The 144,179-nt window shown below is 40.9% G+C and overlaps 2 protein-coding genes across 6 annotated transcripts; both read left to right on the forward strand.

The window, feature by feature from the left end:
* Nucleotides 1–35,324: 35,324 nt before the first annotated feature.
* IL1R1 (interleukin 1 receptor type 1) lies at nt 35,325–98,842 on the forward strand. 5 transcript variants are annotated; one of them, XM_054701964.1, is made up of 13 exons: nt 35,325–35,643; nt 70,380–70,453; nt 75,794–76,052; nt 76,357–76,423; nt 83,596–83,830; nt 83,937–84,126; nt 85,252–85,420; nt 87,362–87,427; nt 89,520–89,637; nt 90,258–90,409; nt 93,421–93,564; nt 94,542–94,709; nt 95,206–98,842. In XM_054701964.1, exons 4-13 carry the CDS (start codon nt 76,363–76,365, stop codon nt 95,622–95,624), a joined length of 1,722 nt encoding a protein of 573 aa, XP_054557939.1. In that variant the 5' UTR covers nt 35,325–35,643; nt 70,380–70,453; nt 75,794–76,052; nt 76,357–76,362; the 3' UTR covers nt 95,625–98,842. The 5 variants fall into 5 exon arrangements, with proteins under 5 accessions (XP_054557939.1, XP_054557941.1, XP_037383921.1 ...); XM_054701962.1 differs by lacking the exon at nt 35,325–35,643 and adding an exon at nt 57,177–57,216; XM_054701966.1 differs by lacking the exon at nt 70,380–70,453.
* Nucleotides 98,843–111,724: 12,882 nt separating this feature from the next.
* On the forward strand, nt 111,725–140,322 carry IL1RL2 (interleukin 1 receptor like 2). The gene is made up of 11 exons (XM_037526870.1): nt 111,725–111,739; nt 111,862–111,931; nt 112,758–112,992; nt 115,117–115,312; nt 119,000–119,159; nt 122,834–122,908; nt 129,440–129,569; nt 130,306–130,442; nt 132,718–132,861; nt 138,146–138,307; nt 139,937–140,322. The coding sequence occupies exons 1-11, from the start codon at nt 111,725–111,727 to the stop codon at nt 140,320–140,322; spliced, it is 1,710 nt and encodes a 569-aa protein (XP_037382767.1).
* The last annotated feature ends 3,857 nt before the right edge of the window (nt 140,323–144,179 follow it).

Here is a 144,179-nt window from a genome sequence, read left to right on the forward strand (position 1 = left end):
CGTGGACAGAGACTATAGGGTGGGGAGAGGCTCTCTTGCTCACGGGTCCTTTCTCCCCTGCTCTGAACCCTGGTTTCTGGTTTGGAATGAGAGTGGGTAACAGGAGTAGGAAAAGGGGAGTTCTTAGAAAGAGGTTATATTTTCTAATAGAATGTAAATGTTTCACACAGAGCCCCAATGAAGGAAGCCTTCACCACCAGGCTGGCCCTGAAAAGTCAAGAGTAGTGACACATGACAGAGAGGGGGAGACTGTGTGCCCCAGCCGAGCACTGGTAAAGTGTAGAGATGATCATGAACATGACTATGTCCGGCAGTGTCACGGGATACAAGGCCACTCAGTCCCCCCCGGCCCTCTGTCTTCCCTCTTGTCCTGAGTGGTGCTCTGGCCACTCACCAAGTCAACACTTCAGGGATATCCAACTTGCCAATGTTCTTGATCTTACTAAGTGTTGCTGCATATGCCAAATTTGCAGATTTCCCTCTGTAGTCTCTGCTGCCTTAAACTAGAGACCTGTCAGACCTTGGGGTGCCATTAATCCAGTCTATTAATTAGTCTCATTGTGTCTAGTTTTACCTCCCCCAAACCCACTGCCCCCCTCACCAACTCTATAGCCAGAGCATCCTTCTGGAGCACAACCACGATTAACAGCAGAGGTCCTGGACTATGTGCTAATCTGCAGCACAGGGAGGGGCCCCCTCAGAGAAAGCATCCTCGAATGGCTGCTCCTGGTCCCTCCCTCTCCACCTCCTGCCCTCTGTTAAGAAAACACAGCAGGCTGCATGTGAGGGACAGGGCATTGCAGGGATCACCTTGACTGTTTGGTAACACATCACTTGCACCACATATTCCAGGTGCTCTGGCCATGATTCAGGACATTATGATTAAGCAACAGCAGCCCAGGGGTAGAGTTCAATGTCCTGTGCATTGACAGTGAACTCCCAGATCTACCTTTCAGTTCCCCCCTCCACTTTCCCCTGGGCCCCGTTGTTCACTTTCTTCCTTGCACACCTTGTTCAGGCTAGTGGTCTCTGCTGGGCCACACAATCGCCTCCTCTCTTTCAGGTGGCGTTATTTTTGACTTTTCAAGGCCAGCCTGGAGGCAAAGACTTCCTTCATTTCCTTAGTACTTTGTGTGCCATTTTGTTAAGTGTTCATAACAGTTTGCTATAATTGCCTCGTACTGCATTTTCGTGTTCTAATTTTGTGAAATAAACTTCTTTAGATATAATTTACAAACAAGAGAGTGCACCCATTTTAAGGGTGCAGTTTGATGAGTTTTTTTTTTAATGTATAAACCTGTGCAATAACCACCACAGGCAAGATATAGGGCATCTCCTACATTTCCAAATGTTCCCTGGTGCCCCTGTTTGGTCAGTGTCCCCCATCCAGCCCTGTGAATCCATTATCTCATTTCTACCAGTACAGGCTAGATTTGTCTTCCTTGGAGTGCACATCCATGAATTATAGCGTGCGTGCTCTTTCATTCAGCATAAGGTTTTGAAGTTTGATCCAAGTTTTGCAGCAGTACATCATATTTTTTTCAATGAGCCAAGTCCCAGTGTACAAATATGGCACTATTTGTTTACCAACTTGCTTGCATCCGTTATGACTTAGGTGGCTATAGAGTACAGGCCCTTTGTAGGCATATCTTTTTGTTTCTCTTGGGAAAATATCTAGGACTGGCATTGTGTAGGTCAAAGGTGTATATTTAGTTTTATAAGAAAGTGGCAGCATTCTTCTGGCAGTCTTTAAGACTTTAGCCATCCTGGCAGGTACGCAGTGCTTATCTCTGCATTCGTTTAACTTAGACACTCTATTTCAGTGATTTAGGACTAGTTCTTTCCTGTCAGACCTCAGGAAGAGACAGCTGCACTTACCTTTGCTGGCTGAATGAACATGGTTTGAATATCAACTGAATACCTGACCTTACTTAACTTCAATTCAAACAGGGACATCCTGGAAGAGGCTGCGTGAATACCAGGTAGGGTGACTGTTTGTCCAGGACTGAAAGATTTCAAATGTTGAGTGTTAAGTCAGGGATAGTCCTCAGCAAGGGGATGATTGGCCATCAAGGGTGTGTGGGTAGCTGGAGGAGAGTAGGTGCTATGTTTAGTTATAATTTCACCAAAATAGAACTTCCTTTATGAACCCATCATCACTTAATGAATTCCTATTACTACTGATGGTAGAAAAATTGAGTCTTTTCAGCAAAAGATAAATTCTCTCAGTCTTACATAAGATTTCTTAAGGATGTTCACTACTCCAGAATCTCCTCCTGCCCCCCCTCCTCTCTTCTCTCAGTGCTGCCCACCTGGGAGCTGCCCTTGAAGCCTGTTGACTTCCAAACGTTCAGTCTTGTCCCTGTCTCTTCTCTTCTGTCTGACTCCGACAAGCAGCGCTCTGTGCCTGTCCTCTGCAGGCTTTGCCTTCCACAGGAATAATCCTGGAGTCACCCCACCCACTCATGCTGTTGTCACACAGTTCAGGACAAGGTTAGGGCATGGCCGGGAGTGCCTAGAAATGGTGTTAAAGGGATGGGTGTTTCCCAGCACAGGGCCTGCTGGAGCCCTTGCTGGGCCCTTTCTGAGCTTGAGCTCAGTGAAACTAGCTGTTTGTTTGGAAACCGCTCCTACTGATGTGGGTATAAAATCTCCCTTTTTTCCTTGGGTGTAGAATATCCTGATACCTTTCCTGTGTCACTGTTTTTTTCTATGATCCAAGCACTAGCTCTGGAGATTCTCAATCTTAAGAGTGCACAGGATCTGCCACTTGGAAAACTCAGTAAGAGGCAGCTTCCCAAGGGGTCTTCCTGGTGGTACAAGGGGTCAAGACTTAGCACTATGAAGCTATCAGCAGCCACTGCAGCATGAGTTCCATCCCTGGCCGGGGAACTAACTCACACGGCGCAGCAGACCTCTCCTGTCTCTCCTGCTGCTCCCCTCACCTGCTGTATTTCAGTAGATCTGCCTGTTTTGCTCCCTACTCTGTCTCTGGTGAATCCTCTCACCCTCTCACACCTCTGGCCTGTACCCCAGTTCTTGTATACATAAATATATATATATATATTTACATAAATATATATATATATATATTTTTAAAAAGGCCGCTTCCCAAGGCCCCATTCTTGGCACAGTAGTCTGGGGCCAAAGTGTGAGAGACTGCCTCTATTCATCACTGTGGTCTGAATGTTTGTGTCTCCCTGAAATCCATAGGTTGTAATCCCAACTACCAAAGATGACAGTGTTAGTGGGTGGGAGATAACTTGGTCACAAGTCAGAGCCATCATCAATGGGATTAGTACATTTAAAGAAACCTAAATCTCCCCAGCTAGTTCCATCACGTGAGGGTATGTGTGCAACCCAGGTGTGTGCAACCCATAAGAGAGCCCTCACCTCACCATACTGGTACCCCCAACCTTGGACTTCTAGCTGCCAGAATAGTGAGAAATAAATTTCTGTTGTTTATAAGCTGCCCAATATGTGACTTTATGTCACAGTAGCGCGAATGGACTAAGATGTTCATTCTATGGATGTTCTGTGAGTGCTCAGGATACTGCTCTAGGAGCCTTGATAAAATATCATGAACGTAGTAGACAGTTTCCTGGGCTCACATAGCAGCTCACATCCTGGCAGGGAGACAGGCCATAGCAGGCAATGAACTCACCTAGTACCCAAAGGCTCCATTAAGCAATATGATGATTCTGATAAATGTTGGCATGGAAACAGGAACAACAGATGCTCCCCCCTCAAAAAAAAAAAAAAAAGAGAGAGATTTGATTACTAAAATGTTTTTGCTATTACTTCCTTCCCTCCCTTCTGTCTTCTATCCTCAGATGTTGAGACAGTTAAGAGGAGACTGGTAATGATTAAAAGTTTAAGCATGATGGCTTTCTCAGAAGCTGTCAATGTGATTTCTTCACTGCCCTTGTCATCTCTTATTCTAAATTTCCACAGAACCTCAGTGAAATGGTTTAAAGGACCAAGCACATGATCACCACCTTCAGGGCTCCTATTTGGATGTCACATGTATAAGATATGACCTCATAAATAGCCTGCATCTGATATCCTCATATCTTCCTCCAGTAAGAGACAACAATATTGTCTATTTTGAAAAGCCAGTTTATGGTTAACAAATCGCTGAGTTCAAAGAAAAAAGAGGCAAGAACCACCCTACTTAATCCAATACAAAGCAGCTTCTCTTATATTGTGTCATTTGCTCTTTTTCAGCACATCATTAACATCAACAATGCCCCTATTTGATGACGAGAGGATGAAACAGGTCAGGTGACTTATTCAAGATCAAATAGCTCATAAGTAACTCAGTCTGTTCCCAACCCAGTCATCTCCTCAAAGCCCATGTTCATCACCAGTCATGAGCACATGTTCTTGAGCTTCCTATTATAACTGAGAGTCAGTTTTGGGTTCAGTTCTGATACTGCTGAAAGATGCTCAAATATTGAGATTTGAACACCAGCTGTCTTGGTGTCTGAAGCTTTGTAATAGTCACCATCACTCCCAAATCTAGTAAAGCATTTTACTTCCTCTCATGGTTTTGTGGGATCAGCCAGGCAATTCTGCTGCACAAGATGGGGAGAGGGCTGGTAGGTTCACTGTGGTTCCCCTACATGGCTGGTGGAGTGGAGCAGACAGCTGGAAGGCTGGGCTTAGATGGCTCGCAGCACTGACAGGGCCTCTCTCTCCATGGAGTATCAGGCCCTTCTGAAACATCTTTCCACATCTGCTCTCCACCAAGGTAGCCAATTTCTTACACAGTTCTCAAAGTTCTTGAAAGTACAGAAGTGGAAGCTGCCACAAGTTTGTGAGGTGTTGAATAGAGCCGACGTACTACGCATCCTCTGTCTCCTGTGTGTCAATGACAACGGCTACAAAACAACCCCTCAAAGGGGAGTGCCAGAGTTTGCAGCCTTTTTTATCCACTGCAACATTCGGTATGGACTGCCCATGTTCTCACTGACATTCTGCAAGGTGGAAAGTAAGATTTTTCTTTACACTGGAATCTAATAAAGTAAAGCAGTAAAAGAAGAGGTTTTGTTATCATTAAAAACATGGCCTGTTACAGATGGTGCAATTTTTTGTGACTTTTATTTTCTTCTTTACTAAACATTTTTTCATTTCATGAAATTTTTCAAGCCATCATTTTTATAATGAGAAATAAAATGCCTTTTGCTGTTTTTTTAATTTATATATAAAAATTATATATATTAATTAATTTAATTATATATTAAATTAATATAATATATTAATTTCCTTCCCTCACACACATACACGCTTCGTATCTTTTTAATTGTTTTCTGACTTGGACTGTGGCAGAGACTGTGGTCAACATAGATTACCATGTGCTGCCCTCATCCAGTCAGGTGACCTTGTACAGGATCCCACCAGCCACAAGGAGCTCTTTGTCATTCACAAAAGGGTTTGCACCTACTTGCATATCCTCCCACATGACTGTTGGAGACTCACCATATATAAATATACTACTAGATGCAAATTTCTGGTGCAAAAATCTCCCACCTGTGCTGTATTGTCTGCTGTAGTGCCCAGAAGTGTCCCAAGAAAGAGTAGGTGCCAAATGTTTAAGGGGTTTTTTATCCCAGGTTTTAATTTTTTTAAGATTTATTTATTCATGCATACAAGAACCGGGATACAGGCCGATGCACGGGAGGATGAGAGCATTCACCAGAGACAAGGCAGGGAATAGAACAGGAAGACAGACCAAAAACACTGCTGAGGGGAGCAGCGGGCTAGGCAGGAGAGGTCTGCCGTGCCATGTGGGTATCTCACCGCTTGGCCGGGATGGAACCCACACTGCAGAAGCTGTGGACAGCTTCACAGCGCTGCGCTCAACCACCTGCTCCACCAGGGGAGGCCCTTAATTAATTTGTTTTTTAAGAGCAGAAAGTGAATTTTATTTTCCCCCAAATTATGTTCATTAAGGTAAACTGTATATCTGCTCCTGGAGTTATAAGTTCAAACCTCCACAAATGCATGTGCTTTCACACCCTGCCCACCACCTGTGCCCCAACAGTCCTCCATCATGTAGCATTGGGTCCCCTCTCCCCTCCCTCCCCCATTCCCACCATGTCATGTTCCTTCTCTGGTTGCCTCAATTCTGCAGCCAAATGTTAAGAGTTTACTACTGGTTTTGTTTTGACTGATCCCTTGTTATGTTTTCCCATAGTCCACATATAAGTGAGACCATCCAGTCTTTCTGCTTCTGACTTATTTTGCTTAGCATTATCCTATCCAGCTCCACTCATGTCACAAATTGCAGGAGTCCATTTATGTAGTTGAGTAACATTCCATCGTGTATATATACCACTTTTTTTCAGATCCACTCCTTTATTCTTGGGCATTTAGGCTGTTTCCATAACTTAGTTACTGTAAATATGGCTGCAATCAACATATGAGCACACATATCCCTTTGAGTTAGTGTTTTTGCATTCTTTGGGCAGATACTTGGGAGTGGAATTCCTGGATAAAAAAGTAGATCCATCTTTAATACTTTGAGAAACCGCCGTACTGCATTTCACAGGGACTGGTCCAGTCTACATTTCTACCAAGTGTATGAGGGTTCCTTTTTCTCCTCATCCTTGCCAGTATTTGTTGCTTCTGGACTTTTTGATGTCATTCTCTTCTGCCATGCATATGCCTCACTGTCAGGCCATTCAAGTTAGTATGCAGTCTGTTGGAAGTGACATGGCCTTCTCCCTCCAGTCACCTGCTGTCATGGGTAGGCACTGACTATGGCTTATGTAGTGTCTCCTCTCAATCATCCAACTTCCAAATCTACATACAAGATAATTCACTCATGCATTGATTGATAAATTCATTCAGCCATGCAAAAAAAAAAAAATCTATGAGAGCACCTATTTCTAAATGCATAGGTTTAAAAAGGAATCCTGTGGGGGCCTCCCTGGTGGTGCAAGGGCTTAAGCACAGCACCGTAAAGCTGTCCACAGCCTCTGAAGCAGGAGTGATCCCCGGCTGGCCAGGGAGCAACCCACATGGCACAGCAGACCTCTCTTGTCTCATCTGCTTCTCCCCTCAGCAGTGTATTTTGGTCAGTCTGCCTGTTCTGTTCCCCACTCTGTCTCTGGTGAATCCTCTCACCCCCCACACCTCTGGCCTGTGCCCCAGTTCTTGTATGCATAAATAAATAAATCTTTAAAAAAAAAAAAAAGAAGCTTGTAGAAATATGCTGAATTAGTTGAAAGCAGCTGAGGTTGGGAGCATTCGAACCACACCCTACAGATTATCTCGAGTTTTTCCAAGAACCAAAGATAACATCTTCCAAGCAGAAACATAATGCAGAGCTTCTACCAGTCTGGCTGCACAATTGCTCAGCCATCTCCATACAAATGATCAAGTTGTCACAATAAAATAAGAATGAGGAATGAGTGGGACTAATTGTACCGAGAGACAGGAAATAACAGCTCCTTCCCATCCTCAGGTCAGGGGTTTGGGAAGCACCTCAGTTGCCAGTGAATAATCCAATTTCCTGCCAAGGAAGGACGCCAGAGTCCTGTCACCCCTGATTAGGAGCTCAAGGCTAATTAAACAGGAATGGCAACTTAGTTTTGCTGTGAAAACCAGTGAGCATGCTGGGACACTTCTGCCACAGGTTTCTGCAGCACAGGAAGGTCCCCTGGAAGCTGCTGTGGTCCAGGTTGTTACCTGATTTGGGTTCACCAGCAGGGGCTGTTCCAGGCTCTGGGGATGTCACTGACTATACCGTGAATTGCTGGAGTCACTCATCATTATTGCCTGTGACACTGTGGGAGTGGACAAAGCAGAGAAATTGCAGTCTTACCTTTAAAAAGGCTAAAATGTGGGTCACAGAATGTTCCAGTTCAGGGGTTCTCTAACTTCAGCCTGCCTTGGAATCACTGGAGGTCACTGATTGCAAGGTGCCCCCTCTAGAGTAACACCTCAACACTTGGTCTTTCACACACATATTTTCCTCTTTCCTCCTCCTTTTCATTCATATGTTCTTTGATTTTTTTTTTTGGTTTTATATTAAGCTTTGTCTTTGTTTCCTGCTCCTGTACATTGCCTTCACTATATTTTCAATCTAATCCTTGATCATTCTTATTCTATTATTAAAACTTATTTCTACAAAGTTTCTTTTCCTCTGGTATATTTTGCTAGAAAAAATAATGATGTCTGCCCAGAAATGATTATCTTGTTTGTTTTGAAGCCAAGGATGTCTTTGGGTCAAATTGCATTCTTTAAATTTTCAGACCTCCTTGATTTATTTGTTATAAAAACTTTGGAATCAGATTAGAAGTAGTTTCTTGGAAATGATGTCATGATTATTCCACATGCCTAACTCACACCAGGTGATAACAGTTGGTTTTCCTGCTTTTTTTCTATTCAACCTGCTCTCGCCCCTGGAGACAAAATCCTAGACTTCCTTGTGAAGTCATGCGATATTATTTTGCATCCTATCTCATTAAATTCCTCTAGTGAGCACCTCTTCAGTGGGACTGACTTCAGGGAGCTATTGGGATTTTGCAGGGAAAGTGCACATGAGAGCTAGTAGCTGACACTAAGGATTGTCTGGCTGGGTGCCCTCAGAGATATTTAGTGCTTTTTGATGTTTTCTAGTAATTAACAACGTAATAAAAGCACAACTCTGCATGTGAAAAACAACTTCCTCCCAGGAACTGTCGTTAAGGCTGGGTTTTTTTTTTTTTTTTTTTTTTTAAAGATTTATTTATTTATTTATACAAGCTCTGGGTACAGTCAGAAGCCCGGGAGGGTGAATTCACCAGAGCCAGAGCGGGGAGCAGAACAGACAGACTGACAAAATACACTGCTGAGGGGAGCAGCGGGTGAATCAGGAGAGGTCTGCATGCCATGTGGGACCCTCACTGGCGGCCGGGGATCGAACTGGCACTGCAGACGCCACCGGGGAGGCCCAAGGCTGGGATTTGGACCTCTGCCAGTTTTAGGAGAGAACAAGAATGTCAGAAGCATCATAGGATTAGCAGGGACCTCTCCCTTGGAATTGGAAGCTTCTGTAGGACTGAGATATGATAGCACACGGCAGCAATGCTGACTGGTTTCTGAGGATCTCTAGTTCTGTTCTGGATGCCATGAAGCTCTGTGACTTCATTAAGGGAGCAAGTTTCATGAGCTGACTCATTTTTTCATGTTAGGGAACACTTTCTGTGAGCACATGCTTGGGAAGAAAATGCAAAATAGATGTGACTTTTCTACTGGTTTGCTGTCTGCTTGTACTGCTAGCGTCTAGAATATATTTTTCTTCTGGGTAGTCACCTTCTCCCCGAAGGATACTTTGTTCCCCAGCGTTGCTGGGAAGGCAACTAGTAATGTCTCCTTGTGTGAAATACTGCCAGTTCCCTTTTAAATACAATTGCTGGAAAGTCTGACTGGTAAAGAGTAATTCCTCAGCTAATAGTGACACATGAAGAGACAGACTTTACGTCTCAGGCTACTCTGGTCCGTGTGTTCTGGAAGGTACCAGAGCCGTTCAATAGGTATAAGCACTGCTGCTGATTTATTCAAGCAGTTTCCTCAAGTACCTAAACATAGAGTAACTAGTTGTTCAACAACTGCGATATATGCTAATGCTTTGTGAAAATAGAAATACCAATCAATATACACTTTAGCCAAATATTTATTTTTGGTTTTTATCCTGCTGCTTAGCTCTTAGACCTTGTCAAACTTCCTTGAGACTCTGAATCTGTTTCTTTATCAGCAAAACTGAGATATAGCAGCTGTAATGTGAAATTCAAATAGGAAGGGTTGCTCCTGACCCAGAAAATTCATTTAAATGAAATACAAATTAAACAGAAAAATATTTACACAAAAGTGAACCTGTCATGGACAATGCAATGAGTTTTCAGAAATCAAGTTTTGGAAAAATGTTAAAATTTATTTTCCTGTGTATTTGGGCAGTTTCTAGTCTTGGATTATAATATCTAGAGTTGCTAGGAATATTCTGGTATATTGATGAATAATTCTATAATTTTCTAATGGCTATTAGCCCAGGAGTGAGATTTCTGGGTTGTCCTGATATTTCTGGGTAGGAAAGTGTCACACATTTTCTCAAACTGTTGTAGAGCAACCCCGATACAAAACGGGGTGCCTGACTGTGGGTCCTCACCCGCGCGCTTAAAAGGACTTATCAATGCTCTACTGCAGGCACACGTGAAAGGTTAATAAAAGGTTTATTTACAAGGGAAAGGGAAATGAGGAAATGTACAGCTCTGGGAGAAAAGTGGGAGACAAAGTTTTAAATGAGTCCTACCCGATCCGCCGATCAGGAATCCCAAAATGGCGCTCTGAGAGCTGGCCGCCAGCCAGGAGCGGTGAAGCCAGGAGGCGAGCGATCGTGAGCCAGAGAGAGAGCAAGGCCCACGTGTTTGGTTTTTATATCCAACCTGGCTGCCCAACTCCACCCTCAGGTCCCAGCCACCCTCCCCTTGGTGGTGATGGGATTTGTCTTTCCCAATGTCCTGATGGCTTTAGTCTGGAGTGGGGGTGGAGTCCACAAAGCCTGTATGAGATTATCTCAGGACATCCTTTCCCCCTAACAAAAATTGTTTTACTAGTATCACTCCCAATAGGGATATTGCTCAGAATCATTAAAGAACATTTGCTGTTTTCTCTCTTTTTCACCATTCTGGCATTTGTGCCCATGGCATCTCATTCTGATTATAATTGTGCTTCCTTAAAGTTTATGAAACTGACCACTTAAAAAATATTTATTGGCTATTTGCTGCACCTCCCCCTTGCAGTGACCCTTAGGGCTAATGGCTTGCGCCATGGTCCCTAGGTCCGGCTGGGCAACCAGCGCGCAGGGGGAGAACAGCAAAACCCCTTGAAGACATACCTGCTGCACCTCCCCCTGCAGTGACCTCTAGGAATCCCTAGGTCCGGCTGGGCAACCAGCGCACAGGGGGAGAACAGCAAAACCGCCTGAAGACATAGATAAGACAGAAGCCTGTTGAAAGATAACGACCACCAGGAGCCACTACAGGAATGCTGTCTGCACGGAAACTTATCTCGCCTTCTCAAGGCCCACAAACTTTATTCTAATACAACTGTCTCTCTAAAATCTTTTCTCTTTCTCTGTCTAAAAGGTCATTGGTTTGCTGATTAAAAAATAACATATGAAATCTAATAACTAGGCTAATTCAAATGAAACGTTACTAAACTCTGTGTATTAATAGAACTGTTAGCTTAATAACTTCTCTGTTGTATGCTTAGCCTTGTTAGCATTAATCTTAATGATAAAAATATTACATTGTGAAAGGTAAAATGCACCCATGTTAATTAATAGTAATTTAGTGGTAGTGAGTAGTTAAAACAAAAAGTAATCATATAAAACAAAAAGAAAAATTAATAGCCTAACTACTTAGGAATGCGCCTGGGTCCAGATGTAAATCACTGCCCTGTCAATGATAAGCTAAACCTATAAGCAAGCTGATTTCTTCACTGATGTTCGCCATTCCTATGCCTTTAGAAAACATATATATACTGGTCACCAACTCAAATAAAATTACACTCAGATTTTCACTCTTGAAGTGTGTCTATTTGTCATTTCTTTAACTGAATCCCTGACCACCCTGCGCAGTCTCTCAACCCTGAGACGGCCTCATCGTTCACTGCTGTGCAAGTCTGCGGCAGCTATTTAAATATTTTCTTTGTTAAATGTCTGTTCAATCATTTGCTCATATTTTGAATGACTCATTGGTATTTTTGTTGTTGACTTGCAATTTTTAATATATTCTGGATAATAAGACTTTGTCAGATATGTCATTTGCAAATATCTTCTTCAATTCTGTGGATCACCTTCCATCTCTTGGTGTCTTGGATGAATAGATCTTGAGTTATCAGTAGTGTTTCTTTTATGGTTGGGATATTCTGTGTTTTGTTTAATAAATCTTTGCCTGCTCCAAGGTCATGAGGATTTTCTTCTATTTTTTCTTAAAAGGTTTTATTGTTTTACCTTTTACATTTAGGTCTGCTGTCCATCTACAATTTATTTTCATGTATCTGGTAGGATAAATTCTCCAGCTTTATTCTTTTTCAAAGTCACCATTACCTTTTGTAGTCTATATTTCCATATAGATTTTAGAATCATTTGTCAATTCCTAAAAAACTTAACAGTGGCTTTGACTGAGATTCCTTTAAATTTGCAAATCAATTTGTGAAGAATTGACATCTTTACAACATTGAGTCTTTCAATAATTAAATATGAAATTAAATATCCATTTAATTTTTCTTAACAGTTTTTATGATTTTTTCAGTGTAGATTTGCTTTTAGGTGATTGTTATTTTAATTAGATTACCATGTTGTCATTAAATTTTGTTCATTTATTATTTATTTGTCAATAGATAGAAAATTGTCATGCTTGAAACTTTTCGGGGATTTTTATAGAGATCTTTGATGGTTCTTTTTTCTCTCATTTTTGAAAAATTGAGGGGGCCCCCAGTGTACTTCCCAGAGATTCAGAATTCCATGTTTCAGTGTTTGTTCCTTATCAATAAATACTTTGCCAAATGTCTTGAGGGGAAACAAGTTTTGTGCTTGAAAAAGGCCTTTCCTTCTATGAGGCTTTGATCTGTAATTACTTCAAGACTTCCCAAGATTTCAGTAGACATTTGCAGAAATTTCATCTTTCTTCTCCAGTTATCAGCCATACCCAGACCTTAACAAATGACTGATTTTGCAAATTGAGATCCCTCAAATTTCTAATCTGTCAAAATAGTCCCACACACCACTAAAAGCTTTGCTGGTTTCTTTATACCAACAAAGGCCCTTTGCTTGGCCCAAGAAATGTCTTCAGAAAAAAAAAAAAAAAAAGACAAAATCAGTAGCTCACATTCTAAATGTTCTCTCTTGTCTGAATTTTTTTTTTTAAGATTTATTTATTTATTTATACAAGCACTGGGTACAGTCAGAAGCTTGGGAGGGTGGGAGAATTCACCAGAGCCAGAGCGGGGAACAGAACAGGCAGACTGACAAAATACACTGCTGAGGGGAGCAGTGGGCGTGACAGAAGAGGTCTGCCGCACCATGTGAGACTCTCACCGGCGGCCGGGGATCAAACCGGTGCTGCAGAGGCTGCAGGCAGCTTTGCAGCCCAGTGCTCAACCGCTGCGCCACCCGGGAGGCCCTGAAAATTTTTTTTTATTCCTTGTTGCTTTCACAGCTCTCTGATGCTTTAAAAAATACAATTTCTTAAATTTATGCATTTTGTTCAATTATTGTGGCAAGATCTAGTATATCTTTTATCTAGATAATTCTTCCCAGAAGTGGGAGTTCTTGACAATATTGAAAATAATTTCCCAACTGATTGTATAAATTCATGTTTCTCAATATTCTTTTTTTTTTAAAGATTTATTTATTTATACAAGAACAGGGGTACAGGCCAGATGTGCGGGAGGGTGAGAGGATTCACCAGAGACAGAGAAGGAAACAGAACAGGTAGACTGACAAAATACACTGCTGACGGGAGCAGTAGGTGAGGCAGGAGAGGTCTGCCATGCCATGTGGGACCCTCGCTGGCCGGCCTGAATTGAACTGGTGCTGCAGAGGCTGCGGACAGCTTCACAGCGTGGTGCTCAACCGCCTACACCACCAGGGGAGGCCCTCTCAATACTCTTTAAGCCAATTTTATTTGGTTTTCTTTATTCATTTCCTCATTATTAAGTAACACATTGGCCTCTGCTAAAAAGATCAGAAATTCTACTTTGCACACTACATGTGAGCTGGAAAGCACAAAAAAGCACTCCATTTCAATAGAAATGGAGTCTTTGCTCAATAGATCTGGGTGCAGAACCGGGTGGATGAGAGGGAAGCTAGAGGAGGCTGAAATCAAAACTAATGCCTGAAAAAATGGGGTTGGAGTGGCATCTAAGGCAAGATCATTTTCTGATCTCCAGTTAGAACCTAGACTTTTTTGCAGGCAAAGAGCAGAACATCTTGTTAATAGAAATGCATTCTAATAAGATGCACTTGGAAAAGAAAACTTGGAGGCCAGAAAAGGAGATAACCGAACCTACATAATTGTCACATATTGAGAGCGTTTTGGAATGAGAGCAGTTTGGGAATGAAAGCCTGAAAATTAATTGGTTTCCAACTACTGTTCATTAGTAGATTGATGAGAGTAAAATATTTGGTATGATGGACTTGTATGTAGTTGAAGTAACTCAATTTAGAAGCTCTGTGGGGATTTAAGATTCCTGTGGCCCAAACTGCCCAAGATGGGTGGTTAAAAGTGATAAAGAATGGAACAATCAAATGAAAAAAGCAGCAGTCATCTCTTGTTGAAAAAGCTGGCAAAGATATTTTGAAAGATAATATATGCTCTATGAGTATAGCAATTATTCAAAAAGGCCTCCAGGTTTACCACATGGTACTAAGAAAAAGTTAATTCATACCAGAGTTTTAGAAAGTGTCTTGTTTTTGGGCATTGCATCTAAGAAATGACTGTACACATTACCACATTCAGAGATAAGAAAACAAGACTTGGCTACACAAATGCAGGTCACTGTATGTGTGTGAGGAGATGCTTCCTTTATACTTAATACAAGAATAAAGGTGACAGAATTTTATACTTGTTGTCTTTTAAGAAAATAGCTCTGAAAGCTGAGCAGCAGAGGTATGTAGAGGATATTTCCTAGTTGAAACATTTCATTTAGCAAAGTGGTAACTGTCAGTTCTCTGACATCCTGACACACACTTCTCCCTGCCCCACCGCATACACTCGTCAGGGAGGGAGAGGAACAAAATACAGCTATTTCTCAAGAGCTTACCCTTTGAACTTTACCTTCCCTCCCCCATCCCAATATAGTTTCTAATTGACATATCACAAACTTCTTGGTTTCAAGCTCTATCACAAACCTGTAATAATCAAGATAAGGTGGTATTGGTACAAAGATAGACAAACAGATAAATGGCTGTAGTATAGAGAGCCCCAAAACAGAGGTACATATATATAGAAACTGATTTCTAGCAAAGTTCAAAAGGCAATACAGAGCTTTTTCAACAAACGGAGATGGAACATTCGACATCCTTATGTGAAATGATGAAAGCATGTGCTCAAAATATGATCCATGTTTTTACACCATCAGCAAAAATAACCTCAAAATGGATTATAGAACTAAATATATAACCTGAAATGATAAAACTTCAAAAAAAGAAAAGAAAACGTTGGCTAGCCAACATCTTGGGTTAGCCAAATTTATGTGTGACCAAAAGTATAATCCATGGAAGAAAAAATTGATAAATTTGGCTTCGATAAAATTTTAAATCTGTGCTTCTATATATAATCAAGAAAATAAAAAGACAATTCACAGAACTCATTTGTAAATCTTACATTTGATAAAGAACTTTTTTTTTTTTATAAATTTTATTTTTATATTCCCCATACAATTGCAGCCCCCCCATTCTGACCCCAATCTCTCCCCTCCCATCCCCGCCCCCTTAAAAGTGTCTCTGGTTCGTAGTTTTTTGTTGATTTTGATTTTTACATTCTTATAGTTATTTGTTTTCCTGGTCCCTTATTTAAGTTTTTTAGATTCCTGCTATGAGTGAGACCATCCGGTATTTTTCTTTTTCTTTTTGGCTTATTTCGCTGAGCATGATCCCTTCCAGCGCCATCCATGTTGCTGCAAATTGCATGTGTTTATCTTTTTTGAATGCTGAGTAATATTCCATGGTATATATGTACCACATCTTCTTGATCCAGTCATCTATTTTTGGGCATTTGGGTTGTTTCCAAAGCTTAGCTATTGTAAACAGTGCTGCTATAAACATAGGGGTGCAGGTGCTCTTTGGAACTGATGTTTCTGTGTCCTTTGGGTAAATACCTAGGAGTGGAATTGCTGGATCATATGGAAGCTCTATGTTTAGTAGGTCCAGAAATCTCCACACAGCTCTCCACAGTGGTTGGACCAGTTTGCACTCCCACCAACAGTGCAGAAGAGTTCCTTTTTCTCCACACCCTCGCCAACATTTGTTATTGCTAGTTTTTTTAATATGTGCCATTCTCACTGGTGTAACATGGTATCTCATGGTAGTTTTGATTTGCATTTCCCTGATTACAAGTGATGCTGAACATTTTTTCATATGCCTGTTGGCCATTTGCATTTCCTCTTCAGAGAAGTTTCTTTTTAGCTCTTCTGCCCATTTTTTGACTGGATTATTTTCTTTGTTGTTGTTGAGTCTCATCAGCTCTTTGCAGAATTTTGTGATCAGTCCTTTATCATTAGTGTTGGGTGCAAAAATGTTCTCCCAGTTGGTGGGGTTTCTCTTTGTTTTTGTTATTGTCTCTTTTGCTGTGCAGAAGCTCTTTAATTTGATGTAGTCCCAGCTGTTTATCTTTGCCTTCACTATCACTGCTTTGGGTGATGTGTCTGTAAAGATGTCTTTGATGTGCAAATCACGTAGTGTTTCGCCTATATTTCCTTCTATGTATTTTATGGTTTCAGGTCTTATGTCTAGTTCTTTAATCCATTTTGAGTTGATTTTTGTGTATGGTGTGAGGTAGTGGTCAAGCTTCATTCTTTTGCATGTAGCGACCCAGTTTTCCCAGCACCATTTATTGAACAAACTTTCTTTGCTCCAATGCATAGTCTTTGCTCCTTTGTCAAAGATTAGTTGACCATAAATCTGTGGGTTTATTTCTGGATTTTCTATTCGATTCCATTGGTCTGTATGTCTGTTCTTGTTCCAATACCATGCAGTTTTGATGATTATGGCATTGTAGTAGAGTTCGAAGTCTGGGAGTGTGATGCCTCCATTCCCTTCTTTTTTTTTCAGAAGAGCTTTGGCTGTTCGGGGTTTTTTGTGATCCATATGAATTTCATCAATAATTGTTCTATTTCTTTGAAGAATGACATTGAAATTTTGATTGGAATAGCATTGAATCTGTATATTGCTTTTGGGAGGATGGCCATTTTAATAATGTTTATTCTTCCAATCCATGAGCAGGGGATGTCTTTCCATTTCTTTGTGTCTTCTTCTATTTCTTTTAACAGTGTTTTATAGTTTTCTTTGTATAGGTCCTTTACCTCTTTTGTTAGATTTATACCCAAATATTTGATTTTTTTTGTTTCAGTAAAAAAAGGGATGGTTTTTTTTATTTCTTCTTCTTCAGATTTATTGTTTGTGTATAGGAAAGCTACTGACTTTTGCGCGTTGATTTTGTATCCTGCCACTTTACTGAACTGATTGATGAGTTGAATTAGTTTTTCTGTGGACTTTTTGGGGTTCTCTATGTATATTATCATATCATCTGCAAATAGTGATAGTTTGACTTCTTCTTTTCCTATTTGGATTCCTTGGATGTCTTTCTCTTGTCTTATTGCTCTGGCTAGGACTTCCAGTATTATATTGAAAAGCAGTGGTGAGAGTGGACATCCTTGTCTTATTCCAGATCTTAATGGAATTGCTTTTAGCTTTTCACCATTGAGAATGATACTGGCTGTTGGCTTGTCATAGATGGCCTTTATGATGTTGAGGTATGTTCCTTGTATCCCAAGAATTTCAAGGGCTTTTATCATGAATGGGTGTTGCACTTTGTCGAAAGCTTTCTCAGCATCTATTGATATTATCATATGGTTTTTATATTTCTTTTTGTTGATGTGTTGGATAACGTTGATTGATTTTCGGATGTTAAACCATCCTTGTGTCCCTGGAATGATTCCTACTTGGTCGTGGTGAACTATCTTATGGATACATTGTTGGATTCTGATAGCTAAAATTTTATTGAGGATTTTTGCATCAGTATTCATTAGGGAGATTGGCCTGTAGTTTTCCTTTTTTGTGTTGTCCTTGTTCGGTTTTGGTATTAGTGTAATGTTGGCTTCATAGAACGTGTTTGGTATTGTCCCTTCCTTCTCAATTTTTTGGAAGAGTTTGTGAAGGATAGGCACTAATTCGTCTCTGAATGTTTGGTAGAATTCATTTGTAAATCCATCAGGTCCTGGGCTTTTGTTTTTGGGGAGGTTTTTGATTACCATTTCAATTTCGCTGCTTGTAATTGGTCTGTTTAGGTGTTCTATTTCTTCTTTATCTAGCTTTGGGTGATTGTAGAGTTGTAGGAATTTGTCCATCTCCTCTAGATTGTTAAATTTGTTTCCATATAACTCTTCAAAGTAGTTACTGATTATTCTTTTGATTTCTGCTGTGTCCGTTGTGATTTCTCCTCTTTCATTGATGATCCTGTTTATTTGTGCTTTCTCCCTTTTTTCCTTTGTGAGCCTGGCTAGGGGCTGTCTATTTTATTGATTTTTTCAAAGAACCAGCTCTTGGTTTCATTGATCTTTTGGATTGTTTTTTTAGTTTCAATTTCATTTATTTCTGCTTTTGTTTTTATTATTTCTTTTCTTCTACTGGTTTTGGGGTTTTTTTGTTGTTCTTGTTCTAGATCTTTGAGCTTCGAGATTAGGTTGTTTCTTTGAGTTCTTTCTTGTTTCTTGATGTGAGCTTCTATTGCTATATATTTTCCTCTTATTACTGCTTTTGCTGCATCCCATACATTTAGGATATTGGTGTCCTCCTTGTCGTTCAATTCAAAGAATTTTTTAATTTCTTCTTTGATCTCCTCATTAGTCCAGTGGTCTTCCAGTAGTGTGGTTTTTAATCTCCATGAGGTAGGAAAGTTCCTTGCCTTCTTTTTATGGTTTATTTCTAGTTTGATGCCTTCATGGTCAGAAAAGATGTTGATATGATTTCAATCTTGGTGTATCTGTTGATGTTTGTCTTGTGCCCCAGTATGTGATCGATCCTGGAGAATGATCCGTGTGCGCTTGAGAAAAATGTGTACTCCGTTTTTTTGGGGTTTAGTGTTCTATAGATGTCTGTTAAGCCCAATTGCTCTAGGTCCTTATTTAGAGCTTTGGTTTCTTTACTTATTTTTTGTCTTATTGATCTATCCATTGTTGATAGTGGTGTGTTGAAGTCTCCCACTACGTATGTGTTTTCTCTGATGTCTGTTTTCAGAGAGGACAACAGTTGTCTGATATATTTTGGTGCTCCTTCGTTTGGTGAGTATATGTTAATGAGTGTTATTTCTTCTTGAAGTATTGTCCCCTTGATCATAATGTAGTGACCATTGGGGTCTCTTTTTATCTTTTTGAGTTTGAAATCTGTTTTATCTGATATAAGTATAGCTGTTCCTGCTTTCTTTTTTGGTTCATTTGCTTGTAGGATTGTTTTCCATCCTTTAACTTTGAGCCTATTTTTTATCTTTTGTAGCTAAATGTGTTTCCTGGAGACAGCAAAAGCTTGGGTTTTGTTTCTTAATCCAGGCTGCAACTCTGTGTCTTTTTATTGAAGAGTTTAGTCCATTTACATTTAGAGTTAATATTGATATGTTAGCATCTGTATTTGCCATTGTGTTTGTCTTTCCTTGATTTTATTTATTTATTCTTTTAATAACTTTTTTTTTTTTTTGGCCTTCTTTCATTGTTATTCGTCCCTCCGAGGTTCTGGCTTTAGGACTCCTTGTAGTATTTTTTGGAGTGGGGGTTTAGTTGTAATGAAATTCCGGAGTTTCTCTTTGTCTGGGAAGGTCCATATTCTTTCTTCAAAGAGGAAGGAGAGCTTTGCGGGATAGAGAATTCTTGGTTGGCATCTGTTTTCTTGGAGTCTGTTGACTATGTCCCTCCACTCTCTCCTTGCCCGTAGTGTTTCTTCGGAGAAGTCTGATGTCAGCCTGATTGGTTTTCCTTTGAATGTTATCTGTTTCTTCCCTCTTGCCAGCTTCATTATTTTTTCCTTGTCCTGGATTCTTGGGAGCTTTACTATTATGTGTCTTGCTGTATTTTTTCCTTTCGTCGTGGAAGTTTGGTGTTCTTCTTGCTTCTTGTATATCAATTTTCAGCTCCTTCTTCACATTTGGGAAGTTCTCTTCAATTATCTCTTTGAATATTTTCTCTGTTCCTACATCTCTCTCCTCTCCTTCTGGTATTCCTATAACTCTTATATTTCCTTTCCTCATGGAGTCAGATAGTTCCTGAAGTCTTTCTTCGTTCTTTTTCCTTCATACTTCTCTTTCCTTTTCTGTTTTGGTTCTTTTTATTTCTGTGTCTTCAAGAGTACTTATTCGTTCTTCCATTTCATCTATTCTGCTTTCATTGCTTTTCCCAGAATTCTTTAGTTCTTCCATTAATTCTTTGATCTCCTGCATTTCTTTTACTTCCCTCTTTAGGGACTCAATTTCATTCTTCTGACCATTGTTTTCCCTCTCTAGGGACTCAATTGCATTCTTCTGATCGTTGATTATTTTTCCCTTATCATTGTTTTCCTTTATGACTTCTGTCAGTTTTTTAATCACGGCAATTTTAAATTCTCTTTCTGGAAGGCTCAGAAGTTCTTCCAAGTTACTGTCGTTGCAATCTGGGGGTTGCTTTTCTTTTTGTGGTGTGCTTTTTCCCTGGGTAGTTGCTAGGTTGCGTGTGGTTCTTCTCCTCCCTACTGTCTGTTTTCTAATTTACCGTATGCGTTGGGACACTGTGTAGTTGGGACTGGCCGGCATCTTGGGTGAGCTTCTCTCCTCTCCTCTAGTTCCTCCAGGAGTCATCTGTCAGTTTCAAGCAGTCTTTACTGGAGAAAGGTCCCTGCTCTAAAATGCCGATGTGGGGACACACTCCCCTGTGCGCCTGGTCTGCCCCAGCGGTGGGTTCCTGCTCCCCCTCTGGGCTTGGGCTGCAGGCCAGATGGGGTCTGGCGTGGGCGAACTTCCCCCGCTCACCTCTGGCTCCTGAGGAAGCCTTCTGCAGGTAGTCTTTACTGAAGAAATGTCCCTGTTCTAAGATGGTGATGTGGGACACACTCCCTGCACGTCCGGTCTCAGGCACACTCTTCTGCGCGCCTGGTCTGCCCCGGCTGTGGGTGCTCGCTCCCCCTGTGGGCTCAGACTACTGGTCGGAAGGGGCCCGGCGTGGGCTAACTCCCCAGCTGGCCACTGGCTCCTCTAGGCGCCTCTGCTGGCTTCAAGTAGCTAGGTGGCGCCAGAGATCTCTCCTGGAGCCCTTGGGGAGCTGATTTTCCACCCCGTGGGATAGGGAATAGAGCGGGAATGGTAGGGTAAACCTCAACGGCTTTGGGGTGCTGTGTCTGCCTTGTGCCCCACCGTCGTGGGGAACCCACGCCCCTAATTTCGTGTCCCGGGTGTCAGTTCCAAAGCCCTCAGATCCAGGACTCAGGCTGTAGCCCAGTTCAGTGGCGCGGGAATGGCGCCTTTTGAATCCCTCTCCCGTGCCTGGGCGCCTGGTTCCTGCTCACTCAGTGAGGGCCTCCGCGCGTCTCCCCGCAAGCCTAGGTCGCAGGCGCAGGGACCTGGGCAGCTGCGATCTGGATCCGCGTTTGCTTTTCAACTGCACTGCTTTTCCGTGCGCGATCCCGATTCCGATCCGCACTTGGTTTTCCAGCGCGCCGCTTTTCCGCGCAATCCTGACCGCGATCCGCGCCTGCTTTTCCAGCGTGCCCGCTTTTCTGCGCAAGCTTACCGGGCGGCCTGGGGCTGTGTGCTGGTCCTGACCTCCTCCTGGGGGGCGGGGTCTCTCTTTAATGGCACCCGGAGCTCACCTCCGTGGCGGATCCTGCAGGGTTCTCCACAGCTCCCGTTCACGGGGTGTGGTGGCTGCAATAGTTCCTTTCCACTCACAGTCCCGCTTGCTGCGTCGTTTGTTCTTGTTGGTCGTTTTAGTTTGTTGTTTTCCTCCTCTCTGCTGGTCGGAGAGTGCCGCCTCTGTGGGCGGGGGAGGGGAGCAGGGTTCTGCCTCATAAAGAACTTTTAATCAGAGTGTATAAAGAACTCTCAAGACATAATAATATAACAATTCAATTTAAAAGTGGGTAAGAGATTTAAACACATGCTTCATCAAAGAAGACATGTGGATGGGAAATAAACACATTAAGAGTTGCTCATCACCATTAGTCCTTAGGGAAATGCCCGTTACTATGACTAACATTAAAATGACTAACTGTACCAAGTATTGGTGAGATGTGGAGAAAGGAGAACTCTACTAGGTATGTAAAATGGTACAACCGTTTTGGGAAACAATTTGGTAGTTTTCCAAGGAGTTTAAAATACACCTACCATCTCATCCAGACATTTCACTCTAAAGTATTTATACAAGACAAATGAAAACCCACAAGGACTGTACACAAATCTTCAGAACATTTTAACTTATAGCAGCCCTCAAACTGAAAACCACCCAAACATCCCTCAATTAAATTGATAAACAAGGGGTGGTATAGTCACACAGTGAAAAAGTGATAAAAAGGAACCAATTATCCATATATAAAAAATATAGATGAATATTAAAATAGTTATGCAGAGTGAAAAAAGACTTATTCAGAGACTCATACAGAATCACACAGGCAATATGCTATATGATTTCATTTGCATTAAATTCTAGAAAATTTGAAAAATAATCAACAGTAACAGAAAGGCAGATCAGTAGTGACCTGGGTAGGGGCAGGAGGGGCATGAAATATTGTGGGGGATGATGGATATACTCACTATGTTGGTAATGATCTCATAAACTTACCCATATGTCAAAGTTTAAAATTTCCACTTCATCACTGTTTCCCAAGAGTTTAACCTTTGAATATTACTTTCTTCCTCCTCCACAATGTCCTTTCTTAACATCACATGATGAAACAGCTTTTTCCTCTGACAATCACACACATAAAATTCTTGTGATGATACCATAATTTTGTACTGATAATGGGGAATAAAACTAAAACCAAAATTTCCAACCCAATTTCTGTTGTAATCAAGAGATTGCAGTGATACCGAAAGTAGGAAAGAAACCCACCTTTTCTATTAGAAAATTCGATTTGTGTATAAACTCTATCTTACCCGATGAAGTTCCACTAAAAAAATTGTTTTATTATTTAAAAACAAGAAGAAGATGAGAGGAGCATTGATTATTTTTTTAATTTTTAAATTACAACTATTTGAAGCTTACACAGGAATAAATGTAACATGTAAGTTTTAAGTTAAAAACCTGCACGCATGAACTCACTAAAATTTGAGAAACAGAACATTATCAATATCCTCTACATTTTCTGCATGTTCTCCCCATTCTGCCACCCCCTTCTTATTTTCTCCACAGGGATAATTACTTTCTTGAATTTAGCATTTCTGTAGTTTTAGGATTTATGTTTGCATACCAAAACAATGCATTCTGTTCTTTTTTTTTTTTTGGTTTGTCAAAATATTGTATTATTTTTCTGTGACTTGCTTTTTTTTATGTGATAGTTTGTTTTTTAGCTAAATTCATATCCCTACATATAACTTAGTTTAACTTGTTGTGTAGTATGGAATGTTAACAGACTGAAAGAAATTGTCTCTTTTTTTCTTCCCACCTCCCTAGCCAAAATATTTTAAACCTAAAATCAAGGTCATGGGGAAAAGAGTCATTGGACATTTTAAGAATCAAATGTAAAGAAAAAATGAGTTAGGATGGTGGTATGGGTAGAGTGAGGGGGACCAGGATAAGGGCACTAAGAGGGAGTTAATAACTATGCTTGGAGGGCCTCCCCGGTGGCGCAGCGGTTTAGCGCTGGCTGCGAAGCTGCCCGCAGCCTCTGCAGTGCCGGCTTGATCCCTGGCCACCAGCGAGGGTCCCACATGGCGCTCATTCTCTCACCCTCCCATGCTTCTGACTGTACCCAGTGCTTGTATAAATAAATAAATCTTTTTTTTTAAAAAAAAAGTATTGCCCAGGGTTGCTTTCACACTATCACAAAAGTTGAGTAGTAGTGACAAATCATATGACCGCCCCCCCACCAAGCCAAAAATAAAATAAAATAAAATAAAATAACTGTGCTTGGTGATGTGAATTCAAAGGAAAGCTTGGGCATGGAGTCAGAGAGGGGGAGCTCAGTTATCTATTTTGTAGTGACACTCCCAGGGCCCCTGCTGATACTGAACCTACCTCTCTCCCACTCTCAAAATGCAATACTGGGTCCAATTCCTGCTGTTTTGACTGCAGGTTATTTGGACCTTTATTTTCAACATGTGACATAGTTTGCAATAAATGGATGTTGAACAATCCCAAGGTTTGCACTCAGGGCGTGCTCTCTGGCCCTGAACCCTGACAGATGCCTGGGCTGGAGGTACTGTCCCCTTTAGCTCTCAGTCTTCCCAGAGTGTGAGGCTTGAATCATTGAGGTATGTGAAGGGTCAGATTTGGTAGCTGTGGTTTTTGGGGAATCTCGATGTCGGAAAATTAGGAGGAGGAAGAGGATTCAGAGTACAGAAAGACAGGTGTTCAAAGAGGTAGAGGGATAACCAGTGGCATATTGTCCATCAAGTCAATTGATCCCAAAGGAAAATAATATTTTCATGGTATTTCTATGATGTATTTTTTTTAAAAGAACAGAGAGACAACGGGTAATGTCAATTGTATATGCCAGGTATTGTTCTAAGTACTTTATATGTATTATCAAACTTAAAATTCTTCATAGACAATGTAGTAACTAGAAATATCACTGCCATTTTTTTATAGGTGACAAACCTATAAAAGGGTGAGAAACCTGCTTAGGGTCCTACTGCTGCTGGAAGCTAGACCTGGGCTGTTTGACTACAGGGACTGGCTTCAGAAAAATGAGCTCAGGTTCTCAGCATCAGCCTCAGGGGTAAATGGATCAAATTCTCTGAATTTTGCCTGTTGCTCAGCTTAAACCACTTATGGGTCATTTCCTTTGTACTGTGTTTTATAGAAGCTGGAAGCTTGTCACGGGAGAGCAGACTTGCCGAATCTCACGACATTGGGAATGGACAGCAGTCAGAAGCGGATTTCTCAGTCTAAGGGTCTTTCCTCCCTTGGCTGAGGATAGGGTAGGATGTTATGGGAATATCTTATTAAGAATCTCCCCTTTAGACACCACGGACTCAGATTTCTTATACAGTTTAAGGGGAATCCAGAAGAGCAATTTTATAGTAAGAATTACTCAGAATATCTTTAGGGAATATGATTAGCTAGGATTTTTTCACATCCAGGGAAGAGAAGGTGAGGTAATGAAATTGAAATGATTTTTAAGGAGGACATTTTGTTACAAAAGAACAACTGGGTGTGTAATTGAGTAAAGAATTGAGTTAACATAGTTTCACAAGACTTTTGTTAATCTATAGGTTTATTTTGAATTTTTAATGTTCATGATTTCTATAACAAACCAAATTTGTATTTAGTTGGAAAACAAATTTTTTTGCGTATGCACTTTTCATGTATAAGGATAATCAACATGGAAAATAACATTGGTTATAAACACATACACACACACATACACACACAATTCCCAACACACTTGATGATAATGGTTTATAAAGTTAAATGAATCCAGCTAATACATGATCTATTGATTTTCTTGTCCTGGATGCAGTGCTATTTGTGGCCCCTTGAGAGTCAGCTGTAGAAGGGGCAGGAGTACTGGGTATTTAATTTGTAGTGACTAAGTTTGTTTTTTTGTTTGTTTGTTTGTTTGATTTTAGATTTATTTATTTATTTATATAAGCACTGGGTATAGTCAGAAGCTCGGTAGGGTGAGAGAATTCACCAGAGCCAATGCGGGGAACAGAACAGGCAGACTGGGTCTCCCTGGTGGCGCAGTGGTTGAGTCCTGGGTTGCGAAGCTGCCAGCAGCTTCTGCAGCGCCGCTTCAATCCCCGGCTGCTCCCCGGCCACTGGAGGAGGGTCCCACATGGCGTGCAGACCTCTCCTGCTGCCCGCTGCTCCTCTCAGCAGTGTACTTCGGTCCTTCTGCCTGCTCTGCTCCCTGCTCTGGCTCTGGTGAATTCTCTCACCCTCCCGCGCTTCTGACTGTACCCAGTGCATGTATAAATAAATAAATAAATAAATCTTTAAAAAAAAGAAAAAGAACAGGCAGACACACTGCTGAGGGGAGCAGCGGGCGTGGCAGGAGAGGTCTGCGCCATGTGGGACCCTCACCGGTGGCCGGGGATTGAACTGGTGCTGCAGAGGCTGCGGGCAGCTTTGCAGCCCAGTGCTCAACTGCTGCGCCAACAGGGGAGGCCCGTGATTAAGTTTTTAACATCATATTATATAGATTTGTAAAACTTTTTTCACTAGAAGTAATGAACATTTTTAATAAAATACCCACAAATAGGAAAAAATATAAAGAAGAAAAAAATAATCCTGTATTATCATCAATTTCTTCCTTCCAAAGTAATCACTGAATGCTATGGAGATTTCTGTCCATGCAGGATTTTTTATTTATTTTAAAAAGATTTATTTATGTATCCAAGAACTGGGGTACAGGCCAGAGGTGTGGGGCATGAGAGGATTCACCAGAGACAGAGTGGGGAGCAGAACAGGCAGAACAGAATGAAATACACTGCTGAGGGGAGCAGCGGGCAAGACAGGAGAGGTCTGCTGAGGTGTGTGGCTCAGCTCCCTGGCTAGGATCCAACTCTGCTGCAGTGGCTGTGGAGAGCTTCGTAGTGCTGAGACTTAACCCCTTGCATCACCTGGGAAGCACCCCCATGCAGACTTTTAAAATGTAGTGTGCAGAAAAATCTGTTTTTTCTTTATAAATATAAAGTGAACACAGAGTTAAGACAGTAGAGATAAGAAACAGTCAGAATAGGCAGTGATGCACATTTTGTAGAACTATAAGTACTTTATTTTTTTTTAATTTAAATTTTATTTTTATATTCCCCATACAATTACAACCCCCTTATTTTTACCCCAAGCCCTCCTTTCCCCGCCCCCACCCCCCATAGAGTGTCTCTTGTTCATAGTTATTTGTTGATTTTGATATTTTCTTTCTTATAGTTATTCTTTTTCCTGGTCCCTTATTTAAGTTTTCTAGATTCCTGCTATGAGTGAGACCATCCGGTATTTTTCTTTTTCTTTCTGGCTTATTTCGCTGAGCATAATCCCTTCCAGCGCCATCCATGTTGCTGCAAATTGCACTTGTTTATCTTTTTTGAACGCTGAGTAATATTCCATGGTGTATGTTTACCACATCTTCTTGATCCAGTCATCTATTTTTGGGCATTTGGGTTGTTTCCAAATCTTAGCTATTGCAAATAGTGCTGCTATAAACATAGGCGTGCAGGTGCTCTTTGGAATATGAAAACTTCCAAGAGCATGGAAAGTGACTTGAGATATAACGTTAAATCAAAAGAGATTACAAAAACACCTACATAGAAAACAAAAAAATAGATGCAAATATTTTCAAAATAGTAACATTGTAGAGAGTTAGGTGATAGGATCATGAAAAACTTAAATCTTTATTTTTAATATCTTCTTTATTATTGTTACACTTTTTATAGAAAAATATTTTTTAAATCTGTACTAATCAGAAACTTTTGAGCCTTCCTTCAAATTTGGTGACACTAGTAAGCTTGTGTCAAAAATAACTGAAGACAATAATGTTTTGTTGAATGTTTAATAACACAGTAAGCCAGACACATTTACTGGGCCATGATTTATATTTAGAACATGACATAAAAGGAATAAGAGTAATATATCATCTTATCTTATTAAAACAGTGTCTTCCTTATTCACTGCGAGAACTAAAAACCACACCCACAGTTTACAGAGCTGTAGGACTTGGCTCTGTGTTAGAGTAGAGGGAAAAAGGAGTTGAAGATTACAGACCTAAATTTCAAGCTTGGGTGTGTTGCTGGAAGCCTCAGTTTGCTATTTTACATTGTGAATAATAAGAAATGCCCTTCCTACCACATCAATCTCTCATGAGGTCAGTACAAAACACAACACAATGAAACAAAACAGAAGGACTCAAAAACTGTGTGCAAAATCAGAGGGCCAGTTCTTGTATGCATAAATAAATAAATCTTTTAAAAAATCATAGCTTGTTCTTAAAAAAAAAAATTAGAGGGCCAGTAAAAGATGGTGGAGGGATTCCTATTAGATGCTTGTGCTCACCCAAGGTAGCTTTGGCTTGAGCACTTCATGCATGGGACAAAAACCATCTTTGAATCTCACCCATTTCATTGTGGAGAGCTCTGTTACAAAGATCTTCCTTAAATCAATAGTGGGAACTTTCTACTTCATTGTCCCGGTTCCAGCCCTGGGTAGTGTACCTAGGTTGCTAGCATAGCCTAACGGCTTCGTGTGTGCAGCCTATGGGCTTCTGGGAGAGCCTGACTGGTTTATTCTGGTCGTGGGCAGTCCAGGTTAACATTTTCCCTGGGCACCACTATGGCAGAATATTTGAAAACTACCACTTTCAATGAGATCTTCCCTTATATCAGAAGTTACTCCTCTGCCAGGCAGCTGAGCGTGCAGTCTCTGATCGTACAAAGGATTCATAGTTCAAGCCTTAGTCAAGTAAAATCTCCACATTTGATGCCTTCAGTTTTCCACCAGTGCTTTGCTTTTTTTGTGCGCCTTGTCCTATACTTATAAAACTAGGTCTGGGAAATGAAAATGGAATTTTATTTATATCTTATTTTTTTAATATTTATTTATTTATGTATACAAGAACTGGGGTACAGGCCAGAGGTATTGGGGTTGAAAGGACACACCAGAGACAGAGTGGGGAACAGAACAGGCAGATTGAGCTGTGTGGAGATTTCTTGACCTACTAAACATAGAGCTTCCATAGGATCCAGCAATTCCATTCCTAGGTATTTACCCAAATCACACAGAAACATTAATTCCAAAGGGTACCTGCACCCCTATGTTTATAGCAGCACTGTTTACAATAGCTAAGATTTGGAAACAACCCAAATGCCCAAAAACAGATGACTGGTTCAAGAAGATGTGGTACATGTACACAGTGGAATATTACTCAGCAATCAAAAAAGATAAACACATGCAGTTTGCAGCAACATGGATGGAGCTAGTAGGGATCATGCTCAGCGAAATAAGCCAGAAAGAAAAAGAAAAATACCGATGGTCTCACTCATAGCAGGAATCTAGAAAACCTAAATAAGGGACCAGGAAAAAGACGAATTAATACGAAGTAAAAATCAAAATCAACAAGTAACTATGGACCAGAGACACACTGCCCAGGGTGGGAGGGGGAGGGGGGCAGCAGGGAGAGAAAGGATTAGGGTCAAAATAAGGGGAGGTGCAATTGTATGGGGAATATAACCAAAATGAAAATGCATACATTGTACAAAAATGAAAAATGATGTAAGAATTATATAAAATAAGAAATACACTGCTGAGGAGAGCAGCGGGCAAGTCAGGAGAGGTCTGCTCGTGCTGTACCATGTGCGTAGCTCTCTGGCCAGGGATCATCGAACTCGTGCTGTAGTGACTGAGGACAGCTTCATAGGTTGTGTCTTAACCCCTTGTACCACAGGGAGGCCCTGAAGATGGAATTTTAAATTTGTGTTAAATGTCATGTTGTTAGATATGGCTTGTGGTTCCTTCCTAACGGGATCTTATGGGGTCCTGATATGCTCAGTGGATGCACAGTCCATTTTAGCTCCGTGTTCCCTATAAAGTGGTGATTTTGCCAGAGTTGCCCTCCTGCTGCGGGAGAATGTTCTGTACCTCCCAGCTTCTGGTTTGCCAAACAAGCTTCTGGTTTGCCCTTGAGCAACTTTCCTCTGATGCAGTCATGTCCGAAAGGACTATTACAGGCTCCACATGCTGGTTCTTTTTGCCTATGCTCTCTTGATAACTATTTTGTCTTCAGATTCCAGCTCTGTTTTCTAATCTTGAATTTACCTTTTTTTTTTTTTTTTTTGCAGGGGGGAATGGGGACTGTATTCCTCCCTACCTTGTCTACCCACTCTACTGTCTCTACTATTAACTTGTCACAACAGGAGGGTGACCATAACTACATCCCTAGCCAGACTGAGTGCACTTCCTTGGAGGGGGTACTGCAGGGGGAGCCCCAAAAGTACAGTGTCTGAAACTTTCCGTTGGAGACCCCTTTTCAGATTGGCTCATTTCTCCCAGAGTATAAATATGTTTACAGAGTAACACGGAGTATCTTGGTATTCATGAAAGTATCCGGCCCTATGAACTGCATTCTTCAACTCGTTCCAAGAAAGAGCAGATGCTTCCATGAAATCCTGAGTCATTAAGTCCTCAGTGTTCTGCCTATTCTCTCAGTCTTTAACCCCATCAAACAAAAGACTGAATGATCTTCACTAGACTTGGCTTAATCAGTTCTTGTTTCCTCTTAGCGATCATGGCTTCATTAAATGCTAAAAGACTATAGCTGTAATAATGCATCTGGATTCTTTCCTGTTCACAAGCCTGGGCTTGCAAAAATCCCTCAAACCCAGTAATGGATGTGGAAGCTGTCTGGTTTTGTAGGAATCTGGGAGGTACATTGTGGCTTAGTGGTCTGAGAGAGTCATAGAGCTTATTTGATTTGTTTCTATGTCATTGCCTGGAAATCAGCAGGCTGGGTTCAAGCCAGTTCCCCCAGGGCCTAACCACAAGGGTTATAAGGTGGCCATTAGGCATTATGTGTTAGCTTTTCTGGTTTAAAGGGACAAGTCAAACTAACAATTGTCACTGGACGGCACTTCAGAGATAATTTAGACCAATGCCTTTCAATTTGAATGTGTGCATGAATTGCTGGAGAATCTTTCTGAAATGCAGAATCTGATTCAGTAATTCTGGAAATGGGGTCTGAGAGTCTCCATTTCTAACTTGCTCCCTGGTGATGCTCCTGGTTGCACTTTGGGAGCCAGGACAGACTACACTGTATTTTTTTTTTCCCAGGTGTAGAAACTGAGCTCCACAGAGGCGAAGTGATTTCCACAAAACCACAGAGATAAAGCTAGAACCAGCTCTTTATCTCAGGTCTCCTAGGACTTGGGTCAATGTCTGTTTAATCACAAAGTTGTTGGACTTAATAAATCAGGTTTACTATCCTTCCTTTTTTTCTTTTTTAAATTTTTATTGAGGTAACTTTGCATTATAAGATAAAGATGTGCATTTTTATAAATGAAAATCTGTACATTCTACATTAAGTTCACCATTAAAAATCTAATTCCATCCTTCATCAGTTGACCCACTTTGTTCAATATACCTTCCCCCATCCCATCTGGTAACCACTAATGTGGCCTGATAGTTTAAAAGTTTATTTTTGTTTTATTTAATTCATTTGTTTTGTTTCCCCCTCTACCATATATGAGTGAAATCATATAGTATTTGTATCTTTTGTCTGAGTTATACCACTAAGCATATCTTTTCTGTCCATCCATATTGTTGCAAATGGCAGGATTTCATCTTTTTTATAGCTGAATAGTATTCCATTGTGCACATACATATACCACCTCTTCCCACCATGTGTTAGGAAGACAGACAATTAGATTTTTTCCAAATCTTGGCTATCGTAAATAATACTGCAATTAACACAGGGATGTTTATATCTCTTCCAATTAGTGTTTTTGTGTTCTTTGGGTTACCACCTATTTTTAAGGAGGGAGATCCAAGGTTAAACACCAGGAGTGCTCATGTTTGTGTGCTGACACACACACATACTCATGCATGCACACATTTCATGTGCTTTATCATATTCTCTTTTCTCATCTGTTATGATGTGTAGAAACACATGTATTATGACTATATTTAAGATATTCTTAAATGCAAGTCAATTCTGAATGTGTAAATTTTGCCATAAAAATATTCTGGAAAATACCTAAGATATTTCTGACCTGCAAAGTATAAATACAGATTTGGAGTTCTACACAGACCATGTTACTGATAAAATTGTGTCATAATGACATCTTCAGATAGTTTTAATAGTAAAACACTAGGCTTGGCTCAAGTAATTCTTCCTCTAGTATTCACAAAGAACACCGAAGTTTTCGAGATTTTCCATTAACTATGACTATTTCCCTAACTCTCTGAGGGAACTGAACAATTGTCAAAATCCAGGCAGGAGGGGTGTGTATATGTGTGTGTGTGTATGTCCACACATGTTAAATACATAGTACAGATTTTTGACATTTTTCTCCCGCTAAGAATCAAAAAGTGAAAGGGAGAAGAAATTGTATAGAGTTGAAAAAGATTAGAAAAATCATAAGGATTCAATAAAGGTTCAGATAATAAACTAAAGTTATATGAGAAAAATTGAGGTGACTAACTCCTATTTTGGGAGGAAAAATCCCTAAATTAGGGTAAGCCTCTTGCACAGTCTGCTATCTATTGGATCATATGCTTCTTGGAACTCAAAGGCTGGGTCTTCCTAAACTTTCTTTAATTTGTTTTTTTGTCTTTTTTTCTAAAGTGCCTAGAAGATAATCTTGCACCCACATGCCAGAGTACCTCTTGGATGAAGTATCAGTCACCCTCTAGCATTAGTCCTCCTGGCCAGAAGCCCTAATAGATGCAAATGTGTTAAGAGTAAAATAGGGCTTCCCCTGTTGGCACAGCGGTTGAGAGCCGGGCTGCGAAGCTGCCCGCAGCCTCTGCAGCGCCGGTTCGATTCCTGGCCGCCGGGCGAGGGTCCCACACGGCGCACAGACCTCTCCTGTCTCCTGCTGCTCCCCTCAGCAGTGTACTTCAGTCTGCCTGCTCTGCTCCCTGCTCTGACACTGGTGAATTCTCTCACCCTCCCACGCTTCTGACTATACCCAGTGTTTGTATAAATAAATAAATAAATCTTTAAAAAAAAATAGCCATGTCTGTGGGTTCCCTGGAAGAAGCTACAAATCACCATGACAGCTGCTCCTTTCTTCTTATTTCCCTGTCACGTACACTCAGAGCACAGATGTTGACTTTCTTTCTTTGTGGGAGGAAAAATTCAAGAGAAAAGGAAGAGGAGCAACCAGAGGAGAGGGAGGAGGAGGAAAAGGGAAAAAGGAGGAGCTGGAGAAAAGGAGGTCAGACTCTTTCCCACATACTGTCCCTCCCTCTGGCTCCCCAGCTGCCTCTGATCTCTTCTGTGGAGCCTGTTTAAGTCACGAAACTTTTGGTGGCAGGTAATTGAAAACCCAACTCAAATAAATAATTTGGCTTAGAAACACCAGAAAGGATGTATCAGCTCTCACTACTGAACAATCTAGCGATACTATGGGTGGGATAGTTTCTAGCACTTTCTCAGTCCTTCTCTGGAAACCACTCCTATATGTGTTGTGTTGGGACTTCATCCTTAAGCTTATGTCCTTCCTTGTTTAAAAAAGGGTGTCTGTAGCAGATGTTATGGGACTGCCACCCCCTACTGTGGAGCAGAAGTCCTGAGACTTGCTCTGACGGGACCCCCCTGAGGCCTCAAGATGCCATAGAGGATATTTAATGTTGCCTGGCTTTGCTCTGAGTGACCCCATCTCTTGATCTCTTTAAAAGGAAGGGTAGGATGACCTTGTGTAGAGGCAGGAAGGACACTGAGCAGGTTTTCTGATCCAGCAGACCGGGTAAAGGAGGAGTCAACGTCAGTAGTGGCTTTTGCAGGTCTTTTATTTAGGTTTACCAGGCATATGGCAGGCAGGGTTGCTGGGGGGCCGGGAGGCTGGCAGGCCTCCCAGCCCCCAGCAAGTCTTTACTCTATCTGGGCTCTCTGGCGTTCTCTGCTTCTTTTTCGGCATCTCTTTTGGGTTCTACTGGCATCCCTGTGACATCGCCCTTAAAAGCCCAGTCTTAGCCCAGGTGAATCCCATCTACCTATGCCCACACCCTACTCCAGGTGCCGCCATCAGGCATGCATTCAGGACCGCAAGGATCCATCATCTATCCTGATGGCGGGAGGGCAGAAAAGCCTGTCATTTTTCCTTACCCTACACTCTGGTTGACTCAGATCAGTGGGGTTGAGGGTAGAATTGAGGGAGGAGTTAATCCCCCCAAACCCCATGGCTACTTCAGATTGAAGGATGGGTGGGAAGTTTTCCTGACCTTCTAGGGTCTTCTTAGGTGTTTCATTGAAATTGTCTTCAGCAGTTTGTTGATCCTACCAATAGCCAACATCTGAACTCTCACATTACAGAGAAGTTAAAAATGTCAACTAAACCACTACAGGAATGTTGTCTTAAAACTCAAGACCAGCCAGCTTATTCTTAATGTGGAGGAAGTCCTTAATGGCTAATATGGAACTTTTACTATCTCAATTAAAGCCCATCAGTATACCAATTAATCACAGCTGCTTAGTAACTACCCAGAAGGCAGACATTCTGGGATGTTTTCTGGAAAGCACATCAATAAGTGTGAGGAAATTTCACTGTCCCTAAGTAGATATGCCCTGTTCCCAAATAAATAGCACTGCTTCCAGGTAATACTTGATGAGCATTGCCGGGCTGGTCACAACCCAGATTCTACCCTGCTGGACTAAGGGAAATCACTTTTTCTATGCCTCAGTTTCTTCATGTATAAAATGGGTCTAAAGATTTGAAATTTCCTAGAAGAGTTTCTAACACATACTAAATGCCCACTCTTGCTGTCTCTGTTATTGTTTGCTATTATCACAGAGACAAGACATGGGTTCAAAATGGGGAGAATCAGCCCAGGATGCAGAACAGGGTGTTCTTGAGTGTATAGTGGTAAAGACCAGACATATGGAGGATTGTGTTTGTGTGCATGTTGGCATGTGTGAGTGGATAAGGAGAGATGGGGAGAGAATGGTGGTCGCAGAGCATGAGCAAGCCCAGGCTTCAAGAGTATTTTCTAGTTAGTGGGTGGCCCACCCAGATTGATCTAGGGGGAATTTGTAACAGGCAATGGCAAAAAGGTGGAATGGTATGTTGAGGTCAGATCTTGAATGCCAGATTCTCTGTGCTATAGATTTTCAAGTAGTCCTGGGCACTTTGGATCTGGCTTCTGGAGGGGTCATAAGAGAGAAATAGAGGTAACTGGACAACACTGTCTCTGTGGATGGATCAGGTCAGAGGCTCTGGCTATGGTCCTGTCTCCCCACATCCTCCCTGCCCTGACACATGAGGATTTCAGTGGCTCTATCCACTGAAGAGAGCCTCACAATGTTTCCAGGGCACTGGGATGGGGGAATAGATGGAGGGAATCACAAAGAACCCCTGTATTAAGAAATGACTGAATTAAGTAAGGGTCCTGTGGCATTGCAGGGGCTCGAGTCTGTGGCCATTGTTGTAAGAAGTAGTGGAAGGTCAACAGAAGAGGCAGAGAACGAGACCCCGGTCCTGGCCAGGACTCCAGGAGACTCTGCTGACGGGAACCTATGACTGACTGGATGTCCCACGGCAGACCTTGTCCGGGGATAGTGCGAAGTCACATGAGGAGAGACGCAGCCTTGCAGAGCGTTAAGCGGTGAATGTGCAGCAGAGTGTGGTGGTATTTTGTAACATTTGGCACATTTTCTGAATGACTCTGGCTGTCTGCCAGGTACTGAGTTTCCTGTTCATAGCTCCCTGCATGTGTCATTGTTGAGAATTAAAGCGTGAGAGGGCTCTCTCACAGGTCTGGGGGAGCCCACTTTCTCCACTCTCACTGTCCGCACCAGCTGGGTGGTCTGACAAGGTGGGAGGCATCATCTTCACGTTTCCCAGCCCAGGCCAAAAGCCTTTTGGGGAAAGCAGAGTAGGAATCAGCAACTCTATCCGACTGGCTTCAAAATGTACTTTTGTTTCGAATAGCCGATATCAACTCAGCTGGCTTCATTTGGGGGAAGAAGTTGAGGGGCTTAGCTGGGAGTCCTTCCCTCCCAAGGCGGCCCCCCTTTGCCACATGCCCTGATGTTGCAGAAAGGAGAAGGTAAGATGATCGGGTTGTTTTTTTTTTTCCCTTGTAATTTTCCTCCTTTCTTTTTGTTCATGTGTGTTGTTGCTGAAGTATTTAGGAAGGACTCATGAAATCTGATATAACTGGTAATGCTGCTTGTTGAAACAAGAGTGTAAGTATTCCTGGATTTCTGTGACTCTTTATGCATATTTAACCTTCAGAGGTAAATGTGAGCCAAATCAAAAGCTTGCCTCTGACTACATAAGTCTTATTCTATGGAGGTGTCACTGAAATACATGGGAAATATATTTTGTAACTGTATACTACTTACCAGCCATCAATAGTTATGTGACATGATAAATCTTGAGGTTTAAATGAAGGGTCTTTTAAACAAGGTCCTTTTAAAATGTAATCGTTGATGTTAGAATGAAAGCATTTTATTGTTTTCCATTAAGTTTCTACAGTTTTAGAGGGGCATAATCTGGCCCAATGTTTGACCGAAGGCTTTCCATTATCATCAACAGACTTCTGTGGACTGCATTGCAAGTCTTACATATCAGCAAGACCTGTGTGCTCCCTTCAGTAAGGGCTTAAAATGTCATATTAACAAGCTGTGCAAATGTTACTCCTATAATTTTAAGAAAACTGTGTGCTCCTAGAAGGCATTATAAACTTTGCCTTGTATTTCTTATTGGGAATGCTTGATTTCTAAAATCCCCATCAGTCATGTGTGGGAAAGAATGAGAAAACAGGAAGGGGAAAGATTAAAGAAAGGAAATATGAGGGCCTCCCCTGGTGGCGCAGTGGTTGAGCGCTGGGCTGAGAAGCTGCCCGCAGCCTCTGCAGCGCCGGTTGGATCCCTGGCTGCCGGGCAGGGTCCCACTTGGCGCAGACCTCTCCTGCCACACCCGCTGCTCCCCTCAGCAGTGTATTTCGTCGGTCTGCCTGTTCTGTTCCCCGCTCTGACTCTGGTGAATTCTCTCACCCTCCTGAGCTTCTGACTGTACCCAGTGCTTGTATAAATAAATAAATAAATCTTTAAAAAAAAAAAAAGGAAGGAAATATGAAAATAAAAAGGAGAACAAAAGGAAATCTACTGTTCAGTTCTATTCAACTTAAAACTTACACAAATGCTAGTTTGCACTGTGGCTGGGAGGTGTGAAGTGGGCAGTGGGAAGGATGTTTCAAAGGATGCGGCTCATTGCTCACTGATTTGGTGAATCATGGGGGTCAGTCCCTGGCGACTGGACTGATTGGAGGAACATGGAGGATTCGTGTTTACTCTCAATGTATGGACCCGATGGGAGAAGGGAGGAGATGGTGCTTCCTAGAAGGGGTGGGGAGCACTTCTGAGATAAATTAGATCTCAATAGTGATGAGGAATTTAAAGAGATAGTTAGCAACTATGCAGGTGATGCAGTTGTTGATTTTCCACCCAGCAAACATTGTTTGGGCACAGCCTGTTAGGTTACATAGGACAAAGAGGTGACAGCCACGGTCAAGTCATGTGTGACACACACTTCTAAAGCAGATCCTTTAAAGATGTCCCCAAGTAGCATAAGCTCACTGTCACGAATAAAATTAAAGAAGAATATGCACAGATAAGCAGAAGAGATGGGACATAGACTTGTCATTACAAGTTAATGCTGTTTACATGGTGGTGGATATTTTTTCGCTGTACACATTTACATTTTGAAAAAATGCTGGTACAACACTGGCTGCTTTTCCCTTTTGGCAATTTATTGTGAGCATCTTGCTGTGATAATACATTTCTTTCTACAAAAACTTTTAAATCACATTACATGGTTAATTTATTAATTCACATGGGTAATAATTTACTTGTTTCCTTTTCTATTATTAACATTTCTAAAAACAACGTCCTGTAGCTATACTTCTACAGCTCTTTGTGATTATTCCCTTGGGGTAACTTTCTAGAAGTAGACTTGTGGGGGTCAAAGGGCATGAGCATTTTTGCAGTTTTGAGCCATGCTACTAAACTAACCGAGGAACATGCTATTAATTTGCATCCCGCTGCAGCACTGGGTGAATAGCACTCTCCCCTGAGTTGGGCTTTGTAGTTTTTCAAAAAAGTGTGCTGACCTGATGACTAGCTAAAGGTTTTTGTAGCTTCGTTGTTTTAATTTGCTTCTAGGAACCCTCTGTCAAACCTTCTGGTTTCCTATTCTGCCCCTATGGGTTCATCTTCTTGACCTCTTTGGTTACTCACTGTGAAAGCAGTCATTTCTTACAGTAACTTGCCAAATTAATTTCTGAGGCTTCTGACCTCATTTGATGTCACCCAGAAAGTGTGCTGAGTGTGGGGAATCAGACACTTTTCCACTGACCTTTTCACCATTTGTGCTTTCACCAACCTAGTGCAAATCTCATCTTTATGATTTTATCTTTTTTTATCTATAAAATTGTACGATAAGGACTGAACTTCCTCTCCTCCACCAGACTGTAAAGAAAACAAGGGACCTTGAAAGAGGGAAATTCTTTGAGTAGAAAAAAAGGTAAAAACACAAAATGGTGCTATTACTATTGTTACTGAAGTTTATTTATAATCTCACCTTATAAAATAGGTAGCTTTTAGAAAGCTGTGAGTGGAATTTTTTAAGTGTCTTCTAATTCTAAATTTGGAAAGTATGTTACAACATAGATCTTGGTTCATAGATTCAGCAGCAGTGTCAAGTGTATTTCAGCTGCACATGGACATACTTTACCTTAAAAATGCTTTCTGTTGTTATTTATCCCACCTGCGGACAAGACAATGTGCACTCTTCTCTTGTTTCAAGGTCACCATCCACCAGCCTTGCTCTGACCCTGTAGGGTCAGGACAGGACACGGTGCAGGTTTTCTGATCCCATGCAGACCAGGTAAAGGAGGAGTCAGAGTCCTCAGTGGCTTTTTGCAGGTTTTTTATTGGGGTTCACCAGGCATATGGCAGGCAGAGGTGCTGGGGGGCCGGGAGGCTGGCAGTCCTCCCAGCCCCCAGCAGGTCTTCACTCTGGGCTCTCTGGCCTTCTCTCAGCTTCTGCTTCTCTTGCTTCTCTCTTGGCTTCTCTTTTGGCTTCTACTGGCGTCCTGGTGACGCTGCCCTTAAAAGCACAGTCTTAGCCCAGGTGAATCCCATCTACCTATGCCCACACCCTAATCCATCAGGCATGCATTCAGGACCACAAGGATCCGTCATCTATTCTGATGGTGGGAGGGCAGAAAAGCCTGACATTTTTCCTTACCCTACAGACCCCCAATGAGAGTTTTCATGGGGGATTGGTTTTATGTATTTCTCTCTTTAGGGACTGGTTTAGGGCTTGACACCCTGTGGGGGCTCAATAAATATTTCTTGAAGGAATCAACCCAACTGTACAGAGAAGGAATATTTCAAAAAGGAATCATAGGAGATTTAAGAAAATGGAACTTTTCTAGGCACCTTGGTTATTTTATTTGCTTAGTTTAGTTTGGGTTGGTTTCAGTTTTGATTGAGTAAATCTTTAACACTTTAAGTGGGTATCAATCAAATAAATAGCAACCAAGGGTAGAAACCAGGAAACAGAGGCCATAGCTTTTGTAAGCGCAAGTCTCATGACTTGGTTTGAATATGAAAAGAGGTGTGGGGTACAGAATGCCACCCTGACCCCTAGTTTGGTTCAAATCAGGACCAAACTGATATTTAGCAATGGTTTGAACTTATCTTGAGTAAATAAAGAGGAGAATAATATTTGATAATTTCATGGCAAAATTGAGTAGAAGATACAGAGATTTCATATATGCTCTCTTCCCCCTACATATGCATAGCATCTTCTATTATCAATATGCTCCCCTCTCCAGAGTGGTGCATTTGTCAACAATTGTTAGACCTACATTGACACATCATGATGACCTATACTCCATGGTTCCATCAGGCTTCACTCTTGGTGGTGTATATTCTGTGAGTTTGGATAAATGTATAAAGACGTGTATACACCATTATAATATACAGTATAGCTTAACTTCCTCGAGAATTCTCTGTATTCTTCCTATTCTTCCCTTCCTACTCTCTAGCCCCTGGCAACCACGGATCTTTTTACTCTCTCCAGATCTTTGCCTTTTCCAGAATGCTATGTAATTGGAATCATAGCATGTAGCTTTTCCAGGTCAGTTTCTTTTACTTAATACCAAGCATTTAAGGTTGTTCCATGTATTTTCATGGCTTGATCGCTCACTTTTTAGTACTGAATAATATTCCACCATCTGGATATACCACAGTTTATTTATACATGTATCTACTGAATGATATCTTGGTTGTTTTTAAGATTTTGCAATTACAAATAAAGCTTCTATAAATATCCATGTACTGGTTTTTATGTAGATGTAAGTTTCAACTCCTCTGTGTAAATACCAACATGCATAGTTGCTAGATTGCATGGTATGAGCATGTTTAATTTTGTAAGAAAATGCCAAACTGTCTTCCCAATGGTCACATCCCACCAGTAATGACTGAGAGTTCTTGCTGCTCAGAACCTCACCAGCATTTGATGTTATCTGTCTTCTGGGTTTTGGCTGGCCATTCTTTTTTTTTTTTTTTAAAGATATATTTATTTATGCATACAAAAACCGGGGTATAGGCCAGAGGTGCAGGAGAGTGAGAGGATTCATCAGAGACAGAGCGGGGAACAGAATAGGCCGACAGACCAAAAACACTGCTGAGGGGAGCAGCGGGCAAGACAGGAGAGGTCTGCCACCCCTTGTGGGTATCTCCCTAGCTGGCTGGGAATCAAACCCTCACTGCAGAGGCCACGGACAGCCTCACAGTGCTGTGTTCAACCCCCTGTGCCACCAGGGAGGCCCTGGATTTTTGCCATTCTAACAGGTATGTTGTAGTATTGAGTTTGTCTTAAAATCATTTGTGATCATAACTTTGATTTGATGAATGGTTATATTTTTAGAGTGTGCTGGGTACCCAACTATAGAATATCATAGTAGGTGAGGGAGATCTTGCCTTTGCCTGCAAGGGCCATGCAAATAAGCCAAGCTTCAGCATGAGGTGCACATGTGGGATAAGCAACGTGGAAGAGCCTGGCCACTGCTGTGACTGTGACTAAGGGGTTGAGATGGGTTAGCCTGGTGATGGGAATCTTTGGGGAGGAGGGATGAAGTCTGAGGCAGACAGGTGGAGGAGAGCAGTAGAGCCCTCTTGGAGCAACAGAAGGTTCCTACAAGCCTGTGTTGTCTATATGAGTAACTGGGAGGGAGGCTTGAGGTGCACTTGGCAACAGAGGCAGAAGCCAGATCACTGTGTGCATTTGTGGCCACAACAAATAGTCTGGATTTTATTTATTGATCAATTGATTGATTTTTGTTGTTTTATTCCTTCCATCAACCCTAATATCCCCTCTCCTTTTCCCCTCCCTCTTAACCTCAGAGTCCTCATAGTACTTATTGATGTCTACTGTTTTTGAAAGTGTTTTACATTATCAGTTTGTCTGCTATGTAAATTTCCATTATTTGTTTTTATGATTCTGATATGCTTTACTATACATAACTCTCCCAAATGCCCTCCATTTTGTTTTTCATAAGTTTGGACATACTTTTCATCCCTTTTAATGGTTTTATAATACTTCATAGATCAGATCTACCACATCTTTTTGATCCAATTGTGAGTGGATATTTAGGCTGTTTCCATGTCCTAGTTATTGTATATACTGCTTCTATGAGCATTGTGAAGCATACGGGTTTTTGCGTTGATGGTTTCACATTCTTTGGATATATACCCAAGAGTGTGACTCATCTGGCCATTGGTATTTTCATTGCTTTCATCATCTCTCTAATAATGTACCTTCTGTTCTGGATGGCAACTCATGAACCCCCTTATCTAGTATAGTGCAGGGTCTTAGGAGTCCCCAATTTGGGTGTGTGCCAGAGCCAGCAACTTAGGGTGCTCTGCACAGCAGTTACCCTTCCCTCTCATGGGTTGTACCACCCCATTATCACTACAGAGCTCATTTAAAGCTTTTCCTACCCATTTCCACTAAATTGTTGCTACTAATATGTGCTGTGTTTATCCATTTTCCCTCGAGGTATTTTTATCTCTACTTTATTGCAATCTAGTTGTGAGTGTATGGAAGAGGTGAGCCCAATACCTCTACTCTGTTGCCATCTTGCTGGACTCTTCAAGCATGTATTTTATTCTGATCTTCAGGTAACCTTAAGTCATAGACTGGAAGGATGTTGCTAGTCTGTCAAATTTTACCTAATAGACTGAATATTCACTTGCATGATGTTAGGGAGTCTTAGTTCCCGCACATGAGCACTGGGAGGGGGGCATGGTTGTATTTGCCACAAGGGATTGTGGCAGGTGCGACATTCCAGTACACTCAGTACACTCTCTTGTCCAGCCCTGAATTCCTGCGTGTGTGACAAGTGATAAACACTTTGCCTACGTATGGCCATGGGAACATTCCACAGAAATAAAACAGTCCCAGAAATAAAACTCAGTTTATGATGGGATTTCTCATTCATGGTCTCACTTGTTACTATGTTAACTGATAAACTTGACAAATTATTGTTGAGTGTCAATCTGGGCTAAGGCTAGTTACTATGGGGTAGAGGAAGAGGAGGAGGGAGAAGGGAAAATACAAAGATAAAGGGAATGTGCAGTGGTGTACAGTCTAATTTCAACACAGAATCAAATGTCAACAATTGAAAGGGAAGAAGAAAGGCTGAGGACAGTGATGAGTGCACAGCAACTTCTGGACTCCACGCAAGAACTCTGGCCTTGCAGTGTAGGCCAATTTCATATCCACCTGGAAGCCTGCTTGAAATTGATGGGCTGGAGGCCAAGGAGAGAGTTACAGGTGTGGCTTCTCTAATGCACTTCTCTGGAGGTGAGGTAGGGTTATTCTACTCTAGAGGTCTGTAGACCTCCCCTCCTTAACGCCACCTTTAAGACCAATGAGTGGTAAGAAGTGGAATTAGAACTGTCCCTTGAATTCTGTGGTCACAGCCCTTTGTGCTTCAAAATACAGCAAAATTCTTAACTTTCATCATTTTGGGAAGACTGAGAAGAACTCTCTCTCTTATACATCCTTTTTTACCCTGGCCTCCCTGGCTCTGTTATTACAGGGCCGCTTTGCTTTGTGTCTGTAGCATTGGCAGACATTGTAGAAGGGGGGAGGGGCACACAATGTTGCCTGATGCTAAGGTTCTAAGCTGAGAAGTTCTTTCATCATATGAAGAAACACAGGGGACGAAAACAAAATATTGTTGATTGGGTACTTGGCCCTTTTTGATGGCACAACTGGTCATTTGTGATCAGAGCAGAATCTGGATTACTTTGTATATGTATATGTGGTATCTGGGATGGAGGCCTCAGAACTGGTCAGCCTAAGGAGGTGCTAAGAAATGCAAGTTTTGGTGGAAGTAGGAACATGTGGACAGGAGATGGGAAGTCTGTGAGCTTTATCTCTATCCAAGGGAAGGATGGGTTCTGTAGGTGAATTCCACGTGTCCAGCCCAGACAGAAGGGAGAAAATATTTTCAAAACATTCTTCTGACAAAGGGCTGATATCAAAGATCTACAACAAACTCATACAATGCAACAAAAAGAAAATAAATAACCTAATTAAGAAATGGGCAGAGGACATAAGAAGGCACTTCCCCAAAGAAGACATACAGATGGCCATTAGGCACATGAAAATATGCTCATCATCACTTATCATCAGAGAACTGCAGATCAAAACCACAATGAGATGCCATCTCATACAAATTCAAATATAATAGGGAATTGGTAGATGTAGGTGGGAGAAACCAGGTTTCACAAATAGAATCTACCAAAGAATAATACATAAAACTAAATGCAAAGATTCACAGAAGTTCTTCCCTGGAGAGAAAATATATAATTATAGTCCACTGTGACATGCATTCTGAGACTTCACTGAGTTTAAAAGTCTGGTGAGAACTTGCCATGACTACCTCTTTGTAACAAATTTCCCTCAAGGTTTAAGCAGTCTCCAGATTAACACAGTGGGTTACTGAGTTGACTCAGGGAGAAAGGGAGGTTACGTTTTTGCTATTGTACTCATGTGGGGAATTACACCCAACATCACTCACCTTGTGTGACTATTGATCATCGACCTCAAATTCTGAGATTTATTTAACTGCAAGATCAGGATTCTAAATTATTTTTCCCAGTTGTAAGTTTTAAGAAATTTGGTAAGGTAATGTTTCTTAGTGTGTAGAAAATGGGTTCGTGGGAAAGTGGAAAATACTGGGGTCTGGGGAACAGATTGTCGAGACCATAAATTGTTTTGGGGAAAGCTACTGTTGTGAACAAGTTCCTGAAGCTGAACTCTCTGTTTACTTGGTCCCAGTCTTCCAGGTCAGCATAGAAAATGGAGTTGCTATATTAGTTAACTCTGCCAGTTACCAGATATGTACAAATAGAACAGCTGTCTGCTGAATACGATCACCCTCCCTTGTCTGGACTGTGGTTGCTAGTCCTGCCTGCATGGTGGCATCATCTGGAGAGCCTTAGGGACCACTGATGCCTGAGCCACACCCCCATAGGTCCTGACGTGATTGATCTGGGGTGCAGCCTTGGCAGAGGGATTTTTAAACACTCACAGGTGATTGTGCTGTGCAGCTATCGTCATGTGGGCCGAGAACCGCTGATCCGGGAAGTAGACGGTCATAAATTCAGTAAGTTATTCAAGTAAACAAGAAACTAGCTAGAACAAGATTGTCCAGAGTGATTGCTAACACCTGCCTGCCAGGGAAATGTAGGTCCATTGGAAAACCTTGTCCCAGGAAGTTAGCAAAGTTCCCTGTCCTGTAAGTATGCTTTTCTAAGCCATGGAGGGGCATAAGTTGTGTAAATGTAGCCCTTTTTATTCATTTGGTAAAGATGCAAGTCTCTGCTTTGTTCACCCTATAGTCAATCAGGGACAGAACTTACCTTTAAGCATTTGACTGAATGAAGGAGAGAGAAGACCTCAGGGATTGCCAGTGATTTCAAGAGGGGGAGATGAACCAGGGGTTGAGAAGAGAGTGATATAGTGGCCATTTTACCTGATTGAAGGGTTGGGGAAACCCTAGCATACTTGGGCTGGAACAGCATTTATGGTAGAAGGGTGAGGAGGAAGAAGGATGACATTCGGGGTAGAGGAAAAATGGTAATGGCTGGAGGAACAGCAAGGAGACCGGCACATAATTTGACTGAAGTCAAGAGGCATCAGGGGCAAGGATGGGAACATGACCAAAAGCTAGGGTCACAGGAGAGCAAGACAGGTCTGAAACTGGAATTGAGATCTGGGGTTTATTTCAGAGGCAGCGGGGAACCCTGCATCCCAGGTTTGCAGTGACAAGGTTAAGAATGGGCAGGTAGGGACTGGCCTCAATCTATCCAGTTAATCTCAGGTGTTTAAAACAAATATGTTTTTGTCTGTCTGGTTTGATAAGGTGGAGAAAAAGCCCATGTAGGTTGCACTGGTCAGTTTTGCATGGACCAGGTGGGTGTGCTGCATTAGGGTGGTTCGGACTTTTCCTAATCATTACCATGTTCTTTCTCCTTTTCTCTAACTTCTAACTTTCTTTGTCTCTCCCCACTCTGCCTTCTAAGGGAGAAATTTAAGAACGTTCCCCTCTTCCCACACACGTCATCTTCTTGTCTCAAGTAGTAACAGTGAAACTCTGAATAGAAAAAGATTACGTGGCCATTAAGAGGTTTGATGATTAGCACGGTATTTACTTAAGTTTTGCTGCATAGTCTCTTAAGTAAAAATAGTAACTGCTTTTTCCCCTCTTCTGTTTAAAAAAAAACAAAAATAATATTTAAAGGTCAGTCAAAATTTGGCACAAATGGCCAATAATACACTTCTGCAAATGAAATTTCTGAACTAATTTTATTGCAACAAAATATTCTTCAAAGTATTCAGAGAATCTTATTTATATTTTAAAAAAAAAAGTCCATATAAGTGTTGCTAGTGCTTCAACCTAAAAAGGGGAATAGAGAGAGAACAAGTTCCTTGTAGTTGAGATCCCTTAGTTTAAGTCTATTTTTAAAGTATCAGAAAGTATTTATTGAGTGCTTTGCACTGTGTTAGATACCATAGAGGATTATTAAAAAAAAGGCTGAATATTGTATCCCACATTTCATGGATTTGCTTCTTTTTTTTTTTCCATCGGAAGAAACAGGTGAAATCATGTTAGCAGATTTTCCACATTTGGTCCCAGTGTTTTCTCAGGCTAAATGACATATTTCAGAAAACAACTTTCATATTTATCTTTTCTCATGTCTACGTCTTACTGTTTTATGTTAATTCATCGTCCATTGTGATAGATTTTGACGCAGTTGGAAAGACTTACAATGATCAATGGGAAGGAAGAAAAATTACTTCAAAAAGGTAATGCTAATTTACGTAGGAGTCTTAGATACATGACAAAGTAAGGTGATAAACTATTGAAAGGTCTTAGTGTCAACATCAACATCTTCATTTTAAATATTGGTTAGTTTTGTCTCACACCTACATCTTTTCTCACCAAACACATGTCCAGTTTGGGACTGGGAAGACACCCTTATTCTACTTACAGTACACTTGAAATTGTAATTCCTTCCCCACCCATCTTTGGGAAACCAAAAATAACAACACAAAGCACCTACTATGTGCCAATGACCACAATGAAGACTTCCACCATATTTTCACCATCCTGGCAAGGTGGACTCGCTTCTCCCCTTGTGACAGACAAGGATCTGAAGTTGAAGAAGCGTAACTGAAAAGACTAGAGCTGGAGGCAAACAGGCCCCGCCTCTCTGTGCTTGAATGCTGCTTGTGGCATCCTCACACATGGACATTGTTGCTTAGCTCTCTTGTTGACACTGCAAAATAAACTGGTTGCATATATTATTGATAGTTTCCTCCCACTTCTCAGATTATTAAGTAGCGGAAAACATTTCTTTTCAGTCAGCTCTCTACTCAAAGAACCATCTTTAAGTCTCCACCCTGACTTTTTCCTGGAATGTTTCCTGCTTATTTATTTATTTAGATGAATCTTGTTCCAAAGAAGACTAGAGGCAGCTTGTTGATTTTTTAAATGTGTATCCGATTCTGCAGTCCCCTGGGGGTGTGTGATATGGGTTTCTCAGCAATGGCATTTGTGTTGGAAGGACACTGTGTGACAGAAAACATTCTGTCTGGTGTTCCAAGTATCTAGCTTTTAAGGGTTGCCTGCATTAATTAAGAGCTCAGAAAAATGCCAAAGTTGCTCCCGCCTAGGGGTTTTCCATCAAAAGTCAGTCCTCTGACATGGCAAAGAAAAAAGATAATTATCTTTCTAAATATACAGATTTTCAGGCACCATTTGCAGAGATTCTGCTCAGGAGGTAGGAGTTTAGGATGCTGAGGAGACCTCTTTCACAGCCAGCATTGGAGCCCCTAACCCAATCATCCCATTATTGGATTTATGAGGTCTCTTTCCTATATCTGGAGCCAGAGGCTATCTAGCCAGGGTTCGAAGAAGTCATATTTCAATAAACAGTATCAACAGTGTCAGTTACCTTCCCAGCATGCTTGCCAGCCCAGAAGGCAAGCCATGAATTGCACAAATTGGAGCAGTTGATTAAACTCCTATGTAAATACCTATTCTGGGGCCCTTTGTGTATAGCAGCCCTGGAGATGGATGACTGGTGATTTGGACCTCAGTTGTCTCTGCTTTGTTCATCCTCCCACTTTGTCAAGGGTGAGGAACACTTTCTCCAGGTCTCCATCTCCTGGAATTCCACTGACTGATTTAGTGCCCTACCTTCCTGTAGAAGGATCCAGGACAGAGGAGTTGTCCTATAACTAAAGACCAGCGTATTTATGAACAGTGCATGGTATAACAAAACCACGTTAACTGAGAGAAGTCTAACTGGTTGTAGAAGAGTTGGGGCAAAGAAGATAAAATATCATTCAATGAAAGGGATGAAAAATACTGGAATATAGAACAGGAATTTTTTAAGGTGCATGTTAGGTCAATCAATCAATGATTTAAAATCTACAATATGTCAGACTTTCTTCTAGTTAATGATAATACAACAGGGAACAAAAGAGCATTACATTCTTGTGGGGATAGATGTTAGTAAACAAGAACCTAGAGTAATGTCCAGTAAGTTAAGTGGTGACATGTAGGAAGAAGCAGCGGTAGAACTTCAGATGTTTGGCACCTAACAGCTGGGGAACCTACTTGGCAATGAGAAGGGAGATTTCTTCGGCAATAATGATTTGGAGTTTAGTAGTGCAGGAAAACTTGGAAAGTGATATTGCCATTGTCAAGACAGGAAATGATTCAAATTTGGTAAATTTTTTTTTTTAACAGTAAGAAATGAAGTGAAAAGAACCATGTTGGCATGGCAATAATTACATTTCTGAGTTTATGTCAAGCATGTTGTGAAGCTTCTCATTGCAAACCAACCTTTTATTTCCTTGAAATATTTTATTTTCTTTGAATACTGTTCAGATTTTAGTTCCTGGCATTTCTTCATGATAGTGACTAAGTTCACTTTCCTATCACATGGAGACCAGGTTATTTAGACTTTTCACACTAGGTTACTTTAGACTGGTGTGTGTGCAGAAATACCCTACTTTTTAAATGTGATTTTGGTTGGTGCTTTCAGAATGAGGCATTTTTGGAATCAGCTGTGGTGACAAATGTATACTCTCTTAGCCAGAAATATAAACTCTCTCTTTTCTGGAGAACTCTATATTCCAAAGTGACATCTTATTAGGAGTTTATGCTTAATCAATGTTCAGTAATATTTGTTTGTTTGCATAATATCAATCAGCTAAATACTATCAGGTCCATTATTTATTTGTAACTTTTTCTAATTACTCTTGTGTAACTGGACACTTTCATAGGTTCAAAGAATCCAAATATAACTAATATCTGGCAAATAATGATCATATTTACCACTGAGTATGTGTCAGATGATGTCAAAATGTTCTTTATATTTTAATTCAGCTGGTCCTCATAACAACGCAATAAACAACTCAATAAATTAATAATATTATTTTACAATCAATGAAACTGAGACACAGAGAAGTTAAGTGATTTGCTGAGTGCCACAACGCCAGTACATGGTAGGGCTGGGACCCAACAGTTGCGTGGGTCTAGGCTCCTAACCATACCAGACTCTACTCCTTCTAGTTCTAGAAGCAGACCTCATGACTCCTATAACTTAGGGTGCTCTTTTCTTTACAAATGATGCCACGACAGTGATAAATGGTGAGAAGTAGAAGGCAGCACTATGACTGGGAAAAGCATCCGTTTTGGAGGATGAGTTGAGTCTCAGATTGGTTATTTCCTTCACTGATTATTCTTGGCTGAGTTCCTTAAGCTCCCTGGAATATCTCTTCCTGTCTATAAAAAAGAGGCTATAGCTACCAGTAGTGGTGTGGTGATCATTAAACGTGATGTCCTGTTAAAGTGTCTCACTCATTTTCAGACACATACTGGATCCCTGATACTACCCATTCCATCCCTGTATCAGTGGCCAATGACTAGGCATGGATCACAGATGAACAGTCAGAAGACTGTGGTGAAGTAATTGGAAATCATACTTGTATCCTCCTTCCCTCCCTCATTCCTTCCATCTCCTAGTCTCTCTCTCCCTCCCTATCTTTCCTTTCCACTGCCAGTTGCACAATCTTGGGTGTTTTCCACCAGGCTGGTGCCTCACAGCATATATCACTGTCTTTAAGACCCCACAGTTACCAGGCTGTTCTTTACTTGACATCATTCACTAATTCCTTTCACAGAAGACTTGGTTTGGGCTAACATTTTAAAATTCTAGACTATGTTTATAAATATTTCAAAAATATTCCAACCAAAATTAAAGGAAAAATATTTTGAGATGTGGGAACAATTTTAGTCATGTTTATGATTAGCTGTCTTTTTTTTTTTGTTATTATGCCTTTATTGAGGTAATACTGGTGTAAAACACTGTATGTGATTCAGAGGGAAAGGTTCAGATGTCTGTTACCACATCACATCACCATAAAGACCTCATTCCTTCACCAGAGTTCAGTGGGCCCCTGCTCCCCTTTGCTCCCCATCTTCTACCTCCATCTCTTTTCTCAGTTCTACCGATTTCTAGGGCTTGCTTTTGTATGTTCTTTTGTTTTGTTACTTTATTCCAATATGTGTGAAATAACCTGGGATTTGTTTTTCTCCTTCTGAATTATTTCACTTAGCATAATCATTTCTAGTTCTTTCCATGTTGTCACAGTGGCAGAATTTCATTGTTTTTGTAGTTTAATATTCTGTTGTATATGTGTCATATTTGCTTAATCCACTATTCTGTCATTGAGCATTTAGGTTGTTGCTGGAACTCAGCTATTGTAAATAGCATTTTTAAGGTTCTTAGATGTGGAATGATCATAACTTATGGAGAAATTTGCAGCACTAAATGGCTAATTTAGAAAGCAGATTAGTGTCAAATCAATGACCTCAGTCTCTAAATTAAAGAACTAGAAAAAAATGAATTTCACCCAAGGAAAGCAGAAGATAAGAATTGAAATTTTTTTTTTTTTTTTTTTTGGTGGGACCCACACCGGTGGCTGGGGAATGAACTGGCCCTGCAGAGGCTGTGGGAAGCCTCGCAGCCCAGCGCTCAGCTGCTGAGCCACCAGGGGAGGCCCCGATAAGAATTGAAATATAAAAGCAATAACCTTTAAAATAGTATCATAACTATTGAAAACCTGGGCTAAATTGGCCAAAGCATCATGTGTTAGATCAGTGCATGAGGTGAGTAATGGATACTACTATTCTGCTTCTAAGCTCCTGTGTACATGAACAGTTCTTGTCTGTGATTTCTACCCCCTCCCCATACCCACGCCCATCCTCCTGGCTTAGGTTGCTCTCTCTGCAGAGTCTGTTTCAGGATCTTTCCCAAATTGCTGGCTTTCATGTATTTTCCAGGTACCTACCTCACTACTTGTACATATAGAGCAGAAGAAAGCAGAAAAACCACGCAGTACTATCATAGCATCATTGCTTTATGACTGAGATTCTCTCCTTTTTCTGAGGAGCATCAGAAGAAAATTTCTCCTCCTGGGGAACTTAGAGATTTTCTCTGCATTCACAATCCTAAGCACTGGTACCCATTCTCCACGCTCTTAGGAAAGTCTGGGTTCTGAGGCACACATATCTCTTCTCCATGGGCACCTTCTCTTTGGGAGACTGTTCACTGTGTAATCTTTGGACATTAGAAAAAATGATTCAATGAATATAGCACTCCTGAATCTGGTGATATTTTTCTTCTGCTTCTATTGACAGCAGTAGTGGCCTGCTGTTTATTCTTCTAAATACCTTTGCTAATAAGGCTTATGTCTCATGGGTTGAACTATTTTTTCTGTTTTTGGAGAAATCATTAAATAACAATGCTCGACACTAAATAAATCTTGCCATTAACAGAGCACCCCCTGAAAAGTATAAGATTATATCTACTTCTTTTACTCAAAAGAGAATATTTAAAGCTAAACCCCTATTTGAGCATCTCATCGCTCCCATTTTCCCTTAGTTTGCTGGTGATATAGTCACAACAATAATCTTAAGGAAGTCTAGAACTGGCTAGTATTCAGGGCAGATGCTGGAGAAGGAGGATGGGTCCTTTTCATGCTGAGGGACTTTGCCTGCTACCTGATACAAGTCACAGTGAATCATGACACATTCCTAAGTATAATCATGGTGTTTTTAATCTATTTTTGTGCAACCAACTCAGAGATCTTAAAATATCAATGTATGATTATCTCTCATGGTTCTGAGGGTTTATGGGGCTCAAGTGGGAGGCTGTCCTTTGGGATATCTTCTAGGGATGTACTTAGTGACTGCCTTGGGTTGATAGGTTTAGCATCCAAGATGGTGCTCTTCTTTTTTTTTTTTTAAATTTTATTTTTATATTCCCCATACAATTGCAACCCCCTTATTTTGACCCCAATCCCTCCTTTCCCCCACCCCCCCATAGTGTGTCTCTGGTTCATAGTTGTTAGTTGATTTTGATTTTTTCTTTCTTATAGTTATTCATTTTCCTGGTCCCTTATTTAAGTTTTCTAGATTCCTGCTACGAGTGAGACCATCCGGTATTTTTCTTTTTCTTTCTGGCTTATTTCGCTGAGCATGATCCTTTCCAGCTCCAACACTAATGATAAAGGACTGATCACAAAAATCTACAAAAAGCTGATGTGACTCTACAAAAACAAAGAAAATAACCTAGTCAAAAAATGGGCAGAAGACCTAAAAAGAAACTTCTCCAAAGAAGAAATACAAATGGCCAACAGGCATATGAAAAAAATGTTCAGCATCACTTACAATCAGGGAAATGCAAATCAAAACTACAATTAGATACCATCTCACACCAGTGAGAATGGCACATATTAAAAAAACTAGCAACAACAAATGTTGGCGAGGATGTGGAGAAAAAGGAACTCTTCTGCACTGCTGGTGGAAGATGGTTCTCTTCTATGGCAAGAGTTGGTTCTGGCTGTCAGTAGGGGCTGTAGATTGGAGAGCCTCCATGCGGTTTGACATTTCTAGTAATATGGTAGTCTCAGGATAGTAATACTTATCTAGCAGTTTTAAGCGCTAAGAGTGAGTATTCAAGAGGTCCTGAAAGGAGCTGAAAGTTTATTGATGATCTGGCTTTAGAAGTCCCAGAAAGACAAATCAATTTCTTTTTATTAGTTGACATTGGTTGAGTAGGTAACTGAGGTCAGTTCAGATTCAAGCTCCTTCTTCACTGAAGGAGGAGCAAATAAGGTACAGCCTTCTTTAATCTACTATAGCAATCATATTAAAAAGAAACCACTTAGAGAAAATAAATTGACAGTTATATTTCTAATTTATAGTGCCATTTTGAAATGATCCAATAGTTTAAAATCTATAACACAGAAGTCTGGATTTTGGCAGGTACTTATGGATAGGGGACAAAACGTAGATACAAATTACAAAAACTTGCAAAAAAACGGACAAACAAATATAATGGCACCATGTAGAATTACAAGGGATTAGATTTAAAGGAGATTAGATTTTAATAATGAGTTTAAGGAAGACAGTATTTTTGTTATGTGTCTTGCATATGATTAAAGCCCAAGGTTTCAATAAGAACTTACCTTGTGAAATGGGGAAGCTGAGAAGGGCTGGCTTTTGGATGGTGATGGGTGGTTGATTACTGATGCTTGAAGTGTGCTGAAGTAATTATCAAATCAGATTAGCCAGCATTAGAGGGAGAGAAGCCACTTGTCTGGTTCTACTAGGTGCAGCAAATCTTGGAAGTTAGCAGGTCTGCTTACTTCTGGAACTTGTGTTTATTTTCTGTATTTAATATGAGGGGAAAAAACAAAAAACAAAAAAACAAAAAAACAGGCCCAGGAAGGCTATTTGGTCTTTTGCCTTCATTGAGCAGGAGTAAATATGCAATTAGAACCTAAATTTGTCAGGTCTGCCTGCTGTGTTTTTTCACCTCTTCTAAAGGAAGTTGAGGGATAATTTATTGCCTGTGTTAGTTTTATGATATTCAACACAACACTTTCTCATCAACTCTCAACCCAGTTCACATGTAGCATATAAAATCAGAGGAATTTGAATAGAAAGATGATCATAGAAGCCCACAGACAAGTGCTTGGAGGAAGGGAGCGTGACACTGATTAAAACTGAGAAGTTGCAATGGTGGGAAGTAATAAGAGATATAGATTTTAAAAGGTGGTTATTTGGAGGCCAGTAGATGGAAAATGTGTGAAAGGAGCAAAACAAAACAAAACAAAACAAAAAAACAAAAAACTAGGCTATAGAAGGAAGTCCATCTAGGACAGTGGTTTTTAAAGCTGTCTCAGGCAACACTGTGGTTTTGAATGGTTACTGGCAATACTTAAAAAAAAAAAAATAGGTGCAGCAAGAATCACAGAGTGCATTCTGGTGCAAAGATGTAATTTACTTAATTTCTACAAGTGAATTCACTTTAGCTCATATAGTGTCAGAAAAAGAATCCTGACAATTCAGAGTTGTAGTCTCTATTGGTTCAAGATTCAGTGTCTTTGGGGTAACAGCATAATCTATTCAGAATTCTTCCCTTTCCAGCCCTCTTATTTTCCTGTGCATGGTAAGGGGGGGTGCTCTTTGGGAGTGGTGTGGAGGTGAAGGGCCTGGAGCAACTTAAAGCTTGTGCCTGCTGGTCAACTCTGAGCATTTGGGTGGGAAAAATACCTTTACACGTTATCATACATCCTTCTGAACTCAGTGGTCTGTGCTCAAAGTTCTCCAACTCTAGGACTTTGGGAATTCAAGGAAATATGTACAAAAATGATTTTTCTTTAAAATGTTTAAGTCTACTATTTATGTTTGTAATGGACAGTCCTTCAAAATGTCCTGCCATGGGAAATGCTTTGTTTTTCAGGTCATCAAATAATGCTGTCCTGGTCAACATGGTGTTGTTTCATGTGCATCATGGATTTTCTTTCAATGAGGGGCCTGTGATTTGAGCAGCCTGATAAGTGGGGAGACTGAAAGTCTGCAGGGGACCTGGCCTCTTGTAAGGGGGTTGCATATAGTCCAGGCTCCCAAATGACTAGGGTTTCAGAGGTAGGAAAAATGGCAAGAGAACATAGTCCAGAAGGTGTCTGAATTAATATGGCTATTATTTCTGTTTCTTGTAAGTTTTTGTCAAGCTCTTTGTCTTACACAGAGCACCCTGTCCTATTCAGTGTTTGCCTGGTGCCAACATCAGAAAGAGAGTAATGCAGAAGTGACAGTCTCTGCCAGACAGAATTTCCAACCCGGGGCTGGAGCAAGGCAAGTGGACATTTGAATTACCCTGGGGACAATAACCAAAACAATGGGGCATAGTCAGGGAATGTGGACTTTTGTATAGTGAGGTCAGAGGTCAATCTAAGGTCCCAAATAGAAGAGTGGTTATGGTGAGAAGGGAAAGTCTTCAAATCTCATTCCCATAATGGGGATAAGGGAGGGTAATGGAGAGTTCCATCCTGGTCTAGAGGCCTCTGTGTCTAGCAGGATAGTTGGGATAGGGGTGGGTGGTAGATGTCAGCACTTAAAGAAAAATCAAAGGAGATTGTGATTTTTATTTCCACATTATTGTACAAATCAGTTTTACTTTCCACTTGTAAGCTATTTAAAACTCTTCTTCACATACAGTGTAAGACGAATTTATGTTCACCAACATGACTTCCAGGCTAGTTCTGCAGCATGGAGTCCAGCCCACCCCTTACAACTTAATATTAACTGCTGCTTGGACTCACATGTTGAAGAAGCTTAGCAGGGGGCTGTGGAGTAAGGGCATCACAGTAGGAGTTTGGAGATCCTTGTCCCAGAGATTCTGATGTGACTAATCTGGGCATTGGCGTTCCAGATCGCCCTATGATTCTAACTTGTGGTCAGTGTTTCCAGAACTTCCACTCTGTGGAGGAATACTAGCAGGTGGAATAGCTGATGCATTCTCATAATACTATGTCACCAGTCCCAGATTTGAATAGTTCCTCTGAGAAAGAGGAACCATAGAAACTTCTAGATCTAGATAAATTAAAAGAGAATTGCCATCATGCCAGGTCACATGGCAGCATTAGGGCTGATGAGTTACTGATTCTCCTTCCTTTATGCTTCCCCCCAGACCAGAATTGTCAGGGCTTACTGGGGTTCGGGTTACCTCAATTCCTGAGTTTCTGAGATGCATTTGGTCAAGGGATAGCTTAGGGAAACAAATACCTGTTCAGTCTAGAAGGAATGCACGAAGTGGTGGTGGGTACTAGAAGGAAGGAAGCAATCATCATTTACTCAATGTCTCCTTGGAAGATGGTCCATTAAGTCCTTCAAGCAAGCTGAAGGGGTGGAATGGAAGGTGAAGAGGAGGCTTCAAACTCCTGGCTGTTGGACTTGGAACCCAAGTGACTGCTACCAGGACCCTAGTGTCCTCTTTCTTGTCCCTGGTGAGGTCCAGGTGTGATATGTCAGGCACTTGCTGTGTGGTCTTGGCCATTCCCCATTGCATTTCTCTAAGTGAGAATTCTCATTTGCAAAGTGAGTTGATGGAACTGTGCTTAAGCTTAAAAGGATACCCAGTCTGGCTAAGAAGTCTGGGCTCAAGACTGTGAGTTGCTCTTCTATGCAACTGTGAGTTGCATACAATAGAAATAATAAAACTGGTAGGGACTCTGTACCGGGCACTGGTTTACAAATATTAGCTCATAGTCAACTGAAATAAAAGTTCTCGGTGATAGACAGAGTTGTATGGATAATCAGAGCAAGGACTTGAACCCTGGAGATAATCGGATAGATTTTATTCTGAGACAACTGCTCCAACTCATGTTTGAGTTCATCGTACATGCCTTTTACAGAGTTGTACGCATGCACATGAAAAGTAACAGTGAATTATTTATGTCAAAAACTCAGTTATTATTGACAGGACCTCCTGGTTTTCCTCTGTGGGTTTAGAATTCTCCATTTCCTAAATTATGGAGGCAAATGCCAGCATTTAAATATGACTGTATCCTGGAGACCAGGAAGGCTGCTTACCTGTTAGCTAGGTCTTCCTTTCTTGACTTCTCTGGTCATAAGCAGGGGATTCAAATTTCATTTCAGGCACCAGATACCTCACCCGCTGCTTCACAGAACAGGATGAGGCTGTCAGAACAGGCTGTAAGCCTATGGAGGTGCTTTTGCTTTTTTGCCTGCTAGACCAGGGAAGTGCTCCCAATTTATTCATATTAGGGTCATATCATTTAATCTCCCCAACCACTCCAGAGGTGGGTGCTTTTGTTATGATCCCTTTTTACAGAAGAGGAAAGGAGGTACAAAGAAGTTAGTGACTTGTCCAAATTCACAGAGCCAGTTGGGGAAGTCTGGGACCCATTCTCAGGCAGCCGAAGCCGAAGACACCCTCTTGCCTCTCAATATTGCAGGCACCACAGTGAGTGTGTGTTTTGGGACTGAAAGCCCGAGGGCCCCAGTATGCACTCATGCCAAGGGGTCCCACAGTTGGGTGGTAGTCAGGTCATATGTTGTCCCAGCGCACTTTGGGTAGGATCAACACCTCAGGTCACTACCCCTCCAGGAGATGAGTCATGGTTTGGGAGCACCTGGCAGCCTTCCAAGGTCCTGGCTCCAGGAGGGGCCCGGGACCGGCGGCGGGGATGCCCAGGGCAAGGCAGCGTCCGGAAGGGACCATCGGGTCACTCCTGACCCTTGGATGCAGCTGGGGGTGGGGTGGGGGGCACCCAGCCAGCTCGCTCACCACCCCTGGTCTGGTCCCGCCGAGCTGTCTCCGCCTGCTCCCCGCCCCCGCAGCGGCGGGACCGGAGCTGGAGCCCCGCCCGGCAGTTCCCCGGCACTAGGGAGGGCTCAGCCTGGGCCGCGGCCGGAGCAGAGTTGGAGAGAGGGAGCCGCGGCCGGGAGGAGCTGGACAGCCGCGGGGCCGGGCAGTGCAGGCGCCGCCTGCCCCGCTGGCCCCGGGGAGCGGGGGGAATGTGACCGCCGTGAGCCCGCGCCCCGGAGCACCCCTCGCTCAGCTCCCAGGGTGCCGCCCCGCCGGGCTGGGTCGGGTTCCAACCGGGACTGAGACCCCGCATGTCAAAAGGTTCACCCCAGGTAGGACAAAGCTGGAGCGTTCGGGGTTTGGGGCCTGAGGGACCCGAGGCGCCTTGCCAATTTCACGGGGCGCCAGCTCGGTGCGCCAAGGCGTCCTTGATCGGTTACTCTAGGTTGCTGGAGTTTGTTGTGTAAGAAGGCTGTTAAATCTGTGTTTGGCTTTATTTCGGTGGGAAGCAGGACAAAAGTTTGCTCCAATTCGTTTTTGGGGAAACTTGCTGATCTCAGTGGCGTGTTGCTCAAGGGGCGTGCCTGTTTGTACATATAAATTGCTTCCAGGTGTTTTAATCCTGCCAAGTTCAACTGGTTCAGGAGTCTCTCTCTTAAGGGTCTGGGCTCGCCAGAGTCTGGTTAACAAGATAAGGGTTGTATACCCTAAAGACGGGGAGGGAGGGTGAGTTACCTCCTCCAGAAGGATGATGCCCTGTGCCATGGCTGTAAAGAGACTCCAAGAGGATTCCTTATTTACCACAGGCATGTTCAGCACTTTACAGTTCATAAGGCCTTTTACACTTACTTTCATCCTCCCAGCTGTCATTTGAGAGACACATTATTATTACCTCCCTGTTGCAGTGGAGGAAGCAGAAGCTTAGGCAGATGACTAACATGTGGGAGAGTTGGCCCCATGAGAGTGGGATCTTGTGCTTCACATCCTGTGCCTTCTCTGAACGCTGGCTCCCAAGGCCTCCCTGTCCACCAGGGCTTTCTCCTCCGCACTGCTGGGCCAGGGAAGGAAGGATATGCAGGAGGGTGTGCAGGTTTCTGCCAGAGACAGGGCTCTCCAGCCTGTCCTGGTGGCAGGAGATACTCATCAGACAGGTGTGTCCCAGAGGTTTTAACTCCACTGCCTAGGATTGGAGGCAGGGGGGAGGCATCTGGACCATTGATACTGTAGAGAAAAGGTGAGGTGAGATCCAGCAACTGTTGGAATGTGATGCCTGGGTTGCCTGTCTTAGTGTGAGGCTTCTGGAAAGTGAAAGTTTAGCACTGACTTTGTGACTATTGATGAGCTAAGGAAAGCCAGGAGTTGAGCAGTCGGCTAACTCTTTTTCTACCCAACTTACTTAGCAGCTGTGGACACCTTTTTTTCATTTCTCACTCATTTAATATGCTATTTAACATTTAATGTGATTTTCTGTATTCATATCCTCTATTATATTTTATGTTAGACAAAAAGGTGGGGACTTTGGATGAGATTTAATAAAAGAAGGGGTATAGTACCTCTGATTTATTTTCAGTCTTATTTATTTGGCTGGTCATTATTCTGTTGGATATGGAATATTATATGACACACAGGAGACCTCCATACAGTTGCAGAGAGGACATTTGACCTGAATTCTTCTATGACCTTGGCAGGCAGGACCAAACCTTTTATTTCTAATCAGCTCTGTTGAGCTTTGTGTGGCCTAAAGTGGCATCAAGACTTTCCTTATGGCTCTGAAACATGAAGCATATTTTGAGTAATTCGTTCACTATTGACGAAACACTACTCAATATTATATTCACTTATTCACTCAGCAAATGCTTATTATTGAATGTTTACTTTGGGCCAAGCATTGTTCCAAGTACTGAGGATGAAACCTTGATTAAGGTGGATGAAAATCCCTGTCTGCTAATGGATGAGAGTCCTCTTGGTGAAGTCACAGGACATCTGTGGTCTTTCTGCCTAAGGGAGTCCTTTGACATTTCCTCCTTTTGACAGAGCATGAGCACCATAACTACCCACAGGTCAGATACCACTCAGTGTCTCTAATGGAGAGGACATGACAGCTATGGACACAGATTCAACTCTGTGGTTCCCTAAAGAATAGCAGGGGTGGGTCTCCCCGGTGGTGCAGCGATTGAGTGCTGGGTTGTGAGGCTGCCCGCAGCCTCTGCAGCGCCGGTTTGATCCCCGGCCTCCGGGCGAGGGTCCCACATGGCGCGCAGACCTCTCCTGCCGCCTGCTGCTCCCCTCAGCAGTGTACTTCGTCACTCTGCCTGTTCTGTTCCCCGCTCTGGCTCTGGTGAATTCTCTCACCCTCCCGCACCTCTGACTGTACCCAGTGCTTGTATAAATCAATAAATAAATCTTAAAAAAAAAAGAATAGCAGGGGTGCTGAGATATAATCTGGGGTTCAACTGTGCACTTGGACCAGGGCAGCTGTATACCTGTGGCTGGAATGCATCAGTGGGAGGTGGGTGTCCACCTGAACACAGGTAGAAATGTGGTACAGAGTACCTCAGTGATCAAAATGGCAGAGCTGGAAAAGTGCAATGAAACTACCATGGCGTGGAGGGCAGGGAAGTACAGAGATTTTCATGTTATCATGCTACCACACTGACCCACTGTGACCTTGCTGCTCTGCAGGATGGAAGCCACCAGGGGCACTCTTCCTGGGTAGTGGCCCAGCTGCTGTTGTTAGCAGGTACTTGTTTTGTATTTTCTTCTCTTCAAGGCTGTCATGTGGGCTGACAGGATCTCTACTGTCAATGCCTTTGTTTCTCCTCCCTGGTTGCCTGCCATGGCCCCAGGAAATGCCATGCCCAGCATGGGAAACCTTGGCACTGGTGTGATCTCACCATGCCTGAAAAGGACTGGGTTCCTCAAGGCTCAAGGTCACCTGTGTGACCTGTGCCTTTGGATTCTGGGATGTCTCTTCTCTTCATGCACTTGGCAGTGTAATGCAGACAGTTTTTCATTCTTACCTGTTCCAGAAAAGATTTACAAGATGCCATAAATTAAAACTTGAATGAAAGAAAAATGCAGGGGAGACAAAGTGGAGCCTAAAATGAATCTACAAATGTATAAAATGTTGACCTCAATCACCTCTACGCTTGTTAAGTTGCCTGAATGGCTGCAAATGTGGGAGGAAACCAGTGCACCAGCCCTGCCCACACCTTGGCACTGCCCAAGGCACTCTGAGAAATAGTAGAACTGGATCCAGAGCAAACAAACTAGCTCCTCTCAGGTCACTGGTATTTTTAAAGGCCCCCAGGTGGTTTTAACCCATCCTAACACCAGTATCCAGCTTGCAGGTAGTGGGAGAGAGGAAATCGGTAGAACACAGTCTCCCGTACCTTCAGATGAAAAAGTAGGGCTGAGCAGCAGTGAAAGCTGTCCTGGTGCAGAGAGCAGTGGGGGGAACTTACCTCTGCTGGTCCCCATTTGGGAGGTGCAAAGAGAAGCTTTTGAGCTGTCTCGGCAATGATCCCTACTGAAAGTGTCCTTTGGTAACTGCATGGACTCAGGGTGCTAATAGGAGTGGGTAGTGGGGGTACCCTGGGCTCTGCACATCTAGCCTCCAAACTGGAGAACTTACATAGCCAATGAGACTGACTCTACATCAGTATTTGTTCACCTCACACGAAAATAAATACCCTCTTTTACAATTCTGAAATGATATAATAACACTTACCTACAACATTATTTACCCCCAAATCTATATAATACCTAAATGTGAGAATAAATAAAAGTCACTTATATTAAAATTTTAAAATTATGTATTTCATTGTGTGGATGCTTGGGCAGAGTCAAATTAGGGAGGCCATCAAATGCTCTAGGTAGACCCTCAAAGGGTACAAGGGACAGTCTGGGGCAGGTGAGTCCTGGTGGATACCTGCTGAATGGAATCTGGCAGTAGCTCCAAAATGGATCAGTGAGGTTTCCATGGATGCTTATGTCTGTGAGCTGCCTGGAAGTTGCACAGGACAAGGGACAGTTTTTTTCTGAGTAGAACTTCCTTGCCTTGTCACACATGTCCAGCATCCATGGCCTCTGCCATTAAATGTGTCATTGTGATCTCCCAAAGTGTCCCATTCCCCACAATTTCAGATGCTCCCCTGGGGTCCACAATGACTGCTTGAGAAGCACTGCTTTCCGACATACTTGCTGGAGTTTATCGAAGCACAAATGCAGAAGTGAGCATCCAAAATGGAAGGGCCCTGATAGGCCACACTAGCCCTCCAGGGGCACTCACATTCATTATTAGAGGAAATTAGAGGTTGCCTCCAGTACATGTGGTGTCTGAATATTAATTTCTTTTATAATATGAGTTAGAAGAATGAAATCAAATGATCTCTGATGCAAAAGTGTTTTATAAACAAGCAGGCTTCTTATATTTTGGTATAACGCTGTGAACTTTATAACTTTATAAAGCAAGATAGAAAGTTTATAAAAGAGAATAAAGTACTTCTACTAAACAAAGGCTTACAAATGTGGTGACAGACATAAGAACGGTGGAGGCATATGCAGTGGGGGTGACTACTAAGGGACACCAGAGAACTTTTGGGGAAAGGAGAGTGTCACATTCAGTATTCCCAGTGTGTGCAGTTGTCGCAGTTTATGGAATCATACACTCAGATTTGTTGTGTTTCACTGTATGCATATTTTACCTCAATGCTCTCCCACCCCCAATAAGTGAAAACAATGCATAATTCCTCTAGAGAACATCTAGTTCTCTGAGACTTTACCTGTGGACTAGAGAATGTCTAATACCTTGATACTTTATACTTCAAGAAGCAGAATTGTGGTTGCCTGACTGGAAGGCAGTGGTCAGGAACACTCACCCTCATGGTCAATTTTTTGACAAACCCCTGTGGCATGACACAGTCTTTGGCAAGTGTTGAGGCTGAAGTAGAGCCAGCCAGTGATAGTGGCTGGGAAAGTGATGGGATAGAGGACAGGGGACCAGACCCACTCCAGCTCCGGTTCTGGTGTCAATGGGCCAAGAGTCCAAGGTGGGGGCTGTGGGGGCAAAGTGGAGACCTTGTAACACCCCCCACTTAGCAGTCCAGAGGCTTAGTTCTGGCCATCCTGGCTGTAGCTCTCTCATGACATCCTGTGCCTCGTTTTCTTCTTTGTCTTTAATCCCCATGTGGAACCACCAATCTGACTTTGTCTTGTAACACCTGAGAAATGTAGATTTCATTGCCACACCTAACACCTATGGGGCTATTTTTCACTTTATCTTTATGTCCTATGCATGGTATCCTTTGGTGATGAAAACACTTTCCTCACCCAATCTGTATGTGTAAATAAGCCAAACAAAAGTCCTGTTGTTATAGAGCAGCCCCGATATTGAACGGGTTCCTGGCTGTGGGTCCTCACCTGCGCGCTTAAAAGGGACTTATGAATACTCCACTACAGGCACACACAAAAGGTTAATAAAAGGTTTATTTACAAGGGAAAAGAAAATAAGGAAAATGTACAACTCAGGGAGAAAATAGGGAAATAAAGTCTTTAATGCGACCTACCCGATCCGATGACCTGGAAACCCAAAGTCACTCTCAGAGCTGGCCGGACGCTGCGAGCTGGCAGAGAGCCAAAATGGGGATCCCCAAAGCCCACATGTCTGCCTTTTATCTCAACCTGGCTGCTTAACCCCACCCTCAGGTCCCAGCTACCTTTCCTTTGGTGGTGATGGGATTTGGAGTTCCCAGTGTCTTTGGCTTTGGCCTGGGGTGGGGGTGGAGTCCACAAAGCCTGTATGGAATTAGCTTTAGAACATCCTTTTCCCCCTAACAATTCCCCCACGTTGGGCGCCAAGCTGTTATAGAGCAGCCCCGATATTGAACGCGTTCCTGGCTGTGGGTCCTCACCCACGCGCTTAAAAGGGACTTATAAACACTCCACTACAGGCACACACAAAAGGTTAATAAAAGGGTTATTTACAAGGGAAAAGAAAATAAGGAAAATGTACAACTCAGGGAAAAAATAAAAAATTAAAGTCTTTAATGCGTCCTACCCAATCCGACAACTTGGAAACCCAAAGTCACTCTCAGAGCTAGCCGGACGCTGTGAGCTGGTGGAGAGCCAAAATGGGGATCCCCAAAGCCCACATGTCTGCCTTTTATCTCAACCTGGCTGCTTAACCCCACCCTCAGGTCCCAGCTACCTTCCCTTTGGTGGTGATGGGATTTGGAGTTCCCAGTGTCTTTGGCTTTGGCCTGGGGTGGGGGTGGAGTCCACAAAGCCTGTATGAAATTAGCTTTAGGACATCCTTTTCCCCCTAACACTATGAGCTAGGCTTTAACATCTGTCCATGGAGAAGGAGGTCACTGAAGTTCCAGACTTCTTGGGCTTTTTGAGATGATGAGTGAGTTTCTGTTGTGTGTGTCTGTCGTGGGAGTGATTTTGTTTGCTCATAGTTTGGTGAAGGTTTTATCTGGGCCAATCAGCGATAGCGCTGCTGAAGGAATGTATGTGTGTAGACCCTGGTGGAAACAGTCATGGCATATTCAGTTGTGGCATGCCCTGGTGACCCCCAGGCCCATCTGGAGTCATTTCCATGTTCTCCTTCCTTTGAGGACCATTGTGGGGGGGCTCCACAGTGGTTGGGGTCAGGCTGCTTTGTGTGTCTGGCCTTGAGGGTGTGAGTTTGTTGGGAATTGATGTTCCATTTCTCATGACTGAGATGAATAGAGGTGACAGTGTTTCCTAGGACTACACCTCTTGGATTTTATCACCAAAAGTTTCCTTTTGGGACATGAAGAGTGTATGCTCTGAGGTAATTTAAGGATTATTTCTTTGATGACTTGTGTTTTGTCTTTTGGAGATTTTTTTTTTCCACTTCATGATAAAACTATGTTTTTCTCTAATATAAAAATAATCATTCCTTACCAGAAAGTCTGAGTGAAATTATTTCCCCAGGAAGACAGCCTCTGGGTTCTCCTTGGGGATTTGTGGGTCCTGGCTTAAGTGGATCCTGACTTGTATAAATACAGAATTCTGAAGCATTTCCAGCCAATGTGCTTCTGTGATTTTATAAGTAAAATCATAGGTTTTGTCATTTTTTTCTTGGCTTTAAAGATCTTATTTATGGTCTTACAGATTTTTTAATAACTGTTGGAATACTTGTAATTGGTGAAGATGATAATCATGAACTTCATTTTTAAGACTACAAAACATTCTCTTTACTGAATTTTGATAGAAAATGTTGGTTGTGACTTTCATGAGCTAAAAAACCTGTTTTCTTGCTTTTTCCAGGAATTCTTCATCAGTCAGTTCTTAGATATAGTCAAATTAATTGGAGTCCAATTCTTCTAATGGTTTCCATTAAGTCACATTTCTCTCTCTCACACACACACATACACATAAACACACACATGAGTTGATTGAAGTTTGAAAAGAAAAGTATTCAATGATGCTGTGAATGCCTTTTTGAGGCTCTCAGTGTGAAGAGTGAGCTGGTATGAGATGGAAGTGTGGAACGTGTCATTTGGATTCCCTTTTAAATTTTAGATGTGGGATTTTGCTATTTCAGGACCCAGGAAGAAGGAGGGGTGGAGGGGTTGCTTGTCATTGTTTCCTTTCTAATCTTACATTTCTGCAGAAGTTTGGCTGCTATAGAACTTTCTTCAGACCCAGGCAGGAGAGGTTTCACCCAGGCCTGGACTTTGCAGGGTTTGTTCTCCTTTCCAGCCAACCCTGTCTCCTTGACATGACCCACGTCTGTCCAACCAGGACATGTGCCCACTTTGAACCCTGTGCCCTACGAACACCTCCCTCTTGACCATAATTCAGGTACCTGGGAACTTGGAATTCCTTGCTCAAGCAGTGTGGACACTAATTCCAGAGCCTACTCTGGAAGTTGTTTCATGCCTCAAACCTCTTTCTGGGTCAGCCTCCCTCCCCACCAGTGTGCTTCCCTGGCCTGTGCAGTAGCCAGTGCTTTGCTTGCTAGTGTGGGGCTATCCAAATGCACATTCAGCACCCCTCACAATATGGGGTGGAGCTGGGGAGTGAGGCTTGGGTGCTCCCTGCAAAAGTACTGGTTTGATAGGACAGCCTCTCCCCAGAAGCCCCAGGGCCATGTGCCTCTGCTCTCTGTTGCCCCAGAAGTATCTTCAAGATGCCTGGGGTATGTCTAATGTCTGCCATTTCTGCCCTGAGCCTGGCTTCTGGCTGGGAAGGCAAAATTAACAATGTGGGGGAATTCCTCAGAATAGGAAGGACAAGATGGTAGGAAATTCCTCAAGAGGCAATGTGGCCACAAAGTTGGAAAAGTGTCCATCCCCCTGCCCTGGGGTCTATACCTTGAGGAGGACCCCTGCATTCCTGGGGGTCCCTCTGCTGTCTCCCTGCGGTCACTTTTCCTGTGTCTGCACTGGATGTGGAATTCTTTGCAGACAGGGTGGTGCAAGCGATGAAGTTGGTCCTTCCTGAAAGGGGATTTCTGAGGCCAATGTTTATTTCTATTCTTAAACTTAATGTCTAATTTAGTCATTTAGTTCACATTAAAATTTCTCATGTGGGCCTAGTAGGAAATTGTTTCATGCCTCAAAAGTGCTTTTCCATTTTGTCTTTGATAAAGTAGCTTTGTATGTATGTTCAAGTGTCACTTTAGTCATGTGATATAACAATGTTTCCAAATATGTTGCAATCATCAAGAAACAATGGGAACTGTGCTATGACGTACCCACAGCTTGCTTTTCCAAGTGGTTCTCATAGAAGGTCATGATCCCTGTCTCACACATCTTGGTGTAGCTGTGAGCCAGCCAGGCTGCTGGCGGTGGGGGTGATGAGCCCCAGGCCTCCTGTTGTTCCAAGTCCCAAGTAACTGTTCCAGGTTGGGCCCCCTCCCACCTTGACTCAAGGCCAGATTTTTGTTCACAGTAGTCTAGTATAAAGGTGGGGGGGGGGCTCCCCGGTGGCACTGGGGTTAAAGACACAGTGCTGGCCCTCCCTGGTGGTGCAAGGGATTAAGCACAGCACTATGAAGCTATCCATAGCCTCTGCAGCATGGCTTAGATCCCTGGCTGGCCAGGGAGCAACCCACATAGTGCAGCAGACCTCTCCTGTCGCACCCGCTGCTCCCCTCAGCAGTGTGTTTCAGTCAGTCTGCCTGTTCTGTTCCCTGCTCTGTCTCTGGTAAATCTTCTCACCCCCCACACCTCTGACTCGAACCCCAGTTCTTTAGTTCTTGTATGCATAAATCAAGCAATCAATCTTTTTTTAGAAAAAAAAAGAAAAAAAGGTGGTTGGGTAAATTCCTCCCCTCCCTCGATCCCTCTCTCTCTTCTTTCACCCCTCTCTCCTGTTCTTCTTTCTTCCTATCATTTTTTTCCCTTCCTCTCTCCTGCCTGCCTTCCTTCCCTCCTATCATAAGTGTTTATGGAGCTCTTATCACATCCAAGATGTGGAGAACAGGGCCCTCCTCACAGGCCTATACTCTGTCTTCTTTCCCGTGGCTCAGGTAGGCAGAGCCCCAAATCAGGGGAGCCACCCATTGCTGGCAGAGACCTGGGTTCCGAGCCAGAAGTCTGAGGCAAAGAGGAAGAGGGAAACTGAAGTGGTTAGGGGCAGATTGGAGTCACCTTCTCTGTAAAAGATTTCCCTCCCTTGTTAATAAATCTATCCCTCTTGTCTGTCTACTGGAAGCCTGAGGTACAGCATGCCAGGAGAACCTATGTGCTTGGTACTTCTGCCTGTGGATCAGCAGGCACCCTGGGTGGGGCTTCTGATCAGAATCTGCCCATAGCTGGTCAGAAGTTGCAGAAGCAACTGGTGGACTAGGATAGGTAGAATTGAAGGACAGTCAAGGAGGCATGTGGGGGACATGGTGGCAGAGTAACACTAGGCTTGCAGATGCTCAAGGAGCCGAGCCTGTGAAGGAGACAGCAAGATGGCAAGTGAAGGCAGGAGAGCAGAGTGGAGGTGACCCTCATCCCAGGGAGTCAGGAAGAAAGGATAGTGGCAGGGCCAGGTGTTGTAGAACTCTCCAGGAAAATGGAGATTGAGGGAGGGCCCCTTTGCATCCAGAAAGCAGGAGTTTGTGGTGGCGTGGGCAGTGTATAGGAGACAGCAGCAGGGTTGCCTAGCAGTGGCTGAGAAGAAGTGGCAGTGAAGATAATTATTTTTATAAGAAACAAAGAGGAAGAGGGAAAGTGAAGTAGTTAGGGAGAAGCGGGGCATCAACTTCTCTGCAAAATGTTTCCTGGACTTTCCAAATATATTCATCCCTCTTGTTCATCCTTCCCCCCTCCTGTCACCCTAGTGATTTCTCTGTGATGGTCTCCGCATAATTCTCATCACCTGCGGTCATTTCTGGGACATGCTACTGGAGGTTGGGAGGTCACTGTGCTAGTGCTGGGAGCAGAAAGAGCTGGGAGGCTTCTCTTTGATTTTGTGGGATGTTATGATTCATGCTAATGAGCCATTGTTCTTCTGACACCTTCAGGTTAAGCTGTATACTTTCTCATAAGTCTAAATTGAATAAGAGGATGATATTTAGCATGTTTAGTTTGAACAGAATATTTGGTGTCAAATTAGTCAGACTGTTTTATAGACTGGGCATTGAAAGATCTAATGCTTAGGTTTTACAAGCTTTTTAAAGGCCTAAGGAAATGAATCAGACCTGAAAAAATATTAGACTCTAAGATATTAAATGTAAACTGCAAAATCAGGAAATGAATGGTGAAATATCTATAGGATATAGGTAGGACAATCACAATCAGGTTTTTTTGATGTATTTCAAATATGTACTTTGGAATGCAGGTATATTAATATGCTTGGTATAAGGGAGAGGACCTATTCTTTAAAAAGTATCTGTTCTAATTGAATACCCAGAAATAAACCCAACTAATTTATGACAAAGGAGCCAAGAACATACAATGGAGCAAGGAAAATCTCTTCAATAAGTGGTGTCAGGAAAATTGAACATACAAAAGAATGAAATTAGACTTCCATTTCATACCATACATAAAAATTAATTCAAAATAGATTAAAGACTTGGATATACACATTGAGATATCATCTCAGACCTGTGAGAATGGCACACATTAAACAAAAGTTTCTAATAAGTGCTAACAGGATTTTACAGAGAAAGAGAAGCCTATTACCCCATTAGTGGGGATGTAAACTGGTATAGCCATTTTGGAAAGTGGTCTGGATTTATCTTAAAAAACTAAAAATGGAGGGCCTTCCTGATGGCACAGGGGTTAAAAACAGTGCTATGAAGCTATTAACATCCACTGCAGCATGAGTTTGATCCCCACCCGGCCAGGGAGAAACCCATATGGTACAGCAGAACTCTCCTGCCTCACCCGCTGCTCCCCTTGGCAGTGTATTTCAGTGGATGTGCCTGTTCTGCTCCCCACTCTCTCTGGTGAATGCTCTCACCCCCCCACACCTCTGGCTTACACCCCAGTTCTTGTATGCATACATAAATATATCTTTAAAAAAAACTAAAAATGGAAATTCCATATGATCCACTCTTGGGTGTCTATTGGAAGAACAAGAAACCATCAACTCAAAAAATTGTATGCTCTACAATGCTTATTGCAGCATTATTTATGATGGGTCAGAGTGGGTAAAAAGCCTAAAAGCCTAATGACAGAAGATTTGATCAAGAAGATGTGGTATCTCCATACTATGAAATACTATTCAGCTGAAGGAAAGATGAATTATTCCCTTTTACAGAAAAATGAAAGAATTTCAAGAGAATTTATAATAAAGCAGGTCAGAATGACAAAGGCAAATATTAAATATTTATATAGCAAATTATTTGACAAAGGAAAATGCTTATAAAAACTAGCAGATACTAATATGTAAAGTGAGGCTTCTGAGATTAAGCAGAGTGAGAAAGAAAGAAAGAATCAAAGGGTTATAGGAGATGGTGGTGTGAAATAAGACTTGCATATAAGACACAAAACCATAATGCATAAAAGAATACATAGGCAATATATTCAGCAACATTAACCTTAGAGATGACTTTCCCCAAAGTCATTGATTCCAATGACAAGGGAGACAAAATCAAAAATAAACAAATGGGACAAATAAAAATTTTCTGCATAGCAAAAAAAGCCATCATCCAAAGGAAAGGCAACCCACTGAATGGGCAAAAGCATTTACAGATCATACATCCAAGAAGGGTTAATATTCAAAATATATAAAGGAGTCATAAAACTCAGCAACAAAAAAATGAGCAAACCAATTAAAAAAAAATGGGCACAAGATCTGAACAGACACTTCTTCAAAGAAGACATACAGAGGACCAATAAGTACATGAAAAGATATTCATTATTTCATGTTTTTAGGGAAATGCAAATCAAAACAACAATGAGATTATCACTTCACACCTGTGAAAAATGGCTGTTTTCCAAAAGACAAGAAATAAGTGCTAGAGAAGATGGGGGGAGAAGGGAACTCTTGCATACCATTGATGGAAATGTAAACTGGTGTAACCACTATGGAAAGCAGCCTGAACATTTCTCAAAAACTTAGAAATTCCACAAGAGCCAATAATCCTACTTCTGAGTATTTACCCCCCAAGTGCAGAAATTAATTTGAAGAGATACCTGCACCCCCATGTTCATTGCCACACTATTTACAGTAGCCAACAGCTGGAAACAACCTAAGTGCCCATGGACAGATGGGTGGATAAGAAAGATATGGATATACATACAATGGAATACTTCATTGTGAATGCTTTAGAGTGAATGCTTCACTCTAAAAAAGAGATGTAATTCTGTCATTTGCAACAATGTGGATGAACCGAGAGGGTGTTATGCTTTGTGAAATAAGTCAGATGGAAAAAGACCATTGCTGTATGATCTCACTCATGTGTGGGTGATAAAGAAACACGTAAATGAGTGAACTGAATAAAACAAAAAGAAACCTTTAGACTATCAGACCAAATTAATGGTTGCCAGAAAGGAAGGAGGAAGAGGGGGCTGAATAGATTGGGGGAAAGTAGAATTGGACTTTCAGTGGTGAACTTAATGTAATTTATACAGATGTTGATTTATAATGAGGCACACCTGAAACTTATACAGTGTTACAATACAATGTTTCTTCAAGAAGAAATTATAATTAAAAGGGCCCTGTTCATTTTCCCTGCCTCTGGTGTAGTTCTCTGAACTTTATTTTCCAAGTACATTAAGCTAGGAACACCCTAGAGGTGGTTTGATTCACTTCTATATCCCTGTGTTTAGCAATGTGCAGGTGTGTATGTGCCCCAAAAGAGCTGAAAGTTGTCTACTGGTTTGTATTGTTATCCCTAGAACTTGATTTGCTGCAAAGGGCTGTCTGAAAGGACTGGAAACACACTTTGAATCATATGACTTATTTTTGTAAGCTTGATTTTTTGAACACATCTTGTAGTGCTTGTGACAGTGGCTGACTTTAGGTTTCTTCAGTCAAACTTACACCCCTGTGTGCTCTACCCTCCCCAACCCGCCAGGTTGATGTGCCCCTTAAAGATGGTGACTCTCTCCTGAGAAGCAGGACCACTTTGTACAAGAAAAGATCTTCCAGGTAACAGGACTGGTTCACCTCCAGGGCCCACACAGCCAAACATCTGAAGGCTTCCAACCTCAGTTTCCGGGGTGGAGGGGGCGTGTGGGGGGTGGGCATCCTGGACTCTTTCCTATCATATACAAACATCTTTTATTTTTGCTTGTCTTTTATTCTTGGGGACAGTTCCATGGTTTTATCTGATTTCTAATGGGATCAGTGACTCAGTTATAGTCACTGCTCACCCGCTGTCCCTTGGTCACCTCACACAGTCATGGATCACCTGGGTGATGCCTACCCCTACAGTGGTGTCAACTGTCTCAGTCGCAGCACACCCCAGGCCCTGAAACCATGTCACTTTTCACTTCACACTCAGATTCTTGATTTCTATTGGAGGCAACACAGCTCATCTAGTCCCAGGAGACCCTGCCCCCATGGTGCTCTGAGTGACTCCCTCTGGCTGTCTGCGGATGCTGTATCCTGCTGGCCTTACCTGACCTTCTCCTCACTTGTTCCTCTTCATTGAACCAAAGTTGGTGAGAGAAGTCACCCTTTCCTTTCTTGCCTTTGAGGGTGACTCAGGTATGTTCCCTTCCTGTCTGTCCTGCACTGATGCCCTGCTCCTACCCTCACTCTCTCTCATCGGAACACCCCCTCCATGGCAGCCTCCTTGTCCCTCCTTACCTATCAAATCTAGTTTATTTTTTCACACAGGTGCCAAAATTTCTATAAAAAAGTGGAAACCTGACTGTGCCCTACCCCATAGCTTGAAACCTTTATGTGATTTTTTTTCTACCTACAAATGGCCATCCTAACTCCTCAGCAAGAATTTTGTACACTGGGCAATTTCAGCCTCTCCAGCTTTGCCTCTTGGCACCCCACCTTTGGTTTGATCTCCAGAATATGACATTACTGATCCCCTCCCCCCCCAACATGTTCAGGTAAAACCTCATCCAGGGGCCCTCCTCCACGTGAAGGCAGAGCTACATCTTCCCTCATAGTCCAGGCATTCCTCTCCCATGAACACTTCCCCACTGCTGTGTAACTCTGTGGCACCCCCATGGCTCCCTGCTGATTGATGAGCCCCTTGAGCCAGGATTTGGGTCATTATTCCTATCTCTGTCCTCAGAGCCAATTATAGATGCAGCCATGTGTAGCTACTCAATATACAATTGCTGAATGTGGCTATGCATGAGTAAAGAAATGAATGGCTATCTGAAGACATTTTGCCAACACTCAGATTTATTGTCAAAGCCCAGGGGAATATGTAACTGCTAACATTTGAGTGTGACCATTTGCCACACAGTGTTCTTAGCCTTTCAGATGTCACAGTTCATTTAATTCTTATAGCAGCTGTCAACAACAGAAAAGTACTATTATCTCCCCCATTTTGTCAAATGGTAAATTTAGTGAGGCACAGAGGCTGAGCTTTTATCCAACATGCCATCACTGGAGTGCATGGCATAGATCTTGTGTTTAAATCATGACCATTTTTTTGGAGCAGGTTCTAGTTTTTTTTGTTTCATTTATTTTAATTAAAAATTATTATTTTTTAATCTGGCACCAGCACTCTGCCTGGTATACAGTAGAACACAAATGTTAAAAGACTTCCTGAGTTGACCAGCCTTTCTACTGCCTGCGGTATGAAAGCAAGTCAGATTTGGCAAGTATGAAAGATTTGCAGTATGAAAGCAAGTCAGATTCCTTCCTTGGAATTTTTGTGTTGTTTGCGGCTATAATGCAAGTTGTGTTGACTTTTGCTGGATACATGTTTGGTCTAGTGAATGTTTGAGACTAAGTACATTACATCTTTACCTCTTTCTCTTCTGCTGTCCTTTCTCCTTTAGGTTATGTAACTCTTTTTAAAAAAGATTTATTTATTTATGCATACAAGAACTGGGGTATAAGCCAGAGGTGGAGGGGGCGGTGAGAGGATTCATCAGAGACAGTGGGGAGCAGAACAGGCAGAGCCACTGAAATACACTGCTGAGGGGAGCAGTGGGCAAGGCAGGAGAGGTCTGCTGCACCATGTGGGTTGCTCCCTGGCCGGCTGGGGATTGAACTCGTGCTATAGTGGCTGGCAATAGCTTGATAGCACTGTCTTTAACCCCGGCACCACCAGGGAGGCCCAGGTTATGTGACTCTTAACCCACCCCCTGACCTGAAGGGGACCCCTGGGATCCTGGGTACTGGTCCATATGCAGAAAGTCTCTGCTAAGGGGAAAGGCCCACTCCAACACCCCCTTTTTTTTCCCCCAGTGCTGTTCTGGGGCGGTGAAGTGGATCCTGGAAACTAGGGGCCTGGCTCCATGTTTTACAGATAATTAGAGCAGGAAGGAAACTGAGATTAGCTGGCTCATTGCCCACCTATACAGGTAAGGGAACTGAAGCCCAGGGTCATGTCCAAGATCACACTGCCCTGTGCTCACTGCTGACTTTGCACTTGTAATAATTAAATTTTATTTGACCACAATTGATTTGGAATTATCTCTCGAGATATTTTCTGTAAAATTCAATCTTGCACCTTCTTCTTCTTCCCCCAGGAATCAAACAAGTTGGGTCTTGTAAATGGATGAGCAAACAGCTGGCAGTGTTCAATTGATTTCATGGTGCCTTTATTTTGTTTTGATAAACTAAAATGAGTAATTGATTGACCTGGAATTGGTAACTGGGAAACATTTTAGCACTTTATTTTCTTCCTCCTATTGTAAAGACTTTAAACTCATTTCCATGCATTTATAGAGAGGTAATAAACCAGACTGCAAGACTTCAAAGGTTTCTATTTTATTTAATAATCTGTATAATAATCAAAGGCCACTATAATATAATACCATTCATCTACACTAGTTTGGGAGAAGTGCAATGAATGGAATATCAGAATTACAGGATATTTAAGGAATTCTTTCTCACTGCTATAAGGTAGGCTTGAACCAGAGGTAGGGATTTGTGTTCCTTAGGTGGGTATAAACTGAAGCAAATACGAGTGAGGAGGTCTGTCATACTAGAAAGCATTTTTCCCCCCTGTAATTATTTATAAAGCACATTACAGTATTTTTATACCTTTTTTTTTAATTTTTAAAAATATTTATGCAAACAAGAACTGGGGTACAGGCCTGAGTTGTGGGGGGAGAGAGCATTCACCAGAGACAGAATGGGGAACAGAATAGGAGGACTGACTGAAATACACTGCAGAGGGGAGCAGCAGGTGAGGCAGAAGAGGTCTGCTGCGCCATGTGTGTTAGCTCCCTGGCAGGGGATTGAACTCATGCTGCAGTGGCTGCGGATAGCTTCATAGGCTGCGTCTTTACACTTTGCGCCACCAGGGAGGCCCTTTTTATATCTTTTAATATAACTTCTTAAATAGAACATTTCCCAGCTAATATTCAAATGAATGCAGGTCATCAGAGTCTGAATTAGTGATGCCTTAGTAAACTTTTCGTGTGCATTTGCAATAACTTCTAGCTATAGAGAAGAATATAGGCAAATTTGATCTACAAAAATTAAGAGACAGATGTTGTCAAAGCATGAAATTACGTGGTCTACTCGGCACATTCCCCTGAGGTTGTGTAGGGGCGGGTGGGGATAACTGTTTCTTTTGTTCATTTTTACATTAATTCCTTGAATTAATTAATTAATTCCTTGAATTAACTCACAGTTCTAAGCACAGTGCTAGATGCTGTGGGCTCATTGATAGCAAGTCATGGTCCTGTCCTCATGAGGCTTCGTATCCTGGGACAGCTACAGTAAAATGTGCTTAGGACAATGATAGGGAGAAACACAGCCTCCTCTAGGAGCCCAGGTGAGGAATGGGCCTGGAGTCTCATGATCAGGGTGGGAAGAGAGTGACCCAGTCTCAGATGTGACCATGCAGAGGGAATGCTAAAGACCAAGACTGTGGGCCTGGGGAACAGGTCAAGGTGAGGGCTGATGCAGGGAGTGAGGAAGAGGAGTTGAGGGATAGAGTCTGGAGAGTTAGGTCAAAGCTTTAGCACAAAGAATCTATAGGCTTAACTAATGAGTTTGCACTTTTTCAGGTGCAGTGGGGAGACAGCAAAGGTGTTTTGAATGAATCGTTTTGTAGCTATCGAGTTTATAGGTTCTCTGGATTGAATGGAAGTCTTATGTCCATAGGCAGACAGTCCAACATGGAGCCTGTAGCACGAATTAATCCAGGCAGGAGCTGGTGATTGACTTAGCTGGCAGGCAGCAGCAGTGGGGTGAGTGAACGCGGTCAGCTTGACAATCTAAGGAGACACATCAGCCAGGGCTGTGTGAGAGAGTCGCTTTGGGGAGGAGTGATGGTGTCAGGGAAGATTGATCCCAAGTATCTCACTGGTGTTTACATGGCCGGTGTGGGCTGAGCTGTGACCATCACTGAAGTGGGGCGCACAGGGGGTAGGATGATTTTTGGTTTGGGATCTAATTGAGGTTTTTGGGTTGTTTTTTTTAAAAAGATTTATTTATTTATTTATTTATACAAGCACTGGGTACAGTCAGAAGCACGGGAGGGTGAGAGAATTCACCAGAGCCAGAGCGGGGAGCAGAGCAGGCAGAAGGACCGAAGTACACTGCTGAGGGGAACAGCGGGCGGCAGGAGAGGTCTGCGCGCCATGCGGGACCCTCCTGTGGCCGGGGAGCGCCGGGGATCGAACCTGCGCTGCAGAGGCCGCGGGCAGCTTTGCAACCCAGCGGTCAACTGCTGCGCCACCAGGGAGGCCCTCTAATTGAGTTTTAAGGTACTCATGGTCCCTAAGTAGATTTGTGCAAAGTTTGCTGGAGGTAAAAGACCAGAATTTATTACACATTATTGTAGGGTCTCCATTGTAAAACACCCTAACAGAATCTACACAGAGGAAAAGACACTACATTGAACTTTAACTTCATTTGGACTTGAGAAATTTTGGAAAAGAGGGAAAATTGAATTTTCCCCCCTTTTTCACATTCAACTGATATTATTTTAGTGATGTCATTTTATAGATAAAGCAATGAGTATGTTTTCATTGCAACATCATTCAAGTGCCCAATCTGATTAGGTTTCCTGATCTGTGTACACAAAATGTTATGTAACAGAAAATCATAAGTTGCCAGGACCTCATTTTAAGATGTAGCCCTATCACTGGCTGATAACTGTTGTAATGGATGCTTCTCCCTTGATGTGGCTTCAAAATACTTCACAGGGACTGTGGAGTTTGTATTTTTGTATTTGCTTTTCTTTGTGATAAATTAATGCATATTCATTGTAGAAATTTTATATAGAAAGTCCCAAAGAAGGGGAACAGCACCCAACCAGCATATTGCTGTAATTTCTTTTAGTGTTTTTATTTATTTGTTTGTTTGTTTGTTTGTTTATACAACCACTAGGTACAGTCAGAAGTGCAGGAGGGTGAGAGAATTCACCAGAGCCAGAGCGGGGAGCAGAGCAGGCAGAAGGACCGGGAGCAGCTGGGGATCGAACCAGCGCTGCAGAGGCTGCGGGCAGCTTCGCAACCCAGTGCTCAACCGCTGCACCACCGGGGAGGCCCTCTTTTAGTGTTTTTGATGCATTTCTGTATAGCTGTATCATATTACAAAAGCAATTCAATTTAGTGTCTTCTTATAAAATGAAAACAAGAGTTCTAAGGTAAGTTCTAGCAGTGGGATGGGAACTGCATATCAGGTGGGGAACAAATCTACATTAAGTAGAAGCAAACTGGTCTGGGGGTCTAGGGAATAGCCTATATTGAAGATGGCATAGGTTAGATTTGGAGGAAATTTAAGTACCATTCAACATTGGAAATGCATATTGGACAGATGATGGAAGGAGACAGATGTGACTTGGGGTGGCGGGAGAGTGGAGACAAGTGGGGTGTCAGCTGCATGTAGTTTTAGAGATTTTCTGGATAATAATATTTTTCTTTTTTTTTTCCATTCCCTTTTTTTCCCAGGAGAATATGAAAGTGTTACCCAGCCTGGTTTGTTTCATAGCTCTATTGATTTCTTCTCTGGAGGCTGGTAAGTTAAGTATGTCCTTGTGTTCTTGTCTGCTAAAAAAATGTTTTATTTAGAATACATAAATTACCTTTCCTACCAGACTCGTTTTTCTTACCTGTTTTTGTTGAATCCCAGGACACAGAACTTTCTGGTCATAGATATACACTGCTGAATGTTCCTCTCAGCATCTTAACCTCTTATTTTCTGACTTACACATTAGAAACTGAGGTCCAGTGAAGTTAAGAGCCTAAAGTCATGTACGTAGTTTTGAAGCAGGTCTCCAATGTCTAGCTCAGGCATTTTCCTGCTTTGTTGCTGATTGCAGAATGTGATATGGGAAATCCTGGCTTTCATAGGAAGAGGTGATAAATGTAACCTTTATGAGGGCATGGCTGAAAGCCATCCAGAGACAATTCTTTCTTCTTTCTCTCTTTCCCCCTTCCTTGCCTGCCATGACTACATAATACAAATGCATTGAGCCTTTACTCAGTGAATACAGTATACAGTAATGGATAATTTTGCCTGTGTGGGCTTTACATATCTGCATGGGCGAAAGCCAATACATTAGGTGAAAAAGAAATATTGTTATATTGTGATTAAATGTAGAGAAAAAAATCTAGGAAAGGAGAGTTTAAGTGTTTGGAATTAGGTAGGCATAAGGTTAAATTTTTTTTTTTGCTAGTATGACCAGAAAAGGCCTTTCTGAGCTGTTAACTTCTGAGTTCAACCTGAAAAAGGGCAGGGAAGGAGCTCTATAGATATCAGCCTTGGCAGATGTCTGTGGGGTGGAGGTGGGGGATATTCTAGGCAATATGTGCCTGGAGGCCGGGAATACTGACATGTTCTGGGAACTAAAATACTAATGTGGTTGGAGGAGAGTGAGAGGCAGGAAACGTGATAAGAGATGAGGTCATTTGGGTTGTGGTGGAAGGGTGGAGGGTTGATTATGTAGAACTTTGTAGATCCTTTCTAAAGGTCTTGACTTGCAGTTTTGGGTTATTTGTTCAATACTAGAGAGACGATCCAGCTTACATTTTAAGAGATTCATTGCGATTATTATATTGTGTACATATCACAGGGAGGCAAAGGCAGAAACAGAGGCTAGTTAGGAGACTATTGTAATAATCCAGGCAAGCCATGACGGTTGTCTGTTTAGACATGGTAGGGAGAAATGATGTGTAGTCAAGCTTTGTATAAAGTTTGAAGTTGGACTCCATATTGTTTTCTGGGTTTTGTTGTTGTTTTAATTTTTTTTTTATTTTTATATTCCCCATACAATTGCAACCCCCTTATTTTGACCCCAAGACCTCCTTTCCCCACCCTCCAACCCCCCATAGAGTATCTCTGGTTCATAGCTGTTTGTTGATTTTGATATTTTCTTTCTTATAGTTATTCTTTTTCCTGGTCCCTTATTTAAGTTTTCTGGATTCCTGCTACGAGTGAGACCATCCGGTATTTGTTGTTGCTAGTTTTTTTAATATGTGCCATTCTCACTGGTGTGAGATGGTATCTCATGGTAGTTTTGATTTGCATTTCCCTGATTACAAGTGATGTTGAACATTTTTTCATATGCCTGTTGGCCATTTGCATTTCCTCTTCAGAGAAGTTTCTTTTTAGCTCTTCTGCCCATTTTTTGTCTGGATTATTTTCTTTGTTTTTGTTGAGTCTCATCAGCTCTTTGTAGATTTTTGTGATCAGTCCTTTATCATTAGTGTTGGGTGCAAAAATGTTCTCCCAGTTGGTGGGGTTTCTCCTTGTTTTTGTGATTGTCTCTTTTGCTGTGCAGAAGCTCTTTAATTTGATGTAGTCCCAGCTGTTTATCTTTGCCTTCACTATCACTGCTTTGGGTGATGTGTCTGTAAAGATGTCTTTGAGGTGCAAATCATGTAGTGTTTCGCCTATATTTCCTTCTATGTATTTTATGGTTTCAGGTCTTATGTCTAGTTTTTTAATCCATTTTGAGTTGTTTTTTGTGCCTGGTGTTAGGTAGTAGTCAAGCTTCATTCTTTTGCATGCAGCAACCCAGTTTTCCCAGCACCATTTATTGAACAAATTTTCTTTGTTCCAATGCACATTCTTTGCTCCTTTGTCAAAGATTAGTTGACCATAAATCTGTGGTGCAACCCCCCGATTTTGACCCCAAGTCCTCCTTTCCCCAGCCCCCCCCCCCAAATTGTGTCTCTGGTTCATAGTTGTTTGTTGATTTTGATTTTTTTCTTTCTTATAGTTATTCTTTTTCCTGGTCCCTTATTTAGGTTTTCTAGATTCCTGCTATGAGTGAGACCATCCGGTATTTTTCTTTTTCTTTCTGGCTTATTTCGCTGAGCATGATCCCTTCCAGCTCCATCCATGTTGCTGCAAATTGCATGTGTTTAACTTTTTTGAATCCTGAGTAATATTCCATGGTATATATGTACCACATCTTCTTGATCCAGTCATCTATTTTTGGGCATTTGGGTTGTTTCCAAAGCTTAGCTATTGTAAATTGTGCTGCTATAAACATAGGAGTGCAGGTGCTCTTTGGAATTGATGTTTCTGTGTCTTTTGGGTAAATACCTAGGAGTGAAATTGCTGGATCATATGGAAGCTCTATCTTTAGTATGTTGAGGAATCTCCACACAGCTTTCCGTAGTGGTTGGACAAATTTGTACTTCCACCAGTAGTGCAGGAGAGTTCCTTTCTCTCCACATCCTCACCAACATTTGTTGTTGCTAGTTTTTTCAATATGTGCCATTCTCACTGGTGTGAGATGGTATCTCATTGTAGTTTTGTTTGCATTTCTCTGATTGCAAGTGACATTGAACATTTTTTCATATGTCTGGTGGCCATTTGTATTTCCTCTTTGGAGAAGTTTCTTTTTAGCTCTTCTGCCCATTTTTTGTCTGGATTATTTTCTTTGTTTTTGTTGAGTCTCATCAGCTCTTTGTAGATTTTTGTGATCAGTCCTTTATCGTTAGTGTTGGGTGCAAAAATTTTCTCCCAGTTGGTGGGGTTTCTGATGGCCATCCTACCAAAAGCAATCTACAGATTCAATGCTATTCCAATTAAAATTTCAATGTCATTCTTCAAAGAAATAGAAAAAATATTGATGAAATTCATATGGAGCCACCAAAAATCCCGAATAGCCAAAACCCTCCTGGAAAAAAAAAAGAAGGGAATGGAGGCATCACTCTCCCAGATTTCAAACTATACTACAAAGCCATAATAATCAAAACTGCATGGTATTGGAACCAGAACAGACACATGGATTAATGGAACTGAATAGAAAACCCAAAAATAAACCCACAGATATACGGTCACCTAATCTTTGACAAAGGAGCAAAGAATATGCACTGGAGTAAAGAAAGTTTGTTCAATAAATGGTGCTGGGAAAACTGGGTCGCAACATGCAAAAGAATGAAGCTTGACCACTACCTCACACCATGCACAAAAACCAACTCAAAATGGATTAAAGAACTAGACATAAGACCTGAAACCATAAAATACATAGAAGGAAATATAGGCAAAATACTACATGACATGCACCTCAAAGACATCTTTACAGACACATCACCCAAAGCAGTGATAGTGAAGGCAAAGATAAACAGCTGGGACTACATCAAATTAAAGAGCTTCTGCACAGCAAAAAATGGACTCCATATGGTTTAACGATAGGCTGGAGGTGGGTGTGTGAGAAAGAGAAAACTCAAGGACAATCTAAGGATCTCAGTCTGAGAAAATGTAAGGTGATGTTGCTATTGATGGGCTGGGGGAAGATCCAGTGTACAGATTGTTCATCTTTAGTTTAGCACCCCTTAGATGTCTACATGATGATGTTGACTAAGCTGTCTAGAGACTGAGAGGAGTCTGGGTTGCAGATAAAAAGTTGGAGACCTCAGCAAGCAGCTCATATTAGATCCATGAGACTAGAATGTATACCCTTGGGAGCAACTGAGGCTAGAAAAAATGTGAACTTAAACAACTGAAACTCATAGCCCTGAAAGGATTGTTGTTCACAGAACTGATGAAATGCTAGCTTGAAATGTAGGAGGAGAATCAGCCAAGGGTTCTGAGAGTCAAGTGAGGAAAAATGTTTCAAGGATGGAGAATAGTTAATGTCATTACAGATATGTTAAGTTAGATGATGTTTCAGAAATGTTTATTTTAATTAGCAACTTAAAAGGAACCTGAATTAGAACAATTTGGTGGAGTGTTGGAACAAACCCCCCAGATAAATAGAAGGGTTTATCTAGATGAGACATTACTTAAATCTTACCTAAGGTTTACTCTTTATCACTATTCTTTTTGTTGCTTCTGTTACTCTTATTATCTAAATACTTCAGAGTCCTCACTCTGTGTAGGTACATTCTAAATGTCTGGCCACTTCTTTATGTTTTTAAACAACTTTATTGTTTAATAAAGGAAATCTCTGTTTCCTTCTGGATGTATTATAGATTTATTTATTGAGATTTAGTTATATATACCCTTTTAGATGGATTTATAGTCTTTTTATTTATTTATTTTTTTGGTGGGACCATCGCCAGTGGCCGGGGATGAACCGGCGCTACAGAGGCTGCGGGCAGCCTGGTAACCCAGCGCTCAACTGCTGCGCCACCAGGGGAGGCCCTATAGTCTTTTTAAATAGTTATTTTAAAAAATCATTTAGGGGAAATGAGAAGTTATAAACTAAAAACATATCCACACTGACTTTTATAATTACTTATGTAGTTCCTTTTACTGACGTTCTTTACATTCTCATGTGGATTTGAATTTCCATCTACTCTAATTTCATTTCAGCCTGAAGGGCTCCCTCTATTGTGTCTTATTGGATTAGTTTTACTCATGTTGAACTCTGTCAGTTTTTGTTTACCTGGGAATGTCTTCATTTATCCTTTACTTTTGAAGCATTATTTTACAAGAATTCTTGGTTATCATTTTTTTCTCTTTTAGCACTTTGAATAAGTCATCCCATTGCTTTCTGGCTTGTATGGTTTCTGAGATGTCAGCTGTTAATCTTATTGATTACCCCTTGTATATGAGGGAATTTTTGTTCTTCTCTCTTTTTAAGACTGTTTTTATTTGTGTCTTTCACTGTTTGCCTATGATGTGTCTAGGTGTATTCTTTTTGTTTATAATATTTGAAGTAATTTGAGCTTCTTGTATGTATAGATTAATGATTTTCATGAAATTTGGGAAATTTTGACCATTGTGTCTTTTATTGACACTTTTTCAGACACACTGCCATTATTCACATTTGGTATTCTTGATGATACCCTACATGTCCTTAAGGCTCTGTTAAGTTTTCTTAATTCTTTTCACACTGGATAATCTAATAATCAGTTGACAAATCTTTAAGTTTACCATTTTTTTCTTCTGTGAGTTCAAATCTGGTGTTAAGCCCTGCTAGTCAAGTTTTCATTTTAGTAATTTGACTTTTCTGCTTCATTCAATGGTTCTTTTATTTCTGTGTTGATATTATTTACTTGGTGAAATATTGTTGCCATATTTTTCTTGAATTCCTTAGACATGATTTTCTTTTGTTCTTTGAACATGTTTAGGACAACAGATTTTTAAGTCTTTGTCTAGTAAATGCCATGTATAGACCCTTTTGATTGCGTTTCTATTGATTGAGTTTTCTCCTGTGGATGGGGAATATCTTCCTTTTCTTTGGAGTTTTGCTGAAGATTGAACTTTTTAGGTAGCATGATGCGGCAACTCTAGAAATCTATATATAGCTGATTTTTTATTGTTGTTGCTGCAGCTGATGTTCATTTGTTTAATAATTTTCTTGGAATACTTCTGCAAAATCTATGTATCTCATTATAGCCATTGGAATCTGGTTGGTTAACTCATGGAGAATAATAGGCCTGAAGTGAAACATGTGACCCCAATAGGGATGGTATCAAACTAGTGGTTAGAAACTAAAAAGAAGAGCAACTTTTATCCAGGCTTAACTTAATTTTAAAAACAAGCACAGCTATTGATTCACACTTCTCAACATAATCAGATGATCCACCTGTGGTATAATTGTCAAACTATAACTATAACTTCACAATTCAGTGGTCCAAAGTTTGTTTGTTTTTTTAAGTTCATAGGAAGTAGAGAAATAATATGAAAACAGCTCAAGAAATGTATTAACAAGCAACAATATACTAGAAAAGAGGAACATGTAGTTTTGACAAGTAAAAAAACTGAGAGGAAAGTGGTCTACATAGAAAAGTGTGCATCCTGAAAGTCAGGTGTGAAGATTTTAGAGTTAGAATTTATAACTTAAACCTCCCCTATTTCCAGAATAAAAAGGACATTTTGCAATATTTGTATTTCGTGGCTCAGGCATCTACCTCACATAATTCTATTCCTTACTCTTTCTAAGCTTTACTTATTTATTTTTGATTTTTTTAATTGATGCCCAATGAATAATAAGATTTTTTCATTCTACCTGTTGGGAACGGTATTTATTTCCTGCATTATGTGTCCTCCAGCTATTATACCTCTAAATCCTTTGGCATATCTCACTATGACCTTGGATAGCTCTCTTACATGCTTAAACTAATTGAATCTCAGCTACAATCTTGCTGGAGATTTGCTGCATATCTGCAAAGCACACTTTCTCACCCTGTGTAAGCAGATCTTATCTCTTTGATAACATGCAAACTCTTGGTTTACCTGGATTTCTAGCTCTAACTCCTCAACTCAACAAAAACATTGGACTTTGCCTACACTTTCTCATTACAACATCATAGCCTAGAACCTCTGTAGGCATTAATTTGAGAAAGTTGTAGAGTTCACCTTCTTCCCCTGCCTCCAGCTTTCTGTATTTCTGTCCTGTGTTCCCTGGTGTTAACGGTCTTGAACATTGTTGTTTATATGCTTTGTTCATTTTTTCATTGTTTAGGTGGGAGGGTAAATCCAGTCCCTGTTACTCTGTCTTGTACTACAGTAGATAGTTCTTCTATATTATCCTCAATATTTAGAGGACTAAAAAGGGGATGAATGAGGTTAACTTGCTGAAGGACACAGAGAGTAAGTGACAAAACTGAATTTGGATCTAAATGTTTCAGACTCCCAAGATAAAGCTCTTGATCATAAGGCCTTTAAGCTTTCTTATGTAATAGGAATTGATGTATTTAATATTTGATGTATGTAGATTCTACATTAAGAAACATGAACTTTTTATAGAAATGAAAATTGCTTTCCCATTTTCTCTTTTAAAGATAAATGTGAAGAACATGAAGAAAGTAGGATTTTAGTTTCATCTGCATATGAAATTGATATTCGTTCATGTTCTCCTAACTTAATGAAAAACAACATCACTATAATTTGGTATCAAAATGACAGTACAACACCAATATCTGCAGAAAGAAACTCCAGGATTCATCAGTACAAAGATAAGCTTTGGTTTGTTCCTGCAAAGGTAGAGGATTCAGGACATTTCTATTGTATAGTAAGGTAAGAAAGGAATTAAATATGAAAAACTGGTGTTCTAGGTATCTGGAGTAGTTAAGAACAGAAAAAAAATTATTAGTGCTCAATTCACTTGTTTGATTTATTTTAGAAATTCAACTTACTGCCTCAAAAACAAATTAACTACAAAATTTGTGAAGAACGAGCCTCACTTATGTTATAATGCAGAAGCTGTATTTCCACAGAAACTATTCATTGGAGGAGATGGAACACTTGTGTGTCCTTATTTGGATCTATTTAAAGATGAAAATAATGAGTTTCCCAAAATACAGTGGTATAAGGTAATTTCATTTTAAAAGAAATTGGCATTTTACTTTCCCAGCAAATGAAATAGTTTTCTGCCATAGACAATCGAATAAGTCTGTAAAGTAATTCTTAATTTGGCATTTTATTTGTTTTTGAGGGGAAAATTATGAACATTTGAAAAAAAAATCTTTTAAAATATTTATTTATTTATACAAGAACCGGGGTACAGACTGGATGCGCAGGAGGGTGAGAGGATTCACCAGAGGCAAAGCAGGGAACAAAACAGGCAGACTGACAAAATACACTGTTGAGGGGAGCAGCAGGCAAGACAGGAGAGGTCTGCCGCGCCATGTGGGACCCTCGCCAGCCAGCCGGCCAGGATTAAACCTGTGCTGCAGAGACTACAGACAGCTTCACACTGCTGTGCTCAACCACCTGTGCCACCAGCGGAGGCCCATATTTGCAAAAATTTTAACACTGCATGCATTTGATTTAAAGCTCAACAAAGGTCTTGTTATCTGTTATTTTTATTTAATTTAATAAGCTATAGATGAGAAAAGTACACTAGAAATAAAAGATGTTTAAAGATAAGGCTGATTACAAATTTTGGATTTTTAAGAGATAGCTATTTATTATAAAATATGTTATTTTGTATTTTATTAAAATATTAAGTAGTCTTTAAATAATTTAATGGTTATTATAACTTTTAAAAACAGATTGGCTAGCACTCAGTGGAACACATCCTGTTTTTGTACCTTTGATCTACTTAGTCTGTTCGAATTTACATGAGGAATCATCTGGTAGAGATTGATTAATACAAAGTACTAAATATCAGTGAAGAAGGAAGTATAAATTATTAAGGAACTATATTTCCTCAAATATGTTCCTCTTGCAAAATAAATTTGTACCCATCTTTGAAATGCAAAACTCATAGACACAAAAATTTAATATCCTAGGAATATAATTAACTTTTGCCAAAAAATACAATATAAAACTTATATGCAAGGAATCTTTATATATATGTATATATGAAAGTTATATAGGTAATTATATATATATTGCACTTGCCAATGTGAAAAAGTGGAGTTTCTTAGCTGGTAGACTGGGTAAAGTGATTCATTGGTTTTCAACAACTCTTTTTTCCCTCTCCCTTTATCTAGGATTGCAAACCTCTACTTCTGGACAATGTAAATTTCACTGGATCACAGAATAAGCTCCTCATAAGGAATGTCACTCAAGCACATAGAGGACACTATACTTGTCATGCAACCTACATACACTTGGGGAAGCAGTATCACATCACCCGGGCAATACAATTTACTACTGTAGGTGAGTCATAGTTCTGTCCCTTGTAGTTGAAATCCAAGAAGGCCCAGAAACTGTGGTTCTCATATTACCTTCAATTTCCATGAAGGAACTAAATCCAAGGGAAGTTTGAGGTTTGCCAAATGTCCATGGCTTTTGTTTAGTTTTTTTTTGATGCTAAATACTATGTGAATGTTATTCTTTTCTGCTCAAATGCAGTGCTAACTAAACAGACAGAATGAGTTATGCTTCCAGCTGAGCTCCAAGGCTTATTCTTTGCCATGCCTACAGATGGTTCTTTGAGACTGCACTGGGCCTGCCTTGGATCTGTGTATAAGCTCTGGGAATCTTCACTATTGCATGTCTAGCAGTGAGCATCACTGGCACAGTGCAGTGAATGCTAGTGGACTTTTAAATAAATTACACTCCCAGAATCTTCCTTTCATTAGTACCATGTTAGCTTAGTTTACTTAACCTCTCTTGTCCTGCTTCCTCCTCTGTGAGGAGAGCATGCATCTTCCCAAGGTTGTTGGGAAGATGAGAGATCAGGTGTGCTTCGCTGGTGCTCATGTACCTGGTATCAAATAGATGAGCAACAAATAGGTGTAAGATGATTTTTCTTGTTAATTATTCTGGGGCTTTCAATGATATATTAATGATGCTTTATATTAAAAATAACTTTATAACAAAATAAATCAAAATGCACTCCTAGAAATTACCTGGGGAGGGGCTGAATGCTTTATGTAAATATCAGGATTTTGTAAGCTTTCAGCAATATAAGAAGAGCTGTTCTGACCAAGACTGAAAGTTAAAGGGACCTCTATCAATAATTATATGCTGGGACTAAGGCATAAATAAGGGTATCCCAGGTAAATCCAGAACATGATCACCCTGCAGAGAGTGAAGTTTTCTTAATTCTATAATTACATTTTTCTAATGATAGCTTTATTGAATCAAAATTAATTCCTTGCCTAAATCCCATAGGCATCAGTGAATCATAATTTTCAACAGACCTTGTGTTATAACCATCTTGTCACTCCAGTTACCTCTTTTGGTCATTGAGCAGTGCTAGCTTGATTTTCTTGAGATGCAGCAACCAGACCAGCAGATAGAAATTTAGGAAAAATGGAGACCAAGGAAATTTAACAAAATAGGTTAAATATATTTTCAATATTCTCCTTTTCCTTTTCTGATCTCATACATAGAAATAATATAAAAATATTATAAATCTATTTATAACATAAAATAATCAGGGTGAGGTCATATTTTGTTTTCTTTTAAAGGTATATCCAAAAATATTTACGAGTACCTACTATGTGCCAGACACTATTCTAGGATTACATTAGGGAACTGAAGAGCCTACATCCTACTCTGAGTAAACATTTTTTGGATTACAGTAGAATACATTCATGTTTTCTTAGCATTCAAGTTTGTAGTTTCTCAGGATTGATTGAAGATCAACCTTATACTTTTCTATGAATTTTAATAAATTATGCCAAATTGCTTGGCATTCTTCAATAACTGTGTGTATTTCACTCTTGGGATATTGCTCAAGTTACTAAATATAGGCCCACCTAGCACTGAGCTGTTCTGGCTAGTAATACTCCATCCAGGGAATTGCCTTTCTATGACTTCAGGTTTTTCTTCATTTGCTTTAATAGAAACACTTGTCTGGAGACCCCAGGCCCTGGCAATATGTGTGTTTTATTTGTAGCACCAAACTCGGTGGATTCACAGAGACCTACACTTTGTAGCAGCTACCACAGTTTTGTGGTGGTCTCTGTGTTGACCTCCCATCTTTACCTCCAGCCTTCTGTCTCCTGCCATATATGCTTTGGGTACTCAAAGGACTATCTGACCAGATGCCATGGAGGATATACATTGGTATATTTTGCCTAGAGTTGTTGTCACATGAGAGTCTAATCTATACAAGACTGAGAAGCCCTGTGGATATTTTTCTTTCAGAGGACAACAAACCTAGGAGACCTGTGATTATTAGTCCTGCTAATGAGACTTTGGAAGTTGGCCTTGGTAAGTGGAATCCAATCAGGATATGCTGAAATCACTATTCTGAATTAAGATAAACTTCATCTTTACTACACAAAACCTGAACAGTTTACAGACTGTATCTATAATTAGAGGGAAAGTGGCACCATTTAAGTTTTCACGTTTCTCTGGGTTTCCTGCATCTAGTTTGACTTGCCCACCTTTACTTTCCTATGAACACTATTACCCATGAAAGCAGCAATCAAAGGCTGAGTTCAACAGACCTGAGAATAATAAGTGTAATTTATTAGGAGTAGGATGAATTTCTTATGAAAAGTAAGCTTTGAAGCAGAATATAAGCTACAGTCCTAAAAGTTATCCTAGAAAAATACTTTCAAGTTAATAAAAGTTTTTTGTTTCAAGAACAAGACATAATTCTGTAAGTCTTCAGATCTATGCCATATAATACAATAGTCGCCAGTCACAGTGGCTATATACATGCTATTAAAAATTAAGTAAATTAATTTAGTTCAAATAAAAATTATTCAGACACATTTGCCATATTTTAAGGACTTAATAGTCACGTACAACTATAGAATATTTCTGCTATCTGGAAAGTTCTGTTGGATACCACTGGTCCAAACATAAAAAATAGTTTGTGTTATAGGAGAAAAAAATCAGGATGGATATAGATTTTTCTTCTGTGATGGTAACTGCATGAAGACAACGAAAAATTGTACAAAATTAGATGGTAAAAGATTGTGTTCTTGTTAATTCTTTGAATTAACATAGATAACTATGAATTCTGTACTTGACCAAGTTGTTATTATGGTAGAAGATGATATAAAGACATTCTAATATATAAACAAAGATGTAAAAAATTAATATTAAATATAGGCCAATTGAATCTAGAGCAGCATTTCTCAGAATCTTTTTTTTTTTATTATTATTGTCCCCTTGTAGAGTCTTAGAAAACATTTTTCCCCTATCTTGAAATTTTAATCCCTCAGATATATTGTATATCTATTGATGTAGTATAATGGCCCTTGGAGAGGCACAAATCGTTGCAATGACTAAGATTTTTTTTTTTTGCATAATTTAAGGTTCAAAATCCGAGGTTGTATTGATCTCCAAATCTAAATAGTTTCATATAAGGAAGTAATTGTTTATATAAATTAAAAATTTAACAGTTATTTTAATAAATGTGATGGATATATACATCTCCCTATCAATTGATTATCCTGAAGGGTGACAAATAGACATTTGATAAGATCCAATGGTTAACCAAAAATATTGGGTGCTGGGTGTTTTGGGGATAAATGGCACTCACATGCCCTGTTTGACAAAGATAGACTGATAGCTTCCCTTGGGAAAGGGGTTTGGTTTTGAAAATATGTATGTCTTTTAACTTGATTGTACTTTCAGATTTTTTTTTAAAGATTTATTAATTTATTTATACAAGCACTGGGTACAGTCAGAAGCTCGGGAGGGTGAGTGAATTCACCAAAGCCAGAGCAGGGAGCAGAACAGGCAGACAGACGAAGTACACTGCTGAGAGGAGAGGAGGGCGGCAGGAGAGGTCTGCGCCATGTGGGACCCTCCCCGCAGCCAGGGATCGAACTGCTGCTGCAGAGGCTGTGGGCAGCTTCGCAGCCCAGCGCTCAACTGCTGTGCCACTGGGGAGGCCCTGTACTTCAGATTTTTAATTCATAGTTGAGGATGTACAATATCTGCAAACTAGAATGTTCACTGGAATATTACTCATCACCCAAAATTAGAAATATTATTTAGCAATAGGAAAAATCTAATCAGAATATATCTTTATTAGGGAATACTACATAGCCATGAAACCGGCTATTTTGGAAGGGTAACCATGTGATCTGAAATTTCCAATATACAATAATTACATACAGGAAACAATAACACTCCATTATAAAAATTGTGTTTGTATATGGAAAAGTTAGGAAATGAGATACATAAAGTTACTAATAGTGGTTATCTCTGGATGGTATTTTAAAGGAAATTTTTCTTTTCTTTGTGTTTTTCTATAATAGAAAATTTTATTTAATAACCATTTGTTTAGATAGATCAGGTGAAAATCAATTGATGTTGTGTTTAACAATACATTGCTTTGCAGGATCTCAGCTACAATTGATCTGCAATGTCACTGGCCAGTTGACTGACTATGTTTACTGGAAGTGGAATAACTCATTTATTCCTGACGATGATCCAATACTGGTGGAGGAGTATAGACAGTAAGTATGCTGAGAACCAATCATGTGATAAAGTTTTGATATCAAATTCCATGTCATGGTCTCTGTAACCTTGATGGTTTAATCTAATAGCAAGGATTAGTTGGCAGTTATTTGGTTCTTAATCCTTTGCTGCCCTTTTTGAATTTTTGCTAAGTGAAATAAGATTTATAAGATCTTGAACAGTTAAGGTAAAAATTCATGTAATCTTGGTGCAAAATCCAGGCTACTTGGAAGGTTTTCTCTTAAATCGTTAAATACGTGTGTGTGTGTGTGTGTGTGTGTGCAATGTATATATCAATATTAATTCAGGCATATGTATCAACAGTCCAATGAAGCAGTTTTCCCGAATTATTTTTCATGTTATTCTTTTCCTTAAAATACTGAATAGTCTTGTTAACATTCACTAAGTGGGGCCAAAATCAGTTATAGTAGGGCTTAAGTCTCTGATGGCTCCTATTATTACTAACAGCCTTATTGTTATACTGTGCTTAGGGCTGGTGATAAATTTTGCTGTAATTTATGTGACAAATAAAGAGATAAACCATGTATATATTTCTTATGTATAGTTGTGCAATTTCCTTAAACAACCTTATTTATTCTCTCTTTTTTTTTTTGAACAGGATAAAAAATCCTTCAGACAAAAAAAGGAGTATAATCATAACAGAGCTTAACATTTCAGCAGTGGAAAGTAAATTTTATGTACACCCATTTATCTGCTTTGCCAAAAATACAAAGGGTATGGATGTAGCATATATCCAATTAATACATCCAGGTAAACAACATAACTGTTTATTTGAATTGCAGTATTATTTTATTGCATGACCTTGTTTTTGCAATGCTATTTCCTCTGCCCATGACAATCTTAAATTTCTCTTAAACTGAGTGGTTTCTATTCCTCTTTCACTTCTGTCTTCTTTCACAACTATCTTCTAGGAAACTTTTGTGTCCCATGGCCTGTGCTTCACACAGATCTTTGCCCAAATAAATGAGGTTAGGGTCTCTGTTACCGAACTTGATGGTGCCATAGACTTAGTGTTCTTTACTTGATGATAAATTCTTGATGTGCACACATTTATCTTATTAATAACTATTTCCAGAGTTAGTATCAGCTTAAGTTTTGTATGTTGTAGGTACCTAAAATAAAATTTTTAGGTAAATGACTATGTGATGGCTGCACAGGGGAACCCTATATATCCAGTTTCCGGGGAGGATATCAGATATTACAGTTTTTAAGAATTGTATAATCAAACATAGTATTGAAAACAGTTGTGAAATATTTTAAGATTATAGTTAAATTAAAAGCAAGATATATATGACTGTGCAATTGAAAGATAATCTACAAATGATTAGAATTAGTCAATGAATTAATTAGATGTGAGTAATCATAATTAGTAAATTTAACAAGATTGTTAGTCTATATGTCTATATAATATTTCTGTGTATATATGTAAATATCAAGAACAAAGAAATAGAAATTAATTTAAAACAGACCATTTAGAATAGCATCAGAAATATAAAATAGTTAGAAATAAATACAGCAAAACATGTCAAGATCTCTAAAACACAAAAAACTTTATTGCAATAAATTCGAGAACTAATAGATGGAGGGGTAGTCACATGGATTGAATGACAATGTTATAAAGATACCAGTTCTTCCAAAATGAATCTATAGTTTCAAAACAATTCCAATCAAAATTTAGCAGTATTTGTATAAGTGTGGGTATATTATTGGGGGCAAGTTTATTCTAAAAGTCATATGGAAATGTAAAGTTCCAACAATAGTCAAAATAGTCTTGATTAAAAGCAATACATCTGGAAGATTTATCCTACAGATATCACAATCTTGTATGAAACAATAGTAATTAAGACTGTAAATGTGAACCTGCAGTTGGGCTCATTGGATGTTGGAGTTCAGTTGGGCCACTTGATACCAAATGATATAGCTTGATTTCTACTTCAGATTCCAATCTATTGCAGATGGATCAAAGACCTAAATTGGAAAAGTAAAATAAAAGCTAATTGATAGTCTTTTCTGGTTGCCTGTATTGTCTCTAACATTAAGAAGTACTTTCTTGGGCCTCCCCGGTGGCACAGCGGTTGAGCGCTGGGTTGCAAAGCTGCCCGCGCCCGAGACGCTGGTTCAATCCCCGGCTGCTCCCCGGCCACCGGAGGAGGGTCCCACATGGTGCGCAGACCTCTCCTGCCGCCCGCTGCTCCCCTCAGCAGTGTGCTTCGGTCCTTCTGCCTGCTCTGCTCCCCACTCTGGCTCTGGTGAATTCTCTCACCCTCCCGTGCTTCTGACTGTACCCAGTGCATGTATAAGTAAAACAAACAAACAAATAAATAAATAAATAAATAAAGCATGCCTCTACTAAAAAAAAAAAAAAAAAAAAAAAAGAAGTACTTTCTTCTTTTTTCCTTCTTCTCCATCACTCTCCCTCTTCTCCTGTCTTTCTTCCTGCCCCTCCTAAACTATAGTCACTGGGAGGATAATTAGAAAGTGAAGCCAAGAGAATGTGGTCATTTGAATCATTCCATTATGTTTCCCTCACTCACTGTTTGGTTTTTTTTTTTTTTTTTGACATACAATCAAAATTTGGTTATTTGGCACATACATAAGCACATACACATGTAATGCTCCATGAGGAGAAAACAGGATTTATTACAATGTCTGTGGAACATTACAAAAGTTTAAAAATGTACTTGGTCAAATGAAAACTTTAATAATTTACCAAAACTTGAGTTAATAAACTGTATTCTTTCAACAGAATCCAATAAAACTTGGTTCAACAGTGAAAAGTAAACCAAAAATGTTTTTTTTTAATAAATTGAGGAACATTCCAATAAATAACCCCTTAATCAAATAGGAAACCACATTAAAAAACAAATGTTCTCAAATGTAATAACAAAGAAAATATTTCCTGAACAAAACCGGGGGGATCAAACTAATGTTTATAGAAAATTGTATAGCTGTATATGATAGTAAATGTAATGCTGAAAAAAGTCCAAAACAGAATGATTAATGTATATAACCCCAGAAATTAGAAAAAGAAAAGCTAAATAAACCAAATGAAAGCAGGAGGTGAGTGTTAATAAAGATAAAAGCTTATGTTACCATCCCCTAGCTCTCAACTCCCCCACTCTACTGTTATAACTCCAGCATCTCTTGCTGGCTTTTCTTTTTTTTAAGATTTATTTATTTATGCATACAAGAGCTGGGGTACAGGCCAGAGATGCGGGGGTGAGAGGATTCACCAGAGACAGAGTGGGGAACAGAACAGGCAGACTGACTGAAATACACTGCTGAGGGGAGCAGCGGATGAGACCGGAGAGGTCTACTGCACCATGTGGGTTTCTCTCTGGCCAGGTGGGGATTGAACTGGTGCTGCAGAGGCTGCGGACTGCTTCATAGTACGGTGCTTAACCCCTTGCGCCACCAGGGAGGCCATCTTGTTGGCTTTTGAGTGATTTTGCCTTTGTCTTGTTTTACTATGGAGTGCTGTATCCTATGTTTGGCACTTTTTCTTTATTATTGTGTATTATACTGTTAAGGTAGAAATTTAATTCAGCACACATTGGTTGTATATGGTATCCATTCTAGATTGCCTTGTACATTAGTATCCATTAGTAAATGATGATAATGACTGGGTAAATACTGTCTCAGATTTGGAATTGCAGACCAATTCAATTCCAAATATGGTTTCTCTGGGATGATATTTAAATTGTTGTGCTCAAATTTTAATTATTTTGGTTCTAAAAACTTTACCCTCTTTTCTGTTATAGCCCCTGATTTCCAGAAGCATACAATTGGTCTACTGGTCATGTTAACAGTAGTAATTACATGCTCTGTTTTCATCTATAAAATCTTCAAGATTGATATTGTGCTTTGGTACAGAGATTCTTGCTATGATTTCCTTCCCCCAAAAGGTACCGTTTTGCATTCTATGCAATATTTTCTTATTGGAGAGAGGGGATTGTTAAGATATAGAGGATGATTAAGAGAATATACTCTTTTAATGTGACATGTATAAGATTAGACATTACTCTTATAATTAGTTTCATGACTGAATAACATTGTTTTTCAAATTACTGCTTTAGTGTTTGTAATGGTGGATAAATAGGCATCTAGACCATCTCTTTATAAATCCAGTAATTCAGAAACCATTGTTGAAAGTCCACTCTATGCTGAGTAGGACATACATACAGTCTGCCCTCAAATAAAGAAAGGACTGCATTTTCATGCAGCAGGGAAGTGCTGCCTTTCTCTTATGCTTAAATATTGCAAAAGGCTAAAACAACATTAATATGTAAAAGGAAGCACTGATAGAAATCAGGGCTGAGACATTTAGGGAAGAAAATAAGAACAGGGAGATAAGAATAGTTCCCATAGTAAGAGAAAAAGTGTCTCTTTATGTGAGTTGGTCATCAAATGATGTAAGAACAGATTTGAAATAAAAACACAATAAACAGAAACTTAGAAGGGGTAAACGCTTTAAAAGATATTATACTTTTGATATCGCTGCTTCATTTATACCATCATACAAAAAGTAATAATTAATTCTTTTTTTAAAGATTTATTTATTTATTTATTTATTTATAAACACACTGGGTACAGTCAGAAGCACGGGATGGTGAGAGAATTCACCAGAACCAGAGGGGAGAGCAGAGCAGGCAGACTGACGAAGTACATTGCTGAGGGGAGCAGCGGGCGGCGCACCATGTGGTACCCTCGCCCGGCGGCTGGGGATCGAACTGGCGCTGTAGAGGCTGCGGGCAGCTTCGCAACCCAGCGCCCAACCACTGCGCCACCGGGGAGGCCCCGTAATAATTCATTCTTTAATGCAGATTTGTAATACTGACTTTACCAAATCTCTTGTTTTATTTTGATCATATTTCGCCCTTAGCTTCAGATGGAAAGACCTATGATGCATACATACTATACCCAAAGACCCTTGGGGAAGGGTCCACCTCTGATTCAGATATTTTTGTGTTTAAAATCTTGCCTGAGGTCTTGGAAAAACAGTGTGGATATAAGCTGTTCATTTATGGAAGGGATGATGATGTTGGGGAAGGTATGTATATAATGGAATAAAGCAAAAGTCTTCCTGTTAAACTAATTACTAATGTTGGGTTTCATCTTTCTGGAAGACAAACATAGGTATACATATTTGATCATCTTAACAGCCTCTGTGGGTGTATGATGATGGTTTTCACATTTATTTAATGCAAATCCTCTACTTTAACTAGCTTCATTCAGTTTAGTTTTGGAAAACTTAGCCACAAGATTGATCCAATAGTTATGTTACAACTGATATACAATGTAATAGGAATGGTATAGATCACATGATTTAACAAGGTTTTTACACTTCTACTGAAACTATTCTGAGTTCTAAATGAAGTATTCAACATTGATGGGCCAATATTTGAGTTAGACTGTAAAATGGGGAACTCCCTTAATTTTAAGGTGAGAAAAAAGGCAGTAGGAAGCATAGGAATGTTGGCTTTGGTTCTAGGAGAATTACTATAAATTCTAATTGTACTTACCATGCTGTGCTTTATGTGTTTCAGACATTATTGAGGTCACTAATGAAAACATAAAGAAAAGCAGAAGACTAATTATCATTTTGGTTCGAGAGACATTGGGATTCAGCTGGCTGACGAGTTCATCTGAAGAACAAATAGCAATGTACAATGCTCTCATTCAAGATGGAATTAAAGTTGTCCTGCTTGAGTTGGAGAAAATCCAAGACTATGAGAAAATGCCAGAATCCATTAAATACATTAAGCGGAAACAGGGGGCCATACGCTGGTCAGGGGACATTAGAGCTGAGTCTCAGTCTGCAAAGACACGGTTCTGGAAAAAGGTCAGGTACCAACTGCCAGTCCGGCAGCAGCGGCCTTTGCTCAAGCATCAGTTACTGTCTCCAGGCACTAGGCCAGACTCTAAGGAGGAACTGCAAAGGGACGTCCAAGTGCCTCTTGGATAGTGGGGCAAGCTGGGCCCAGAGTCCTCGGGTGACTCCTGTTTTATTGCATTACAGACTGGACAATGTCCCTAGTGACTGAGATAGTCATTACATGCATCTCATGCTCCCTTATACCAAGGTCACCTGAATTGGAATATTAAGGGAGCAGAACATGGTGACAATAGGTCAGGACAATTCAGAACAGAGGGTTTGGAAAGGCAACAAAGGCCCTCTTAATGTTTGAACTGCTGAGCAAAGGCACTGGAGCAGCAAACAAGAGGAAAGGACATACAGGAGAGATATATCATGGACAGGTTTCATGAAGCTGTTTGAAGTCCCAGAGTGGAGCTGTGACCCAGTCTGGGGACTGCAGGGCCCTTGAGGGGCCCTTCTGAGCAGTGCAGCTGGGCAAGTGAGGCCAATATTTCACCCAGGAAAGTGGAAGTATTCTTCCACTTCCATTTGCTTTGCATTAGCACAGGTGTTAGCATTTAGCAGTTTCCAAATCTGAATTTCAGTTTGCAGACCTTTAAAACTACCATTTCAATAAACTAAGGGATTCTCCAGCATTCCAAGGTTTTGAAATAATGGCTTTCCACTGGAGAGGGAGAATGTCAGTAAGAGTGGTGGAAAATTGGTGAGACCTTACTGTTTTCCACCTGCAATGACCATTCTGTTCTATTTTCTCCTTCATTTTACTTGACTCAGCCATTATTTGGAAGGATAACTTCCAAGTCACTTCTTCCCTCTGCTCTCTCACACACGTGACCCAGATATGGCCCATCCTTCATAAAACATTTCTTTGGTTTGATCTTACTCTTGCTAAAATACCTCCTCCAGACTCCTCTCATTAAAGGAGCCCAAGTTATTCTAGTAGCATTTCGCTACAGCCCATCCTCACACCTGCCCCCTCTGCCCTGCTAGTGAATTCCCAGGTCAGCCTCCCACAACTAGGATCTGGCCCTGGGTCTGCTCCAACTCTGCCTCTGCCCTGTCTTCTCTGCTGCCTTCTACAATTTTCTCTGGCCAGTCAGAAATATACTGAAATTCAAAATTTTCTCCAACTCCATTTTCTTTAAGAGACTGCCCTAAGATACTTTTTCCTATCAGTCTGATTCTAAGTTAGCTGTTAGCTATCATGTGAGAAGGTTGGTCATTCTGTCTCCAGCAAGGATCCTGCACTCCCAGGAAGGGGCTGTGGGTATGTCTTTTTCTCCGAGATGCCCTTACAAGTAATTTGCACGTATGACAAAGATTTGTATAGTGCTTTATTGTTTAAAAGGGTTCACAGATTATTTAATTTTTAACAATTATCCTAATTTTATAGAGAGCAAGTTACCTGTTATTTTTAAAAATTGCACTTAGTATTTTGGAAATTAAACTGGCATCTCCATCGCTGGCATTTAGTTCATTGTTTTGCATAGTTGATTTCAGGTCAATAAATACCCCTTCAGCTATACTGCTCTCACTTTTGTGAGAAGAAATTATAGTTTTCTAGGAAGGTGGCTGAGTCTAGGAATGCTTTTATTTAAGAAACCAATTCCGAACTTCTGAATATTGGAATTAACAAAAATCGTGTAATATTTAGATTATATGAAAAACATTCCTGCTACCATATATTCTTTCCTCAAAGGTAAATATTTCTTAGTAAATTAAAAATGAAAGCAAATTTTATGTGGTATGGAAAATATTTTTATAACTTGACAGTCCTCAGGCTAATTAGAGGAACCCTGGAAAACTGCAAAGCCAAGTTCATGAGCCACTTAGTGAAAGGCAAATGCAGTGTTAAAGTTGTATAAACAGAGGCAGGCCTCCTGTTTTTTTAAAATTTTAATATTTAATATTATAGGTTAATACAAACTTTTATTTGCTATTTCCTCTCTCCACCCCCCTGCAAATTTGTGCTAGTTAGACAAAAACAGAATTTAATACTTTTACTCTTCTCTCTCTCCCTGTTTTCTCTGGGATCTGATCGGATGGCGTTGAGTAGCAGTGCTATTAGGGAGCTGCTGTTTTCAAAGAAAGTTTGGGGGTTCACATAGATTGCAGTCAGAAGTCTGGGGGGATGAACTGGGGCCTGACATAGCCCCAAAAGGCCATCACTTTAGTTTGTCTATTAGTGCACAGACTGAGGGGTACCCCTTGACTCCTAAACTGGAAGCAAAGATGTAAAAAGAACTTTAATAGAATTAGTGTGTTGCTTGTAGTGCCAAGAAAACCATTTCAAAACTTAGAACTAGCAGTAAAATTAGCCAGAAAGTAAAGGAGAAGGAAACAACCAAGAATTACAAGTGGCATTAGAGTTGGAACTTAGGGAGGAACACAAACAAGATGGGGGTGGAGAGAGGAGCCCCAATAGGAAAGTGCAGTGCCACCTAGTCACACTCATGCTCAACCGAGGGAGGAGTCAAGAGGAAGAAGCTGCATTCCCAGGTCCCTAGAACTTTCTTTGTTTTATTGTTTTCCCTCCAAGCCTTTTAAACCTCTTCCTTTTAGGCCTTTTCCATTAATTAGATTTCACTGCCTAATCTGATGGGAATTGTTTTTGTCAACCTAAGTGTTCAAGAAAAGCTGCAAATGTAACAAAGTGTTTCATTTCCAGTTGTTAAAACAGATTTAGCAGAATTTATTTTTTCCTCTACTTGCCTCTGCTTACTTTGTGATAAAAAAAAAGGTATTGAGCCATTTTTTTTCAAAGACATTTTGATAAATTGTATTTGTACTGGATAAAATGAAGGTTTTTTTTTTTAACTTGTATAATTCAGCAAATATCAACTATTTTTCTGTTGTAGTAAAACACCAGATTCATGTACAGCAAATATTACTGAATCACAGTACCATACTTGTTTTCATTAAAACCTGGTATTCAGTATTGAGTATTGTCATGGTTACTGGGCAAAGGATCTGAAAACTATCATTGGGTCAGAATTTCTCTTACTGGTTCTGGGTCCAGCCACCTCCTACCACAGATACAAACAAAAGGGCTGTTGGTGCAGGAAAAAAAACTATTATTCTAAAAACGGGATAAAAGAAGAGAGTTTTAAGTCCAGTTACTGACAAAAGATGTGAGGTAGAGTTGCACAGAGGAGTCAGCAAGGTGTGGCAGAGGTCTGCACTGCTGAAGTGAGTTGGGTTTCCCCCTTGGGGACCATGGCCTGCCACCTACCCAGCTGCAGTGTGGCCTTTGTAGATAGCAGCTCCAATGGCAGCGCAAGCCCACATTCACGGTTCCCCTTAAAATGCTCATGTAGGGCCTCCCCGGTGGTGCAGCGGTTGAGCGCTGGGTTGTGAAGCTGCCCGCAGCCTCTGCAGCACTGGTTCGATCCCTGGCTGCTCCCCGGCCACTGGAGGAGGGTCCCACATGGTGCGCAGACCTCTCCTGCCGCCCGCTGCTCCCCTCAGCAGTGTACTTCGGTCCTTCTGCCTGCTCTGCTCCCTGCTCTGGCTCTGGTGGATTCTCTCACCCTCCCGCGCTTCTGACTATACCCAGAGCTTGTATAAATAAATAAATAAATCTTAAAAAAAAAAAAAGGCTCATGTAATGGATGCTCTGTTCTTTTCTCTTGCTAGCAGCCCCCTTGCTCAAGATGTTAGGGGTCAAGGCACTTGCACAGACGTCATTCTGTCTTGCTTGGGAGGTGTCTAGACCTGATAGAGTAGAGTTCATTCAGCCTCTCTTCTGCATTGAGCCACTCCAACATCAATATCTTTTTCTTTGACTATCCTCTCCTAGGCTTAAGGACACACTTCCTGTCTAATGTAGGGCAAGGACATCTTCTGCAGGGGGAGCTCAGAGGCTGATAACAAAACATGAACTCTAGTCCCCTATCTGTAGCCTCAGTAGCCTCAACTGTACTCCATTTGCTTGCTTGTTTCTAAACGAATTAAAGTGTCTTATTAACTCTTTTTTTAAAAGAATTATTTATGCATACAAGAGCTGGGGTGCAGGCCACGGTGGATGGGGGGGGTGAGAAGATTCACCAGAGACAGAGTGGGGAACAGAACAGGTGGCTTGACTAAAATGCACTGCTGAGGGGAGCAGCGGGCAAGACTGGAGAGAGGTCTGCTATGCCATGTGGTTAGCTCCCTGGCAGGGGGATGGAACTGAACTGGTGCTACAGTAGCTGTGGATTGCTTCATAATGCTGAGACTGCCATTTGCACCACCGGGGAGGCCCCTTATTAATTCTTTACTTGTCCAAAAGAAGACAGGAGCACTATTGGTATAGCTTTTACATTTTACAAAACTTTCCTTTTTTTTTTTTTTTTTTTTAATTTTCTAGAGGCATGTCTTATTTATTTATCTATTTGTTTGTTTGGTTTATACATGCACTGGGTACAGTCAGAAGCCGGGAGGGTGAGAGAATTCACCAGAGCCAGAGCAGGGAGCAGAACAGGCAGAAGGACCGAAGCACACTGCTGAGGGGAGCAGCGGGCGGCAGGAGAGGTCTGCGCGCCATGTGGGACCCTCCTCCGGTGGCCTGGGAGCAGCCGGGGATCGAACCGGCGCCACAGAGGCCGCGGGCAGCTTCGCAACCCAGCGCTCAACCGCTGCGCCACCTGGGAGGCCCAACTTTCCATTTATTTTTGCCTTTGCTGTAGGAAATGAACAAAATGGCTAGCTTGATCTTCAAAATGTAAGTGACTAATGATAGTGTGTGATTGAGGGGCACCCAGAGACCCCAAATTTTTAAGGGGTACATGCTCTAAGGGATCCACCATCTGTATACAAAGTGACTCTTAGTGTGAAATATCTTTAATAAAAGTAGTGTGCATAAAAAAAAAAGTGGTGTGCATAGAAAGAGAAGAAAGGATATTCCTAATAACAGTTTCTCAATAAAACATTCCAAATTGCCCATCCCCTTGTGAGCCATAATGTATTAGAAAAAGAGAATCTTACTGGATCTGTGCAAATAAACACATTGCTATGAAAACTATAAATACTTATAAAGTTCACATTTTGGAGTATCAGGGAAGATAGAAAGTAAATGTCTCAGTTTTGCTTACACATTAAATTCACAAAAAAAGAATCAATTTACCATCACTGCAGATCATAGCTCAATGACATAAAAGAAAACTAAACATAAAATATTTCAAACAAAGTCATTAAAAATGACTTCCTAAGAAAGACTCTTTGGTTCTAAAGGTAGGGGCAGAATATCCTTGTCACAATTTCCTAAGGCAAGATATTTTTCTGGTCTGGAGAAAAGTTTGTCACAGGAACTTCAGCAACATTAGATGCATGGCAACGTGAAGACTATATTCTTTTTTAATGCATCCAATGGGTGCAATAAGAATCCCTAACTGGGTGAGATTTCCTCTTCCCATAAGGAAGGTGTGATTTGCTAGTAGGCCTATAATTTGGAATGGGCCGCGACAGAAGCAGCCCTCAAGCCTAACAAAGATGAATAAACTCTTGGCAGGTCTATGAAGAGATCCCAAAACTGGAAGTGGAATTAAACTGGTGGGGTGCTGTGCTGGGTGAGTACAGGGGTGCTATTACCACTTACTGTATGTGTGCAACATGTTAAAACCACAGGTTGTGAGGGCTTCCAAGTCTTGATTGTTGCACTATGCTGTGCCCCATTATAAGAGAGTGGAAGCTCTACCCAAGACATAGTTAGGTTCTATTCCAACCCTGTGGCTTTTTTATTCTCTAAATTTAATGTAAGATTTTTTTTCGAAAAAGAACAGAGACACATTCAGGGGCCTCCCTGGTGGCGCAAGTGTTAAAAATAGCACTGTCAAGCTGTTGCCAGCCATTGCAGTACGAGTTCAATTTCCCAGGCTGCTGGCCAGGGAGGTGACCCACGTGGTGCAGCAGACCTCTCCTGTCTCACCCACAGCTCCCCTCAGTAGTGTATTTCAGTAGACCTTCCTATTCTGCTCCCCACTCTGGCTGGTGAATCCTCTCACCCCCCTCACCTCTGGCCTACACTGAGATCTTGTATGCATAAATAAATAAATATTTGGGAAAAAAAAAACAAAGACACATTCAAATGAATCCAAATTGGGTGTCCCTATATTCATCTCCAAAAGTAGGCCTAAAACCTAGCCACTACATCTCTTCCTCAGTCTACTACAGTAGTCTCTAAGCTGGGGCCATGTTTCTCCTCTTGTCACTCACCACTCACAGGCAATTCTTTACACAGCACCTAGAACAAATTTTCTGTGACTTTGTATTAAAAAACAACCTACATTTAGAAAAGGACATATTAGCGAACATCTCCATGAAGTATCACAGACAGAATGTATGCAAGCTGCCAGCACCCAAGTCAAGAGATGATGATGACTGACAAAGAGAATGCATGTTTTTAACCCTCGCCACCGCCTAAGTCACTTATTGCCCCATCCCAAGGGGAACCCTATCCCACTTTCAACAGCATATGTTAATTTTGCCTTCTTTTGAATTTTATATAACTGGACTCATGGACTCATGTAGTATGATAGATTTTTTTTTAATTTTTTTTTAATAGAGGCATGTTTTTATTTATTTATTTGTTTGCTTGTTTGTTTGTTTTGTTTATACAAGCACTGGGTACAGTCAGAAGCGCGGGAGGGTGAGAGAATTCACCAGAGCCAGAGCAGGGAGCAGAGCAGGCAGAAGGACCGAAGTACACTGCTGAGGGGAGCAGCGGGCGGCAGGAGAGGTCTGCGCGCCATGTGGGACCCTCCTCCAGTGGCCAGGGAGCAGGCAGGGATCGAACCAGTGCCACAGAGGCCGCGGGCAGCTTTGCAACCCAGCGCTCTACCGCTGCGCCACCAGGGAGGCCCAGTATGATAGATTTTTAAAAAAAATATTTTCTTTTGCTTGACATTGTATCTGTGTGATTCATCCATATTATTGCCTGTATTCATACATAGTTATTTCTCATGGCTGTGTAAACTTATATCATGTTAACCTATTGTTGATAGGCATCTGGCTAATTTTTAGTTTGGCTATTATGACCGCTGCTGTTATGAGCATTCTATCCAATGTCTATTTTGATAAACACAAGCACACATTTCAATTCCTTGTATCCTGGATCAAACTGGATTTGCTGAGTTAGTTTTAGTAGATGCAGTAAGTCCTCACTTAATGTCATCCATAGCTGCTTGGAAACTGTGACTTTAAGTCTTATGATGTATAATGAAACCAGTTCCTTGAACAAAACATTGTTTCATTCAGTTTCATTTAATGTCAGCCAGTATTCTATTTTCTCATCAACCTTGCAATGAAACTGTATAAAAAATCTCCTAAGAGATTGTGCTACTTATACTCCCACTGGCAGTATAGGCCACTTCAGTTATTCCACATCCTTACCAAGGTTTGGTATTGGCAATTTGTATAATTTTAGTCATTTTGGTGAATTTTTAATGGTCAATATGACATCTAAAAATGTAATTAAGATTATATCTCTTTTCTGCTTTAAAACTTCTAGTAGCTTTTAATTTCACCTAGAATAAGGTATAACCCTCTTTTTATTGCCTATAGGAACTCCCTTTCCCTATGATCTAGTGCCTACCAACTTCTGTGACTTCATTTACCCTATATTCCCACTTAGTCACTGTATTCTAGTCATACTGGCTTCATTTCTGTTATTTTGAAGTTCCCTAATTGTTTCCTACTTCAGAGAACTTTGTAGTATTAATAGTTATTTCTTATACAAGGAAAGCATTTCCCCTAGACATTTACCTGGTAGACTTGTTACAGGGCAGGGAGAGGGGCACCCCAGACCCCAGGCAAACCTGCCTACTCTAAATAGGTTCTGCCATCTGCCACATCAACACAAAACACGAGACTTTAATGGGAAGGAACTTTAATACAACTAGGAAACAATACAGGAAAGGCAAAGAATATAGTTTCTAAATCAGGTACCCAAAGATACCTGACCCCTCATGGGTAAAAGTCCACCCAAGCAGCATTGGCCCAGAGCAAGGCCCCAAAGCCTGCCACAAGTCTAAAGCATCTTCCAGTGGGGACCCACAGAAAAGGGTCAGAAACAACCAGACAAGCCCGGAAGGAAAAGAGCAAAATCAAAATTAAGATAAAAGCCTCCATTGTCACCTCCCCACGGGTCTCTCACCCACATCTGTGTCACCCAGTCCACGACCAAAAGGCAAGCACAGTTTCTTTACGTGTCTCTCTGCTCCATGTGCCTCCTCCAGGTCTCCTTCTGGCTCTCCATCCTGCTTCCTTCCTTCCTCAGTCTCCTCTGCAGCTTCTTCTCTCCCTGCTCAGCTCTACCCTCCTTTTGGGTGGGGCAGGAAACCTGGAACCTCCCCCTTTCCTGGGGACCACCCTGTTACAGACTCCTTGTCATACTCGCTTCAGATACACTATTACTTCTGTAGTAAATTCTTTCCTGGTATCTTTGGTATCACTTCATATTTCATATCCTTCATGGCTTTCACCAACCTGAAATCATCTCAGGTTTTCTTTCATTTGTTGCTTTTTTTTAAAATATACACACATATTTATTACAAAATAAGGAGGAAATACTCATGCATCTCAAGATTTCTTATTCAGTAGTTTTCCCATGTCTCCTGCCCCCTCCTCCAAACTCTAGACACTAGAACACAAGCTCTGAGAGTGTGTCTTCTGTTCTACAACCTTAGAATTGAAGTAGTACTCAGTGTCATCTGGCATATGGTGGGAACTGTAGAAATGCTTGAGGAGTGAAATAATGAAGTGGTGAATGGAGCTAAAGGGAGAGATTAAACCTAAGACTTCAAGAAACCAAACACTTTTAGCTCCACCTTTTTGTCATCCTGATGCTCCTTCCATCTCCGGAAGTCCATTTCACCCTAGCAGCTAGTCTACCACAAAACTGCTGCTATATATTCTCAAGTCTCTCAGAGAAGAAAAATGTGGTAACTTAAGAACCTTAAAGGCATAAAGACTTTGGCAGAGCCTGAAGGTACCGAAATCAGAATACCTCAAGATCTTCAGAGTTGGTCTGCTCAATATGCCTTGTTTTGGTATGCAGATTATTTTGAGCTGAAAACAATGAAAACCCTGGAGGCTAAGGAGTAGTTCTTTCCTTTCCCTAATTCATTTGACCTACACCTAATCAAAGAAGTAACCTAGAAGAATGTAGTGTGTGTGTGTGTTGGGGGGGATGTGATTCTGAAGTAGGCTTATCAGATCAGGAAACAAGTCCTCTCTACCTGAGAAACTCATCCTTCCTTTTTTTTTTTTCTAAAGATTTATTTATTTATGCATACAAGAACTGGGGTGCAGGCCAGAGATGCAGGGGGTGAAAGGATTCACCAGAGATGGAGTGGGGAGAAGAACAGGCAGACTGACTGAGATACACTGCTAAGGGGAGAAGTGGTCGAGGCAGGGAGGTCTGCTGCAGCATGTGGGTAGCTCCCTGGCTGGCCAGGGATTGAACTCGTGCTGCAGAGGCTGCAGACAGCTTCATAGTGCTGTGCTTTGCACCACTGGGGAGGCCCTCATCCTTCCTTTTATTTATTTATTTTTTATTTTTATATTCCCCATACAATTGCAACCTTGATTTTGACCCCAATCCCTCCTCCCCAACCCCTCAAAAGAGTGTCTCTGGTTCATAGTTGTTTGTTGATTTTGATTTTTTTCATCTTTCTGAGACACAGGGCAAGCTAGGAATTAGGCAATTTTAGGGACAGTGCAGGAGGGGACCTCTGAAGAATTTAGGGAGGCTTCAGAGATAAGGACAACCAAGGGAATGTAACCAATTCCACTGGGAAAAACAAACATCCCAGGACCACAGACAATACTGTTATTGGTGGTCCGGTTTTCTTCAGATGATAAAGATAAAGTGTAGAGATGCTTACCCGGAAGACAAGGCCATAAAGATAAAGATGTAACAAATGGGGAAAGACAAAGCTGTTAGATAAGGAATGTGAAGATCCCCCACTCAGTAGCAAATTAAGTGAGACAGTGGAGAACTAACCAATCACAAAGAGACTGGTGGAGCTTTAGAATAATTAGGGAAAGAAGGTATATATTCCCTGAGACATGACTCCACTTTGGCTTCCTTGGCCCTCCCAGGCCTGTTTCCCTGGCCTGGGAGTCCCACTTTATTTCTGTTCTTTTTCTCCTCAATAAACTTATTCTTTCTCTAAAACACCTGCCTCTTCTCGCTTGCTTGCCTGAGCATCTGCGAAGTTCCTGCTGCGGCTTCGTGAGACACCAACCCATGGGGGTCTAGTGGCTGGGGCTCTGCGCTGCCCCTGCAGCCTGGGATCCGTTCCTGGCTGGGAGACTAGGCCTGACAATTCCGGTATCACTTCCTTTTAAAGATGAAGTCATCCCTTCTTATCAAGTGAACTTGTTACAGGGCAGGGAGAGGGGCCCCCCAGGTCCCCCAAATCTGCCTATTCTAAATGGGTTCTGCCATCTGCCGCATTAACACAAAACATATGAGACTTTAATGGGAAGGAACTTTAATACAATTAGGAAACTATACAGGAAAGGCAAAGAATATAGTTTCTAAATCAAGCACCCAAAGTTACCCGTCCCCTCGTGGGTAAAACTCCATCCATATGGGATCGGCCCAGAGCAAGGCCCCAAAGCCTGCCACAAGTCTAAAGCATCTTCCAGTGGGGACCCACAGAAAAGGGTCAGAAACAACCAGACAAGCCTGGAAGGAAAAGAGCAAAATCAAAATTAAGATAAAAGCTGCCATTATCACCTCCCCTCAGGTCTCTCACCCACATCTGTGTCACCCAGTCCATGACCAAAAGGTAAGCACAGTTTTTTCACATGTCTCTAGCCCCATGTGCCTCCTCCAGGTCTCCTTCTGGCTCCATCCTGCTTCCTTCCTTCCTCAGTCTCCTCTGCAGCTTCTTCTCTCCCTGCTCAGCTCCACCCTCCATTTGGGTGGGGCAGGGAACCTGGGGACCATCCTGTTACAAACTCACCCTCTTTACTCTTGGTGCCTCACTCTTCTTAAATCACCTCTTAGTTTATGATTTAAAATTCTCTTTAACCCAATTGAAAACTTCCCTGTCAGCATGTTATTGAATTGATTTTTCCTTTGTTAGCCTGATGATGTTTTGATCACTCTACCAGCCTGAGGAGAACCCAGAGAGGCAGGGTAATTTCTCCCTGGGTGCCAACTAGTACGGAGCAATGGGCTTGCTGCAGTGTGCATAGAGGTAATTATGACACCAGCTTTGAGAGAAGAAAGGGTTTTATTGCAAGTTATTGGCAAGAAGATAGGAGGGACTACTCAAATCTGTCTTCCTGAGAATGAGGTTTGGGGCAATATTTAAGGGTCTGGGGAACAAAGAAAGTATTAAAAAAATGCAAGTTTGTAGAGTGTGATTGGTTGTTTTCAGTTAAATCATGAAGTAACTTGAATTTGGCTTTAGAACTGTGATAAAACTGAGCACCCCTTGCTCAGAATACTGTCCATTTAACTATAAGCTGGACACCATGGATCCCATTTCCTGCGGCATTTTCATTCTGGGCAGTCAAGAGGTCGCCTTGAGGACAGCAAATGCTCTCCTGGGCTTGTATCTCAAACAGAGTTTCTCAATTTCCGAGAAATCTGGATCCCTTCTCTTCCCCGCTACTTAGGCGAGGGTTGAATATTTGTCCCCTTGTTTCACTCTAGTTACCCAATTTTATGGTCAAGCTCTGCTGTTCTTGCAAGATAAGCAGAGATAGGGTAAAAAAGCTTAAACAAGAAAATGGTGGGATGGCAGGTTACCATGGTTGCAGGGTAAGTGCCAATCCCCCACCCCAGCCTAATACTGGATTTTGGAAGATTTGATTGTGATGTGAACATATTTCTGCTTCATTCTCACTGGGAAACTTTACCTGTAGGTTATTTTCAATGGAAAATTATTAGATATTTAATTACAACAAGCAACAGCTACTATGCATTACATAAATAAACATTTGCATATGAAAACTTTAATTAAAAAACATTGCCCTGATACTTTCTGAATATGCATCTACACATTCTGGTCTGAATACTACTGGGGAGGAAGCTAATTTTCCTTTACCCTTCTAATTCTGTAAGATGGACAATAATAAAATTGACAGAAGAGAGATTAGCTATAGAAAAGATAAATTTTAATTACATGCCTATACATGAAATAATTGAATGTGTTATCTGGTCATTCCAGTGAGGTTATAGAGTCTCCAGAAAGGGGACAATACATTTATGAGGGTAAAGCAGAACAAAGAACTCTGTGATTTAAAGAAAAAAGATTTTGTTGAGTTTATCTACACACACTTCAGGAAACAGACTTTGCAAGACCTAGCTAGCTAAGGGTGATAAGGCTGTCTGTCTTTCAACCTCTAGAACCTCACTGAAGATTTATTTCCTGTTTTTTTTTTAAAGGAGATAAATAATTAGGCAAAACATAATCCTTAGATCTTGTCTTAATTTCTTTTTTTTTAAAGATTAATTTATTTATGGGCCTCCCCGGTGGCGCAGCGGTTGAGCGCTGGGTTGCCAAGCTGCCTGAAGCCACTGGGGCGCAGGTTTGATCCCCGGCTGCTCCCTGGCCACCGGAGGAGGGTCCCACACCTGAGCGCAGATCTCTCCTGCAGCCTGCTGCTCCCCTCAGCAGTGTGCTTCGGTCCTTCTGCCTGCTCTGCTCCCCGCTCTGGCTCTGGTGAATTTTCTCACCCTCCGGCACTTCTGACTGTCCACAAGTGCTTGTATAAATAAATATTTAAAAAAAAAAGATTAATTTTTTTATGCATACAAGAGCTGGGGTACAGGCCAGAGATGCAGAGGGTGAGAGGATTAACCAGAGACAGAGCAGGGAGCAGAACAGGCAGAAGGACTGAAGTACACTGCTGAGGGGAGCAGCGGGCAAATCAGGAGAGGTCTGCTGTGCCATGTGGGTAGCTCCCTGGCCGGGGATCGAACTAGTGCTGCAGAGGCTGCAGACAGCTTCATAGGTTGCATCTTAACCCCTTGTGCCACCAAGGAGGCCCTTCTCTTAATTTCTTCCAATTTAAAATTATCAGCCTACGCTTAGGCGCATCCTGTGGCAGCCTGTGTTTGTCCCCAACAGTACAATATAGACTGAACGTAAAGTTCAATCAATGTGAACTCAGTAATGTCTCCATTACACACAGATGCTTGCTTTCCCCCTGCTCTCAGGATAAGGCAATGAATCTGTACAGAAAGTGACTTTTTTTAATAAAAAAATAAACCCATAAGTCAATTGAAAAGAGTCCATTATCTGTGGCTGATCACTAGTGGTTTAAACATTCAAGAATATTCCCTTTGGGGAAAAAACTGGACAAGGGGTTAATAGGACAATTACGATAAATAAAACTCTATGCTTATTAAAGGCATGTTTTTGTCAAACACTTTGCTAGGGTGGTTTTAGGAATGTCACCTCTAAAATGTGGACCAATCATCACTATCTTACAAATAAGAGTGATACTGGGGTTTGAGCTCCCTGTAAGGAGAGGACAGGACAGAAGGTCAAAGCATATGAGAAGTAATTTCAAACAGAGAACACATGAATGGCCAATTAACACAGACAAAAATGTTCTATCTTACTAGTAATTAGGGAAACATAAAACAAAACCACAAGATAGCCTTTGTATCACCAGTCTGTCAAAACTGGCAAAATGCAATTATCAGATATTACCAAATATTGGCAGGAACATGAAGCCTTTTATTATTTTCTAAAGGATACTAATCTAGAGAACATTAGGGATTTTCTAATTATGTCAACGACACACCTAGCCAATGATCCTGTAATTTCACTCACTACACAATCTTTTAAAAAGCCACAAATTTGAAATAATCCAAATGTCCAAAAGAGAAGGCTACATAAATTGGGGTATACTCACAAGATGGACTACTACAAGGTAGTGACCTTGAATGAACCAGAATAATACTCCTTAAAACATTTGAATCTCACAAATATAATGTTGAGTGAAAGCACTATACAACCCTGCTTTTAACAAAAGTTTTGTAGCCTAGTAGCATTTTTTTTAAATAATAAATTTTATTTTTATATTCCCCCATACAATTGCAAACCCCCCATTCTGACCCCAATCCCTCCCCTCCCGCCCCCCCCCCCAAAAGTGTCTCTGGTTCATAGTTTTTTGTTCATTTTGATTTTCACTTTCTTATATTCATTTTCCTGGTCCCTTATTTAAGTTTTCTAGATTCCTGCTATCAGTGAGACCATCCGGTATTTTTCTTTTTCTTTTTGGCTAATTTCACTGAGCATGATCCCTTCCAGCGCCATCCATGTTGCTGCAAATTGCATGTGTTTATCTTTTTTGAATGCTGAGTAATATTCCATGGTATATATGTACCACATCGTCTTGATCCAGTCATCTATTTTTGGGCATTTGGGTTGTTTCCAAAGCTTAGCTATTGTAAACAGTGCTGCTATAAACATAGGGGTGCAGGTGTTCTTTGGAATTGATGTTTCTGTGTCCTTTGGGTAAATACCTAGGAGTGGAATTGCTGGATCATATGGAAGCTCTATGTTTAGTAGGTCCAGAAATCTCCACACAGCTCTCCATAGTGGTTGGACCAGTTTGCACTCCCACCAACAGTGCAGAAGAGATCCTAGTAGCATTTTTAAAATATTAACACCTGTTTTTGTGTGTGTTGAGTTGGGACATAAAACTTGCAAAATAATTATGTGCCCAGGAACCTCATTTAATGCAGGACATAGCAAATATTGACATACATACTCACAAAAACAAAAGCACTTCTGAAATCTCAATAATTTTCAAGATTGCAGAAATTTGTATCCACTGGCCTCCAGCCTCTCACAGAGAGCTTTGCTGGTAAAGAAACTGCATTCCTTTCTCTGCTTCTATGGCCACTAAGTCTCACTGTCTCTAATCCCATAAAGACCAACAGGAATAGCTTGATCAAGAACCTGTTCAATGCGGATTACATTTTGTATTATTTTCCAAATTTCAGAGCCCTGAAATTTAGGGTTCTGAATTCTGAGAGATCCTGAGGGATATCTCTAGTACGTTGCTTGATGGTCAGGGGGGAGGATTTCTATTTGGAAGTTTAGACAGGAACAGTGTTCTATTTTAGGTATTTGGGGATTACTAAGAGATTTGTCTTACAAAGGTTAACAAGGATCACTCAGGCAGATGAATGAAATTCCTTATGGCCTTTTGGGATGACTTGCACTTTTGGGGAATTTTCTATTTGTCAATACAGGGCATGTAGTAACTGCTCAAACAGTATTTGGAGAGGAGTGAATAATGCATTTACAGGGGCAATTTGGAATAGATTGAAGCAATCACCGGTGATAGAGATCTTGTTAGCTGCCAGAAAGCCAGGCAAAAAGTCTTTCAACCCACTCCCTAGCGTGACGTCACGTTTCTTCCTACCTCTGGGGAAGGTAAGCCTGCCCGGCCCACAGCGGTGAGGAAAGAGCCTGAAGTGGAAACGCCTTGGGAGTCTCCGCTGTCCAAGAAATCCTGCACTCTCCAATCGCAACAGGCAGGTGAACACTAGTCTGGGAGTCTTCTGGATGAGCCCACTGGGATTGGGGTGCCGAGGGTGGGAAAGGTTTAGAAGGGAAGAAATGGTAAAAATATGCGCGACTCGGGGCCAGAGGTCGGGACTGCCAAGCGGTCCCAGACCGACTGGGTTCCTGGGCCTCTCCAGCGGCCCTTGGGCTCGTTGGCCTTTTTTCTAGCCTTTGCCAGTTAGGCAACAGCTGGCCTCTCTCCAGCGAGCAGGTGCTTTCGGCTTCCATCTGCATCGCCCCACCCGCGCGGATCCCGAGACCAAGGGCCGGCAGCGAAGGTGGACGCAGGCTGAGCGGGGCTGGGGCCGGGGGTCGGCGCCAGCAGGAGACCCTGACCCTCCCCGCCAGCACCGGCCGCCGCCCGAACCTCCGAGCCAGGTGGCAGAAAGGGATGCCAGGGGTTGCCAGAGGAGAAGGCGCATTCTGGCGGAACCGACTCCACTCCACTCGCCTGACTGGTCCCCACCCTCCGAGAGGGTTCCCAGGATTCTGGAGGTCCGGCTCCAGGAGTGAGGCAGGGGTGGGGTGGGGACGTGGGGGTGGGGGTGGGGAGATGAGGGTGGGGGGTGGGGTAGGGAGGTGGGGGTGAAGGGTGGGGTGGGCGCCAGGGAAGTAAGCAGCAGTCTTTGGTGCGCACGTGCGGTAAATGCAGGTCCAAAGATGGAGGGTAAAGAAGTAAAGATGAGTCAAGGTGCCCTGGTTTGGGATCTCTGAGATTCAAAGGGCGCTAAAGCCAACGCGTGTCTCCCCAGCCGCTTTGCTGCCTCCCACCCCAATCTTTTCTTTTCTCCTTGTAGTGCCGCGCGGGGATGCTGTCCTTGCTGGTCGTCGGCGCGTGCAGCGCTGTATCCCTTGGCATCCGAGCAGGTACGGGGTTTGTCCCGGCTTTCGGCGGTCGCCCTCACCTCTGTGCCCCCCTGCAGCTCTGCGCCAACCCCCCGGGCGCCTTCGGGTTGGCAGGACAACCAGCTTTGGTGAAAAGGCTTTGGGGGGTGCGACCCGCGAAATTCCGCGGAATGGGGAAAGCGCCAAGTTTCTCTTGCAAGTGTCTGTGGCTCAGCGCCAAATTTGATCTTTGAGCCATGAAGTGACTTTGGAGAGAGGGACTAGTTAGGCTCATTTGCAGTAAATGCTTTCGTTCAAATGCGCAAGTGAATATAGTACTGCTTGTTGTATATGACAAATGTAAAAACAAAGACCCCCATCAGCAGAACAAATTTCTTCCAAGAAGACCTAAGCAATTTGGTGAAGATGAACTTTAAAGTGAGTGGGTTTTTTAACAATCCTTTTTGGTATAAGAAATGTATACCTTTTATTCAAGATAGGGCAAAACAACTGGTGGCAGAGCAGAAAAAGAAAAAAAGGACAAGGAGGTCTCAGAATAGAACACTGACTTTGACGGAATAAGAGAGAATTAAATGTCCTTTGAATATAAGGGAAAGAGGGAAATCACTTCCAGTAGGGATAATATGTCTTCTGAGTAGGAAACCTGGCAAGTTCCTTTCTTTATGGATACATTTAAACACCTTCCAGTGATGCTTTCAAATCAACAAACTATTTTTAGGTAATTCCCACACTTAGGAAACTCCAGAATAAAATTTCGTCTTGGCTAGAAAATTAAAGAAGCATTTGTTTAAATTTATAATAGCATTTAAGTTCTCTTATATGATTGTTTTTCCCTTTCTTTCCCTAGATTCATGCAAGGATGTTAGTATGCAAAATGAGACGCCTTCAGTAGACCAGCCTTTTGCTTTTAATTGCACATATCCTCCTCTAACATCTGGGAAAGTCCATGTAACGTGGTATAAATATCCCAACAGAACCCCAATATCCAAAAATATGCAGTCTAGAATTCACCAGTACCGAAACTGGATTTTGTTTCTCCCCCTGGCACTGGGGGACTCTGGGATCTATCAATGTGTTATAAAGTAAGTTCCTCATTTAAAATAGAATTCTCTCTCATGTATAGCACTATATAATGATATCTGATATAAATATAATATTTTTAATTCTTTTAGATAATTTCTTAATACATTCTTAAATGAAGGAAACTCAATGGGGAGAATAAATAATACTTTTACAGTTGTTATAAGACTCTTTCCAAAGAACACATTGTTAAGCAGGACAGATTTATAAATCAGTTACTGGAACATGAAATGCAATTTTTCCCATTGACCAACTTACAAAGTCTGTTTATCTCAATATTGATGCCTCCTTTCCTGGAAGGCCAAGTTTTTGTGACAGGTGGTACATTCAAATAGGAATAAACCTCCTTCTAGTAACTTTTTATCAGGAATTTAATGGAATTTAAATGCTAGTGGAATTGAACAGTGACTTAGCATCAGATATGTTTCATGCTAAATCCTGTGCTAGGAAGTGATATAAAAGCATAACATGGAGAGACAGTTGAACCTTGTGGGGACTGTGGTGAACTTGAAGTATATGGCTCACCAAAGGTGGCAGTCTATTCAGCTCAAGTCCATTTTCCAATTTTTTTAAGGGAACCTGGAAAGTAGAGTGAATGTTCTGTGTGTATATGCTTGTGTGCTCAAGTGTGTGACTTCAGTTTATAAAACACACCTCTGGACCAAATGTTGCTTGAGGGCTCCAAGTTTGTAATCCTTTTACTAACTTGCTTGACCTTAACAAATTATCTGACATCTCCAAGTTTTGGTCTTCTTTGCAAACTGGAAGTAATGCTTACCTGATAGGCTTGAAATGAAAATTAGCTGAGATCATGTGCAAAGTTGGTCCTCCAGAAATGTGGTTGCATTCTTCCTCTCTTGCTTCGGTTTGGTGGTATTAGCCCTCTACTTCCCATGTCCCAGTCTGAGTCTGGCCAGATTCCTCATTTCCGAATGTGAGATTGGTGGGGTACAAAATTACTTAGTGACATCCAGTGGAAGTAGTTGTCAGTTGTTTGTCTGATGCCTTTCCATAATTTCACTTACTGTACAGATCAAGCTTTTGCAGTTTGTGGAGATCAGTTCTCTTGTTTTATTCTAGGCTCTGAATTAACTAGAGTTGGAGATTGTAGCTCACACAATTTCTTCTGAGTGTCAGAGCTGCATTTAAAATATTTAAATCTGGAATCTGTAAAATGAGGGGAAACACTTTCAGAGAAAGTAGAAAAGCAGACATAGATTTTTCTGTTATGGAAGATTGGCACAACCTTTAATATCCAGATATGATGCCTATTTAGTAAACTGTATATTTTAACTTAGATTTTCACATTTACATAAAAATTGCAAGAACTGTATAAGGAACGCGCCCTACCCTTTATCTAGATTCCCATTATGTAGCATTTTGTCACATTTACCGTATCATTCTCTCTATCATTCTCTCTCCCCACATGTTTATTTTTTCCAGATCATTTGAGTTGTATCCATTATGCCTATTTACCCCTTACTGTCTCAATGTATTTTCCCTATCAAAAAGAATATTCTCTTATATTACATTCAGAAAATTTAACTATCACTTTTATCTAATCTCCAATCCATAGTCTAATTTTATCAGTCCTTTTGTAATATGACCTTTATTACTCTTTTTTTTTCTTTCCTTTTCACTCTGATCTAATACAAGATTGTGAATTGCATTCAGTTGTCCTATATTTTTAATTTATTAAACAGACAGTTTTCTGTCTGTTTTTCATGATATTGGCATTTTTAAAAGAGAACAGGCAATTATTTTTCTGTTTCTTAATTTGGGTTAACTAGATATTTCTCTATGAGCTGGTTCAGGTTTGGCCTTTTTGACTTACTAAGGGCTGTGTCTTTCAACCCCAGGCTCAGGGACATGGTGTCTATTGCCCATCTTCTGTGATTTTCATTTTTTTCACTTAATTAAGGTGCTGTCTAGTGTTTTTACTATATACATACTTTTCTTCCCCTTTGCAATTGATTTGTGAGCTGCGTATTGTCTTGTTTGAAGCAGAGGGTTTGCACAGTACCTTGAAGATGATTTGGAAAAACTTGAAGGTGAACAGAATCATTTGATTTGGGGATAGTTTATGAGGTTTCAATCTGCCTTTTTTTTTTTTTTTTTTTTTGCAGTGATACAAACATGTGTCATAGCATACATGTAAACCTAACTGCTTTAAAAAAACAATGGTGTGGCCCTTCCAGAAAAGGTCAACTGGATTTAGCAGATGAGTACAAACAAATATTATATGTTGGAAAAGATGACAGTCTTACATGTCATCTGAACTTCCCCAAGAGTTGGAATTTGGATTTAATAGAGTGGTATAAGGTAATTGTTTTCTGTTGTTATTTTCCTCCTTTTATTCAAAACCTACTTGTTTTTTAAAGTTTAAGGCAGGATTTTAGGCAGAAGTGATGAAGAGATTTGCATACCTAAGCTAGATTTATTAAATAATTGCTCTTGATAATTTTATCCTGCTGATTATTTTTAAATTTATGGTTATTATAGTTTTGTATTTTTTGTATCTACCATGTCTTCCAATTATCCTTATTTTTCAGGCTATCTTTGGTTTTTCTATTTTTCTAAGAGATGAATTAGTCTGTTTGAATGGGTGCTATACATGTATATGATTCAATAATCACAAAATATACAAAGTCACCCCTTGGTAATTCTCCTCCTACTCCATATCTGCCCTAGATCCATTACCCCCTTCCTAACATATGGGTACTATCATTAATTTATTGCTTTCTTTGCATTATTTCTGTACAACATATGAGAAAATACATCCACATGTCTTAATTCTTCCTTTTTAATGCAAACAGTGTGTCCTGTATTCACTTTTCTGCACTTTATGTTTTCACCTTCAAACATTCTCTTTCTTGACTATACTTGCAGAGGATGACACATAAAGTATCATCCTTGGCATGGAAGAGCATAGTGATCATAGTGATTTAAGCCTGGAGTTAGTTCCCCCCTAATTGGGCTTGTTAGCACTTGCTTCAATCATCTGGGTTGTGAGTTTTTATTGTGGAAAGGTTTCATCTGCTGATTCAGTTTCTTCCATAGTAATTGGGAATATACAATTTTCTTTTTTATTCTTGAATGAATTTTGGTAAGATTTTGTTTTCTAGGACATTGCCCAACCCATAAGTATTTTAAATACTGGCATGAATTTATCATGTCTTCTAATGCCATTTCTATAAAAGGCTTCCCCTTTTAAACTTTTTTATAACACATTTGTTCTCCCTGTGTGTCTCTCTTGACCTCTCTCACACACACATACACATTTACTTAATTAGATTCCTAAGAGATTTGTTCGTTCTATTACTCTTTTTTAAAAAATCAATTTTTGGCCACTCTATTATGTTTCACCATATTTAATTTGTTGCCCTTTTTCTCTGTTATAAGGAGTATGGCAATGAGTGTCCTTATCCTTGTCTTTATTTTTTTTTTAATTTTTAATTTTTAATTAATATTTTATTTTATATAATTCTTACATCATTTTTCATTTTTGCACAATGTATGCATTATCATTTTGGTTATATTCCCCATACTGTCACACCCCCCTTATTTTGACACTAGTCCTTCCTCTCCCCTTCGCTTCCCCCATCCCCCGCCCCAGTGTGTCTCTTGTTTATAGTTGCTTGTTGATTTTGATTTTTACTTTGTATTAATTAGTCTTTTTCCTGGTCCCTTATTTAGGTTTTCTAAATTCCTGCTATGAGTGAGACCATCCGGTATTTTTCTTTTTCTTTCTGGCTTATTTCGCTGAGCATGATCCCTTCTAGCTCCATCCATGTTGCTGCAAAATGCATGTATTTATCTTTTTTGATTGCTGAGAAATATTCCATTGTGTATATGTACCACATCTTCTTGATCCAGTCATCTATTTTGGGGTATTTGATGAGATACCATCTTACACCAGTGAGAATGGCACATATTAAAAAAACTAGCAACAGCAAATGTTGGCAAGGTTGTGGAGAAAAAGGAATTCTCCTGCACTGTTGGTGGGAGTGCTAACTGATCCAACTACTGTGGAGAGCTACTTGGAGATTTCTTGACCTACAAAAGATAGAGCTTCCATATGATCCAGCAATTCCACTCCTAGGTATTTACCCAAAGGACACAGAAACATCAATTCCAAAGGGCACCTGCATCCCTATATTTATAGCAGCACTATTTACAATAGCTAAGCTAAGGACAAAACCCTTATCCTTGTCTTTGAATGAGCACTTGCCACTGTGAATTTTTTAGGGTACCTCATGACTAGCTTTAGAATTGCAAGATTATAGGATATGCAAATGAATGAAATATTCAACTTCATTGATGTTACTTCTTTGAGAATGAAGCTTTCAGTGAATAATGTTTTGGTGGAAGACAGAGGGAACTATGCATGTCTAGTGAGACTGACACACACAGGCAAACAGTACAGTGTTTTAAATAGCATTTAAACACTGGGAGGAAATGCTTCCAAGGCAAGGTAACTACTGAACTATATGCTGATACAGAGCTATGAAAGAGAATGGTGTTTAGGGACAGTGTTTAAAATTTAGGGTGCATTCAAGAGTGGGGTGTGGTGATACTAGAAAGTAGAAGACCATCTATGTTAACCTATACTAGGCTTTTCCCCACTTAAAGGATTTTAACAGCTACTTCCAACATCAATGTAGTGACATGATCAATTTTTTCATTTTCGTAGAGTCTTCAGGTATGAAACCATTAGAAGGGTTTAAGAATGACTATTTTAGAAATTTAGTTCAAAATGGGAGTCATTTAGGAGACTATATGATGTAGAAATAATAGAATGGGGAAGGGGAGGAGGCAGTGAGTGGAGGGAATTAATTGCTTTCACTTTTACGATGATGGAGAATAAGGTCTGATTCTGTCTGAGCACAATTGATATGGTCATGAGAAAATTCAAAACTTGAACAGTTAGATTTTTATCTAATAAAGAGTTTCCATGTTTGTTTCATCTACTGTAGCATTTTTGAGCTTTCTGAGGACAGCTACTGCATTTAATTCCTGCATTACCAGGGCCTCTCACAGTGGTAGGAAGAACAAAAACTTAAATGTTTGAGAGAACAAGTAAACTCAGTTATCCAAGAAGTCACTCTGTAGAATGGTGCCTCCTTAAGGAAGGGGAGAAGGTTTGATAAAGCTTAGACATGGACCTGTGAGCTGGAAGAAATGACCTTTAGTATAGGATATGAGCTTATTATTTCTGTACAGGTGAATGTTGAGGTCAGTCCTCTGGGCATTTACTGAGGTTGGCAAGTGAGAAAGGTTAGCTAGTGTTCAGATTGGTTTGATGTGAGACTGTTTCCTTGTTGATACAGTAGAAACATTGGTGGCATAAGAAATTAAGTGACATCTGCTCCTCATAAGTCTACCCTGCCAACTTTATTATTGCTCAGGTCTTCAAATTGGATGGTGGTGAGGAGTTGTTTTGGCCACTATAAAGTCCAACCCCTGATAGGGGGAGAAGGTGTAATTAGGCCTGTAACATAGTTGAAGCAGTCATGTTCACCTTGGCAAAGGGCCTTGAGCCACTATGGTGGTTTATTGGGAGAGATGGGTCCCCGTTGTGACAGACATCCTTGCCTATTCATGTCTTCCTCTGAAATCTCTTTATGGCTCAGCCTCAATCCTCTTCCACAAAATCTTCCTTCTAGCCTATGTGGGCCTCGTTCCTGTCAATTCCTAATAGACTTAATTTTTATAGCACTCATTTAAAATATTCTTTGCCAAATTTTCTGGAGGAGATATATATATATATGATGTGAGACTAATTGTAGCTAATAAATAAAGATTGTATTAAGCTATTATTATTAAAGATTGTATAAACTAATTGTATCTAATAAATAATAAAAAAGACTAATTTGTATCTAATAAATCATAGTAATCTAAAGTCTAAGGCTCATATAGATTTTTTTTAATCTCCCCCACAGTCACTGGATAGTGGTAACTAGGAAACTAGCAGGTACCCCAATTTTATGTTTCTTTTTTATTGTTTAGGACTGTAAAGAGATTAAAGGAGAGCGGTATACTTCTTTAAGAATGAAGCTTTCAGTGAAAAATGTTTCGGTGGAAGACAGAGGGAACTATGCATGTCTAGCGAGACTGACACATGCAGGCAAACAGTACAGTGTGTTAAATAGCATTATGGTGACCGTCAGTAAGTATGTCATTTCCATCACCTTGACTTCCTCTTGACTCTGGGTGAGGTGACTGGTTCCGGGCAGAAGTGATTCTTGATCTTGATTTTCCTGAGGGTCAGCACGCTTTCAAAATTTTCATTATTAGAATCAGATAATAGAAAGAGTAAGGCAAAGCGCATGAATAGTTTAGTTTTCTCATCTGAAAAAACAGACTACTCAAAACTTATTTGCGAAAATTAAATGGGATCTTGTACATAGAGTAACTACTGGGTGCCTGGCAAAATGCAGGAATTCAGTAAACAACAGATAGAGTTAATATTACTCTAATTTCCCTTCGCCATCAGTAGTGTGATCATTTCAATGGGTCATTTCAGCTTTGACCTCCCTGCCTGAGAGGCTGCAGAGTTCAAGGACTTGGTTCCATGGTGGTCTAATGTTCATGGGCTTTCAGTTTTTGACTCAAAGAGACTGCCTTTCTTGAATGTAAAATCTGGACATTTGAACACAGGATCTTTGGGGTAAAAGAAACTTTAAAAATGATTTAGGTCAAGTCATTCCAGAAGAGGAATGACTCTTAAGTTTAAAAAGTTGCTTAGCAACAGGAAGAGAGCCACAACTTGGACCTTCAAGTACTTGTTTTTTTGAAAGATTTATTTATTTATGCATACAAGAGCTAGGGTACAGGCCAGAGGTGTGTGTGGGGGTGGGGGTTGGTGAGAGGACTCACCAGAGACAGAGCGGGGAACAAAACAGGCAGACTAACTGAAATACACTGCTGAGGGGAGCAGTGGGCAAGACAGGAGAGGTCTGCTTCGCCATGTGGGTTTCTCCCTGGCTGGCTGGGGATCAAACTCGTGCTGCAGAGGCTGCAGATTGCTTCATAGTGTGGTGTTTAACCCCTTGCACCACCAGGGAGGCCTACCTTCAAGTATTTTTGCTCCTTAACATATTCACAAAGGAGTTCTTGTTACGTTGCCTCTTGCTCTATTTTCAGGAAAGAACTTTTTTCTATACTTACTGATCTAAGCAGAAAGAACTGGGGCCTGAATATTTCTTTATCTTGGACCTCCATTTTTGTCATGAATTTTTATCAGACTTCAAAATACTTGGAGATACAATGTTAATAAGGCTTTCAAGGATATTTCAACATATTTCAACATGGGTTTCCTGCTTTCTATCTGGAACCCCTTAGTTAAAACAATTAATTGATTAGACTTTATGATTTTTGTGCTTTGGCTTTATGCTAACTGATATCTCTCTGGAAGTACCTCTTTGTCTTGTTCACAACTGAATCCCCTAATACTTATCACAGTGCCTGGCTTAGATGGGGAACAGATCTATATATTAACTGCATGAGTGATTGCCATCATGCTTTAGCTTCACAGGGTCGTTGAGGGAATTCTTTGAAAGGTGAAATTTCAAAGACAAATTGAAGAATACTATAAGAGGATTTTGAGTGCAATAGTATTTCATGTCATTTCAGTAAATATTTATAATTGATTATGCACCACGTTATGTTAGAACCTGATCATTCAAAAATGAAAAAGTTTTTCTTTAATTGAAAAACTCTCAGTCTGGTGGCAGTGGAGCTAGAGATGTAAACAATTATAATATGATGTGGCAAGGGAGAGTTATAAACAATGTCTGGGGAGCAGGAAATCAGAAGTAACTTCAGATGTGGTGAGTAAATGGTCTTGGAAGGGTTATAAGAGGAAATGACTACTCACTGAACTTTGAAGACTGAGATGTATTTATGGAAGCAAAGCAGAGTGGGGAAGAGTTAGGAGAGCAGTGTAAGGCAAAGGGTAGAAGTTTCTACCACTATAGCTTATGCTAGTTCTAAAACCAATTTTGTCAAAGCATTAGTTAAGTAGAGGCTAAAAGTGGTGGGAGGGCCTCCCCTGGTCGCACAGCAGTTGAGCGCTGGGCTGCGAAGCTGCCCGCAGCCTCTGCAGCACTGGTTCAATACCCGGCCGCCGGGCGAGGGTCCCATGTGGCGCGCAGACCTCTCCTGCCACCCACTGCTCCCCTCAGCAGTGTACTTCGTCGGTCTGTCTATTCTGTTCCCCGCTCTGGCTCTGGTGAATTCTCTCACCCTCCCGCACTTCTGATGGTACCCAGTGCCTGTATAAATAAATAAATAAATCTTTTTTTTAAAAAAAAAAGAGTGGTGGGCATTGAGACCGTAGAGCTATATGGGGGCTAGGTCAAGGGGGCCCATTATATGCAGGCTTCACCATGCAGTTGTGAAGAGCCCTAAAATGGGTAGGAAATGCAAAGTGACGTGGTTGCACTTGTGATGAGTGAATAACAGTCTTTAAATGACTTGAACAGGAGATGAGTCCTTGAGCCCCCTTAGGTGATTGCTACAATATCCAAAGAAGTTCTGGTAATCTGAACTTGGAGACAATAAGGGATTCTTCTTCACAGTTATTGACTAACAGTGTAACAAGACCAGGTCCTGTGCCAGGGAGAGCATGATGGTGAGGAAAACAGCGTGAACACAGCTCTGATGGGGCTTTGAACCTGAACAGGGAAAGCTCAGAGAAATCAGATAATTCACTAATGAGATGTGTAGTTACCAAAGAACTTAATGCAATGAAGGAAAGGAAAACATGAGATCAAACAGACAAGGAACTGCTGAAATGGCACTGGGTCAAGGGCAGCTTCCTGACAATAGTGATACTGATAACCAGCAAGCATTAACTGAGTGATGGAATGGTTAAGGTAGTTCCAGACTCTTGAGGGAGCTGCCAAAGTGAAGTCATAATGTTACTAGAGGCAGAATTTATTAGGTCCACATACCCTAGTGATTTTTTTGAATTTCTTATATTATTATAAGATGGTAGGACCTCCCTGGTGGTGCAGGGGTTAAGTCTCAGAGCTATCAAGCCAATGGCAGCCACTGTGGCATGAATTTGATCCCTGGCCAGGGAGCTAACCCACATGGCACAGCAGACCGCTCCTGTCTTGCCTGCTGCTCCCCTTAGCAGTATATTTCAGTTGATCTGCCTGTTTAGCTCCCCACTCTGTCTCTGGCGAATCCTCTCACCCTCCTGCACCTCTGGTCTACACCCCAGTTCTTGTATGCAGAAATAAATAAAAAATAAATCTTTAAAAAAAAAAGATAGACCATGGTAAATCTGATGGGTGGAAGATATGCAAGTTGTCTGGAGTAATGCCGAGTGAGGGGTATAATGACAGGTATAAGGCTGGAGAAGTAGTCAGGGGCCAAGATTTGGTAGGAACATGCAACCCAAAGTAGGAAATATGGATTTTATTCCAAGAACAAAGGTAAGCATTCAGAGAGGTTGAGAGCAGGAAAGTAGCATGGTGTGACTTACCTTCTGAAAGCTCAGTATGGCCACTGTACACACAATGATCTGCAGAGTTGAGAGTGGCAGAATAGAGGTGCAGAAATACAGGTGAGACATCAGGTACACACAGTTAACATGAGTGCACTGCAGATAGAGAGATGCTTTTTGACTTCTTCCTTAGCAATTTAATCATTTCTGGTTTAAAATAAGCATTTATGGAGTTAAATTTTGTCATGAGTTTTGTTTTTTCTTGACCAATGTTTATCAAAGTTCTGCTCTGTAACATGTTTTCTTTATACTGTTACTACATTAATGTAATTGGGAATGTTTCATAAGTGATTTTAATGCCATTTCATGTGGGTATGATTTCTTAGCAGAAAAACCTGTATTTGGAGGAAGAATCCCTAAAATCATTTATCCAAAAAACAACTCAATTGAAGTAAAACCTGGTGAGTAAAATTACTGGTCATGAAAGCAGGAAGGACAGAAACTGTTAGGTCCACATACCCTAGTAAATTTTTTGAATTTCCAGGATGAAGACAAATCTCATGTATATCCAATTTCCAGTTCTGGGAACACCTGGCTCATTAGGACAGGAATCAAAATAAAAATCGAGCTGAAGCAGGGGAACCTGTTATAGCAAAGCCCTTGCAGTGAGCAGCAGGGGTCTGAATGATTACCTTATCTCTGTTTATGTAAAGACAAAGAAAATGGCATAATAATTCCTGAAAGAGATGGTCCATAAAATGCTAGTAAATAACATTGATCATGGATTATATTATCTTATCCAAGAAAGTGTATTAAAGGAGTAGGGGAAGTTATGCTATATTCCTTATTTAACTTAGGAAGGGATCAATAAACATTCTCTTAACTTGTGATCTAAGTAGATGAAAAGGGGGCAAATTATTTTCTTTAATTTGAAGGTCATCACTAGTAAAATAAAAGCATGATTGATTATTTTCTGAAGAAAAAAAGTAAATTAAAAGACATGTTCAGGTTGAGTCAAATACTAATTTCAATTATATGCTTATCACAACAGACATCTAAAAATTCATGACCTAGATTAAAAATAAATACATAAGCAAGGTGTGTCTTGTAAAATTAATGCAGAGAAATCAGATTGGCAATATTAATCTTTAAATGCAAAAAATTAAATGACAAATTGATCAATTTATTCTAAATAAAATTACAACATATCCCCCCCAAAAAAAAATTACATGCCAAAAAGCAATGTTTCAAACTACAGAAAGTTAAAACTCTCATAAATACAAGGACATTACTTGAGACAATGCAATTGTTTCAATTATAGTGGGAGATTTTAACATACTCTGGCTTTGACAAATTTGCTAGTCAAATAGAGATCTAAAAGTTTCTAGTAATATAATAAATAATATATTCAACAGATCACTTTCATAAACATCCATGAACCACTCAGGGTTCCTAAAGAGGAAGTTATATAGATAGTGTCGTTCCAATGCAATGTAGTAAATCTAGAAATTTACAGCTGAACTCAAAACAAAGATGAACCCACTCCCAAAACCCTCTGTTTGCAGATTAAGCAACAAAAAATTTCATCTAATTATTTGCTTTCTTGATGAGAGATCAATTGAAAACTATAGTAATATAATATTTAAATTATAGCATATCAAACTTCAATGAAGTTGTGCTGTCAACAAGTTTGCACATTTAAATATCACTATTATTAGTAATAAGTGTAGAAATAATTAAAAATATATGTTAACATTAACTCTATAAAAACCACTGAAATAACCACTGAAATAACCACTGAAATAACCACTGAAATAACCAATGAAATAACCACTTGGAGAAAGGAAATAACAAAGATACAAGTAAAAATGAATGAATTTATTACAAAGAAAAAAAAAAAACAAATAAAATTGGTAACTTACAGGATTAGTTCTAAGGTAAAAGGACTGGGTAGGGGGTGGGGAATACATTTTTAAAAAGAAGATAGAAAAACTTCCAGCAAATCTAGTCTACCAAATATAGAGAAAGATAGAAATGAAAGGAGATATAATCTGTTTAAAGGCTCTGGATCCATATGTTTCAAGGAGAGTTCTTTTTAATAAACTTTGAAGGAAGCAGGCACCCTGGGCTTTTTGCCTGGGGAAGGGAAGCAGTTTGGGCCTCTGCCAGCATGGCCAGGATGGACACACCCACTAGGCACCTCTGCAGGCCTTGGAGCTGCTGGAGCCACTGGGGAACTGCTCCCCCAACTGTTGCTAAGTGCTGGGCATGGGATGTGAGGCCTCAACAGGTATTTCAACAAGGCTACACAAGGTGTTCCTGCAGGTGCACCTGGACCGGTTGGGCCAGGGGGACAAGGATAATGTCATCCACCGCTTCCAGATTCTCAGAAAGTCTTCAGTTCTGAGTGACAAAAAACAGCAGTGTATGAGGAGCAGAGAATAGTGAAGAAGACCCTGCTGTACTCAATCAAGATCCAGACTGGGAGATGTATTGGAGAGATCTTTCAAAAGAGATCTCTCTGGAGGACATTCAGGCATTTGAGAAGATAGACAAAGTTTCAGAAGACCTGGCTGATTGATATTAAATAGGACCATCTGAACTTGAAGGTGACATGGACCAGGTTGTGGGGTCCTCTGTGTGTATACTACACAGACATAGGATGAGGAGCACTGCTCAGCAAGCCATCGATGCCAGAGAGGTCCCACCCTATAACGCCTTTGTGAAAGATAGTAGCAAAAGATGAATGATAGGAAATGGAGGGCTCAGTAAGGGGCGAAAGAAGCAGAAATGAACAGGAAAAAGCTGGGACTTGATGAAGGAATACATAACTTGATAACTTGAAAGCTATCATTTCAGACCATATGAAAGGAAAAGCAAAAGGAAATGCACAATTTTCCATCTCAGATAGAAGCAAAGTACTGTTAACCTTCCAAAAGAGGGGGAAAGAAAACAACTGTCAAGAAAAATAATTGTGGAATTTTCAAGAATCTTTAGGTGTTAATTGGTGCCGTGTAAACAGGGTGAAGAAATGGTTTGAGGACAAAGATTAACCCAACCCTTAAGAAAAATTGTCTTTCCAACCTAAATTATTCAGATTGAGTGTAAACCCTGCAGGATCTCTCAACTTGATTTTATGATATCAGGGAAACCCCCTGACCTTCTATGAGGGCTCCACAGGGGCAGGCTGTGCTTTCCCACAGCACTGGCTTCTGTGTGTCTTTGGTCCAGGGGACTCTGTAGAATGCAGGACTGTCTGCACTGCCATTAGTAGTTGTCATTTTTACCACAAGAGTATTTAGAATAATGTGCATATTTATTAAATCAAATTTCTGCCTAGTTTGAATGCCTTCAATACACTTGCACCAAACACCTGCCAGTTTTCTTTGGGTCTTAATGATCTTGGATCCTCTCTCCTTTTTGTTTTTCTCAACCAGGTTTTGTTCTCTTTGTTTAAAGTATAGGAGAAACAGGTGTTCATATTACTTCAAGCATCTTTCTAAGACTTATCCATTATTAAATAAACAAGTGAAATTTGGCCTAAGTCTAAAGGGCTTTAGAAATGATCACCCAAGTGATCACTTAAAACATGTTCTAGAAAAAAACATGATTTTTTCAGAGGAGATATCCTAGTGGGTGTTGTAGTAGATAACCCTGGTTTAAGAAGCATAAGGAGATGGCTGGTGGGTTCTTGGTTGTAACTGCTTGATGCACTTAGGTTTGAACTTGTCCGAACTAATTTTCTTATCCAGAAAAGGATGAGGGAGTTGAGCTAAATGACTTCGACTTCAACTGAACTCTAACTTTGAAAGGGACGCAATTTTGTTGCAGCAGTTTATTATAAAGTACCCGTGACATTGATCTGCAGAGATAGCACAATTTCCATATACATGTAGTTAATCTGGTGTGTGTTCATTAGAATATTTGGAAGATCTTTAGAAGCTGCCCAACTTAAAATATGATTTGTAGACTAATATATTCAATACCATATGCATAAAACAAACCATCTGTTTTTAAATTTTATGTATCATAATTTATCTGAGGTAAGCATATGACACATCTTCAGCTTGTAATTATAAACAAGTTAAAAATACTCCTTAATTGTGTTAAAAATATAATTAACAAAACTTTCAAGGAAATAATAATGCACATAATAAAAGATATTTGTCTACATAACACTCACCATGTGAATAGTGGATTTCAAATACACACAGAAAAGATAACTATACTTGCAATTAACTCTCTTAATTAAACTGTTCCTCCATCCTGTCTTTGAAAAATTTGACAATGTAGTTAGACAGTTTGAAAGATAAGAGATGTAGACCTTGTAAAAGGAGCTTATAATTATTTTAAAACATCTGCAGATATCTGCTTAGAAATTCTAAGTAAATTAGTTTAAAAACTAATTACTAGGGACTCCCCAGTGGCACAGCAGTTGAGCGCTGGGTTGCAAAGCTGCCCGCAGCCTCTGCAGCGCCAGTTCGATCCCCAGCTGCTCCCCGGCCGCTCCCCGGCACCGGAGGAGGGTCCCTCATGGCGCGCAGACCTCTCCTGCCGCCCGCTGCTCCCCTCAGCAGTGTACTTCGGTCCTTCTGCCTGCTCTGCTCCCCGCTCTGGCTCTGGTGAATTCTCTCACCCTCCGGTGCTTCTGACTGTACCCAGTGCTTGTATAAATAATAAATAAATAAATAATAAATAAATAAATCTTTAAAAAAAAAAAAAAACAACCCCCCCCAAAAAAAACTAATCACTAGTAGTTGTTTAATTAGGTTATTCCAATACAACATAAAGTTTCAACAAAAAGTTTCAACATAAACTTTACAGCATAAATTTTCATGTATGTTATATAATAGGGGAAAGTAACATTTATAATTACAATAGAAATAGAAAAATATTAAACAACTCTTAACATCAAAAATAGGTGATTTCTCCCAAATTAATATACAGGTTTATTTTAGGACCAGATGAATTTCACTGACTATTCTGAAACTTGGCAAAACATTTCTAAGGAATGATTTAAACAAATGGAATGAAATTGTAAACCCTTGTATGGCTGATTATGAAAGGAGGTACCATTCTGGATCCAGCTGACTTTACTGGTGAATTTTATAAAATATTTAATAGAGGAATGCCAGCAATTTAAAACAAATTATTCGAGAGAGTAGAAAAAGAATAGTCCTTAATTCATTTTATTAGGTCAGGAAAATCTTGACACTTGACACAGGAAAAAAAAAAAATCTAAGCAAAAAACTGAAGGAAAAAACTGATAAGTAGGACTACATTAAAAATAATAACTTCTGATAATGAAGAGATATTAAAAGAATGAGGGGCCTCTCCTGGTGGCACAGCTGTTGAGCGCTGGATTGCGAGGCTGCCTGCAGCCTCTGCACCGCTGGTTCGATCCCCAGCCACCGGCGAGGGTCCCACAAAAAAAAAAAAAAAAAAAAAAAAGACAAGCCATTGCATGGAAAAAATGCTTGCAATAAGTGAACAAAGGTGTCATACCCAGAATCTATGAAGAATTCCTCTAAAGCAATGAGAAAAAACCTAGTGGAAGGATAGACAAACCACTTGACAGGTAACAACAGAGCACATCCACATGACCAATAAAAGTTTAAAAGGTGCTCGACCAGGTACAATCTAGCAAGATATCAATTTAATTCCCAATGTAATACCATAGCACAAACCTCAAGATGACCAAACCAAAATAGATTGACAATATCACATATTGATGAGGACACAAGCACACTGCTGGTGGAAGTAGGAGTTGAACCAGCTGATTTAGAAAATAGTTTGGCGTCATTTAAAGTTGAAGATACTCATAATCTGTGATCTACCAATTTTGCTAGTAGATGGATAAATATGCCCATCAGGTTGACAGGTATGTCAACATGAAATGTGCACACACAGCCTCTGACATACCAGGCAAATACTGGGAACAATGCAAATATGCTTAGAGCAACAGTAGAAGAAATAAGTAGTCGTATAATCCAATGTCTAAATGGAGTGTAGATTCATGCAACAGCATGAAGATCTCACAAATAAAACATTGAGTAATAGAAGCCAGAGTTCAGGGATGAATACAGGAGTGATAAAATATAAAGTGGAAAGGGAAGTGGCACATGCCAAGCTTCTGGGGTCCTGGCAATATATTATTTTCTTGATGGAGGCAGAATGTGGCATGGGTAGTTACTTTAAGTAGTTAAACATTATTGTTATATAATTAAAATAATTCATTTATGTTCTATATTTTTGCTATACCTGTGTTATATATATCACGAAAAATTTTTAACGACCATCTAGAATAAAGAAACTTGAAGTACTATTTAGAAGTACAGTATTTTTTACATGTAATAGATGGAATTTTATTAGGCTCTTGGGAAAAATGAAGCAATATATAAAAAATATAAATGTATTAAATAAATTTGTTTGTGCAGGCAGTATAAGGGAAATAGGGGGGGAAAGCTGAGTGACAACTGGTGATGTAGAAATATGACTGGATTTGGAATTTGACCACCAGAGCTCAAGTCTCATTTCTTCTAATTGATCTGCAACCTGGGCAAGTCACTCAATCTGTCTGAATTTCAATGTTCTTATCTATAAAATGAGAATAATAGCACCTACTTTTTTCCTATGTTGGATTATTTTGAAGACAGAAAGAGAAAATGTGTATGAAATACTTTGTAAACTGTAGAGTTCTTTGATAAGATTACTAAGAGTAGAAGAGGAATATGTGCCTCTGATATCCTGGAAATCACTCATCAGAAACTGGTGATACTGGATAGATATCGATCTCTTTACAATGGACATCCTGGAAGGTCACTTGTCACTTAATATCTCCTTCTAGGGAGAGAATGAAGTAGATTCACATTGATCTTGGGGGAATATTTCTGATAATTGAAAGTTATTCAAGGCTCATGAGGAAGAACATTTGTTAACCAGGTCGTTTAAAAAAACATTTTCATTTTGCTTTGTGGATTTGATTTCTACAGGATCCACCCTTATTGTTGACTGCAACATAACAGACACGATGGGGAATACAAATCTGCGGTGCTGGAGAGTCAATAACACTTTGGTGGATGTTTACTACAGTGAATCCAAACGAATCAGAGAAGGCATCGAGTAGGTGTTTTGTTTTTCTGGTTTCTCTAAAAGCTAGCAAGAATCTCTTCAGTTGAGTTGGTTCTGGTGTTGGTACTGAATTAATTAGTCAGTTCTCATTGCCTCCTGACTCCTCATTTCAGCGATCACACTGTGTGTGGCCACATAACTGGTTCAAACAAGTGTGAGATGCTCTGCTTCCAACCTAGTTAGAGAGATGAGACAAAGTTAAAGTGCGCCTTAAAGCATCAAGATCAATGTCACTTAGCTAATGTTGAAAACCAATCTCTTTCCTGTTTAGTTAAATCATGAACCATCATTCTTCGAAGCTTAAATAACACCCAGGGACTCACAGGAGAAACAGTCATCATGTTTAGCTAGTTGAGCGATGCCAACTCAGTTTATGGTGGTATCAATGAAGTGGTGTGAAGTAAGCTCAGAGAAGCCAGTGGGTGGAAGACCCTGTGTTGGACCTTGCAGGGTAGACAGATAAGTGGAGAAGAAATGGGGGAAGACTTTTTAGGGTTGAGGATGGTGTCTATGCTGAGCAGAACCACACTTCTTTTACTGTCCAGAGAAAATTCAAATTTAGAATGCTCCACCAATATACTCCATTAAGCCACTCAATGATGTATTCTGAGGATAAAATGATGTTACAGAGTATTTCCAGGAAGGAATTTTATCCTCCAGAATAAAGAATATAAAATATGTTGGGTAAATATGACTCGTAGTAATGATTGATTCTTTTCTTTTATAGAAACTATACTTATTTTCAGGATCATAATTTTTATACGATGAACATAACATTCTTGGAAGTGAAAATGGAAGATTATGGCCTCCCTTTTACATGCCATGCTGGAGTCTCTGCAGCTTACTTTATATTAAAACTCCCAGGTGATGTTTCAAGGGCTCCATACTGTTCAGAGTGCTCTCAGTGGTGGCAAGGACTCATAAGTCTTCTTAAAATGCTCAGAGAGGCAACTTTAAATAGAGAAACTCTACATGAAGTCTAAGGAAAAGCTGGCGCAGTAGGTGATGATGTTCTCGGAGTAAGACTATGACTTCATTCTATGTACTTTGAAAGTGTCTTATTAACACATTTTAAGATTTTATGCCTCAAAATCTAGAAAATAGGACTTTTCCTTTCTTAAATCTGATTGCTCAACTTTTTAAATCATTTGCTTATGATTTTCAGCTTCTAGGTTCTTTCTTATACATAATTAGATGTGAAAATAAAATGCTTATGTATACTTTGTCATGTAAAATTACAAGGTTATTAATAGAGGCTGAATTCTGATATGTGAGCAGAAAGACTTCAATTCCATGTGTATACACAGATTGCATATTACGCTGAACAGAGTAGATCGTCTTTTAACTCATTCACAGAATAGAGGATACCAGCACTCCTGAATGCCATGATTGATCCACTTAGGAATCTCAGACCATCACCCCAGTCTACCTACAAGAAGTTTTTGAATCTCATAAAGATTGTGGGCATGGTCTTGCTATCATGGCAGTTGATGATACCAAGATCCCTGAAATATACATTAAAGGTTCTCAGATGCAGTCCTTCCAAAGGGAGAGGCGGCATTGTTGCTGCAGGAAACAGGAAAGTGCAGAGAGATGGAGAAGTGGAGGAAGGACACTCTAATAGGAGTGAGAAGTTCAACGAAGTGGTCAGATTAGACTGGACCCAAAGTGCAGAGCAGATTCACTCAACTGAACTGGGATGCGATCAATAGACTGATCTTTCCTTTCGGCCAGAAAAAAAAAAAAAAGTGTTATTGTGCTTCACGTGCTATGTATTTAAATAGGCACATTAGTATGTATGTATGTCTTTGGCCTCAAAATATTTGCAACATGATGTGGCCTAGGGAAGATTGTGAAAAACTCTCTGATGAGTATTTAAAAAAAATGAAAATGCTCTGGGGATTCAAACAATAGAGAATACCCCCATCTTCTTTGTCCTCCCCCCACCTTCAGTTGGGGCCTGGAAATCAGGAAGAGTGGCGAAGCAAGCGGTGTGTGTGGTGGGTTTTAAGAATGAGGAGGATTTCTCTTCCTCTCTCTGTCTTCCCTTTTCTAATTCTCTCCTTTCTGGATCCTCCTTCTTTGGCTGTGGTGAGGGCAAAAGCTGTGCTGTTCCTCTTCTGTAATCTGTAGGAACTTGCTTTTACAAGGACTTGGATTTCCAGAAGAACTGGTTCTGCTGCTTGGTCTTCTCCTGCCCCTGCTTTTGCCATAATGTGTTGTGTGTTCTGCTTATGAGGCAGAACAGGGTGTAAAGCCCTTTCTGACACGGTGTCTGGCAGACAGGTACTCAGCCTGGATTCTGTTGGTACTGGGAGGAGTGAGGTGGACATTTGGCTTTGTCAGCCTTGTGGAGCCAGTGGAGAGCTTTCCAAAGGATGCAGCTGATGGCTTGCTCTTTCTGATGAGAGTTTTGCTGTTCAAGTTTGACTAATTGTTAGAATTAAGCAGTTCTAACAGTAATCTAATTAAGAATGTACAACCGGGCCTCCCCTGGTGGTGCAGCGGTTGAGCGGTGAGCGCTGGGCTGCGAAGCTGCCCGCAGCCTCTGCAGTGCCAGTTCAATCCCCGGCCACGGGTGAGGGTCCCACATGGCGCGCAGATCTCTCCTGCCATCTGCTGCTTCCCTCAGCAGTGTACTTCGGTCCTTCTGCCTGTTCTGCTCTCTGCTCTGGCTCTGGTGAATCTCTCACCCTCCTGTGCTTCTGACTGTACCCAGTGCTTGTATAAATAAATAAATAAATCTTTAAAAAAAAATGTACAACAGAAGCATCTGGGGAACTTAACCTACTTAGGCTCCAGCTCTGAAGAATCTAGAGTTGACCAGGTGGCACTTGGTCAAGTGTTCCACAGCAGTCCCCGTGCAGTAGCAGGTGTGCTGTACCCCTTACCTGGAGCTTGGGTTCTTTAGAATTTTCCTCCCCAGGTTCCCAAGCATCCATTTGTTTCTTAAAATGTATGATCTGCATCAGATTATTCTACTCATACCTTTTATTTAACTCTAAAGAAATAATTAAAAGGCATCTTCATTGACATCAAATACATTTACATTTGGTATGTGATCTGTATGTGAGAAGTATATACTTGACTCTTGTTTGTATATATTTACTTATTTCTTTGTTTTTGTTGTCATTTGTAGATCCAGATTTTCAAGCTTACTTGATAGGTGGGCTTCTTATCTTGACATGTGTGATGGCCACTATTGTGTGCATCCATAATATTTTTAAGATTGACATTGTACTTTGGTATCGAAGTGCCTTCCATTCTGCTGGAACCACAGAAGGTAAGTGTGGGTAAGACCTGAGAGAAGTGCCTCTTTACTGGTGTCCACTCCTCTGTCATATCGCCATTGTACTTTACATGGCATATTATGCTTGCTCACCTCTCGTTATGCTGGAGAATTAGAAGAAGTAATCTACCTGGAACTTTTATACTGCAGAGAAATGACTTGTCCATGGCTAATGGCATGGCCCAGTATAATGAGGCTTGCAGGCTAGAAGTGGCCAAGTTAAGAGTTGCTAAGCAGCAGGAACAGAGCATCTTGTGGGTCCCACTGCAACCATTTTAGAAAGGTTTTCCTAACCAAGAGCTTTTGGAAAAGAAGAAACTTTCTCCAGAAATAAAGTGCTCTCCATCCATGATACATGTTCAAGACAGTGGGTGCCTGAACAGAGTTTATGTTATGAAGAAGCATGAGCAGGCTGTGGTTGCACCTCTTCCTAGGCCCTGTATTTGGTACCTGAAAAGATTTATATCTCCAACTCTTGATCAAGTTGGAGAGAAAAACATGAATTGGAATTTGAGTTGTCCACTTACTCCCTGAGACATCTTAGAAGGGCATATCATTTTCTTCTTGTTCTCAACATGAAGTAGAAGGAAGGAGGAAGGGAGGGAGGGAGATGAAAGGTCATATCCTGTCTCACAGAGTGCTTGGAAGCAATGCAGTCTAGGAAAGCACTGAGGAGGTTTCCCGAGGGGCACAGGGGACTCTCACTGTCTGGAGGTCAAAGTGAGCCGGGCAGGCTACTCCTGACCCAGGGTTTCAGCCCAGTCTGCAGACCCAAGGCCTGCCCATGTGATTGCACACAGAAATGCCTCACTGTGGTGTTGAAAATCCAAGGAGCAGGCATTTCCTACCATGTGGTATTAAGTCTGTGCTTTTTTTTGCCTCAGAATGGATGTGATCTGTTAATACCTTGAAATCAATAATAAATCTGTTTTAATATTCCCAAATTGGATGAAAAAATTAATACAAGGCCAAGAGAAGTCTGTGCAACTCACATATTTATGCCTTTCATGTTCAAAAACTTGTGATTAAGAGCAAGGACAACTGGGAAGCCAGCACCTATTACAGAGAAAGGACTCTGTTCTCCTTTGTATGTAAAAAACATAGTACAAGTCAAGTGTTGTCCACATGTTTGATAAAACTTGGATGTCCTAACTTGGATTTTATTCTAAGTTAAAGCTAAGAATTCAAATCTGCAGCCCTCGAGCCCTTTGGATGACTAAACTCAATTGTGGGAATCTGGCTTTGCACATCCCGTGCAGCCTAAAGCTGATGTCAGATGCGCTGTGGTGATTCCTCCAGCCCTGTGGTCCCTGTAGAAGCTTTTTAGAAGCCTACATGTCATGGCTTCTGCCTGTGTGGTTTGAGCAGAGAATTCTGTGTTCCATGACGTGTCTGTTCTGACAGAGCTGCTCTGTGTGTTGACTGACAGAGGACGGTGTAGACTTAGGTGGTGTTCCCAGAACTCTAGCTCACAGTGTTCCTCACTCACTGACTCACTGACACTCCCAGAAGGGTGAGAGCTGAGTGCACGGCGAAGCTGCTTGTTGGTGAGGTCAAGTTTAGCAGGAAGAGAAACAAGGAATAGTGACTCACCCTGAGCAGGGGGGGTAGAGGTTCAGGGACCCCACCCTCCACTGAGGCTGGTCTATAGGCACATTTGGAACCAGTAGAGTGAAGGTTTGGAGATCAGAGTCTCCAGTCAGCCAATGGCCCTATTTGTTTTTAATTCAAAATTTTAATTTAAGTTCATGGTTAAATTCTCTACAACTCAGTCTGTGAGACTATCCTATAATACCCCACTGAGTATTGGCGAGCTAGTGGCGAGACTCCAAGATTAGTGCTTCCAGTTTTTTGTCTCTTGAGATTTTCTGAGTTATTTTGGGAACATGTGGGATGATTGGTGGATGGCAAATATAAACCAGAAGAGAAACTGTTTCTTTCTTGTGACATGTTTTATTCCAACTTTTAGTCAAGTTTTATAACATGACTAATAGGTGAATATAACTACCCATTTTATTAAGAATTACCCACAAGACTGGTTAAAGTTGAGGGGTTCTATTTATTCTCCATTAATTCACTGGAGGGAATTTAAAAATTCTTCTTCCACGTGTACATGCATGTACAAAAATATAAGGATTGGTTTACAAGTCTACTAGTATATGCCTCACCTTATTCCAAAGAGATTTATGGAGTATGTTCATGTAAACAGAATAACTAAAAACAAGAACAAAATAAGAATAGCAAGTGAAGGGATACAGTGTAGAGTTGTAGAATAAAATCTGGGGTAGAGTTAATGACAAGTCTCAGACAGTTTTGAAGGTGAACTTGCTTTAGAAGCAAAAGCAGAAGCGGTGAGCATTTAGCAATTGGTAATTGCTGATCACAAAAACCTCCCAATTGTTCAGGAAAGCACATGGTTTTTTCTGGGATAATTTTCCAAGGAAATTTTTTTTTTATATAAGTGCTGGGGTACAGGCCAGATGCACTGGAGGGTGAGAGGATTCACCAGAGACAGAGGGGCAACAGAAAAGGCAGACTGATGAAATACACTGCTGAGGGGAGCAGCTGGTGAGACAGGAGAGGTCTGCCACGCCATATGGGATTCTCACCGGCCGGCCAGGATCAAACCCGTGCTGCAGAGACTGTGAACAGCTTCGCAATGCAGTGCTCAACTGCCTGTGCCACCAGGGAGGCCCCCAAGGAAAATTTTTTATAGGGAGTGCTCAATTTAAAGGATGTGATGTGCAACTTGTCTGCATCAACCTTCCCATGATAAATGTAATAGCATTTTTATGTCTCTTCGAGTGTCTTCTTTGCATGTTAGGTCCTAAACACCAGACCTCTTACAATTTAATAAAAGTACTTATATGAAGGTCAAATTGATATTCTCTGATTTTTACACTAGTCCAGTTTGATTAGGTTTAAACTTTAGCTATATCATATTTAGAGAAAGTAGGGAATTGAATTATCTTAAGCAATCTTTCATAAATATTAATTTATATAAATAAACCTCTATCTTTTTGCTAACAGCCAAGATAAGCACATGCAGAGGCTTTAACACCAAAAATAGGGTTGACTATCCAAAGAAAATGAGAGGAGCTTGGCCAGACCTTGGATAAATGGTCACACTATTATATAGAGGCAGCTGTGTGCATATCTGCTGGCAGAGCCCAGTTTTCTCAGAAAGCTCACTAATAGATCTGCTTTTCTGAAATTTTCTCGAAATAGACATTTGGGAGGTATCCAACTCTTCATTATTTTTTGCTATACTCATTGTTATTTCCTTAATTGCTATTTTGGTTTTTATGACAAATTACCTTAAAACTTCATGGCAGAAACCAACCATTTATGTGGCTTGTGGATTTGGTCAGGAACATGGACATGCAGAGTAGGATAATAAATGAAGATTGCTCAGGCTTTGGTGCCATTGGCCACTGTGGCTATCACCTGAGGACTTGAATGCAGGAGGCGCTTGGGAGCGTGGGCTTGGGGTATGCATGTCTGATGCATATCCCACAGCTGGGGTATGGTGTGGGCACACCTGAGCCCGGAGACTGAGCATATAAGGGCGGCGTCACAGAGAATGGTGTGCATCAGAGGCAATGTGTGGGGAGTGTGCTGGAGAGAGGTAGAAAATGGCTAAGAGATTCTTGGGGTCCCAAGTTGCTGTCTCCCTGCTAGCTTGTTTCCCCTGCGTCCTATTAGAAAAACTGGGAATCATGCCAAAGGCTCCAAAGGTTCTCTTTTAAACTGCCTGAATCAACAGTGAATCTATCTGTCCTGAGATGGTTGTAGAACACTAGTCTCAGCCCCGGGGGCTCAACTGTATGACTGATGTTGCTTTTGGCTGCTGATGGGTGGCTTCAGCTTCTATCCATAAAGTTCTCTCCGCACAATCTCTCTTTGGGCTCCTTTGGGCCTCCTCACAGCAGAGTGACTGGCTTAAGGAATTTCAAAAGCAAGAAAGCCAGGCAAAAGTCGTATTTTCTTTTGTGACTTAGCCCCTGGCTTTCTAGTGTAATTCTGCCACAGTCTATGCGTCCAGGCTGCCATGGGCCTCCCCAGATCTAAGGCAGTGGAAGTAGACTCCCTTCTTAGTGAGGGTATGGCAGCATTCTGAAAGAGCACATGGACTGGAAGTATTGCTCCGGCTCTTTTTGGAAAATCTTGTCTGACTCTGCTGCACAGGACTAATCAGAGATACACTTTGTAATGGTTCCTGCTCCTAATTACTATCTCAGTCAGCCAAAGGGAGAGGTGGGCTTGGATTTTCCCAGATGGGAGACTTTGGAAAGCCTGGCAACCTCATTGGTCTCAGCTTCCTTATCTGTAATCTAGGATCTAAATGGGGCTCTCCCAGTTGACTGTGAGGGATAAAGCCACAGTACTGGAGCCACTGCCAAACAGGGCCCTTCAAAACCAGTGGGCTGAAGCAAAACACAAATGATTAAGCTTGATCTTTTGTTATATTGATCAGTAAATGATGAACTGGTCATTTGAAAGTGATGAGAACCTACTGCATCTTGAGAACAAGTCAGGAAGATGGATTTCTACTCCAAAGCTTAGGAAGAAAAAAGAAATGACCCAAAAAATTTGCAATATTTTTATACGAAGTATTTTTAAAAGGTGTGAGATTGTCTTGCTACACAAAACCCTCTGTCCCAGAGTTTGTACCTTGCAAAGCAAGGAGTATCTATCGCCAATGCTTCATTTAAAAATCAGGAACATCGGGCCTCCCTGCTGGCGCAGCGGTTGAGCGCTGGGTTGCAAAGCTGCCCGAGGCCTCTGCAGCACCGGTTCGATCCCCGGCTGCTCCCCGGCCACCGGAGGAGGGTCCACATGGCGCGCAGACTTCTCCTGCCGCCCGCTGCTCCCCTCAGCAGTGTACTTCGGTCCTTCTGCCTGCTCTGCTCCACGCTCTGGCTCTGGAGAATTCTCTCACCCTCCCGGCGCTTCTGACTGTACCCAGTGCTTGTATAAATAAATAAATAAATCTTTAAAAAATAAAAAAAAATCAGGAACATCGAATACTACCAAGAGAGAATTCACTTAGCAAAAATGGTGTTGTTTTGTTTTGTCTTCTTTTAAAATCAGACACAATGTGTGAGGTGGGAGAACAGAAAGAAGACAGACATCAGTAGCAGGATTGAGACACAGGTGACAATGAACCTTAACGTTTGTCATTAAACTCACACAAAAAGGGCATCATGATATAAAGTTTCATTTTATCATAAGAGATTTTGTTACCAAAAATTCCATAAACTTATTTCTTTTTCAGATGGGAAACTATATGATGCTTATGTCTTATACCCCAAGACTCAAAGAGAAATTCAAAGCCACAACGTAGATACACTGGTGTTAAAGTTCCTGCCCGAGGTGCTGGAGAGGCAGTGTGGATATAGGTTATTCATTTTTGGTAGGGATGAATTTCCTGGACAAGGTATGTTTTAAATGGGGTATGAAACTAGCAAATAAACAAAAAAGGAAAGATTGTCTCCATTTTTTACAAATGATGGGGACTCTTTGCCTTCCCCACAAAACCACAGGGAAACTTTTACTAGAACCTTCCTGCCCCATAGCCGCTGAGCTCAGGGGTTTAGGACCTACCTCTCTTTCTTTTCTCCTTAGTTTCATTTCCATAACTGGGATTCCTGGGTAATATAATGTGACTCTTACTTTGGATAAGAATATGGTTAACCCATTCACATGAACAGGTTACTTATGACATAGTCTTAGTAAAGAGAATGAAAGGAGATAACTGGTTATTTGTCCTCCTGTACTTGAGATTAAGGGCTGAGTTTTCTGTTGGTTTGAATATGTAAATCAGCTCATGTTTAATATCAATTTTATATAATCTCAACTCATCCAATCTTTCCCTATCTAAATAAAATAGAAATTCTTTATTTACTTGTATTTAATTTGTTCTATACATATACATGTATTTATGACATCTCTGAACCTCAGTTGTCTCATCTGTCAAGTGAGGAAGAATACTTCTCTGACTTAATTTACAGAATCAAATGAGGTAAAACCTGAACATGGAGCTTAGCACATATTAGACACTCAGTGCATGAAAGTTTCCCTTTTGTATTTTATGTTCTCTTTCTTTGAATGCTATATAGTGAATAAGTGAATTAAAATAAACATCCTTTTCTTTAGTCACCAGGAAATCAAGATAACTAGCAGTTGGTAGGGATATACTTTGAGTCATTAAAAAAAGTTTCTATGTGCTTTGGATTGTAGGTTTGTCAGATTCATGGTGAGGCTACAAATGTATTTGGCTTACATATTTCAAGTTATGAAATCATCCTCCAGGGGAAAATAAAAAATTTTATCCAGTGCTTGTCATAAACATGTAGAAGAGTCCTCATTTCAAAAGTATGTCAATATTCATTCATTCACACACTTATTCAACAAATCTTTATTGACAAGCTGCTCTTTTCTAGGTATTAGAAATATAAAAGTAAATTAAAGAACTTGCTCTTGGTGAGTCTGTTCTAATATCCTATGGGAGGCAATTAAAGAACCACACGGTATCTGTATATTTTGATAGGAGAGCTCTCCCTTCCCCTCTCCAATAAATCATTAGGATATACTTAGTTTCTGGGTTAGTCCAGTATCGCTGGTCTTTTAAATAGCTATAAAGCACAAAAGGGAAATACAAATAAAGAATACAACATTCAACATTTTTTCTTATCCTTTCAAGATCTATTTTTTTTTTTAATTCTGTTCAGTATCTAATATATACTAGACCTTCAGTTAAGTCTGGAATACAAAGTCACAATACCATCCTTGTTCTGAGCAGTCATGGTCTGTGGAGCAAGTGGGCTGAAGAAAATGATCTTCCAACCATTTGCTGCCAAAAGATGTGATTCATGAATGTAGAGGATCAATCAGAAAGGTTACACAGAAGAGGAGATAGGTTAAAAATAATTTTGTTAATCCATTCCTGAATGTCATGTTTTATAAAAAGTCCACTTTAAATGGGGTATTCCTCAGTTATTCCTCAGTTGCATTAAGACCCAAACTGTTTTCATAGTGAGTTACCCTTTTTCTTCTCTATTTCTAGCTGTGGCCAATGCCATTGATGAAAACATTAAACTCTGCAGGAGACTAATCATAGTCTTAGTTCCTGATTTGCTGAGCTTTGACCTGTTAAACAACATGTCAGAAGAACAAATTGCAGTCTACAATGCTCTCATCCAGGATGGAATAAAGGTTATTCTGATTGAACTGGAGAAGATCAAGGACTACACAGTCATGCCAGAGTCAATCCAGTACATCAAACAGAAGTATGGGGCTCTACAGTGGAGCGGGGACTTCACTGAGCAGTCCCAGTGTGCAAAGACAAAGTTTTGGAAAAAAGTGAGATACCACATGCCACCCAAAAGGTATCCCCCATCTTCTCCTAACCAGTTGCTCAAACACATGCCCTGTGACCTCACAGCTGGCTAGTGGAAGGCCAAGTGGGCTCAGCACCCCCTGATGGAGAGTTTGTCTTCATGGGGTGGCTCAAAGTTGAACATAGGATGCATTTCACTTGGGATGTCTGCTTGAAGCTTGCAATTGTGTCCTTGTGAGAGGGCCTGTGCTTGTTTGCTTGTCCTGGTGGGAGATATTTCTTTAGTACCACCTTCCCAGAAGACCCTTATTGGCTTGTTGGTTCTGAAGACTCATGAACACACATTGAACATGGAGCAGCTTTAGCATTTGTGCCCCTAGGGAATGAGACTCTGAGGGCTGTTGAGTTGCAGTTCAGATGTCAAGAAGCTTGGCACTTGGTGTGGCACCTGTGGGCCCGAGATAAAAGCTTGAGTGGTCAGGGGACCGCAGACTGTAAGCGTGGGGCAAGGATAACAGCACTTTTATCACACCTGACCAGTGTCCACGAGGGAATATTTGCTGTGTTTATGAGTTCTTCTGACTTCTCAGTGAAAATCAATCACTGTGGCCACAGCCTTAACACATTGGCACTGGAAATTACTTAGAGGTTACTTAGATCAGTGGGGACCAATGGAGGCACCTCTGGGATTGCCCAGAAATCACCTCCCCACACAGCCCCATGCTTTTAAAGTCCTTATCTGTCAAATCAAATCAAAATAACTAAACATTCACTTCTTTTTCCAACTGACCTATGTCAGCCAGAATCTGAGCAATATGTGAGCATCACAAGTGCCCTGCTGAGATGATGCAATTCTAGTCCAAGTAAAGCAAAATAATCTTTCAGTTATCTAGAGCATCCTCATCTCAGGTCAATTTATGATTTAACAAGCCACAAAACTTTTTGTCACCACTTTCAAAGACCCTAACCTGAGGAGTGAGATATAGTCCAATCCCTTGATTCAGTGGTTGACAACAGTGATCCTTAATAAGTAACCCTTAATAAGTGCCCTGTTATGGCCTGAATGTTTTTGTCTTTCCAAATTCACATGTTGCAACCCCAACTCTTATGTCATGGTAATAGGACATGGGGCTTGGGAGGTGATTAGGTCATTGGATAAGGGAGGAGGCCTCCTGCAGGGATGGGTGCTCTCATGAAAGAGGCCCCCACGGAGCTCCCTTGCACATTCCGAAACATGAGGATACTAGAAATCTGTAATCTGGATGAAGGGCCTCACCTGACCAGGCTGGCACTTGGTCTCAGGTTTCCAGTTTCCAGAACTAAGAAATAAACTTTTGTTGTTTGTAAGCTACCCAGTCTGTGACATTTTGTTACAGCAGCTACAGTGGACTAAGGTATAGTCCAGTGGACTAAGGAATATTGCAGTGGCCCCAATAAAGAGTCAGTGAAGATTGGAGCGGGCCAGCCATTGTGCAGGCCTGGAGAGGTTTGCAAGACTAAGGGAGTGCAAGGTGTGAACGGGGAGAATAGTGGCCCTGGGAGAGAGCGGGGAGACTGGTGGGTTGAGGGGAGCTGGGCTTGTCCTTCACAGGCTGTGGATGGAGTGGTGTGTGTGGGGCTCTTAAGTGATGAGGAACCCAGGCTGATGTTTTAGGATTTATGTTACAAGGTGACCTAGTGTTATACATTTGTTTATCATCATATCCCACAGCTTGCCCCCTTCCTTCCCAGCCCTTTTCCTCCAGAGGGTGAGGAGAGACAGAGCAGCCTGAATGTCAGGAGGGACAGTGAGATCCTGGAATGTGTCTCTCTAGGGGCTCTTGATGTGCCTGTAAATTTGAGAAAATGCATTTCTGGCAATAAACCATTTGTTAACAAAAGACCATGTTCAGAGGACATCATTTTCTTTTAGTTTTAAAGTATGTAAAGCATACAGGAATGTTTTATTAATGCTATTATATCAATCATTATATCAGCACATTGTAATTTTGTTGTTATTAAAACGTATTTTATATTCTACACAAGAAGTCCCTTTTCTCAATAGCAGTGGCGTTTCACAGAGTTGGGCACTGTATATTGGTTCCCAGGCTTGAATATATTCTCCTATTGTGAAACCACATGCTTAAATCTGGGATTTGTGAAGTATAGCCACACTGTGTGTGTGTGTTGCAGCAGTCAGTCCTGCCTCTTTAATACGTGGGCCCTTTTGGCCGTGTAAGGGCAGTTGTGGATCTCTCTTGCAAAAATTAAGCGTGCACTCAAAATTTTGGCCACAGTTTCTGAAATTGACAGGATTTGTCAAGCTTATAATTGGACCATATAGAAAGTTCAGAGGCTCTGGGATAAGGACCCCTGCCCTCAAGTCTTAAATTTCTGTGTTTATAAGATGTGATCTCAGCATTTCGAAGATTCAATGAAGTGACCCAGTGAAAAGCACTTTGGGTGAGTCATGTGGGGTCCTCTGAAACATTATTTGGGAAGTAACACCGGGACAGGGGTGAGAGAGGTGGGTGTTGAAGATGCAATGCAGGTGTTAAGTCCCTCAATTACCTTTGGCTCACCTGCCTATAGTAATGGAATCAGTCACAAAACCCACTTCATTGGTCTCTCCTTACAAATGCCATGGGAAAGACTGAGTCAAATGAAATAAAGGGTCCAGGAAGGTCTGGTCTTTTCTCAGAAGATAAACTGAGATGAAGACACATGTGTGAAAGTACTTGAGAGATACCAGGGTACCACAAGGGGCCATCTGGCCACTGTGGGTGACGGAGCACGGGGGGCCACAGCCCCTGGATGCCTCTGTCCCTGCCAGGGCACAGCAGTGACTCAGAGGCCTTCCTGCTGTGTCCCACCTTAGTTCTTGATTCTGCTTCATATTTATAAATTTTCCTCCAACACACATTGACTTATCCAGAGCTGTGTCTGGAAAATTAAGAAAGTGGAGCGTTCCTCCCTAGTTTTCTTCTTAAAATAAAGTCTGTTTTACATTGATATATGACAAATCCACAAAATCTGGAATAAGTGACTAGATGTGCCTTTGGCTCTCAGAAGGTGGGTCTACACTACTGGAGGTCACGCATCTCAAGTGGAATGTGTCTGAGTCCTTGATGGCTGCAGCTCTGTGCTCATGCATTCTCCCACCTTCCCCCACCAATACCCAGAGAGCTTTACAGGGATGCTGTTAGACTTACAAATGAAATCTTAGTCCTCTGAGAGATTCTCCATCTGGGAAGGGAAAATTAGAACTTGTCCTGGTTCTTGTCCTCCAGAGTTGCCATCCTTTGGAGAGTCTCTCATGAGTGATAGTTTGCCCATGTTTGATACACTGGCCTGACCTTCTGAATTCTAAGAAATACAGCTGAATTCTCCAACTACCAGGAAGACTTTACTGGACACGAAGGGATATCAAAAAGGAATGGGATCCAGAGGGATAACAACAGGATGAACACGTTCTTGTCTTCAGGGGGAGACCTCTTAATTCTCCATACCTCTACCCTGGTGGGGAGAAAGAGCATGTTTTCTGATTCAGGCCCAGAATGAAATTAAGGGAGCCAGCAGCACTCTCACACATCTGCCCGGGACACACTGCACACAAATGTTTGGCAGAGCGCAATGTGCTTGGCTCTACGCCTTGTCTTCATTCCATACCAACAATTCCTTGCTGCAGCTTTGGGCTGGACTTGGGGTTCAGAGACCCAGTTAAGTTCATTCATAAAGAAAAATTGGATGAAGAGACTAGGGGGCATCCCTGTAGGTCATGGGGGTGCTGAATCCCACTTGGAAACCTATGTGTAAGTGTTCTATGTCCCTTCCCCTGTGTCCACCATGAAAAATTAAACTGTTGCAAATATTAGAAGTTCCTGAAATCAATTTCATTCTTAATTTTGAAACATAAATCAGTTTTGTTTATTTAGCAGCCTCATGTGAAAATTAGTATTTTAAAAAAAAATCAATCTAGCAAATAAAACTG

This window comes from Talpa occidentalis, unplaced genomic scaffold (assembly GCF_014898055.3).
Source record: "Talpa occidentalis isolate TD23 unplaced genomic scaffold, MPIMG_talOcc4v2.1 talOcc4.5, whole genome shotgun sequence".
NCBI classification, from domain to species: Eukaryota; Metazoa; Chordata; class Mammalia; order Eulipotyphla; family Talpidae; genus Talpa; species Talpa occidentalis.

Coding starts and splice junctions, on each gene's coding strand:
- IL1R1 (XM_037528024.2), top strand. CDS start 57,196: ATGTCAAAAGGTTCACCCCAG. Junction 87,428..89,519: donor GACTTTGGAAGTTGGCCTTG/GTAAGTGGAATC, acceptor ATTGCTTTGCAG/GATCTCAGCTACAATTGATC. Junction 89,638..90,257: donor CTGGTGGAGGAGTATAGACA/GTAAGTATGCTG, acceptor TTTTTTGAACAG/GATAAAAAATCCTTCAGACA.
- IL1RL2 (XM_037526870.1), top strand. Junction 132,862..138,145: donor TTCTGCTGGAACCACAGAAG/GTAAGTGTGGGT, acceptor TTTCTTTTTCAG/ATGGGAAACTATATGATGCT. Junction 138,308..139,936: donor GGATGAATTTCCTGGACAAG/GTATGTTTTAAA, acceptor CTCTATTTCTAG/CTGTGGCCAATGCCATTGAT.